Source organism: Candoia aspera, chromosome 1, assembly GCF_035149785.1.
Source record: "Candoia aspera isolate rCanAsp1 chromosome 1, rCanAsp1.hap2, whole genome shotgun sequence".
Lineage (NCBI taxonomy): Eukaryota > Metazoa > Chordata > Lepidosauria > Squamata > Boidae > Candoia > Candoia aspera.
In genome coordinates this window covers 319,430,802-319,574,980 of record NC_086153.1, presented here as the reverse complement: position 1 = coordinate 319,574,980, position 144,179 = coordinate 319,430,802, and the positions used below count along the sequence as shown (strand labels likewise).

Sequence of the window (144,179 nt, the reverse complement as noted above, 5' to 3'; positions counted from 1 at the left end):
AGCACTTATTAAAATCACTATAAATAAAACATCCTCTCTACCAGGTTTCATGTTCTGTTTAATGCTATCCCACAGTTACCCTGTCACAAATTGAATTGGTCCTTACTAAGGGCAGAGCTGTCCGTAGGGAAGGGGAAAAGTCATGATAGTGGCCACACCCATGCGATTGAAGCCCCTCCCTTTTTTAAACATGTGCTGCTTTGATCACATGATTGTGGCTGCCATTTTGACTTTTTGCACCCCACTGTGGATCCCCCTTTCAAGGTACTGCAATTTGTAGGAAGGCTATTGCTGAAAAGTGTTGTAAATATACCTGTAGAATTTTTATTTTTATGTAGTTATCTTGGAGTTATTTTTTGTTTGCGTGTTTACATTTTGTTTAAATATACTTTGAACACACGATGTAGGGATGCTGCAAACTCTCAATTCTAGCTTTCAAAGACTGATACTGCAGCAGTCAGAAATGTGACCCTTACATCGTCCTTGGGAATAATGGCTGGTTTATGCAGGACATCTAGAAACTGCCATTTTTGTGCTTTTCTCATGACCTTGTCAATCTGCCTCTGCTGCTATGCATTTAACAGAGGCCTGCAAAGATGGAACAAGTACTTGGGCAGAACTTTTTAACTGGTATAGGATCAAGCTGTGGTTAAAGACACAGCAACAGGGGTGGATATGAGCTAGAAAGCTGGCAACTTGTATCTCTACTGAGAAGGATTTCCATAAGTAAGGCTATGCCTGAAATCCTTGAAAAAGGCTGCAGGAATTAGACAAGTAATTTTGCTGACTGAATGGGTGGCAGTGAAAACAATTGGAATTTTGAAACCATGCCATGGATATTCTCATAAAAATGTCTGCCATAATGGGTATGGCCAGCCAGGGAAAACCCATTTACCAGAAGGCAGATTAGTGAGATAGTTCCTTGCTATCACCTCTAGCCATCTTCCCTCAAATATTCCTTAGTTTACTTTTATTATATTTCTGGAAATGTGGGCAACTTCCAAGCAAAGTACCATGTTGTAGTCACCTATTATTTTTATTGTTTAAAAACGCTGTAGGGCCTATTTGGGGACCAGGGACAAATGTATAAGTGAAACTTATACTAGTGAACTTATAGCAGGTCAGCTTCCCATTTTTAAACAATTCAAACAAACAACCAAACAAACAAAGTGAGGCACTATAGTACTGATCCATGGATTACAGCAATTAAATGCAAACTTGGACAGAAGTCCTATACTTTTAATAATTGTATTTAAATGGGAAGTTCAACAGAACCAGTTTTCCCACACCCACACAAGCCACACCAATACATTTTGAGCTGCAGCCAATTGCCTTACATGACCTGAGCTATTTTGAAAGCCTGCTGAAAATAACGACTGGGTTCAAATATCATGCTAAGCCATTGTTTGTTTAGCCAAGATTTTTTAAATTGCCCCTATTGGCTGGGTTCAGACACCCAAAAATTATTGAATTGATAAGGAACAGTGATCATAATGCTATTATCCTCAGTATGCATGTAAGTGGACCCTTGCCAAGAAAAGCCAACATTTTATTATTTATTGGCTTCAGAACAGCACCCTTCCAAAAGATATGGGGATTGGGGAAAAGAAGATTGAAAGGGAATACACAAGGGTCTGTTTTGTCCAAAGTGTTTAGAAATTATTTAAAATCACAAGGCATATCAACTAGAAATGCGTATCTCAGATCAGGAAAGATTGCAACTTCAAAAAGGAAACCAGAATTTTAACAAGCAACAGGGATGTGGTAAAAGCAAGAAGCCTTCTTTCAAAAAATTAAAGTCTTAACCAGATGAGGAAAACGAAAAGATAATTCTGGCAAAAGGTAAGCAAGCAGTTAAGAAAAGATGCAGAACAAGGACTTTGAGAAGCACATAGCAAAGTACTTAAGACAAATAACAAACAAAATCTTCAAATGTTTGCAATAGGAGATCAGCTAGGGAGGTCATTGTTCCATGGGATGACAAGCGTGATAAAGGTGTGCTAGAGAAGGATAGGGACATTACAGAGAAATGGAATCAATTCTTTGCTTTGATTTTTGCCTTTGAAGCTTCCCATCTTGAGCTGGCTTTTCAGGAGAAAACTCAGGTGAGCTGAGACAAATAGAGGTAACAAGAAATGATGTCATGGCAAACTGGCAAACTAAAAATAAGTAATGTCCCAGATCCAAACAGTATCCACTCAAGAGTTCTTTAAAAAGTTAAATATGAAATTGCTAATTTTTTTTCACAAAATATGCAACTTTAACATTGTCATCTGTTCTTGAGGCCTGGAAAATAGCCAGTGTGATGATAATTTTTAAAAAAATTGAGGAGCAATAAATGATACTATTGAGCCATTAGCTTAACATCCTTTGCAGTGGGAAAATGGCAGAACAAAACCATCAAACAAAAAATAATCAAACACACTGAAGAATAAGCCTTGCCATAAAGGAACCAACATGCTTCTCCAAAGGCAAGTCTTCTCTCACTAACCTCCTAGACTTTGAGAGGGTCAACAAGCACATAAGCAAGGATGACCCAATAGATATTGTAAAGATTGACTTTCAAAGAGCCTTTGACAAAGTTCCTGACCAATGACTCCTGCACAAATTCAGCTGCCATGGGATAAAAGGACAGGTGCTCTAATGGATTGAGAACTGGTTATAAAAAAGGAAACAAAAAGAAGCCATGAATGGTGAATTCTTACACTGGTGAGATGTGCACAGAAGATCTCCAGGAATCAGTGTTGGCACCAATGCCCTTTAACTTTATATGAATGAACTGGCATTCAGGCTGAACAGTTATATAGCCATATCTGCTGATTATAACAATCTGTTCAAGGTGATAACATTAAAATAGGACTGTAAAGAGCACCCAAAGGATTTCTCTAGACTGGGTGAAGGGACTTCAAAATTGCAGACACGGTTACATAAAAACATAAGCAGTGCCTTGCTGGATTGCACCCCTGACTGATCTGGTCCATCAGTCTGTTCTCACAGTGGCCAACCAACTGCACAAGGAAGCCCACTAGTCTCCCAGAAGATAGCCGTCAGAGGCATTGACATGGCCATCAAAGCTAACAGTCATTGATCCCCATGACTTCCATGAATTGGTCCACCACATCTTTGAAGCCAGCCAAGCTGGTAGCCTCATGGCAAACTTTCAATGTAAACAAGTGTAAAAAATGGATGTTGGTATAAAAAATATACACCTATATATCTATACTTAACTGGCAGTGACAGATCCAGAAATGGATCTTGGAATCACAGTGGAGAGCTCAGTAGAAATGTCTACTCAGTATACAGCTGCAATTTTTAAAAAAAAAGCAAACTCCATGCTTGGTAACATTGGGAAGGAAACTGAAAATAGAAGTGCGGATATATACTAAAGCCCATATACAAATCTATGGTGAGAGTACACATAGAGTATTGAGGACAGTCCTGATTACCCCCAATCTTAACAAAGTTATTTCAGAACTAGGAGAATGCAAAAAATGACAGGAGGATGATGCAGCTCTTTTATGGCGAAGGCTTAGAACATAGGATAGTGAGAAGAAGGGTGTTGAAGTATATAAAGGAACACAATACATATATAACATGGACCAAAGGAGTTTTCTCTCTTTCTCACAATCAACCCTTCCCGGTTGCCTCTAACTATGGAACAAACACTCACTGAATCTTACTTGCTTGTCAACCATTTTATTGGCAGTGCAGATAGGTAACACATAGACCAGAGTTTCTCAACCTTGGGAACTTTAAGATGTGTGGACTTCAACTCCCAGAATTCTGGGAGTTGAAGTCCACACATCTTAAAGTTCCCAAGGTTGAAAAACACTTACACAGAGGATGGGATTAGTCCTGGGGATATTGGCTACTTCAGGCTGCTTTGGGTATACATCCTTCTCTTGTTCCTGGGTACTTGCCACCATCTCCATTTTTTCCCTCCCTGCCAAACAAGCTGAGCACACATTCAGCAGGCTTGAAAAACTGAGAAGTTCTGGGAAAAAAATGCTAATCCTGTGTTCTGGGGAGAGTGGGTAAAGCAGGAGAGGATGTATCTAGCCATCTCTCACAACTTTGGGAAGCCAAACTTTGTGTGGATGCTTGGGTTCCACCGCTCACTTTGTGATTTAGGATCCATCCTGTTCACTTCTCTTTCTGATCGTGGTTAATCTTCACTTGCCAACAGGAAGGGCACATGACATTAAAGACTCTGTATGGAAAGTTTATGGTTCAATGTATTCTGTAAATACAGCCAGTACCTCACTAACTTTGGAACATCAGGTAAGGGTTGTTATCTTGATACAAGAGATGTGGGGCTGTTAAGCAATGCCTATACATATTCAGTGAGTTCTTTGGCAAGGCAAAATTTCAACTTAGTGCTTGTGAGTCAAACTAAAGATCCCTGGTATACTAACAGCCTTTGCAAGGTGGTCCCATCTATTTATCTATTACATTTATCCTGCACAGTCTGGACGCTATATTTCCCAACCAGAGGAAAGGGAAACTTGCTGGCTTGAACTAATCATGTTGCTATCAGGATGAAAATAATAGTGCATCAAAATAAAAAATATATAAATTGTAAGCTAAAGTGGGGTGACACCTGCAGAAGATTAATTATATAGCTCGGAATTTTATACCAGAAAATAGCAGCTGAAAGTCCTGGACAAACTTGTCTCTTTGTGTACCTGAGTTTTTCCCAGCCTGGGTTAACCATTATGCTAACTTCATTATAGATAAAGATGGAAGTCAAATTTGCACCCATAATACAATGCAAGTATTGGTAATGTGCCAACTCCTGATATGGCTTGTCCAGGAATATGTGGAACTAGGAATCTAGGGTTGACCTTTCCACATATTAGTTGTCAGCATTTTGTTGTGCAAAGTAACTCCCTGCAGTCTTTTCCATGTTTGTGAAAATGCTTAATGGGCACTGGCTGCTAGTGGCTGGGTCGAGCAAGCAAAAGATTGCTTCCCTTTGCTTGGACTGAAGGAAGAAGATGCTGGCTGGGTGGAAAAAACGGTCATTGACTTTTGAGTAGAAAAGTAGGATAAGAATCAAGTTAATAAAACAACATGGAGCCATAAATCAACCAATCATATTCTCGTTCAGCCTACTGTGTGAGCCAAGCCATGTGATTAGGTTGTAGCTTAGTATGTCACTGGAATCCAGAGAATTGGGTTAATTAAATAGCTGTCAGTAAATGTGCTGTGCAAACACAGCCACCAAGCACAGCATGCCCACCCATGAACTGACTCCTTTACAATACAGTTAGCCTTAATCTAGGCAAGATTTGTTTTGACCAGTGTTGAGTCTGCCTAGCAAATGGAAGAGAATCTGTATTTTTTGAGACTACTGGCTGCTGTTAAAGATATTTCTGCTACTTTGGAGAAATTTGTGTAACTAAAGCATGAGAAATCTGGGAAGGCAGGTACATTCTAGTAATTAGGGATGGGTGGGGTATCCTTACTTCTTTGGTGGATCAACACTCTGTTTGCGAGAGCCCATCGTGTGATGCAAAATGCATTATACTGGTAATGTTCTGCCTGACTGATCACTGAAATCACTCCTTTCAGTTTCTTTTATTAAAACAGCAACCTATGGATTTTTTTTTTAAAAAAATCCTTAACACAGGAATGGACGCTGAAGTCACCCAGGGTTCTGCCACTGAAATTCAGGGGCAAACTGTTGAATTACACTGGCATGAATTCCAGCTGGTTTTTGGCAGGTAATGAAAGGAAGTGGATTGTTAAGCCTCCAACAAATACTCTTCCACCCACTTACCCATCACAAAAAAGGCAGGAAACTCCAGCCTTGACTCTTTGGTGATATCATTGCATCACAATGAGGTTCCCTGCTTCCCTCATTCATCCCAAACAGGGCTAAAAACAAAAAGGTGCCCTGATTTGCTTCTGCCCCACCAATTTCATCACTTTTCTCTGTCTATCAGTCAGGCTATCTCTAACTCAGGATTACATGCTGTATAATTTCAAAATGAGTTTTTCAGAAGTGGGACTTAGAACAAAATATTGTTGTTTAATTCTTGGTTGTAAGCCGCTCAGAGTTGAAGATAGTCGGCTAAACAAATGTTTTAACTGAATGAATGAATGAAGGGATCCTATATAGGATTCTGGCTAGCCAACCACAAAATTTCCTGGGTACCCATTCTGTTCCCCATTTCTCCTCCCTTCAAGTTTGCTGGGCCTCCTGAGAGCATGTTTTAAGGCTCACCCTGTAGCCTTTTTGTTGTGTCTGTGAGTAGTACTAACACAAACCTTGGGGACTCTTGGATGCCTCTCTTGTTTGTAAATTATGTTGTTTTGACTAAGTCCCACAATAAGAAAATAGAGTATAGAGTATAGATCTAGGTGTTTACAAAGCTCTTAGCAGGCTTTGCATCCTCCAATATAGGCACAGCCGCAGACTCTGTCTGCTTATTTTATTGCCATCTTGAGCACCAAATGATGTCAAAGTTTATTTCTGTTGGTTGTTGTCTGCATTACAATTATATAGTTCAGTTTTCTGATCAAGGATTTGGTTTTGTTATTCTGTACTGGGCTTTGCTTGCTGACATACAACAGTGACCTTTTTTTACTGCCTATTGTTAAATAGGTAGTTTGGGCTTTCATACTGAACAAGCTATAGCTGGAGACAGAGGCAAGGAGAAGATTGATACGGATTTCACCTTATTTCTTTTAAATGTACACATGCGACAGACTCCCACTTGTGGTTTTTGACAGCTTGCTTGCAAGCACTCAGATACCATAAAAAAACTAGGCTAAGAAATTTCTTTAAAAACTCCTACAGGCCTGGGTAACTAGAAAAGTCTATGTTCCTGTTCTAAACTGTTACAAGGAGAGGGACAACCTTAATTCCAGGGGCAAGTTATTCTGGAGAAAGCTAGAATTATTTAGACTGGGCTTGCTTTTTGTCCAAGGTCTGCTTATGGAAGTCATAGGGATCAATGGCTATTAACCTTGATGGCAACATGACTGCTTTTGGAGACCATCTATGGGAGACTAGTGGGCTTCCTTGTGCAGTTGATTGGCCACTGTGAGAACAGACTGCTGGACTAGATGGCCCAGGTGGCTGATCCAGCAAGGCACTGCTTATATTCATATTTCTTATGTACTGTATCTGGGCTGGATGACCATGTGATGGCACAAAGACATTCAGAAATCCCTCTTTTCTCCCATCTAGCGATCGTCCAGGTGTTTCCAGCACAATAGAGGTAGCCCTAGGTTTCCTCAGTCCCGTTCTGGTTCCCATGTGATTGCGCTTCTGCCACGCAACTCTTGGAAGGAGCCCAGACATGGCAATTCTGTTTTGCTTGCTTTCTTCTCATGATCAAACAGGAAGGCCTTTAAGACATTATAAAACCTGTGAACCGTTGTTGAGTTAAATTTTGAAATGGAAGTGTGCTTTGTGATGTGTCTGTGTATTCTGTGTTAAATACCATAATGCCAATCAATTAAGAACAGTGTTAAGTGTAATTCTGCTTATTTCTGACTGCATAATTACATTCAGCTTGTAAAATACCATGAATTTTAACCAAAGATCTTTACACTTACCAAAGAAGGGTGTCTGCAGGGTGGAGTCAAAATATCAAGAAGACAGTTGTGACCACGCTGTTGACGCCCCACCCTATTTTTAAGTGCATTGTGAGAAAACGTAAGAAAAGGACGGAGTTTCAGTTGCATGGTCACAGATGCCATATTTATTTTTTTGACACTTGCTCTTCCCCATCGCCCCATGGATGCCTGTACTTAAAAAAAAAATATTACTATTTAAAATGAATCCACTCAAAGTGCCTCGTTCTAGATATTCAATTCCCCTTCCCAGTTTTCGGGCTTTTCCTTCCACCTGAATGTGAATGCCGTATGGCTACTGTGCATGTTGAGTTTTCAGTGAACTTGGGGGTGGGGGGGCTTTTTTGACATTCGTTGTTTTTGTTTAGTTTTATTTGTACTTCTACAAATTACATGGCTCTTCCCCATCATATTTCTTAACTGCCCTGTTTTGGTCTCGTTGTTATTCACACTCACTGCTTCAGTCCACTATAAAGCTGTCTTGACATGATAACACGCTGAACCACAAACTAGCCCCATCTGAATCTAACATGATGGGCAAACTTGGTTCCATGGTTATGGTTTGGTGTGTTGTATGAAGCCAGGCATTTGGGTTAACTTAGTAAGGGACAGTTACATTAACCGAGGGCTGCAAGCATTGGATGGGCACTCAGTGGAAGCAAAGAAAGATATACTGCCATCTTTGCCTCCATCTGATAGTTACCTGGATTTTTGCGGTCCCGATATGGTAGCCCTAATTAAAAATGAGTTAATGTGTCGGATGAGCACAACCCAAGACAGAGGAATATATTTTGAGACCTGAAGAAAAAGCTGATCTGAATGAAAGTTTCTCCTTCTAATTTGCTTAAGGCATTCTTTTATTAGGTGCACATGATTGTTTCTAATAGCTGTGTTCAGATGACACATTTACCCAGGGTTAACTTAGCTATGTTTTAGTCAACCTAGTAATCTGGTATTGCACAGCACACCAAATTATTAGCTAACTACAAACAAACTGTCATAAAATAAGATTAAACAAACATGTCAGTGATTAGTAGCCATGACAGCTGCTAAATGGGGTTTCTAGGACTTTAAAAGTAATATTTCTCCAGATGTATTAATTGCAGCAAGCAGCTGGGGACAGGATACCAAACTGGATAGACCCCTTGATATGATACAGTAGGACTCTGTTTTACTTGAGCACAGAAGTAGAAAGCAGACAAAGTGAACCATTCGATGTCTATTGTGACTTCCAAGAAATTGTAATGGGTTGTGTGAACAAGCTTGCAATTCATCGTAGGACACACTGCTGCCTTGCCAATGCACACCAGGCACTTCTCTTAAAAATTAATTGCACCAAGGCAAAGGTTAGGCAGCATGTTGTGGCTTGTATGCTGTGTGTGTGTCTGTTAACTGGCATGTGTGACTTTATCTGCATGAGGTGCTTTGTCTCCAGCATCATGTGAGCAGATTGCATCATTCAGGCTGCTTACAGCCTGTTGCTTCCTCAGTCCGGGGAATTTTGTGCAGTGGGAAAAAGTTAGCTTCTTTTGCCAAAGGCAAATGTTTTGCTGTCTTTTGTTCTTCCTCTTTTTGCATACTCCCTTTCAGCAAAAAAAGAGACAGACAGACAAAGAGAGAGAAGAATCCCCCTTTCATTATCACCTATTACTTCTTTTTTAAAAGATCATTATGGCTATTCCTGGGTGTTAGCCAGGATATATAGCAGATACTTTTCCAGGTAAGCATGCATAGGTAAAGGTAAAGGTTTCCCTTGACATTAAGTCCAGTCGTGTCCGACTCTAGGGGGCGATGCTCATCTCCATTTCAAAGCCGAAGAGCCGGCGTTTGTCCGAAGACACTTCCGTGGTCATGTGGCCGGCATGACTACACGGAACGCCGTTACCTGCGTGCCAAAGCGGTACCTATTAATCTACTCACATTTGCATGTTTTTGAACTGCTAGGTTGGCAGGAGCTGGGACTAGCAACGGGAGCTCACCCCGTCACGCGGATTCGAACCGCCGACCTTCCGATTGGAAAGCTCAGCAGCTCAGCGGTTTAACCCGCAGCGCCACCGCGTCCCCCATAAGTATGCGTAAGAATGTGTTTTAATTTTAAAAGAGAGGGAAACATATTTTGGGACTGCATATTATTTTAATAGTTATTAATAGTATCATTCCTCTGTTCTCAAACTACCTCTATTAGCTTCCATTCTGTTGGCAATCTTAGAAACAAAGTGAGGCCTTCTCACAGACATCAACATCCATTCCTAACCAGAATGATGTCAAACCAGAGTTGCTTAAATAGGTGGCATTCAAATGCTGCTGATAAATAAATGACTAACAAATGAAATGATGAAAGTCACAATGCAAGGTCTATCCTGTGGTACTTGTGTCATGACATTGCATGCAAGGACATAAGGGGCAGAGTTTGTTGTAATGTTGGAAGACGCATTTTTATCACTTGCCCCCTACAGGGTGGGACAAGGGGGAACAAGTGAAGAAATGTACATCAAGACATCACATTTTCTCATTTTCTCATCACTGTGGTTGATAACGGGCACCTACACGGCCACTACAATATCTAAGCATTATGTAAACGATGAATTCAGCTACCTGCGGTTGGTCAACAGAAGCAGTAGATGGGAAATCATTTGTACCATACAATCCAAACCAGTGTTTCTCAACCTTGGCAACTTTAAGATGGATGGACTTCAACTCCCAGAATTCCCCAGCCAACCAAGGCTGGCTGGGGAATTCTGGGAGTTGAAGTCCATCCATCTTAAAGTTGCCAAGGTTGAGAAACACTGGTCCAAACCCCACCCCTGTCTTTTCATGACTTAGGCACTCCTTCTGCTGCTAAGCCAATGACTTTTAGCTCTGCTGTGGTGCAGGGGGAGAGACTGCAAAGAGAGAGATATGCAATGTTGACTATGAGCTGTGAGATGGGCAGTTTCTCATGTGCGAGAACTCCTGCCACGTCCTGCCTTCTTAGTTCTCTCCCCTCCCCGCTGAAGTCTGACCCCCACGGCATCTTGCTACCTTTTCACCAAGTTTTTAAAATGAAGTTCTCTTTTCTTGCCCCCTTACTGTGAAATACCTATAGTGAGGTAACCACACAAATGGGCAGGGAGTGGAGCACAGGATGGAAGGCCAGTTTTGCTGACTCCTGTTGCTCAGCTGGAAGGACCGCAGATCAGTTCATGGAGAAGATGAAGCACTGTAAGGACAGTAACTGGGACACTGAGAGGATGGACAAAATTATTCTGAGGGTTTATCAGGAATACGAGTGGCTGGGTGAAAGTGCTCTCTGATTTCTAAACTTCTCAGTAGAATTTGCATTGACAGCCAGACAGGTAAAAGAGTTAGCAGTGTCAGCCTCACTTCTTCCCTGTCATGTTTCCTGGTTGAGGTCCCCTGACCATTTGCCCTCTCCAAGTGAGTCATTATCTTGCTCAAACAGTATCTAGAGTCAGGAAGTTTTGCTCATGAAGTACAAATTTAAGAGAACAAACTTTGTACATCCACAGAAGGCAGGGAAAGTAAATGACTCATGATCTGCTATTAACATGTTATGACACCTGCTGATAAAAGGGAGGGCCAAATAAGCAGTATCTGACTTGGAGTTGTTTTTTAAGCTAGGCAGTAGGACAGACTATATAGTGAACTTTCAGAAATGAGCCAGAGATGAAGTGAAGATTCACTGTGCTTTTATTTTCATTGTTCAGCTCTTATTCAAAAGTGCTCATGACGTGATCATGAAGCAATACAAGGAATGCACAAGGGTAGACTTCTAGTTTCAGACATGCTCAGAAGGAGAAGCAAATATACTGGGGGAAGTCAGACAAAAATCTTCGTTTCAGGGCTGGCCAAAGACAGTCCATGTAGAGAAACCAACTAGACTCTAGTAATTAAATCTTCCACCATGCTTCTTTTTTTAAAAAGAAAATTTATTACATTTCAAAATGCAAATAAAATACATAAAGATAGAAAAAGATTAAAGAAAGAAGAAACAAAAAAGAGATAAAAGTGTAGAAATAAAAAGAAAAAATATAGAAAAAAGAATGCCTTCTGACCTTTATTTGTACAGATACAAATAAAAAATACATTAATCTCTTACTCTATTTTTACTCTTACTCTATTTTTAATCTCTTACTCTATTTTTACTCTTACACTATTTTACATTAATCTCTTACTCTATTTTTAACTGCAGTACACATTATTTCTATATTCTTATACAGTTCTAATCTTCTACCATGTTTCATGGGTGGTAGGGTAGCATAAAATGTCTGTGGATACTCTACAGCACATCTCTTCTGAAACTCCAACAGTTCTTCCCATTCCCAGCTTATTTTGCATAGTGGTGGTGGCAATCCTACTCCCTTTGACAGAGAACAGATTTCTAATCCCATCACAACTGAAAGTTAATTGCTTGGCTCTCATTCACCATAATTTGCTCCCATCAAGCAGCTACTGTATCTGAAGGAAAACAGTTGATGTCCTAAGAGATAGAAGTAGTAACACAAAAGAATGCTCCTCTCTTTCTCAACCCCTCCCACACTTCCTTCCTTTTAGGCAGTTTCTATGTTCCATCCTAACCTTTTCATGCTAGAGTGGAATAGTCGGATTAGCTGTTTAAAGCAAAACACAGTTAAACCAAGAAATAAAACACTTGGCACTATTTCATGGAAGGAGGAGTGTATCCTTAGGTTTACTAAGTTTTTGGAAAAAAGCTTGCCTTTAAAGCAGATGAATCTGGAAAATTATCAAATGAAGGTTAGTACAGCATGGGTAGAAGTGATCTCATTGTAATCTGTTGATAGCTGCAGATCAAGCTATTAAGGGCGAAGAGCGTGAAGGGGGAAGTCCTGTATTTGACGAAGAGCGGCTCTTGCTTATGAAAGTAGATGGGCCATAAGATTGTGCAATCCTATGCCTGCTTTTTCAGAAGCAAGTCCCATTATATCCAGTGAGGCTTCTAATAAAGTATGGCTAAGACCAAAGTTTAAATACCATCACACTTAAATATCATCACTATTTGTTTCAGAACAAAGTTAGCAACCTTAATTTCTTCTCATCTCATCTTTTGGATCAATAATTCCTGCTTTCCAGTTATTTGGGTTCATACATGATTCTTAGCCATGGCTTATTTTAACCAGGGCTGCTTGGTTAACTACAATGGCTGTGTTCCCAAAGCATGCTGAAAATGAACCATGGCAAAAGTGAATTATGTGAAGTACATGACCCCAGTATAATCTTACCTATTGAGCTTCATGGCTGAATGGGAATTTGAACTTGGATCTCCCTAATCTTTGCCTGATACTGACTATGTTGGTAAAACTATATTCGTTTGTCTGCTTAATATAGCCACCCCACCTGCAGAGATGATGATGATGATGATGTCATCCTTGGGAAGGACTCAGTAGGTGGATAAAAATGCCAAATCCAGTATAAACATCCGGCTGACTGTGCGACCAACAATAATTTATTAAATTTATATGCTGCCTGACTCCCAGCAACTCTGGGTGGCTCAGAACTCCCTGAAGTCAGCCTCACCTAGCACCCTGGCCTGTGCCTTAGGGAAAAGCCAAATTTTCAGCACCTTACAAAAGGCCAGAAGGGTTAGGGCCATTCTAAATTAGAATAGTATGCTATTCCATAGGGCAGGCACTGTAACAGAAAAGGCACATCTACTACATCCCATCAGATAACATTGTTTATAGAAGGGACCCAGAGCATGCCCATCATGCACTGGGTCCCTATTATTTCTGCCTGCTGGATCTTTTAGGACAGGCAGAACTAATAGGAGACTGGCAGTTCTGCAAATAACCTGGCTCTGTGCCATGAAATGCTTTATGGATGGTACCTAGCACTTTGAATTGCATGCAAAAGCCAACTGAGAGCCAATACAGCTTGTGAAGCAGTGGTGTTACAGCATTATGCTGCAGTGTATCCATAAGTACCCACACCTTTCCTTTTGGACCAGTTGTTGCTTCCGAGTGGTCTTCAAGGGCAGCCCCATGCAGAACTTGTTGCATTAGTCCAAATGGAAGTGATAAAGGACTGAGTGACCATGAATGGGGCCTCCCAAGCCAGGAACGGGCACAATTGGCAGTGCACAAGATGGATTTTGCATCCTGGCCATGGCTGCCTCCTGCTCTTCCAGCAGGGGCCGAGAGTCCAGAAAGACCCCCAAATTGTGCATCAGTTGAGTCTGGGAAAGTGCTGCCCTATACAGAACTAATGATGGAAAATCCCCAAATCTGGCGGCCCTAAGCTGAAACTTATTGTTCCCCATCCAGACCCCCATAGCTTCCAGACCCCAGGAAAAACATAGATGGCATCATTTGGTTGCCTGGGGATAGAGATGTATTATATCATCAGTATATTTTGATGAAACATAACTCATGCTGATGGATGACCTCACCCAACAGTTTCATGTACTGTAGATGTTAAACCTGTAGGGAGAGAGTAGAGACACCCCACAAAGCAGGGGCTTAGGGCTAGATCTTTTTCCACCTACCAAGATCAACTGCAATTGACCTTGGAGAAAAGCATAAAACTCTGCAACACTGTACCCCTCCCCACTCCCACTGTACTATCTCCTAAACCCGTCCAGAGGGATACCATGATTGATGGTATTGAAGACCATTGAGAGATCAAAAAGTCCTAGAATGGATGCACCATCACCATCCTGGCTCCGCCTCAGGTCATTGATAATCATTGACAAGTGAAATTAATGCTGTATCAGTACTAAACCAACTGAAAAGGATCCAGATATTTCATTTCCTCTAGGGCCTTCGGAGGAAAGCAGAGTATTTTCCCTATAAAGCAGAGTTTTGAAAACTTTTTGCCATCACAACCTCCTTTAGTGTAATCTTAATGCATTGTTGTTTATTCGTTTAGTCGCTTCCGACTCTTCGGAAGAACCAGCCCACGCCAGAGGACCAGCCCACGCCAGAGCTTCCTGTCGGTCGTCAACACCCCCAACTCCCCCAGGGACGAGTCCGTCACCTCTAGAATATCATCCATCCATCTTGCCCTTGGTCGGCCCCTCTTCCTTTTGCCTTCCACTCTCCCTACCATCAGCATCTTCTCCAGGGTGTCCTGTCTTCTCATTATGTGGCCAAAGTATTTCAGTTTTGCCTTTAATATCATTCCCTCAAGTGAGCAGTCTGGCTTTATTTCCTGGAGGATGGACTGGTTGGATCTTCTTGCAGTCCAAGGCACTCTCAGAATTTTCCTCCAACACCACAGTTCAAAAGCATCGATCTTCCTTCGCTCAGCCTTCCTTATGGTCCAGCTCTCGCAGCCATATGTTACTACAGGGAACACCATTGCTTTAACTATGCGGGCCTTTGTTGTCAGTGTGATGTCTCTGCTCTTAACTATTTTATCGAGATTTGTCATTGCACTTCTTCCAAGGATTAAGCGTCTTCTGATTTCCTGACTGCAGTCAGCATCTGCAGTAATCTTTGCGCCTAGGAATACAAAGTCTTTCACTGCTTCTACATTTTCTCCCTCTATGTGCCAGTTATCAATCAAGCTGGTTGCCATAATCTTGGTTTTTTTGAGGTTTAGCTGCAAACCAGCTTTTGCACTTTCTTCTTTCACCTTCATCATAAGGCTCCTCAGTTCCTCTTCACTTTCAGCCATCAAAGTGGTATCATCTGCATATCTGAGATTGTTAATGTTTCTTCCAGAGATTTTAACTCCAGCCTTGGATTCCTCAAGGCCAGCTTGTCGCATGATGTGTTCTGCATACAAGTTGAATAGGTAGGGTGAGAGTATACAGCCCTGCCGTACTCCTTTCCCAATCTTAAACCAGTCTGTTGTTCCGTGGTCTATTCTTACTGTTGCTACTTGGTCGTTATACAGATTCTTCAGGAGGCAGACAAGATGACTTGGTATCCCCATACCACTAAGAACTTGCCACAATTTGTTATGGTCCACACAGTCAAAGGCTTTAGAATAGTCAATAAAACAGAAATAGATGTTTTTCTGAAACTCCCTGGCTTTTTCCATTATCCAGCGGATATTGGCAATTTGGTCTCTAGTTCCTCTGCCTTTTCTAAACCCAGCTTGTACATCTGGCAATTCTTGCTCCATGAACTGCTGAAGTCTACCTTGCAGGATCTTGAGCATTACCTTACTGGCATGTGAAATGAGTGCCACTGTTCGATAGTTTGAACATTCTTTAGTGTTTCCCTTTTTTGGTATGGGGATATAAGTTGATTTTTTCCAGTCTGATGGCCATTCTTGTGTTTTCCAAATTTGCTGGCATATAGCATGCATTACCTTGACAGCATCATCTTGCAAGATTTTGAACAGTTCAGCTGGGATGCCGTCGTCTCCTGTTGCCTTGTTATTAGCAATGCTTCTTAAGGCCCACTCAACCTCACTCTTCAGGATGTCTGGCTCTAGCTCACCGACCACACTGTCAAAGCTATCCCCGATATTGTTATCCTTCCTATACAGGTTTTCTGTATATTCTTGCCACCTTTTCTTGATCTCTTCTTCTTCTGTTAGGTCCTTGCCATCTTTGTTTTTGATCATGCCCATTTTTGCCTGGAATTTACCTCCAATGTTTCTAATTTTCTGGAAGAGGTCTCTTGTCCTTCCTATTCTATTGTCTTCTTCCACTTCCGCGCATTGCTTGTTTAAAAATAATTCCTTATCTCTTCTGGCTAACCTCTGGAATTTTGCATTTAATTGGGCATATCTCCCCCTATCACTGTTGCCTTTTGCTTTCCTTCTTTCTTGGGCTACTTCTAGTGTCTCAGCAGACAGCCATTTTGCCTTCTTGGTTTTCTCTTTCTTTGGGATGTATTTTGTTGCCGCCTCCTGAACAATGCTGCCAACTTCTGTCCAGAGTTCTTCCGGGACCCTATCTACTAAGTCCAGTCCCTTAAATCTATTCTTCACCTCCACTGCATATTCCTGAGGGATATTAGTGAGCTCATATCTAGCTGATCTGTGGGTCTTCCCTAATCTCTTTAGTCTGATCCTAAATTGTGCAAGAAGAAGTTCGTGATCTGAACTACAGTCAGCTCCAGGCCTTGTTTTTACCGACTGTACAGACGTCCGCCACCTTTGGCTGCAAAGGATGTAATTAATCTGATTTCGGTGTTGTCCATCTGGTGAAGTCCATGTATAAAGCCGTCTCTTAGGTTGTTGGAAGAGAGTGTTTGTTATGCAGAGTGAATTGTCTTGGCAAAATTCTATCAGCCTGTGTCCTGCTTCGTTTTGTTCTCCCAGGCCATACTTACCTGTAATTCGAGGTGTCATTTGACTGCCCACCTTAGCATTCCAGTCTCCCGTGATGAAAATAACATCTCTTTTAGGCGTGTCGTCCAGTAGGTGCTGCAGATCCTCATAGAACTGCTCTACTTCAGCTTCTTCAGCATCTGTGGTTGGGGCGTATATTTGGATCACTGTGAAGTTAGATGGCTTGCCCTGAATTCGAATTGAGATCATTCTGTCGTTTTTTGGATTATATCTGAGCACTGCTTTAGCCACTTTACTATTAATTATGGAGGCTACTCCATTTCTTCTGTGGTCCTTTTGTCCACAGTAGTAGATCTGGTGGTCATTTGATGTGAAGTGGCCCATTCCAGTCCATTTCAGTTCACTGACGCCCAAAATGTCTATCTTTAATCTTGACATCTCACCAATAACCACATCCAATTTGCCCTGGCTCATAGATCTTACATTCCAGGTTCCGATGGTGTGTTGATCCTTAGAACATCGGATTCGCCGTTCACCACCAGCACCGTCGGCTGCTAGCCGTCCTTTCGGCTTTGAGCTAGCTGCGTCATCACGTCTGGGGCTAGTTGAGCTCATCCTCTGTTCCTCCCCAGTAGCCTTTTGACCATCTTCCGACCTGGGGGTCTCATCTTCCGATGGTATACCGACATATCTCTGGTTGTACTGATCCATTTAGTTTTCACGGCAAGAATACTGAGGTGGGTTGCCATTACCTTCCCCAGGGATCGCATTTAGTCTGACCTCTCTGTCATGACCTTCCCGTCTTGGGTGGCCCTTCACGGTTTAGCTCATGGCATCATTGAGGTGCTCAAGCTCCAGCACCACGACAAGGTAACGATCCTTTGCTGAAGATCTTAATGCATACACCCCCCTAAATATCCAAACACCAAAATGAACACGAACAATGAAGACAATTCAATGAAACTTTAGGAAAGGTGGATTTATTGTAACAATGTACAACTAAAAGGTTTTCACGCCATCCCTGGACTCTGTCTGCACCTCCCCAAGGGAGGTCCACCTCACAGTTTAGAAAACCCTGCTATAAAGGGAAGGTTGGAGACAGGATGAAAATTCTTGTCAGTCCTTCAGGGTAGACCAGATCAGGAAACAAACTCCACAGGGAGACTAGAACTATTGTATACTTTATTGAGATAGGCTATAACAACAGAATCTTGCAGGCCTGATTGTGCTTTACTTCCCTCCTTCTTATAAGTGAATCAGAGAGGAGCTTGCCTGAGCTTCTTCTGAATACTGTACTGTTTCGCAGGACTTAAGGAATGTTTCAACCTTCTTTGCTTATGTAATGGTTCTTGCCTATTTCCCTCAAGGTAATCTCCCTGATCCTCTACAGTTGTCCAGCTATAGTTGTCCACCTTGGGGGAAACAGACAAGAATTGTTATACAAGCAACTCACCAATTCATGTGGTACCACTAGCTGACATCTTATACAATCAGGATATTCCCCCTGATGTCTAGCCTGAACAGTTCCCTTATAGTTCTAACCCACTGGTTCTGATTCTTCCCTCAGGAACAATACAGAATAAGTCTACTCTCTCTTCTATGTGGCATTCCTTCAGATCCTATCATACTTCCCCTCAATTGCCTTCTCTGTAGGCTAAGCATTCCCAGATCCTTTAACTGTTTCTCATAGGACTTGGTTTTCAGATTTCTCACCATCTTAATAGCCTTTGGACTAGCTCCAATTTGTTATTGTCCTTTTTGAATTGTGATGCCCAGAACTGGACATCACATAACACTTCAAATGGGGTCCAACAAGGGCAGAGTAGATTGGAATAACTACTTCCTATGATCTGGATTCTGTTCCCGCTAATGCACCCTAAGATAGCATTTGCCTTTATAGCAACTTTATCACACTGTTAGCTCATGTTTAACTTGTGGTTGACAAGGAGACACAGATCCCTTTCACATGTCCTACTCTCAAGCCAGGTCTTGCCATCCTAGACTTGTGTTTTTTATTTTTCCTACACAGATACAGACTTTTACATTTCTCCTTGTTAAATTGAATCCTCTTTTTGATGCACTGCTCAACCCTATCTAGATTTTGTTTAATTTCACCTTCATCTAAAATACTAGCTGTCACTCCCAGCTTTGTGCATCTGCAAAATTCATAGGTATCTCTATATCCCTTATCTAAGTCATTGATAAAATGTTGAATAGCACAGGGCCTAGGACAGAGCACTCCACTTGATAATTCCTACAGGATAACTAACCAGCAGTCTTTGGGTACAATCATTCAGCCAACTGTGAATCCATCTAAAAGTAATATCATCTAGGTTATATTTTATGTTATTACAAAATATCAGGAGGCACTCTGTTGAAGGCTTTGCTAAGGTCCAGGTACACTAAGCTAGTAACTTTGTCAAAGAAGAAGATAAAATTAGTCTAGCATGATCTCTTTGCAACAACCAGTGCTGGCTCCTCTTAATGGTAGCGTGCCTTTCCAAGTGCTCACAAACATATTGCTTGAAAATCTGTTTGAAGACTTGGTCCCATACAGATGTGAAGAAGCTGATGGGTCTGTAGTTTCCTAGGTCCTCTATCTTTCAAATTTTGAAGATGGGAACATTTTATCTCTTCTGGGTCCCTGCCAGTTCTTTAGGAATGCTCCAAACTTACTAAGAATAATTTTGTGATCAACTCTGCTTTAGTAACTTTGGATATAATCCATCTAGACCTAGAGACCTGAATTCATTTAAATAATGAATTCTCATTTAATCTTCATTTTCTCCTTTTTTTTTGCATTCAAGGCAGTCTTGACTCTTCAAGTTGACTTGGCAACATTTTCAGAAATTGTTTGCAATGGCCTTCTTCCTAGGGCTGCGAGGGAGCAACTGGCCCAAGGTCACTCAGCTGGCTTTCATGCCTAAGACATGTCTAGAACTCACAGAGTTTTAGAAATCATTAGAAGTCACAAGAGTTCTAGAACTCATTAGAACTCACTCTCCTGGTTTGTAGACCTGTGACTTTACCAAACTGGCTCTCTAATTATCTCTTACCTTCTCTTTATTTGCCCTAAGCTGCAGTTCCCTTTTCTTCCCAATGGTTTTGTGATGACTAGTTAGATCTCCATTTACCTTCTGAGAGAAGACAGATGCAAAATTGGAGAAGAAGATCTGTTTCTCATCACCACCCATTACCAAGTCACAATTTTTTGCTCTTGTCAAGAATGCTTTGTAATAAACAAGCTCTCAGAATGATATATAGTTCACCTTACATTAAGCTCTTGGAGCAGAGAAATACAAATGTTCAATTATGTCATCCCCCCATGTACAGGGCTTTACGTGACTTTTACTATATCTACAAATTCAATTCCTGGTAGAGGGTTTGAACCCACATAGAATAACATCTGCCTACCCATGCCTAATGAATCCCCAAAAGGATGAAACCAGTCACGTGGTACCTGCCTCTGGTGGTCATTGAAACTGAAAACACTACACAATATATACATCGTATAAAAATAGAGAAATCCCTCCTCCCCCATTGTGGTAGTCATGTAAAACCTGTACATGGGAACATGACTATATAATATCTGTATTGCTGCTTTGACAGTTTAAGGGAAGGTGGACTGTATATATCATTCTAACAGCTTCTGCAAGTGCTGAGCACCAAGACTTGGTTAGCTCTTAAAGCTACTGCACTGTATATACTCATCTCAAGTTTGAAGGGTCTGAACCCCATAGAATAACATCTGCCCACCCATGTTTGATGAATCTCAAAAATGATTAAAGTAATAATGTGGTGCCTGCTTCCTGGTGGCCAGTGTAACTTTTGCTTGTAATAAATGCATTTTCACCCATGATTTACCATGGTTGAGATGGTAGACCTGGCTATATCGCTGAGAACTTGACAGCTGAGAAAGCGGACATTCCTCTTTCTGAAATGAGATCATCAGAGTTCCAGGTGTTGCATCAGATGTGTCTCCATAGTGGGAGTCGTTTGGGAGACTGTAGGTTGCCAGTGACTGGATGTAAGGTTCTGTTTGTGAGGCTGAGCACAAAAGACAAACTGGGGATGTTGTTGTTGTACTGCAAAGCTTCACCCTGTTCAAGCCATTAAACCTCACTGCCATGTTGGAGATGGATTTCCCAATCTTCTTGTCCCTGCAACTTTGATTTGCCTTGCTATGGGAGGGGTTAAAAGTACCTCCAGATTTCATGGCTGCTGTAACTACCATCGACTTATGCCAGGTTATCATGGGCCAGATCCATGTAGGGTTTTAAAAAAAATCTCAGAACAATTGAACTATAATCTGAGGTAGGAGGCCATCACATTCAGTCCCTTCTCATGGTCAGATTACTCTCTGGTTTCCATGCAAGTAACCAGTGCCACTGTTCTCCATAGGAAAGGTAGGTCATTTTGGTTGGTTGCACAGTCTAATAGATCCACATGGTTTCCAGCTTGGGGATTTCTCCCAATTCTATTGGGTACCTGGTTGGCTTCTAAAATAAGAGGCTGTCAGAGCACTTGGTAAGATTGTTCCTAAGTGGCCTCTCCTTGTCCACTAGTCCAAGAGGGCTGCTTGGTACCAGGAGGAGATAAGTGGCAAAAGAGAAAACTGGACTGGTGCTATGTACGGAGAGTGAATATAACCAAAGAAAAATACAAACGCAGGTTCAAGTTTACATTGTAGAACAGTGAAACACCAATACTTTGAAGCCATTAGTGGACAGCTAGGACCACTGAATGGAGCAGAGCTTAACACAGTGAAAGACACACACAGAAAAAGAATATTATCTAAAATAGCATTAAGGAACACGTTAGAGAAATATAGGTTATTGATCTTACACACTTAGCCCACCCAACCATAAAGAATTACATACTTAGAGAAGGTTCAAAAGTTAGTAAAAAGAGTCTTACTGATTTATTTGGTCCAGTTACATCCATCTCAGAAGAAAAGTTGATTATTCTGGTTCTTCTTTCTGTTCCCCAAACTGAATTGACCCTCAGCCCTCATTGCTGTGAAGGCTGCGTGGAGAAAGGGGAAAACTGCTTCCCTAGGCTCACCGCATGGCCCAAGATTAAAGAGCAGCATGCTGCATGCTGCTTCTCCAAGGGAGGAAGGAGGAAGACTAAGGAATGTGGGAGGGTCAACAAACAGCTTCCTCTGGAAGCACATAGAGAATTTGAATCCTAGAGCAAACTCATCCCCATGTTAATGAGGCATGCTGATTTGCTGGGACCTCCAACATACTTTTCTACATTTACCACAGTAGAATCTCTGGACCCCTTTACGGAAAAGGATGGGCTGGAAGATCATTTGGTAGACCACTGTAGTAAATTTATGAAGCATCTGATTTACTGGTTCTGGTAAGTTGAATTCCTAAGGATCTTGTAGATTGTTCTGACCTGGAAGATAGTAAAATCTCAAAATTCGTGCTAGGCTTAAACCTGCCTTCAAAATGAAACCGCTATGTTTGGATGCATCCATGTTTGTCTCCCTTGCCCATGAAATACATGGACATTGATATTATCTCAAGAAAGAGAATGAGGGCACACTAAGGTTCCCTCTATAATCAATATTACAGCTAACAGTCCTGAAAGAATCTTTGAAACATCACTACTGGTGATTCAACACAGGCAATATTACTATGGGCTATCCTACAATTGCAAGATATTACCTATTGTTTTATGTGTGAAAGGTGAAATGTCCCCAGTGCAAGGACCAAGTGATGTCTGATCCTGTCATGTTCACCATTTCAATGTTCTGTTAACATCGTAACGTTTCACATGTCAAACCATTAATCCGTGTCTTACATGCTTGAACGTTTGCTGGTATTTTCCATTATTGCTGTGTTCTTTATTTTGCTACTTTGGAATGTATGTTTGGGTTTGCAACTCTGTTCAAGGTTACTTTCCCAGGCAGATGTAATGGTTGCTAGCACCTGGGAGGGGGTGGTTGCTAACGAGCGCTCGGGGCGGGACTGGGTTGGAAGCAAGGCTTTTAAGTTTGTATTTGGCGCGCTTTTGCTCATTCTCAGCTTTCTCTGTATTTGCATACTATTCCTTTAATAAATCAGTTATCTTTAAGCCCGGGCTTGTGAGACTGAGTATTTGGGATTAGGCAACCATTACATAAAGCTGAGAATCATTTATATCATCTTCCGCTAGCCCCATCCAAGCTTTGGGTAAAGGGGAGCGCTAGCGATGACAGAACCTCAACTACGCGAGAGTGATGGGAGCGAAGAAGAGCCGGACTCGACAAAGACCCTGGTAGCTCCGAGTTTGTGAGCCCAAAGGGCAGCACATCGAGAGAAGTGGGATGCCCAATTGGATGACCTATTGTTGGTGGTGCAGGGTGCTACAAGGGGTGAACTCCAACCCGAGGTGGAAACAAGAACGGGGAGGGAATCACCACAGCCATCCTGGGAACATGAAATCCCCTTATCACCGAGGGTGGTGGTGACAACTAGACCCTTAGAAGAGCCTGTCACCCCTGCCCGCATGAAGGCAATAGAGGATAAAATGGACATGATAGTGGCCCTCCTGAAGGATATTCCCAGAGGGTTGGGGTCCCTACAGGAAGATTGGGAAGAAGACCCCTCCCAGCTGGCTTACCCGAGAGAGAGGTCCCCATCCCTCAGGGGAAGAAGTAGGACTCGGGCTTCCCGACAACTGAGGGGAAGGGAGTCGAGAACAACCAGGGATTGGCCACCGCTGGGGGCTCGACGTGCGTTGATGTTTGCGGAGCCATCACAGCCGGCGGAGCCGATAAGAACCTTTCCACTGTTTGGGGTAAAGTTCGATGGCGACCCTACCACGCTCTCTTTTTTCATTACCAATGCTAGACATTATATGGATGATTGGGGGCGATGTTTTCGTTCGGAGCAGGGCAAAATTAATTTTATTGCCAATAAGTTGAAGGGGAGGGCAGCGGATTGGTATGTGCAGTTATGCCAAACAGAAGCCACGGAGTTAGATGACTTTGATGAGTTTCTGTGGGCACTAAAACAGCACTTTGAAGACCCCTTGGCCCAAGAGAGAGCGAAAAGCGCCCTGAGAAAACTTTATCAAGGAACCCTCTCCGTCGCAGACTATGCTTTGGAATTTAAAGCCCTGGCGGGAAAGGTGGAGGATTGGTCCCAGTCAACTTTAGTGGAAATGTTTAAACAAGGACTGGAGACGGAAGTCCTCCGGTGGGCTTTGTGTCGGGACGATCCCAAAACGTTGTATGGGTGGATTCAGTTGGCGGGCAGCGCGGAAAACGCTCTACAAATGTTCGCCCATAGCAAGGAACTGAGGCAAACCAGAGTTAGTAAGGGGGCTCGGACCCTTGGATTTTCAAGCCGCCCAAAAACGAAAAGTTGAGAGGAAGAAAGAGAACGATGATTCACGAAAGGTCAGTGCCTGAGATGCGGGAAGGAAGGGCATCGTGCCACTTCGTGCCCGAGACGCAGACCGGAGGAACGGCCAGGGAAAGCGTCGGGAAAATCGCCATCATTACCGCGTAAGATGAGGGCTGCCTGCGCAGAAGTCAACCCTTCAGACCTCCCATTTGGGGAAGAGGAGGAGGAATTACAGTTCGACCAGCCGGCGGGAAAAGGCTACCACCTGCTCTGAAGGGCGCCGTTGGGCAGGTGGAAGAAACCGGGCGCGACCACGATTCGGTGAGTGGGAATTTTCCTACACTGACTGTCAAAGTGAAATTGGGATCTAGAACCAAAACTGTGGAAGTCTGGGCTATGCTAGATTCGGGTTGTTCACATTCGCTAATGCATCCTGATGTTGTAGCTGCCTTAGAACTGCCCACGTTCCCTTTGCAACGGCCAATGATCTTCACGCAATTGGATGGAACTATGGCTGGGGGAAAAGCGGTCACCCACTCCACCGGACTTGTGGCTTTGCAAATGGGTACCCATTGGGAGAAATTGCCTTTTGTCATAGCTCCAGTGGGGGGTCCTTTGGTGATTTTGGGAATGCCTTGGTTTGTACAACAAAATCCTTTTATCAATTGGCTGCATAGAACTGTAACGTTTGCTGATAGGTTCTATAAAGCACCAGAAAAGGACTTGTTGGAGGACATTGAGGGTGGACGGGTGGCTACCACTACTGTACAAACACTTGAACCCCTAGAAGGACTGCCTAAGCAATACCAAGATTTGGCAGATGTGTTTGGAGAGAAGGAAGCAGATCGCTTACCGCCTCACCGAAAGACAGACTGTGCCATTGAATTTCTGCCCAATGTGAAATTACCTCACCCAAAAATCTATCCCATGTCTCCTAAAGAGCTGGCCACGCTGAGGGAATTCATTGATAAAAACCTAGCTAGGGGTTTCATTGAGCCAGCAAACTCCCCGGTGGGGGCACCTGTTCTCTTTAGACCAAAAAAGGATGGTTCTTTGAGACTATGTACCGATTTCCGCAGGCTCAATGCAGTATCAATATTAAATAAATATCCTTTACCCCTCATCAAAGATATGTTATCACATCTGGCCAGAGGTAAAATCTTCTCAAAATTAGATTTAAGGGAAGCCTATTTTTGCATTCGCATAAGGGAAGGGGATGAGTGGAAAACAGCGTTTAACTGTCCTCTTGGGGCTTTCCAATACAAAGTGTTGCCTTTTGGTCTGTCTGGGGCACCTGGGGTTTTTATGCAACTCATCAATGAGGTCTTGCATGACCACCTATTTAAAGGGGTATTAGTATATTTGGATGATGTATTGATTTATACTGAGACCATGACAGAACATGTTCACTTGGTGCGGCAAGTGCTTGCCAAACTGAGGAAAGCAGAGTTGTATGCGAAACTGTCTAAGTGTGCCTTTCATCAATCACAAATAGATTACCTCGGATATAGAATTTCGGCGAAGGGCATTGAGATGGACCCTGCCAAGGTTGAAGCCATTTTGGCATGGGAGCCTCCTCGTACCAGGCGGCAATTACAAAGTTTCCTTGGATTCGCCAATTTCTATAGGGCATTTGCCCAAAATTTTGCTGAAACTGCCCTTCCCCTTACTGAGCTATTAAAAACCAAAGCTCAGGGGGATACGCGACGTTCAAAGAACCCAGGAGCGCTCCTAAAATGGACCCCAGCTTGCCAACAAGCATTCGATGCGCTCAAACAGATTTTCACCACCGAACCGATTTTGCAGCATCCTGACCCAGCTAAACCTTTCGTAGTGCAGGTTGATGCCTCGGATTTCTCCATCGGAGCACTTCTGCTCCAGGCAGATCAATCTGACACTTTAAAACCTTGTGCCTACCTCTCTCGCAAGTTCACAGAAACAGAGAGAAGGTGGCATGTTTGGGAGAAAGAGGCTTTTGCTGTCAAATCAGCCCTGGAAACCTGGCAACACTTATTAGAAGGGGCTTCCCACCCTTTCGAAGTGTGGACTGATCATAAGAACCTGGAAGCATTAAGCACCAGTCGCAAACTCAGCCCCAAGCAACTCCGATGGGCTGAATTTTTCAGTCGCTTTGATTTCACACTCAAATTTATACCAGGCAGGAAAAACTTTTTAGCAGATGCGTTATCACGCAGACCCCAAGACGCGGGCCCGGGGCCAACGGTACAGGGTACTGTATGGACCGAAAAGCAACTGAGTTTGGCAGCTGTGACACGCAGTCAGACGCGAGCGCAACAGGCTCAACGCCAGACCGCTCTGCCTCCCTCCTGTATGGTGCGTTTGTCAATTCCATCAGACTTGAAACAACAGTTGCTTTTCCACCTGAAATCTGACACTTGGTTGCAAGCAAACTTACACACTGTAACTTTTACTGATGACTTTGCCTGGCGAAACGATCGTCTGTATATCCCTGAGGCTTTACGAAAGGCGATCCTCCAGCGCTGCCATGACGATAAGTTGGCCGGACATTTTGGGTACCTTAAAACCCTTCACCTTATCAAACGTCAATTCTGGTGGTCAACTCTGCTAAAAGACCTTAAAGCTTATGTGACTGCTTGCCCTGTGTGCGCAACCACCAAGCGCAAAACTGGCAAGCCTCAAGGCTTTCTGCAACCTGTGGCAACCCCGTCCTACCCATGGCAGGACATATCCATGGATTTTATTGTGGACCTCCCGCCCAGTCAACGTAAAACAATCATTTGGGTGGTAAAAGACTTTTTCTCAAAACAAGTGCATTTTATCCCGTGTGCTTCCATTCCCACCGCACAACAGCTGGCACGCCTCTTCCTTGTACACGTGTACTGCCTTCACGGAATCCCCGCCCATTTGGTGAGTGACAGGGGCTCACAATTTACGTCACAATTTTGGCGGGCATTTTTAAAACTGCTTGGCACCGAACAAGCCCTCTCCACCGCGTGGCATCCGGAGACGGATGGATCTACTGAGGCTGTTAATTCCACACTCGAACAATACTTGCGGGCATTCGTCAATTATCAACAGGACAACTGGGTAGACCTACTCCCATTTGCTGAAGTTGCCTATAACAACGCCATCCATCAAAGCACTGGACAAGTTCCCTTTAAGGCTGTCTTTGGCCGTGAGTTCGTCCCGATACCCGAACTCCCGCATCCGCAATCACTGCCAGCCTCTCTCACGGACTGGGCTGAAACTCTAAAAGACTCATGGCAAAACATTCAACAAGCCCTTTGCCATGCCCAAACCACCTATAAAAGACATGCCGATGCCAAACGCTCCCCCCAACCTACGTTTGCTGTGGGGGATAAAGTCTATCTATCCCCAAAATCATCAAATCACCACAACCCTCCAAAAAACTGGGTCCTAAGTTTGTTGGTCCTTTCCCTATTGTTGCACAAATTAACCCTGTTACTTTTAAACTTGATCTCTCCCATAATCTTAAACGTTTGCATCCTGTTTTCCATTGCAGCTTACTCAAACCATACCTGCAGTCGGACCGCTGGCATCCCCAGCCGACCCCACCGCCTCCCATCATGATCGATAATCAACAACACTTCGAAGTTAAGGAAATCCTTGACTCACGCTGCCAGCGCTCCACTTTGCAGTATCTCATCCGTTGGAAACATTTTCCTCATCCTGAGTGGGTTTCTGCTCACGATGTTCGCTCTCCCGACCTTGTTGCTCGTTTTCACTCTGCTTATCCGGACAAGCCGGATCCTTAGCAATTTTTTTAGGGGGGCGATATGTCATGTTCACCATTTCAATGTTCTGTTAACATCGTAACGTTTCACATGTCAAACCGTTAATCCGTGTCTTACATGCTTGAACGTTTGCTGGTATTTTCCATTATTGCTGTGTTCTTTATTTTGCTACTTTGGAATGTATGTTTGGGTTTGCAACTCTGTTCAAGGTTACTTTCCCAGGCAGATGTAACGGTTGCTAGCACCTGGGAGGGGGTGGTTGCTAACGAGCGCTCGGGGCGGGACTGGGTTGGAAGCAAGGCTTTTAAGTTTGTATTTGGCGCGCTTTTGCTCATTCTCAGCTTTCTCTGTATTTGCATACTATTCCTTTAATAAATCAGTTATCTTTAAGCCCAGGCTTGTGAGACTGAGTATTTGGGATTAGGCAACCATTACAGATCCTTTGGGGGGATGCTGCTTTCGTGACATTTTCTTGGCAGACTATAGCGGGGTGGTTTGCCATTGCCTTCCCCAGTCATCACCTTCCCCAGCAAGCCGGTTACTCATTTTACAGACCTCGGAAGGATGGAAGGCTGAGTCAACCTGAGCTGGCTACCCAAGAAATTCCGCTGGGATTGAACTTGGGTTGTGGGGAGAGTTTTGGTCGCAAAGCTGCTGCCTACCACTCTGCGCCACACAAGGCTGTCATTGTTTTATAGGAACCAATTAATTGTATATTGTAACATGTTTTGAGTATAAGAGTAAAGTTTTAAGAGGGCTTGTATTGGATAACAAGTTTTTAAAAAGATGTAAATACTGTAATTATTCTAACATACAGGAAGAACAATCTGTGTTGTAGTAAATTATAGAAGATTAAAATCTTAACTAAAACAGAATACAGTATAAGCATTTGTCTTTCATGGAAATTAAATTCATGCTGTGAAATTCAGGAGAGGTAGTTCTAGATTAGGTTAGGTTCTAGGTTCTAGGTTACTTCTGAGCTGCTGAATTCACAGTAGCAAAAATGACCTCCTAGACTCTGTTTGCAGTATGATTGAGGCATATTTTCTCTTCCGGTTTAAGAAAATACCATCATTTTGAGTTTTCCTTTCCCCAAAACTAAATTTCCTTTGACATTACCCCATATCTGGGGCTGCCTTTCTCAGAAATCCTCCACATGCTATCTGGCAGTGATGGGAGTTGTAGTCTAACACAACTGGGGAGACAAAAGGAAAGGAAAGTTGTGGTGTCAGAATATATGAGTCAGTAGCTTACTTTTTTCATTGCTGGGCAAGATTTTTCTGAACCAATAAAAAGTTTGTTGCTGTTGCAAAGGAAGCATTTGTCAAGTGTTGACATGTTTTTAAGGTGTTCTATAGAGAAATGTTTTTCTTTAGCACTTCAACCAAGTCTCTAGTAATTTGTGGTCAATAAGCTGGCCCATCTTCTTCTATAATGTGCTGGCACAGAAGGAATCTTTGATCACTAAGCTGACGATTCCTCATTCAAATAGGATAATAGCAAAGCTCAAGAAGACCAGTAGCTCATTGAAATGTAGGCTGGTTTCCCACCACACACCAAACCAACTGTACAGTTTGATTGCTTTTCGTTAATATGTATTATGTGAACCTACTCTGTTGTCCTTCTAAAAGCAGTTAAATAAACAATAACTTACAGTATATGATGTGTCATATCAGTATCTTTGCACAGGAGTACCATACCAAGTGATCAAGAATTTCTTGAATCCATATGTTGGTGTGAAAATGATATTTTGGAGAGTGGTAGTCGTTTTTTTTTATGCCATAGAAGAGATTTTGGTCATAAAGCTCCAAGCGTATCAGTATGACACTTAATGTGCAATGTAATATTTGCTTTTTAATATAAAGAGGACATTTCTAAATGGAACCTAGTAATTTATAACTACATGCTATGCTAAATCGTACTTGGCTAGAGAGTGACTCAAACCCTGCCATTATGTATTAAACAGACCAATAGGCTGGGAAAAGTCTGTAGTTTTACATGTGGAAAATGACTGTTCAATCTCTAGCATACAAAGTTAAAAGGATCAGGTAGCAAGTAATGGTAACAAATCCCACTTGTGACACATAAAGACACACATGTGGACAGATGGACAAGTATGTTGGATATACTCATTGTATGTGGTGGCCCTGAGATTCTCTTATGCCACCCCCCTCCGCAGGGAGGTAGGACCCATTCGATTGATCCACCCCCGGCGACTGATGGACCCGGTAGGGTTTCAGAGGGAGCTGGGGGTTATACCCGGTGATCTGCTGCACGGTCCAGCTGAGGCCCTAGCTGCAGCCTGGAATAGGGAGGCGTCTGGGGCCTTGGACAGGATTGCGCCTGTGCGGCCTCTCTTGTCTCATCAAACCCAGCACTCCCTGTGGTTTACAGAGGAGCTGAGGGTGCTGAAGAGGGTTAAGAGACTCCTAGAGCGCCACTGGAGGAAGACAAAGACTGAATTCGACCAAACACAGGTAAAAGCCGCCATTAAGGCCTACCTTGTGGCGATAAAAGCGGCGAAACGTCAATATTTCTCTGCTCTTATTGCGTCTGCAGAATGTCACCCGATGGCCCTGTTTAAGATCACTCGATCCCTTTTGGGGAAGGTGGGTTCAGTGACCCACCTACAGGGCCATGCAGAGGAATTTGCTGAGCATCTACAGGACAAAATCGCTCGGATCTGCTCCAAGTTGGACTCCAGGCGTGAGGTGTGGTCTGGAGAGATACCAGGGGAACAGGCTTACCCAGTTATCTGGGAGCAGTTTGATCCTGTTGGACCTGAGGAAGTGGACAGGATCCTACAGACAGTAAATGCCACCGCATGCCATCTAGACCCGTGTCCCTCCTGGCTAGTAAAAGCAGGCCAGGAGGTCACATGTGGTTGGGTCCATGCAATGGTTAATACGTCCTTGGGAGAGGGGGTGTTTCTGGCGGCCTTTAAAGAGGCATTGGTACACCCCCTCCTTAAGAAGCCATTGCTGGACCCTACTGTCCTGGACAATTTTCATCCAGTCTCCCACCTCCCCTTTCTGGGGAAGGTGGTTGAGAAAGTGGTGGCTTTGCAGCTCCAGAGGGTCCTGGAGGAAACAGATTATTTAGACCCCTTTCAGTCAGGTTTCAGGCCCGGTTATGGGATGGAAATGGCATTGGAAAATGGCATTATGGATGATCTCTGGCGGGAGCGGGATGGAGGCAGTGCATCTCTCAGTGGCCTTCGATACCATCAACCATGGTATCCTTTTGGGGTGGCTCAGGGAGTTGGGGGTGGGCGGCGTAGTCTTATGCTGGTTCACCTCCTTCCTCCAGGGCCGATCCCAGTCGGTGTTGATAGGGGAGAAGAGATCGGCCCCACGGCCCCTTCTTTGTGGGGTGCCACAGGGATCAGTACTCTCCCCTCTCCTTTTTAACATCTACATGAAACCGCTGGGTGAGATCATCCGTCACCATGGGATGAGTTATCATCAGTATGCTGATGATACTCAATTGTATATCTCCATCCTGGGTGAAGTAAGTGATGCCGTGACCACCCTCTCTGAGTGTCTGGGGGCTGTGGGGGCCTGGTTGGGGAACAACAGGCTTCAGCTGAACCCTGGTAAAATGGAGTGGCTGTGGGTTAATGGCCCCTCGGCTCCCAGGAATTTGCCATCTCTAGTTCTGGATGGGGTTGCACTGCCCCAGACAGACCCGGTGCGTAACTTGGGGGTCCTCCTGGACTCACGGCTCCTGCTCGAAGAGCAGGTGGCAGCCGTGGCCAGGAGAGCCTTTGTGCAGCTACGTGCTGTGCACCAGTTACGCCCCTTCCTGGACCAGGAGGCCCTTCGAACAGTCACTCATGCCCTTGTTATCTCTCAGATAGACTATTGCAATGCACTCTACATGGGGCTACCCTTGAAAAGTATCCGGAAGTTTCAGCTGGTCCAGAATGCAGCCGCACGAGCTGTTTTTGGTGCCCCCAGAAGGGCACATGTAACACCGCTGCTGCACAAGCTGCATTGGGTACCAGTTTGCTTCTGGGTCCAATTCAAGATGTCGGTTATCACCTTTAAAGCCCTACATGGCATGGGGCCAGGCTACCTGAGGGACCGCCTCTTCCCCATTACATCAACTCGTCCCACCTGATCGTGCAGAGAGGGCATGCTATGGACCCCGTCTGTAAAAGAATTTCATCTGGTGGGATCCAGGAAACGGGCCTTCTCCGCAGTAGCTCCCGCCCTGTGGAACATGCTGCCCCCGGAGGTGAGATTGGCCCCATCGCTCCTGGCCTTTCGGTGGAGTCTGAAGACCTGGTTCTGCTGCCTCGCTTGGGGTGGAGAGGGGAATAGAGCTACATGGGGATGGTTGTTATAGACCACTCCTCCCACACTTGGACTGTTTTAGATGCTTCACCACTTGGATTTTTTATTTTTTATTCTTTATTTTTTTATTTATATTTATATTATTTTTTACTGTATTTTACTTTTTGTATTATTGTGATGGTTTTAATCGATTGTTGTAAACTGCCCAGAGGCCTCCGATGGGAGGAGATGGGCGGGGATAAATTAGATAAATAAATAAATAAAGATGTATTGTTTTTGGAATTTAGCCAATTACTGTATACCATATTTTTCTGGAATGTATCACCATGTTTATTCATACCTGAAGTTATGATCTACTAAGTTTGGTGAGACTTGCCCCAAATAAATGCATGTGGGCTACAATCTTCAGCATATTTTTTGGAAGGAAAGTCACCACTGTTCTGCAGTGTAACCCCTTGCTCACTTTTTAATGTAGAACAAGTGGGCCTATTTTTCAGTGATTGGAAGTGTGACAAAAGCTTGTACCATTTGCTGGGGAACATTTCAACCAACCTTGGTGTAGTGCAGAACAATCAGTTACATGATGATGGTTAGTTGGGAATATGTTTGTTTGATTGCCCTTCCCCAATCTGCACCTTGTAGTTTACTGCTAGATGTCTTTTTGTTAACCTTATTTTTTTACATTGTTTTAATCATATCCTGTAATCCAGCTAGAGTCACTTCACAGCTGAGGCAGCATGCAATAAATAAGCTGCATTTTAGTCTTGTTTGTCATATGAACCCAGCCTTTGTTATTAATTTATGGTCAATTTATTGGGTTGAGTAAATCAGTAAAATTTCTAGGGCAAACACAGCCTTTTAGAAATATATTTCAATTTTATATCAATTTGTGTTTAACAGTTTTTTTAAATTTTGCCTGTAACACTGCTGTTACCTTGCTTTTTTACTATATGCAAGGTAGACTGCATTTTAAGGGTGGAATAAAAACAATTCAGATGAGCAGCAGCATTCCATGTTTCACCCAAGGTAAGAGTAGGCCTTCCTGTGGGTGGGCTAGTCGGCGAGTGTGAAGTATGCCTGCCGGGCATGCTCAAAATACAGTACGCTCTTCGGGCAGGAGTAGACGAACTGAGTGCCGACACTTCCAAATGGCACTCTTATCAGGAAAGCAGGCAAACGCGAAAACCAGCGCCAAGGGAGACCGACGCTTCCTTCGCTCCCGCGTACCGCCCCAACACGTGAAGCGAGAAGACGCGGCACACCTTCCCACGGTCGCCTCAGCCAAGAGGGGTTGTGAGGGGGGCCGGGCCGCCAGGAGGCTTCTCATTGGGGCAGACCGCGCTCGTGACGAGAAGGCGAGGCCGAGGCCGGCCGGTTTCGGCTCCTCCTGCCGGGCCTCCTCTTTTCCCCTCTGCCGCCCCCTCCAGCCAGCTCCACTTCACAGCCGGGCGGCCGCCACTCGCGAAACGACTCTGGGCCGCTTGGAGGGTATTTCCCCGCCTCCCGCCCTCGTTGGCTTCTTCCTTCCTTCCTTCGCATTTGCAGGCCGCTGAAGCCCGCCGTCCTGTGAGAGCCTGTTTCGGCCAGCCAAGCTGGCCTCCGCCGTCGCCATGGAGCCTTGCACGACGACGGGTGGCTCCTGCGAGAAGAAAAGGTAAAAAGATGATCCTTTGCTCTTCGCGGCCTGGGAGCTTTTTCGGGATTGGGCTGCCTGCTCTTGTTAGGGACCCGGAGGAGAATGGAAGCTTTCCCCCATTTTTTAAACAATGTAATTTGATGTGTGGAGTTTCAGGAAGGAGGGAGTGCCTGTAGACGAGGAGAAAATGCGGAGAGAGAACCTTTCCTTTTCTCCCATCTTTATAATCTCTGTCTTCCCGGGCAAACCCAGTCAATCTAGGAGCGGTTATTCATCCCAGCTTTTCCAACCGTGTGATCGCAGACAGGCTGGATTAGAGTCCCCATCCTCCTCACCAGCGAAACTCTGGATTATGGGTATTATAGTCTGACGTGTGTCCGGAGGTTGCCAAATTATGTAAACTCCCGCCCTCTCCCCAGTTTTAACCTGATTCTGTTCTTCGAAATTTTGGGTGTCATTTTTAAAATTTTTAACGCACTTGGTTTACCTGATGGTTCAAGATAGGCAGAGTGTACTTGGAAGATCTCGCTTTTGTACCTTTTTCCAGGGATTTGTTATTACTCCTTCAGACCTATTTTTCATGCCCATCTTTTGTTCGTAGCAACACCCCCTCCTTTGCTTCTCAACTACCATTCTTTTTCCTATTTTCTTTTCTTCCTGTAAAGATCTTTTTGTCCATCCACTTTTGTCTTCATGTTTTTTTTATGTCCTCTTGTGCCCTCCCTCCTCCCCATCCTTCTTTTCCTTTGGAGGATGTTTTCACTCTTTTATTTCTTCTCCTCCCCCAATTGTCCACGTCGCCATTTTGTGCTGGGGGGGGTGTGTGTGAATGTGAGAACCTGAAAGAGGAAGAGAGAAGAAAAATCGGTGTCCAAGATTTGATAGTAGATGTTCTTGGCTTGTAAAATATGAAACTTTTTTGCAAGATAATTGCAAATGTACCAGCATGGAGTCTCAGTATTTGCATTTTTTAAATTTTTTGCTACTATCTAGATTGAGGCATAACAAGAAAGATCTGTCATTTCAAAAAAGTCAAGAAGTGTGATGGCTTTAATATGATGATTGTCTCTGTTTTCCAGGCATTCATCACAGGAGTTATGTTAATGTGTCTTGACTGTTTGTAAATGGATATGAAAAGGATGGGTCTATCTTGGCCTGGTTCTGATTTGGAAAGAACACTTTGCCTGTGTACATTTTCAAGTTCTTTGTAGGCAAACAATAAGAGAAATCAAGTAGAAAAGCATGTAAAAGAACTGTAAATAATAGAGATGGAAATATGTTGTCTTTGGTTTTAAGTGGGAGGGTCGGTGGTACTTTTAAGGTTTGAAGATTTTTTAGTGCAAGTCTCTCTAGTAAAAGAGAATTGCAGTTTTGTATATTAAAAGTCATTTTTATAATGTGATTGTCCAAGTAACATGCAAGCACCTTTGTACATTAAAGCAATGAACTTCAGTGGAAAGTGTATGTGTGCATGTACACCCACACACGCACACTCTCTCTATATGTATGTATGTATGCATGTTAAATACAAATATACTTGAGTAATATGTGTGGAAAGTAGCTGTGCTACTTTATGTGATTTGAACTGCATTGTATGGATCTCAGTAATGAGAGGTAGTGGGAGATCCTGACACCAAAGTTTCCTTTTTTCCCTTTATCTTTGGAGATAACACTCACAAAAAGTTTTTAAAGCTCTTTAAAATGGTTCTTACTGTTTTGTAATCTTACTTACTGTACGTGTTGAAGAAAAAGGTGGAAACAACATTTCATTCAGACTAACAGTTTCTCCTGCATATTCAGATTTAATTTAGAGCCATAGTAACTCTAGGGTGTTAACACTGCTTCTGCTCGCTGTAACCGCTTGTGCTGTAGTTGCTGCCTTTTGCTTCAGGTTCTTTAGGTGCTGGGACAGATTACCCTGTATTCTTCAGCAAAATGACACTGAAAAGGGCATTGTAACTATCTTTTGCCTGGCAAGGTTAGCAGAAGTTATTCTAAGTCCCCGAATTGTGCTTCCCCTACCTGAATCTTCCTGAGATACTTTAAATTTGAGTTCCCTCCAAGCTACTTTTGCCAAAATATGGTTGCTACACTTCAGTGAATAATTAGCAGTAATTTTTTCGTTTGTGGTAAGGTTTCCATTCATATGTATTTTTGGAGGTTGAAGGTCCTTGGATTGTCTGTTTTATATTTGACTAACTCCAAACCTTTTATATAGGGTTGATTTTATTAATTGTTGTCTAAATCAGAGTGCCATTTTTACTACTATGTTCATTAAACCAGTTTAAAATATAATCTTTTTATTTAGCATTATTGGATGTGAACAAAATGCTCACTGCAGTGTTATATATATTAGTGAGCTGTGGAGATCCTGGTTTTGTGCTGAATTACGTTATTAATGTAAAGTATATCTGTATTCCTACTAATTTTCCTGGGTATGCAGTATTTATGAATATAGAGGGTGCATTGTACTTGGTAAGAATATGCATCATATATTGTCTTAAAGTGTCATTGACTGTAATTGTGCATAGAATATGAACTTTCATCACATAATGGTTGGAACAGTTTTTAAAGGATATGTAAATAATACCTTAAGCACTCTTTTTTTTAAATCCGTTCAATCGTGTCCGGTTCTCAGAAACTGCCTAGACAAGTCGCTGCAGTTTTCTTGGCAAGGTTTTTCAGAAGTGGTTTGCCATTGCCTCCTTCCTAGGGCTGAGAGAAAGTGACTGGCCCAAGGTCACCCAGCTGGCTTTGTGCCCAAGGCAGGACTAGAGCTCACAGTCTCCCAGTTTCCAGCCTGATGCCTTTGCCTCTATACCAGACTGGCTCTCTTAAGCATTCTATACTGTGCTAAAATATCATGAGGCCTCTTGATATGGTCAGATATAAGAATGGCTTTACTGGCTCACAACAAAGAATAATTTGCTGTAGCCAGGTGATATTGGGTAGGACTAATCCAAGGCTTTTTGCTGCCAGTTGTGAAATATATGAGTACTCCCATCCCCACTTAATATTCAGAAATTGACTAGGTTGGCAGTTGAATAGCTGTGACAGAACAGTGGCAGGGGGTGCGTGGGCTAGGGGAGGTATAAGACAGGTGATGTGACATATAGTTTGGATATCTCCACCTCTAGGATCTGTCTCATTCTGTGTAATGGTAGAGCAGCCCTGATCTTGAGAAACATTCAAGCTACATGAAAAAGGTAATTATCCACCAAGTTTCAGAAATATCTCCCTGTTCTAAGAGGAACGGTATAGACAATACAAGCTTCTTTTGAGATCAGTTTATATGTTAATCCTTCTCTTGGGTCTTAGTGTGAATGCTTAGCAGTTTGTAACTAAATACATAGGACTAGCAAACAGGTCCCATAAATCCTGTCCCCACTCCAAAGTTATAAAGCAATTAAGAATTCTTCAAAGAGGACTGGATTGCTTTGTACATTTATAGGCCTTGTGTAGGAAATAGGTGGATCTTATTATACCACATTAAATTAAATATGATTTTTTAACCACTCACGATTTAAAATATAGTTCAATATATTTGATATTACATTTTTCGGAGTTTGGGGGAAGCTGCTTGCAAAGATTCTGGCTTTCTCTGTTTATTTTGCACGCTAATCTTCTCTTTCAGAACTTGAATGAAATCTGGATTCTTGAATTTTTACATTGTAAATACTTTCTGTATTCATCATCTCTTTTTTCTTACCTTATATCCCAAGGAAATCTTCTAAAAGACTTGATGGGATTTTGTAGAGCTGTGCAATTTATAGGTAATATGACAGGTTTTTCCTCTTCATCCCCTATTTCACCTTACATCAGTTCTAAATTACAAAGAAACAACATGTGGTGGAATGATTCATGATTTGGTCTGAATACTTCTGTTAAAAAGAGGATTGTAAACTTAGTAGATGAAGTTGTCTCTCAGAGAAGCTGAAACATGGACCTTTTAAAAAAATCAAGAAAGGTTAGCTTTCCTCAGAGTTGTTTTATCTTGCAGTGGGGAAATCAGAAAGAACAAATCACAGAACCTCACTCTTAAGCTCCTTTCTGTTTGGCAGAGGTTGTATTTTACCATATTTGTAACTGTAGCTTGTATAGAACCTGTTCCTATCACCCCAGTTTAATTCTGACCCAAACCATGTTCCATTGCTTTCATTTGCCCTAGTCATTTTTGGTTGATGAATATACATTTAAAATCAAAGATGAAGGGAACTGTGTACAGGAATGTTTGATAATATTAATAAGCGTGGGCTAGTGGTTTAGTCCAAAATGCTTGTGTGCTTTCTGCCCAAGACTAGTCCTTGTTTGCAGCATCCTCTTGTGCTATATAATGTTTCTCCCTCAGAGTTTAGGAATTATCCACTGAATGAAAAGGAAAACATAATCACTTCCTTGCAGCCCCAGAGAATATACTGGATTCTGGCTTGCCAGCTGACTTTAAGCCGTTCTGATACTCTAATTCCTGGGAATGTAAAAATTTCCATAATTCTCCTTAACAAGTATGTCTTAAGTTTCATGTTTTCCTCAATGAATGGAAATGGCCAGACATATGCTTCTGGGAACTTTATGCAAGTATTAGAATGATGTTCTTTCCTTTTTTCTAAAAATATAGTTCAGACCCGTATTCTTTTGTCTGAGCTTATGGTAACAGACAAACAGGGATAATGAATTTTGAATTCAAAACAAGCTGTCTGTAGAAGACTTGCCACCCAGTGCAGTCTTATATTTGTTTGAAGATGGTCTACTGAATTCTGAGAGGTTTTTGAAATTGCTTTTGTTTACAAAAAAGGATACAAAACTAAAGCAGTGTTTTTAAAGACACCATTAAACTTCATCACATAGAATAATCTTAATGAGCCTTTCTATTATGTGAGTAAAGAGCAAGTTCATTTGCAGAGAATAAATTCAGAGAAGTTTAATTCCTTATAAATATAAATATGGAATTAGTAACCTTACAATGTTAGTATAGAAACCGAATAATATATTGGAATATGTGAGATGTAATTGGCTTAATTTATAGGATCTTTTAAGACAGTTAAGAAGTGAAAGTTTAGTGACATTCTAACTAGAGCGTAATGTTAAGATCAATCATTTAAACACAAGTTTATATTTTTATTGGACTTGATATAATGCTGACACTTTGCTAACCATGGGCAACTAACTTAGATCCAGATTTAAGAATGGATGCTTTATCCACCACCAATTTGCGCTTAACTCATAGTGTGATTCATTTGTTTTTGATTTAGTAAGTTATGTGGACCCAGAAAATTGTGGTTTATTCAATAAGCCATTATTAAACAAAACCACTTAGCTATATATTGGTGTTGTAAACCTCTTGGAGACTTAGGAGAGGGGTGGTATATAAATAATTGTTTTGTTACATGTCTCATGTGTTTAAAATATTTTATTGTTAAATCCACTGTGGATATTTTAATGCAGTCTAAGCATTTGTTGGAGTCCTGTACTGTTGCTGATTCATACCATAGTTGTTTTATATTTTTGCTGTTTTTTAAATTGACATTGACAGTATAAATCTAATCAAATAGTAATAAATATGTATATGAACCCAACCTGTCTGTTCATCAATACTTTTAACTTAATAACGAATAATTGAGGCTTTGAAATGGATTAAGGGACTATCTTAACCATTTAAGAAACAATGAATTGGATTGGGTCCATGGGGAAAACAGCAAGATGAAGTATGCTATTTCCTAGGAGTGACTTCTGATTCTTTGATGATAACAACAAAGAGTCTTATGACAATTTATTAATAATATGTTGGACTTTAAGGAGTCACATGAATGTTTTTGCTGAAAAGACTAATACGTATATCCCTTTGGAAATTATGCACTTCAACATTATCTCTGAACAGAAAAGTAGACTTAAATAATTTATATTTAAAAAGTTAAAATTGCTCTTTTCATTTCTGCTGCTTGGAGTGGTCCAGAGCTTTTGTTGCATACCATTTTTTCTTAGAGAACTTTAATGATAAGCTTGTTCCCTCTTGTTCTAAAACACATATTGGATATGAAGTTTTGTTTTGAATTTTTCTTTCTGAGATTTGGATGGTACACTAATTGAAAGATACCTTTAGGGCACTATGGACATTTGTTCTTATGTTCAGTTTTCAAATCTATTAAACATTCAGGTTTTAGTTACCAGTATGATTTGTGGAAATAATTCTACAAAGATTTCACTGCTCTTAGTTCCTGAGAGGGACCAGCTCTTTATGTACAGTATAGAAAAGAGTTGTGGCCACTCTGAACTAGATTGCTCTCTTGTATTCTGTAGTTATGCATTTTAGAGTGTGAGAGCTGGAGTTTACAACTTTGTGGAGGATTGTTATTAATTAATAGGAATATTTGCTTTAATAAATCAGAATGCTTTTTGGATATGCTTTTATGCTATCAACTGAACTGATGTGTACTAGTTGTGAGATTGGGCCATTACTGTGAATCCAAAAACCTATACTAAGAATGCATCAAAAATGTGAATTTGTGTAATACGGCTTTTGACCTTCACTGTGGTGAAGATATCCTTTCCAAGAATAGGCACAGTTTGCATAAATTCTAAATGATAGTGGGCAGTAGTAACCTTATAACGACAGTGATAAATCTAGGGGTGTCCCTGTACTGCAAGCTCATTCTTCCAATGGGAATGCAACCTTATTCAGAGCAAGCAATTTCCATACTACTTGAATACAAGAACAATTCAGCTTATTTACCTAATGCAGGCCTTCACATTATTTAAGTGTTAACTATCAGTTTAGACTGGCCAGTCCTGATTAGAATGTTATAAAAAAATAGAGCTGGGTGTCTTCAGCATACTGGAGCTTCAGACAGATATTAAATAGCTGACCTGGAAACAAGAGGGTACTTTGAGGCAACACAGAGCATTTAATTTAATCGTCAGCTGCCCTGATTTGTTTAAATTTAATAAAATAAATAAAAATAAATTAAGGCTACTTGGGTGCCAAGCCATAAACCTCCCAAATACTGTTCCTTGAGACCTGTCTCACAGATAGGAAAGGAATCATTATGTAACTATGCCCCACCCCCTAATGAACAGCTGGACATGAAAACTTGTATCAAAAACTGCTGTGTCTCTTCCAATAAAGGTAATCCAGTAGGATGACAAAGTAATTCTGTCCATAGCAAGACAGAAGTCCACACTGAAATAGATGTAGATAAACAGTATCCTCTAAGAATGCTTGCAATTGGATTACCTTCACTCTCTTCATCGCCTTGCCCAAGAAGAGAAAAAATATTCTCCATTGGATATAGTTAAGATAATATGCTAGGCCTAAGGACCATTTGCAGGAATGTTCATATCACTGACTCCTTAACAACAGTTGGTTCCAACTGTTCATTCAACAATATGCTTTTGCAACAAAATGTTCATAACTCACTGGATCCATCTATTAATTTAACCATGACTAGCTGAATGAGCCATGATGGTAGAGCAAACCAGCCCAAACGTCTTGATCATGCTGTTAGACTGCAAAAGCTGAAACTGATCTCATATAATTGCAACACTAGAGATGTCATTTGGAATTGTAATAATGTGAGCATTTAGATATGTTTATCACATCAAGCCTCTAAGGGTTGTAAAACAGCATTTCCAGGAGTAGATGCCATATATAGTTCAGTAAAGCTTTACTGGGTGGAATGCGATCAGCTGAACAAGGAAGCATCCTATATTTCAGTGTTAGAGAGGACACAGGGGGATTACTAAATTGCTAAATTGTTCCTGTCTTGCTGTCCATACTGAAGCCAAGGACTAGATAGGATAACTAGCTCTAGCTATTGCAAAATCTCTAAAAGTATTCAGAAATCAATTAGATTTTATGTTTCTCCAGAAGGAATCTACTACATACAATCAACCAGACCAGACGCTTCTCTGTGCTAGTGGAAGCTGCACTGAACAGGGGGTTGAACTAGATGACCTGTGTGGTACCTTCCACTTCCATGATTGAACCTAGCGGTGTTTCGTATATAACTTACTACAGAGAAAACAAATTAGGATACCAATTTGGATGTGAGGAAATGAACTAGAAATATGTGATAAATAACGCTTTCCTTTTTACAGGACAGGGTTTTGGGAGAATCACATAATTCTGTAGTGTTAGATCTATAGTGTAAGATAAGTCTCTTTAGGCTACAGAAAAAAATAATTGATAGCAAAAGGTATGAAAGTAGGAAAGCTTTTTTGTATTAGCCAGGTGACTGATCATCTGAACTATTTGTTTTGAAATGTTCTCCAGCAGTACTATGAAGCAACTATGAAGAGTGCATTTGCTTATGATAATTGGAACTTGTATACAACTTTCATTATCAGATCACTTTGTCCCTGTGGCTGACTTCTTTGGATTGTTTTGAGGATGCAAACCTAAATGTAGGGTTCATATAGCCACACTGTAGTTGGTTTGATTCTTAGTATGTTGTGTGTCCCAGCTAACAGTGGTTTGTTCTATAAACCATGATTTATTTGGTTCTGGTGTAGTGTTGTATATAAATCAGGTCAGTATTGCTTGTCCAATAAAACATGATTAAAACATAGCCTAATGTGATTTATAAATCTACTCAACCAGCATAATAACAGCAATAATGGGAAAGAAATTTAAAATTTTCAGAAAAATCAAGAAAGACACTGCAGATTAATTATACCCAATATTTTACATTCTGCACATCTGCCTGCCTGCCTTTGGACATTGATTTTGTGGAGGGGAAAATAGTGTTGGGTGATATTTTATGCATAAATGTGGAACATCTCCAGTGAGTTTGGAACAGCCTGTTTCACATCTGAAGCACCAGTCCCAAATATGAAGAATTTTGAATTCAAAACATTTTATAAACCTCTAGGAGGCTTCTAGGGTGTAATATGCACCCTGGTCTGCTTGCATTAATAATTAAAAAAGTAAACTCTGACAATCAAGTAATAGTAATTGATTTACTTCAGCTCCAGTCCCTGAACAATCACCATGAACAGAAAAAACATATTTCTCTGCCTGTAAAGTTCAGTAAGCAATAGTATGGGCATTTGCAACCTGAGAGCTCAGGAGCATAATAGGACCTGTAATGCAATATCCCCATTACGTTGGCCTACCCCACCTGATCATCCAGAGAGGGCATGGTACAGACCCCGTCCCTAAGAGAATTTCATCTGGTGGGGTCCAGGAAACGGGCCTTCTCTGCAGTGGCCCCCGCCCTTTGGAACATCTTGCCCCTGGAGGTGAGGCAGGCCCCTTCACTCCTGACCTTCCGGAAGGCCCTGAAGACTTGGTTCTGCCGTCTCGCCTGGAGCGGGAAAGTGGGTAACCATTCTTGGGGGTGGCTCGCACCCTAGAGGCCCTCCCACCAGCTTGGAATTTTATACCCTCTTGGATTTTATATTTATTTATTGCATTTTATAATAATTGTAATGGGTCTGGTTTTATGAGATTTTAACATTTATGATTGGAGATTAATTTTATTGTAAACCGCCCAGAGTCCCTCTTTTGGGGGAGATGGGCGGTAATTAAATTTGAATAATAAATAAATAAATTTTACAGTGAACATCTTGCAATTAGCAGCTTGCCTCAAAAGGAAAGCACAATAAAACAGAACATCACATTGTAACCACAGACTTCCATACAGTATAGCAAAGACATCAGTGAACTCATCTACCAGGCAAGTAGTAGTTTTCTTTTAAGTCATAAGCAGTTCTTAATATCTGAACATGTGCTTAACGAAATTTTCTTCACCTCCACTCTCTCCTCCCTTCAATTAGCTTTAGCCATTGGCAGCAAGAATGTTTTATTGACTCAAAGGCTTGGAGGAATTTTAAAAAAGAACAAACACCAAGCTGGTTATGGAGATTATAACACTCAAGACAATATGGAATAGACTGTTTCCCACCTTGTCTCATACTTGGGATAAGTATAGACTCTTTTGTACTGAGTTCAGAACATTTAGAACAGTTTGGATAATTATAATTATTATTGTGGAATTTACTACAAGATGAAGTAATGGACATTGAGTTGAATTGTTTGAATTGTTAAAATATTTGGTCAAATTCACGGAGATTATTAAAGCTGACAGTTATAAGCTATGTTTTACTTCTATTATTATAGACAATATTTATCTGATACTATTTACTAAGGAACACAGGAGGGGTGTCATTGATTCATGCTGTATTTAGTGGCTTTCTATTGGACATTATGTGACTGAATATTAAAGGATATAGATCTTTAGCTGAATTGTCAAAACTCTTCTGAAGCTCTCAGAAGAGGTTGAAAGGACAGCCAACATCCTCCCTTTATTATTTGTTTATGTCAGAAAACACATCAGCAATAAGATTCAGCATTTATAGTGCACTTTTTGAATATTCTGGATATTTGCATACGTCATTGTTTTTATCACTTTTCTCATATTTTCAATTATTTACTTGCGGGCAAGTCTTGCTTATTTTAACCACCATTTGTAGAATAAGTCACAGCAGTTGGATTTATGCTTTATACTAGTCTGTAAACTATCATTTACAATCTCTGTGATCAAACTTGTACAACATGCTAAGACAAAATGAAATCAACCACATTGGGGTTTAACACAAGAGTTTCCAAGCTCTTTATACTAATATGTTGCTGATACTTTGCAAAATGGGTGCTGGTTTAGCTTGCCCACTCACCAAATGGCTGCCCTAGGAAATCCAACAGTTATTAAGCACCAGTTCTCCCTATCACTTCCTCTACATCCCCTTCTGCAAAATACTCCCTGAAACCTCTGTTTATCTTTGCCTTGAGAAGATTGTGATAGTTTTAAGAGTCAGTACATTAGTCCATAAGTAAAAATTTCAAGGGGAATACATTATAAATGTATGTGAGATTAAGTGTGTAGTTGATTTGGAAAATTGTATGCCAGCTCTGTAGGTTTATAGTTTCTCTTAATGTAACTTGTGATAATATTTGGTTTCTAACATATGTAGTTGCATTTATATTAGCTGTTGATCTTGCAGATGGGCTTCTAGAATATTTGAATCACACACCCTTTTTTTTAAAGTTGAGATATCCGCAAAGGTCTTCAAGGAAAGGAGTTAACATGTTCTTTGAATTCTCTTTGCTCTTTTGATTTTTATTTATTTTGATACATAGCAATAGCAGGAAATTATTGATTGCTTCTTACTGCTGCCTTTCCTTAGGAGTATATATTTATTGTCAGTTTATCATTACCCAAACTATTTTCTGTAGAAATAAACACATTTATCGACCTATTAAATATTTAAATGCCATTGGGCAATTTGTGGTTCAGTATACTGTATGAAACAATTTATTATAGTTCATCTGTTAATTCTTAACATATTATGTGAACATAGCATTCATATTTATCCAGTTTTAGTGTTCTGTGGGAACCCAGCTGCTATAACTGCAAATTACCATCCACGTGTTCCTTGATTTTGATCTGATTGCTCTTTGCACACTTTTTTTTAAAAAGTTCAAATATTTTTATATATCTACTATTACAGCCCATTAAAAGGCATGTTTCTGCATGCATAACAGAAACCACTTGCTTCTTCCCATGCCACAATAGCGTGTCTGAATGAATAAAATGTGCAAGTATATGAAGTTGACAGCACTGATAACACATGTACGCTTGAAATTAACACTGTGACAGAACAGTTCAGAAAATTCCTCCTATGTATTTACAGGCCAATGCCAGTTGCGTACATTTGAGCCCTTATTCACCCTGAAGGCCCCTTTTACCCTCATTCCATGCTCTCTGTATTTTCCTGATATGAGTCTGGATGGACCTTGGTTCCAGGCATAATAAGAAGTAGATACCTAGAAAAAAGTGGAAAGAAAAAGGAAGAGGATGACCAGCAGCAAGGTGGATAGATTGATTCAGTTACAGCGACAATAGGTTGGAAGACATGAAGGACCAGGTTGGGAACTGATCTCCCTAGAGGAAATCTATTTATGTGATTGCTAAGAGTTGACACCAACTTGATGGCACATAATCACCTAGAGAGAGTGCTTACTCACCTCTCCTTGCTTTTCTTTCCCACAAATGGCCAGATTGCCCTTAACCATACCCCGAAGAGGCCATCTGTTGTTTTATTGGCTAGATTTATATACAGTCTCTGTTACAGCAGTATTATGCGCTAGGAAAATGCTGTCAGAAAGCTTTGTAAATTACATCCAGGACCTTGTGATATTAAGGGCTATATATTAGAATTGGTAATTATTTTATGGCTGTTATCTATGATTAAGCTAGAATGAAGACAGAGACTTTTTATAGGAAATGCCAAGGACAAATCTTTGTGTTCATATTTTAATACTTGAAATCAAAATATTCATTTCATGCTGTTGGGTGCCTTGAGGCCTCAAAGAGTTTATTTAGTAGAATATCTAACCTTTAAAAGTGTAGAAACTTTAATGACATTTTACATATTTTTATATAAATTTATTTTTCTCTTTAGCTAGAGTGTTAGTTAAGGAAATAGGGAAATACATCTAAGGCCTCATGTAATTAAAATATTGATGGAGTCAGTGCCTTTCAAAAGAGTTTACATGATCACCGGTCTACTGATGTTTTATGCTGTGATGCTAGAAATTTGCAGCAAATGTTTCTTGATCCAAAAGCATTTGCAGTTTAAGACACATTTGTATAAAGAGGGCTTGAGTACAATTGTTGCTTTTCATTTAATGATATTAAGATCACAGGAATTGGAAAACCACTATTGTTGAAGAGTTACAAACTAGCAGCAGCAGAAAATTCCCCACTAGCATCACATTCTTTGATTATTTTTTTTCCAGATCTTATCTGTCTATGAATGTTACAGTTTTGCAGAAGTATAGAATGTGCAATTACCTACAGAGCTTTACTTCTTGAGATTTTTTTTCTTTTGATGACATTAGTTGTAAGACAGAAGTATGAAAATAGACTGAAAGTGAGTGCCTGCAATGCTTTTTGCATTTTGAAAACCAGAAGGTTGGGTGAATTAACTCACATGATCTCTTGAAAATTGATCAGTTGTGCGAAGAGGTATTCCTTAATTTAAGTTACATTATACAAATAAAATAAATTATTTGATTTGATTTGTACAATGTAACTTAAATTAAGGATAAAATAGTAATATAAAATATACTGTAATAATATAATGTAATTATAATTGTAATTATTAATTTATAATTATACATATTTATAATAATTTAGTATGGCAGTGTATTGGCTGCAAATTAATACAAGAGTCTCCTAATTGTTTTGTTTTACTTCTGGTTCCCCAGGATATTTCATATCATATTCTGGTATACTTTGCCATTTTTATTTTCTGTGAAGGCTTCTGTCAGGTTCAGAGGCATTCTTGGAAATAAAAATAACGCTGGAGGCTATCCTACCAGCTTTTCATTTTCAGTTTTTGAAAAATCAGTTAAGCGGGGAACTGGATGGATGCCAAGGATACATATGCATGGGGACCTATGATTCACGATATAATTTCCATCTGAAAGGACAGCTAAGACAACTTACGGACTACTATTTTACATCATAAATGGTTCACACTAGGAATACAACCTTGTTTTCAATTCCAGTTTCTCTGTTCAACAGTTCTGAAATCATTAGTTCTCTTGACAGAGTTCCAAGTCTGTAGGAAGTTGTCCAAGTCCTATTGACCTAGTTCTTTGTGTAACCTATATTGGTTTTGTGGCACAATCTTTCTCCTAACTGTTATGTCTAAAAACATAATGCAGGAAGCGTTAAACTGAGCTTTTTCCATGAAAGACATTCCTAAGTTCAAACACAACATGTCCCTCTCAACATGTGTATTCGTAGTGTCTGCTGAACCCAGTGGGTTATGCCCATTCTTTTTTTTTCTCTTCTTCCTATTTTCTCCTGATTTTTCCAGTATTGCTATTGTTTCAAAATCTCCTACTTCCTGATTCCCCTGCCTATCTTGTCTACTGTGCACCAGCCTCCTCAGCACATCTCAGATCCCTAGAGGACTTAATTCAGTGGCAGCTGCACTTTCTTGCTTGGCTTTATGACATTAAGCTCAGTCCTTTGCTGAGGTTTCATTGGAATCTCATGCATGAATCAGTTCCCAGACTCCTACCAAAAGATGGAGGGACCTCTCAAGCTAGTGTCAATATATACATGAAACTTCATATATACAATTAGATTAAATGTAGCCATTTTGGCGGTTTGAATAGTATATTCAAATAAATTTAAAGCTTTGATGTATAGAAAAAGATATTTGCATTGGAATGTTGCGAGGAATGTTGGACAGTAGGCAATAAGACAATATATATTTGGTACATCAAGGAAAGCTACTTGAAAATAGGCCATAACAATCCACTGGTTTACTCTCTTCTATTGAAATGTCATTATCAGGATCTGTAGAATTTATATGGGATCATAGACTTTTATATAATCTCTCTGTTTCAAGTCTGAGTCTCTAAATTATGGACAGAAAATGCTGTTGTCAGTCAGGACACTCAGCTCTGGTTTGTGATCTGAGAGGTAATTTGATTATCTAGCCAATTTTTCATCTGCTTTCAGTATTTTTTGTAAGTCACTTAGGGTGCCTCTGGCCATTGCTTGGTGAAGGCAGAAAGATTTTTAAAAAAAAACAAATCTAGTCGAAAATAGTATGCTTATATGGGTTTCCAGAGGTAGGCTTCTCTCAGACTATTGGGCTTCAATCACTTTGTTTTCCTCCTTTTGATTTTCTGGAAATGGTTTGTAATCTTTCAGGACATGTTCTGCAATACATTTAATGCTGCTTCATTCTCACAGCATTGTTAGCATATTCTTGCTTGCAATACTTACACTTCACGGGTTGTTGTTTTTTTTGCTGCCATCAGTAGCTTCTTTATAATGATATGATATGCTTTCCCTCCTCTCCCCCCCCCCCCCCATTAGGAATTGTGACTCAGGTCTGAGAAGGGAATTAGCAGATCAAGTCCTTTTCACAATCAGATCATCAGAGATGACCATTGAAAAGTCAGAATCAAGCAGTGTGGAACTGCTTCTGGCTACTTCCTGGCTGTTCCGTTTCACAGTGGGAAGTCTTCCATGTGGCACTGGCCACATGGGGGCTAAAAGGAAAAACAAGGATGCTTTCCTCCTTGTTTTGCAAATTAAGCCTCTCCCTTCTCTTCTTTCCCAGCCATTAGAACCAGTAGGGAAAGCCATGAAATACCTGTTTCTCTCACATTTTTAAGAACAATCATCTGTAAAACAAACATATAACTTTGAAATTCCCAAACTTAGTGGAATTTTTTTCTGCAGAAACTTTGGACATCCCTCCCCTTGCCTGCTTTTTCCAGCTTTTGTCTGTTTCCAGAAATGAATTACAAAATGCACATGTTTATCTCTGGTATGACAGAAGTATGAGTGCATCATCACATTCTGTTCTGCTTTCTTGTTTTATAATAATTTGTGCAGATCTATGTAAGTCAAGTAATTTTATGGGGATTTTTAGGCAGTTCTGACCTTTTTAATTGTTGCAAAGGGGTATGCAACATTGAATTCAAACTGCTCCCATTTCTAGTGTGAAACTGCTGTTTCAAGTGCAAAAAAGGCTGTTTTGAACATTTGGGAAGTTTTCTTCAAAACACATCTAAATGCTAATTTCTAGTTTAAAAGAGGAAGTTTCAGATTTGAAACAATCCCTAACTTACCTTCTTACATTTTGTAAATGAATATATTTCTTTCATTTGGCCAAATAAATTTTGTTTCTTTTTATTCAACCCTGAATAAAATCAGGCTTAAGCATATTTGAATTAATTTGGACATAGTTCATATGGCAGTGCTATGGCTTTCTCCATTTGCTCACTGAAACAGGCTGGGTGGTTACAGAGGTCCATACTGCATTTGTCCTTTATTTATACACTGGGCCACAACAGGAGCTTCTCTTGCATTAGTCACCTACAATCTGAAGTGTCATGCCCAAACTATTCTAGAAAGTCTACAAGCTTGTTGGATCAGATTTATGGTTTGTGAGTCTGGGATGGGGATGGGAGTTGCAAGACAAGGAGGAATCCAATGATACCTGCCAGCCACATTGGATTAATATCCACCAAATACCCTGAAAGGATTGACTAGAAACTTTTAAATTGTGGACACTAATACCTATTACCATAGATGTAAATAGTATTGTTTCAGTGTTCAAAAAGTATTTGATAATCATTAAAACTATATAGGGCAGTGATCATTGCTTTCCAGAAATTGCCGTACTGTAACTTCCAAGAGTCCCAGGCAGCACAATCAATTTTAAATTATTTGGGGGTTTACAATTCAGGAACAGTTCTTTGCCCATGCCTTTGGTAAGGATGACTGAAGTCTCCTTTTAACCTAGGTTGTTTTCTTTTTCTTTTCTCCCACCTGGTTTTATTATCCTGCCATCTTTACCCCCCTTTTTTTGTTTTGTTTCTTGTCATTTTTAATGTCTTGTTTTTCATGTTCTAAATAATTTGTAAACTGCCCAGAGTCGCTGGGAGTACATTTAATAAATAACTAGACAACCCTATGATCAGTTGGGTCATCCTTTGAGAGAAAGGTAGTGCAGTCTGATGTGACCAGAATGAACATTAAATTTTAGGCTGACCATTTTTCCCCCCCAATGCTGGATGGTTCTGTGACCATCTAAGAAGAGTATATATCAGAAAAATAATTGCAGTGGCAAATGAACTTCAATAATAAGTCAGTATTTACTTACCTAAACAAATAAACAGAATGACCACTGGCAAGCAAAAAAGCAGTAGGAGTGGGAGCGACTTCTGACTTTCTACCGGCTTCTCCACTGACTTTACTTGCAGGAGGCTAGCAGGGAGTGTTGGAAAACAAGATCACGTGACCTCGGGGATGCTGCAACAGCCACAACTTTGTGAACAAAACTGGTCTGAACTTCGTAGAAATGCTTTTGTCATCAGTGATAACATGTAGCCACATTATCTTCTGTCAACCCTATTTTTTATTGCCCTAAATTTTTCCAATCCTGAAAATAGTTTCAAATGACTCTTGCCTTTGCATTATATCCAAAATATTTAAGCTTTAGCTTTTTTATTAGTGCTTCCAGTGGGCAGTCTGGCTTTATTTCACCTAGTTGAATTATTTGTTCTTCCTGTGGTCCAAAGTACTCTCAGTAATTTTCTCCAGCACCACAATTGAAAAGTGTCATTTTTTCTGCATTCAGTCTTTCTGGTGATCCAGATGCTACAAATGGGGAAAACCAGGGTCTTCATTATGTATAATTTTGTTTTTAATGCAATGTCTCTGTGTTTTACTATTTTGTCTAGATCTGTCACCATCTTTCTCTCAAGCAGCAATTGTCTATTTATTTAATTCAATTCGTAAGGCTGCCTAATTGCAAACGACTCAAAGTGGCACAAAACAAGTTTGAAAACACATCGTAAAAACAAAACAGGAACCATTAATAATCACAATGCTGTGTTGGGTGATACAGGAAAAATAAAACAGCAGATATGAATTTTTGTTCACAAATTGCCCTGCCTACTGGAACAGCCGAGTTTTAAAAATTATCCTAAAGGCCAGTGTGGCCAAGGCCATATGGACTTCAGAGCAGAATGCTGTTCCAAAGGGCAGGGGCAACGATGGACAAGGTATGCCTCTTAGGTCCCATAAGGTGGTACTCTTGTTGGTGGGACAGGAGCATTTTAACTAGTCATGGCTACAGTCCCCGACCCTGTAAATTTTGGAGCCTAGGAAGATAAAGTTCACTTTAACTTCTATGCCTATCTGCATTGGATTTATTTATTTAACAATATTTATAGCCAGCTACAATCCTGATGGATTCTGGATGGGGAACAGCATAGCAACAAAAAATATAAAGAAAAATACAGTACAAAAAACATTAAAATACTGTATAGTTATAAATGGCTCAATCAATTAAGTACTGGAAGCATATTGGAATTTTATTGTTTTTACTCAGTATCATGCCCTCAATTTCCAGGATGTGGAGAGTATTCTATGCTCTCCCCTGTTTGCTTGGTCTATACCCATATACCTAGCAAGAGGAAAGATCAAGCCTTCTTTAGATGACTGGATTGGACAAGGCCTTAGATGACTAGTTCTGTCAAGGCTATTGCCATAATCTTAGGATTTATTTATTTTTTTAAATATTGAACTGCAAGGTATTTATTGTAAGGTAAAGTCCATAACAACTAGTCTCATGTTCCAGGCATAATCTCAGCTCTTTTGGATCAGACCAAAAGACTATATAATCCAGTATCTAGTGTCCCACAGTGTCTAACTAGATGTCTACAAAGAACATCAAAGAAAGAAGCCTTCTTTCTGTTCCACAGTGGCTGATGTTCTATGGTATATTGTCTTACAACTTGAGGGTTTCATAGAAACATTGGAGTTAATAAGAATAGTTAATACCCCTTCTGTCTTTCATGAATTTCTCCAGATCCATTTTAAACCATCATCACTACTTCCTGCTTCAGTAAGACTACCAGATCTGGGCTGTATAAATCCACATGTCCACTAGATGGCAGCACAGAGTTAAGAATACTGTATATCTCTTTCCTGACATGTTGTGGTCATCTGTTTTTTTGCAGCCCAGATCTGGTAGCCCTAGTTTCAATGAACTGTATAAATAAGTGTTAAAATGAAGAGTTAGTCTGAGAATAGACTGTACTTCACATGTGGTTACCAACGTAAATTCATGAGATTTCAACTGTGAATTTCCTAATTTGCTGTGCACACCTTTAGCTCATTCTGCTCTTCTGATTTTTGTATAGGAAAAGTCTGTTTATACTCAACATGTTGAACTTGATCTAAAGATGTGAACCTGTAGATATCAATGATCTGCATTGTGATTGTGGCAAGACTTTTGCACGGGGGGTGGGGAAGTTCTGAAAAAGTGTGCAAGAAGTTTCTTTCAGAACAGCTGTAGAACCAGAGGGAAGAGGTCTTGTAAAATTGTGGCCATTTTCCAAGGTTGGGTTTTGCTGTGGTGTATGTGTCATACTATGAATAGCTCACTTGATTATAAATTGTATATATAATATAATTTTCATATATCATTTTTTTTGTTCAATACCCCTTTTGTCCAAAAATTGCAGAATGGATGGGAGGAATACTAATCTGAGGCTTTGTGAAAAGTCCCTTCTCATTTTGGTTCAACATTTAATATGTGCTATAGTTAGGAAGAACATTCAGAGTAAAGTCAAAGGAACATACTTCATCTTCAGCAGAACGAAAGTAAACATTTCCACAAATTTTATAACAGTTATTTGGCAAAGCAGGGCATTTTTCTCAACTCAAGATTCAAAAGAAGTTCTGTGAAATAAGATTCCACTTCAGATCTTTCCATCTAGAATGAAAAAGAGAATTGTCCATCATGATGGCAATGTTGGGAATCATTAACAATTATTCCTGGAGAAAAGAATGGGAGGCATAATAAGAAGTAAAGCCTTTTAAAAACAGCTGTGTCAATATATCCTGTTTTGTTTCTTAAAAGGTGAATTTGCAGAGGAAAAAGAGGACACTGCAGATTTAAGTGCATTTTTCTTCCCTCATGCCTAGCAGCACCAAGTTAAGCTTGGCTGATTTCAAAAAGCTAAGTAGGTTTGGACCGTGCTAGTACTTGGATGGGAGACTACCAGGAAATCTCAGGATTGTAGTCTAGACTGGAAGTTGAAAAAACAGACTGACATACTACAATATGGTATCTTTAAAGAGATCTCTTCCAAGGAAAACGTGGGTAATTTTTGTTGTACATTCCTTCTGCCTCATTCACATACTTTTACAGGAATTCCTGTATTTTGTTACCTCTTCTTCTGTATATCTTTTGTTCCTACAGAAAATCCATTGAAGTAGGAAACAGAGAGAGCTGCCCACTTACTACTGATTGGTAACTGTAGGAACCATTGGTATCAGCTATTTGGAGGACTTCAGTGAGACATTTAAAATTTATTTTAGAAGGCAAACATGAACATCTTTATATTAGCAAGGAGTATTGTATGTAGAATGTTTAGAAATCTGTTTATTTTATTTAGCTTGAATATAATACTTCTTGTTATACTCTTAAATTACAGTGAGTGTGAGTGTCTAGTCAAAAGAAGCTGGATTAATATACTATAATACAAATAGCATGCCTGCTTTCAGAAGCCTTTATTTTGTGCCTTCTTGACTTTTGTCAACTGAAAATTAGTAGTACTTTCTGTGTTCAGAAAGAAAAATAATTGCTATAGTAGTTATTCTTTTAAATCCCTATCTCCAGGTGGATGTAGATGGTTCCCTGGAAGCAATTATAAGAGGAGAATAAGCAAGTGCTGAATTACAGTATTGATGATGTTGTTGTTTTTTTTGAAGCCACAGGAAAGAACCTAATAAAATTAAGCTAGAAATAATCTTCATAAGAAAAATCTGTTTCCTCATTTTGCATGACAGCTGTTACTATATTTTTCTGTGGTTAGTTACATATTAAATACATAATTGTGCTTAGATTGTTTCCATGAAACCCCCAACTTAAATACTGGACTTGATTGCTATCATGTTGATGGGATTGTCAATTTTTAAAAAAATTAGTGACCCTGGTGCCTCCACAATTATATAAGATTGTCTGTTGTTACGTGATGCCTCAAACGGTTGCCAAGTCCAACTCCTGTCTGAGAGTATCATGGTAGTTTGCAATCTGCATGAAAAACAAGGCTTGTTATAATATAAAAAGTAAGTTGCTCAGTTGAGTTTGACTCTTGATGATTACACGTCTGTATAATTTTGTGAGCAACATTATGGAAGTGATTTATCATTGCTTTTTTCAGGGGTGGTGTTTGTTTTAACTTTCCAGTCTAACTTACAACATTGGAATTGCCTAGTCGTCTTCCATCCAAGTGGTAACTGGGCTTGATGCTGCTTAATGTTCAAGTTCAGTCAAGGTGTGATTTTAAACTGATGCTGAATGATAGTAGTGCCAGTGATGGTAGAAGTTCAGTAAGAAAGATATTCTGTAGAAAAGTTGTTACCATATAGAAAGTTATCCACCTTTTTTCCACAGAAGCTTTCCTTGTAAAGGGGTGAAGGCAGGTTGGTTCAAGGAGATCTTGAACATTTAAAATTTGATAGACCAAAATGTAGTGCTTAACAAAATCTGTATAATGCCTTTTTGTGAAGATTTAATTTTGACTCTTGTTCAGTCTTTGTCCAGACATCCAAGCAACTCCTGCACAGCATTGCCTGACTCAGATGATAGAGTGAGAGAATTAATGTTGTTAATAGATTGGTGTCACTTCACTCCAGTCTTCCTGATTACTTCAACTGGCAGCTTTCTGTTAAAAATTATGAAGATCAAGATAGAGTACCAGTGCCTTGAGTTGTACAGAAACTCCCCAATGCTTATTTCTGAAGTGAACTCTGAAAGGAAAAAGAAATCAGTGTGTCTTTGCCTACTTCCATTCCAATGAAATACCAAGAATTATACTGTAGTATCAAAAGCCATTGAGAGGTCAAGAAGAATTGGCATATTTGCAATTGCTTACCAGGAACATAGAGAACATTTAATAATCTATTCAATAAAAACTTGGATAGCTTGCAACCTCCCTTTCTACCTTTTCTCTCTAGGTACTTATTTCCCCTGGACTTGATCACCTTCTTAAGGGAAAGGGGACTCACTTGCCTGTAAAAAGAATTCACCTTTTGGGCAATATCTAAAAGCTCTTTTTCATGTAAATCATCTGAGAGTTAGCAGTGGTTGCAATACAATAAACAGGAAGCTAGCAAGTAAATAGAAGAAGTGTTCTTGGAACAAAGCAAGATAAGGCTTTTTTATTAGACTTTTTAGGCGGTTGATAGAACTTTGTGAGGCAGTGGCTGGCCACGTGAGGCCATCCATGAGGCCATCTTCCCCAGGTCTCTGTGGGCAACCTTGGGAAGAAAGCACGGCCAGCCACTGCCTCTCAAAGGGCCAGGGTGGGCCTGCCACATCAGCAGCAGGGGAGCAAGAAGACCGTGAAGGTCAGCTAGGGTGGCAGGAGCCACACAGTACAGGGGGGCCAAAAGGAGGGGAAATAGGTAGGTGTGGGGAGTTCAAGCGCCCCTGCAGTAAGTGCGGCAGGCTGCCAAGCACCCAAATTTCGATTGCGTGACTGTGGGGGCACTGCAGTGGCTGTAACTTTGGGGTAAGTCCCTTTGTTCAGTGCCGCTGTAACTTCGAACAGTCGCTGAATTAATGGTTGTAAGTCGAGGATTACCTGTATGTATTGTTCAGTAGTGTTATTCAACAATAGTTACGTTGTAGAAGACAGGAAGTTTTTAAAATACATCTTAAAAATGAATCAAAACTCTTTTTTAAATATGGAGAATATATATTTTTAGTTAACATTTAACATTTCATTTCAACTGTATTTTACTTTGTTTGCTTTGTAAATTCACTTAATACTTATTGAGGCCACAAATGGAGGTTAATATTTGATTCAAAAACATAAATGCCATGCCGTGTAAGTTGATTTCAACATGGTTTATAATCACATACGTCAACACATAAAACAATAAAATGTTTAAGAGTGTTTTAAATATCTAGCTAATACATTAGCCCTATATATGGAAAGAAATGTTGAAAATAGTTTTTTTTAATTTCCTCCTCATTGTATCTAAAACGTTTATGTCAATATCTAGTTTTTAAAATTGTCAGCAGGCTAAGTTTCCTGAAAAAAAAGTAATGCCTGGTTTTGAGTGATTATTTTAAAAATAAATATAGCAGAACAAATTGGATTATTTGATGACAAATTCTATTAAACAACTGACAGTGGCTTTAACCAGACTCTTAATTCACTCTTCTTCTCTAAATCCTTGCTATAGATAAGTTAAAGTCTATAGAATGGCTAGCAGTAAGTATCTCAAGGTCTGCTGTGTTCTTTTTTTCTTAGACTTGGGATAAGCAGTACACAAAATAGCAGCAAAAGGTATTTATTTCAGTCTCTTGGAGATTTAACAGTGTTGATTTCAAGACTTTTAAAAAAATCTCTCTTTACATAATGAAGTAAACTTACCTGTCAGTGACTGTAATTTAACTGTTGCAAAATATTGGAAAAGATACATAATCTTCAAAAGAATATAATGGATGCAGTTGATCAATACCTATTTCTTAAATATGTTGCATTCTTAAACCTCCAAACCCTGAACATTTTTTTATTCTTCCTAGTGAATTTAAAGTATTAGCAACTAAAATAAAGGTTTATACTGTACTCCATCAATTTGACCAGTGTGATGGGTTGGGTCTTAACTCCTTTCCTGGCCTCTCTAGATGATTTTTTCATACTAGTACACCTTTGATTTTTTTTCTGGGCCACATAATAGGAAGGATTACGGAGCAAACTATCCCGTGTGGAAGAGACTCCTTGAAAAAGACCTGGAGGTCAGAGTTAATCTGATGGTAAAATACTCAGCTTGTTAAGTGTTATTGAAATAAAAAAGAGACAAAGCAGTAGAAGGAAAAGAACCATTGATGGAATCAACAGAAATACCAATTGAATTGAAAAGCAAAAAAGAATTTATAAAGAAGGAGAAAAGAAAAAAGGATCTCAAGACAAGAAAGGTAGTTAAATGAAATCTGAGGCAAGCATAGAAGAGTCTAAGAAAAGACAAACATGCTTTCCTTCAGTGCTGCAGCTGACAGGGTCAAAGGAGCAATGTGGCAGCCGTAATTTCTAGTCAAGCAGCAGACGGAAAAACATTGGCTTGGGATAAGGTAGCACAAGGACCTTTGAAGAGAAGCTATGCTGGCATTTAGAAGATCTAGGAGGGTAAAGAAGGATCGCAGAGATCATTGCTTATGCTAAGTGTAAAGACAGCAAGCAAGAACAGTAGGATAGCAGGGAATGAAATGGTGGTAGCACCACTGGTCTCTTGAGCTCTCCGATGGAACAGAGCCAGGCTTGGAAAACAGAAGGAAGAACAGGACTTGATCATCTGGGTCTTTTCTGGGATGGCAGAACAAAGCAGGGAAGGAAAACAGGAGATGGTTGTAATAATTGTCTGTGATGGAAGGGCAGTGACCCAAAGTTCTGCTGAATGGTACCTGGATGTGAAGGCCTTTATGTAAACCTGGGCTGGTTTGGGGAGATGAATTAGAAGTCTCATAATATTTTTACTTGGAACCAATTCAGTTCTGATGAAGCAGTTTTTTAAAAACCTTTATACAATTAAAAAAAGTAGTTTGATTTACCTCAGAGTACTTCTTGACTGTTATTCAAGTTTATTCAAATTTATTCAAGTTAATTTGGTTATTTGAACAATTTTGTCATTAATGCTATTGCTGCTTCTGAAGTATCACATCTGTTAGAGGTTTTGGAAGTATCAGTTGAGGTGCCTAAGCAAGTAATCCATTTCTATAGGAACTTAAAGTAATTTAATGAAGTTGATATTATTTTTTAAGTTCACTTGTTTTCTTGTCAATTAGTAGAAAACGGCAGAACCATCACAGCACCTCCAATCCCAGCTTCCTCAAACCCACCAACAAGATACCATACTCAGTGATATCAAAAGCTGCTGAGAAAGCGAGAGGTATTAATGGGATTGCATTCCCCATTTCTCCCAGTATAGATGATCCATTAGGGTGACTACAGCTATTTCTGTGCCAAATCTAGGTCTACACCTGGTCTGAAAAGAATTAAGATATGGTTGGCTAAATATGGGAAATAGAACCTTGGCCAGTAGTCATTAAGATTGCCCAGGCTCAATTCCTTAAGCAAGGGCCTCACCACAACTTTTTAAGTGAGCAGGGAATATCACCTACATAAAGTATTAATGATCTCAGTCTCCTCATATTAACCTCTGGACCTGCACCATAGTTATTCCAGTCTAAGGATGAATGTTTCAGTTAATCAAAATATTTACAAACAGCATCTCTATCTTGCTGAGGTTTAGCCTGAGCTTGTTTTTCCTGACCCAGTTGCTTACAGGCTCCAGCCTAAGGAGGCTATTTATAGTTGTTTGACAGTTTCCTCAGAAATCAAAGAGAATTTACTGAAATGATCCTTTCATAGACATTGAACTTGGATATGGAGGACAACAACTATTTTTGAATTGTTGTATGTAAGATCAAGAGAGAGATGTTACAATATACTATTGATGGAAAATAATTCTTCAAGAATTGTGTAAGCTTCGGTTTTGTACTCAATTACTTGTTAAGAGACTGCATACGAATATTCAATGTATATACTTTCTTGTCTGAAGATGATAGTGAGTTGAGTGAAGGATAATTTAAGACTGAATCCAGACAAGACATAGGTGCTTATTGTAGTGAATTACAATTTCAGAGAATGTGGTAGGTGTCCCAGTTACGAGTGAGATTTCACTCTTCCAGAAGGAGTAGGTGCATGATTTATGGATGCTTTGAGTCATGATCACACTCTAATTTTCAAGACTGAAACTACAGCCAAGAGCCTTTATATCACTTTCGGTTCTTATAGGCCAACTCTTACACTTTTTGGAAGAAAATGATGTTATCAGTGCTACTGGTAACCTCAAGGTTTGACTACAAAAAATAGTCTCAACAAAGAACTGCCTTTGCATTTAGAAACTTTAGTTATTACCTTTAAAGTTCTGTATGGTTTGGATCACCCTGCTCACTGAAGTGATCTAATAAGATTCACCTCCTGATACAGTGAGCTTATTGGGTCTTCTCTGTAACGAACTCATGTCTTTGGAATGAACTGGGTGGACTGATCTTTTTCTTGGCTTTTAAAAGGCTCTAAAAATGCACATTTCAAAACAAGGTTTTTGTTGCTGGTTTTAATATTTCAGGGTTTAACTTGTTTTTTTTTAAATCACAAACCATTGATAGATTTTGATAGCTGACAGTATAATTAATTTGTGTGGAACGTAAAGGCATGAAGATGAATACAGAAATCTGCATTTGCTGCGAGTGTTGATTTGTGAATCTTGATTAAGTACTCTTAAGAGCTCATTTTCAGTCAGTTGATACATTATATTTTTCAGTCATGTATATGGATTTAGATATTGTGTTTATTTTTGTAGGATTAGCTCAGAACGTAGAAAAGAGAAGTCTAGAGATGCTGCCAGGTGTCGGAGGAGTAAGGAATCAGAAGTGTTCTATGAACTTGCTCACCAGTTGCCTCTTCCCCATCACGTGAGCGCGCATCTTGATAAAGCCTCTGTTATGAGGCTTACAATCAGCTACCTGCGCATGAGAAAGCTGCTTGATGCAGGTAAGTATTGTTCTTGCAGATGGATGAAAACTCAAGTTTTCAATAGCCAGTGAATAAATACTTTGCTATCTGTGGTGCTATGATCTGAAACTACGTCACTTCCCAGCAGCTTCTTTTTATCTCCCCAATCTCAAGAAATCATTTCTTAGCATTAGAAGGGGAAAACCAAGGGACTTATTTTTCATTTCAGAAGCTCTTTACCCATTATTTCCAATACTGTTACTGCTTCAAGAGAAAGGACTTGCTGGTATTGAAGTTTGCATTCACAAAACTCTAGAATGTATAATAAAAGTTATATCTCTTGGAACAAAGATCAAATTTCATATACATTGCTTATTAGCATTTAATACTTGATTGAAGGCTTCACTAAAACCGCTCAGCATGACAAGCATAGTCCTAGCATTGATGAGCAGTCACGCTTCCTCCAGACTTCGAAGCTCAATAGTTAGATGAAGATTGAAGCTGAAGAACTTCGGTAGAGGGGCAAACTATTGTGTACCCAGCAATACATTGGGGCAGAAAGGGCATTATATCCCTCTTTCCAACCGTTTATCAGGAAAAACCTGGGTGATGGACATAGAAGTAAATAAAATGATTCATTGTAATACTATAAATGCAGATAACAAAATACTAAGGAATCTAAATATTACTAAAATTAATTAAATGGATTATAAAACTACAATGTGAATAAGGTTCTTGTTAGAGGAATCCTGCCTGATGAATCTTCAGGATAGAATATTATAAAACAGCATCGAAAGATTCCCAGGGCAACATCTGTGTGGCCTCAGTTAACTTGCATGTTTGATTTTTCCTCTGGTTTTGGTTTATGGCTGTTGATACACTGTTTTGCAAAGTGATGGGTGGCAGGCATTCAATACCTACTGATTCTTCTAGATGACCTGGAGGCAGAAGCTGAAATGGAGACACAGTTGAATTGTTTTTACTTAAAAGCTCTTGATGGATTTGTTATGGTTCTCTCTGAAGATGGTGACATGATCTATACATCTGAAAATGTGAACAAGTGTATGGGGCTCACTCAGGTATGATATCAACCATTATCTTCACCGTGTTGAATGTGATTTATTTTTATTCATTTATTGGTTAGATTTGTAACCATTCCTCTAGGAGCTCAAAACTGTGCATAGCCCTCCTGCCTTCAGTTTTTTTCTCACTGCAACAACCATGGGAGAAAACGATTAGCCACAAGTTGCCTTGTCAGCTTCAGTGGCTGATGGTGGATTTGAACCTGGGTCACCCATAGTCCAATACCTAGGCCACTAAACTGCAATAACACTCACAGATGGTAAAAACTGTTACTATTAACTTGGTTATAGACAACTATCATTTTGTGTGGCTATTACAAGAGGTTACAATTTTCAAATTAAAAAGCATAGACAAAGAAGTAAATAAAATCATTTACCGTAATACTATAAATGCAGATAACAAAATACTAAGGAATCTAAATACTAATCATTAAAACTAATTAAATGAATTATAAAACTACAATGTGAATAAGAAACTAAAATGCTTACTTTATAAGTACCAAGTTGCTAAGCAAGTATGTATCTCTACACTGTGTGTGTGTGTGTATATACCTACCTTCCTACCTACCTACCTAATGTTAGGGTCAGTGACTGGTGAAATTCAACAGAGGACATAAAACATGAAATATATTTTAATAATAGAATTGTATGCTAGTGGGGTCCTGAAGATTAAAAGTTTCCTTTGTAGAGTAATGGCAGCTGAAAGAAATTATGCAGTGCTCCTAGGGATGTAAGGATGCCTGTCCAGCAGTAAGAAGCAAATGAAATCATTTTCAGAACTGGTGACACTACTATTAATAAGTGGAGTTATAACAATAGGGTCACATTTCTGTAGAAAGCACATGTAAGATATAAATGTGTTAGTTTGGTCTAGTGGTTCAGGCACCAAGCTAGAAACCAGGAGACTGAGAGTTCTAGTCCTGCCTTAGGCATGAAAGCTGGCTGGGTGACTTCGGGCCAGTCATTCTCTCTCAGCCCAACTCACCTCACAGGGTGGTTGTTGTGGGGAAAATAGGAGGAGAGAGGAGTATTAGGTATGTTCACAGCCTTGAGTTATTTATAAAGAAATTATAAAGGTGGGATAAAAAATCTAAAAAAGTTTCAGTTTCCTCTAGGTCGCTGGGGCAGATTTGCTCTGCAAAATGGGTATTATTATACCTTCCCTCCAAAATGGTAGAGTGCAAGATATTAAAGCAGGCTAAGGAAAAAGTTCTCCAGTGCTTTGGGTAGGTAATATTGAATAGATAATTTGCTGGCATGAAAGGTTTCCTATTTATATGTTGCCAGTGTTAATGACTTAATTTGCCCTGCTCTACTTGGCAAGCTGTGCCAAACACTCACTGCCAGATTGCTCTAGCTCTTAGTAACTCCAAAGAAGTTTATCGAGAAGGATTTTTGCAACCAGGGAATCACTAGACAGGTGAAGTTTGAGTCACAAATAAAACCGGCATGTGTGAGCCCTGTATTCTAGTGGAATCATTCCAGTTCCTAAATGGGGTGCTGCATCCAAGATGCAGCAAGGTACTCAGAACAGTGCTCTTAGGAATCTGGACTGGATGATATTTTAGGGCTTTAAGTTGTATGCACACACCTGGGAGCCATATAACATCTGAGAAATTTAGCATTAAAGAGTTTTATGGCTGCACGTATGTTCTTGCCTCTTTTGGTATAAAAGAAGCCCAATATGTTATTAGCCTTATCAGAAATAGATTCGTTTGTGCCAGATTCCTGAAGGTTGGAACACTATGCCATAATATTTGAAGGATGAAACCTGGTCTATGGGATTATTGTTTGTCTTCCATTGGTGTTTGTGGTATCTCAATCCCTTCAAGAATTCTATCACTTTGGATTTAGAATAGTTTATTGTGAGCCTTTTTCCCTGTGGTAATCTGCTAGGGCCTGTTGATTTCTTCTGGGGCCAACTTGAGTTAGAGAGAATGTGGCTGCATCATTGGCATAGAGAATTCCTACTGACTTTGAACAAGGCGGTGAACTAGGATTATAACCAGTGATTTTTCTGCTGTAAATGTACTGTGCTAGATGGAGCTTTTTTTTTCCTTCCACAGTTTGAGTTGACAGGACACAGTGTGTTTGATTTCACTCATCCGTGTGATCATGAAGAGTTGAGAGAAATGCTCATCCATCGAAATGGTAAGAGAAAAAATAGTGGAGAATATATGTAGCTTAAGGTTGAATTGTTGGGTTATTGGTGTTCTCTGAGGTTGTTTTTCTTCTTGCAGACATTTCATTATCAGGCTGGGTAACATCAGTGCATGGGGAGTGAAATTTGCTGGCTTTTTATATATGGTTGCTTGTCCTACTAGCCTTGATCGGGGTATTGTTTCTTCCTTGATCGTTCCTGTTTATCTGGTGCCAGACACTTTTTGATTAAGACACTTTTTGATTAAGTTGCATGGGTATCCATGTTTAGAATTTGTTTTATAGATAGTCTATAGTGTCTACGCATACAATCACAACATAGCCCGCACAACCCATGAATAGGATAATCTTGCTGTAGGTGAAAAACATCTCAGAAACTACCAGCAGGTTGCTACAACTGCTTGACATCATTGTAGTCCATAAACCAAACAAATGTATTCAAAACATCCCAAGCAAACCCAACAACCAAAGAAGCCAAACAAAGGAGTTGTTTATAGCATACAGTGCAAGGACTTTGAAAAACACTATTTAAGTAGGAGATTAGCATTAACATCAGTTGGCAGTCGGAAGACATGATAAAACTCTTTAATTTCACAATGCATGGACAAGTTCAAACATAAGTTCAGTTGGGAAACTGCATGGATTTTAGATTAAGCCTGGTCCAAAAATGCAAGAGGATTCCTAGAAGCTTGGCACTCCGACAAATCAGCTATGAACAGACACATTGAGATAAGATTATAAACCATTCAAAAAAGGAAGCGACCAAAGATTAAGGAAAGGGACAGATAGCCCAGGCACATCCTTCATGATCACATACCTATTAAACAGCACCTAGATAAGCAGCAATCAGCACCAAATAAGTAGCCAGCACCAAATAAGGAACAATCAAGGAAGAAATATTATCCCATTCAAAGAGCAATCAAGAAAAAAATAATACTGTATCCAATTAATGCTGGTAGGAGAAGTTACTGTATATAAATGGCCAATAAGCGTCACTCCCTCAGGTGTGCTGATGGTGATATCTAGCCTGGTAATGAAACATCTGAAAGAAAAAAGCAAGCGCAGAGAACACCAAGAACTCGACAAGAGACAGACATTCAGGGTTTTGCTTTGAGGCCAGATGGCGTCTCCTTTAGTATGTGCTTGATTAATGTTGTTAAGCAATCCCATAAATCATGTTAATTAATTTGTAACAAATCTCCCCAAATATAGTCTATGAAATTTTAAATTTGTGAAAATTATAACTTCTATTTTGGGGTGGTTATTGTAAGCTGAATTCTGAGTTGGGATTTAAAAATTAAAATATAAAACACATTGGGTTTTGCTGGTTGATGTCCTAAATAGACTTGACTTGAATACTTTGGATTAAGTAGAAATTTTGACCCAAATCATATGTATGCCCTTCTCTAATGATTCCCTTGGTGTGATGATAGTGTAGGCTTTGACCCCCAACTCCTGTTTCCCACCCTGATTTTTAATGAATGCAACATGTACAATAATGTACATGATCTATAGTTGTCCCATAGCAAATAATTTAAAAACAAAACAATAAGTTACTAGGTAAATACTATACAGATGTGCAGTTGCATGTATTCTTGGACTCGCCCTGTGCTAAACTGCTGCTTTCCTCCCAACACTCTAATCTCACATCACCCCATCCCTCTAAACCAATAGCAGTAGGGACATGATTAATGGGAAAAGCTAGAAAGTAATAAGTTGTTGTTTATTCATTTAGTCGCTTCCGACTCTTCGTGACTTCATGGACCAGCCCACGCCAGAGCTTCCTGTTGGTCGTCGACACCCCCAGGGACAAGTCCGTCACCTCTAGAATATCATCCATCCATCTTGCCTTTGGTCGGCCCCTCTTCCTTTTGCCTTCCACTCTCCCTAGCATCAGCATCTTCTCCAGGGTGTCCTGTCTTCTCATTATGTGGCCAAAGTATTTCAGTTTTGCCTTTAATATCATTCCTTCAAGTGAGCAGTCTGGCTTGATTTCCTGGAGGATGGACTGGTTTGATCTTCTGGCAGTCCAAGGCACTCTCAGAATTTTCCTCCAACACCACAGTTCAAAAGCATCGATCTTCCTTCTCTCAGCCTTCCTTATGGTCCAGCTCTACGGGGAACACCATTGCTTTAACTATGCGGACCTTTGTTGTCAGTGTGATGTCTCTGCTCTTAACTATTTTATCGAAATTTGTCATTGCTCTTCTCCCAAGGATTAAGCATCTTCTGATTTCCTGACTGCAGTCAGCATCTGCAGTAATCTTTGCACCTAGGAATACAAAGTCTTTCACTGCTTCTACATTTTCTCCCTCTATTTGCCAGTTATCAATCAAGCTGGTTGCCATAATCTTGGTTTTTTTGAGGTTTAGCTGCAAGCCAGCTTTTGCACTTTCTTCTTTCACCTTCATCATAAGGCTCCTCAGTTCCTCTTCACTTTCAGCCATCAGAAAGTAATAAGTAGTTCTGTGCAAATACAGTCACTGTTTCTTGTGTCAAAGAGGTCATAGATGAAATTGAACACAAATTAAACCTTGCAGTATTTTCTAGTGTATTATCTTTTTTTGCGTTTCAGTCGTTATCGTTCAGCATTGTATAAAGTGGTAACTTTCATTTGCATTGTGCTTGTTTATATTAGGTCCTGTGAAAAAGGGAAAGGAACAGAATACAGAACGGAGTTTCTTCCTCAGAATGAAGTGTACATTGACTAGTAGAGGAAGAACTGTGAATATAAAATCAGCCACATGGAAGGTAATTGTCCTTATGCTCTGAAAGAAATGTATAAGTAAATGCTTCAAGAGCATCAGAAGAACACTTGTGTTATAAGATGCCCCCTAGAATCTCTCATTGTTTGGATGCTCCATACTTTTAGCCTGTTTTAGTTCCACTCGAGGCTGCATTTACCTGTTCTGAGATTAAAATGGCATTTTAAAGTGCTCTAAGTTAAGAACAAAACATCTTATATTCTAGAATTTTGTTTAATGTTGGCACTAAATGGGGCAATTTGTTCCATGTTGCTTCAAATGTTCAGCCATATAGAACAATGGTACTTGAAACAAACCCTTTCTCCCTCAATTTTCATGTTGGGCCAAAGAGAGATGGGGGATGGTAACCCACAGAGCTACCAGTAACCCAGTCTACAGAAAAAAATGGCCAACAGCTTGATTAAAATAACCATAATAGACATGGCTGCAATGATTGACCGATATAATTATACTTTCTGCAGCTGTTAAGCATATTGTATCATTCTTTGTAGTCTGAAGTTGGTAAGAGTTCCAATCTAATGCTCACCCTGCCTGAGTTAAAATAGAATAGTTAAAGTTATCTATAAAGATTAAATGGAGTAGAATTTTCATCAAAATCTTTAAGCAGTTAAGCAACCATGATGGCCATGAGTGATGAGAAGTTTCACTGAAAAATAGCATCATTGTGTGAAATCATTTTTTAAAAGCCCAATAGTACATAAAAGTTTTGGGACTGGTTTTTTTTTTTTTTTGCTTTGTTGTTCAAGAACTTAAATCAAATATTTTAGCATATTAAAATAATTTGAGGGATGGAGAGATAGTGTCAAATCAGTGAGAAAAATCTATGTGTTTTACATTAAAGGTTTCCTGATGACGCTTGGGGAGTTTCCCAGCGATCTGGAGGGCGACTCTGTTGAGCGCCTTGTTGACCTCTGGAATACGTTGGCGGCCAGGGCACTCGACAGCCTTACCCCTGAGCAGCCTCTTCCCCCCCTCCCCCCCAATCAACCCCTCACAGCTCCTTGATTCACTGAGGAGCTCCAGGAAATGAAGGAGGTGAAGAGACGTCTAGAATGATGCTGGTGAAAAACAAGAAGCGAATGTGACCGGACACGAGTAAGAGCCCAGATTCGAGCCTACTCTGTGGCGATAAGGGCAGCGAAGCATAATTACTTTTCCTCCCTTATTGCGTCTGCGGAATGTTGGCCAACTGCACTGTTCAGAGTGTCCTGGACCCCTTGGGAAAGGATGGAAAGGAAGATCCAGTCCGTGTAAGTTGTGATCATCTGGCCAAGCATTTCGTGGATAAAATCTCTCACATTCACTCTGAGTTGGAAGCTGGATGGACAGAATCCACTGAGATGACAGAGGTGACATCTTGTGTAGTTACCTGGGAGATTTTGATCCTGTGGAAGTAAAGTCCTCTGCAACCTTAGCTCTGCAGCCTGGGGTTTGGATCCCAGCTGTGGTCAGCAGTTTATTAAGGGAGGGAGAAGGAGCTCTGATCTTTGAAGAGGCATGGTCTGTCTTTTCCTGAAGAGGCCAGGCTTGGATCCAGCAAAATTAGACAGCTACAGTCTTATTACTAACCCTATCCTTTCTCAGGGGTTGAAATGATGGGATTATAGTTGCAGGGGACTCTGGAGAATATGGTTTATCTAGACACATGGTGGTCTACATCTGGGTGGAGAAAAACAGGCTCAGACTCAACCCAACCCAAGCATTATGGAATATACTGTTTTTGGCTCTTGATGTAGTCCTGCTCCCCTTAAAAGAGCAGGCTCACAATCTAGGGCTGTTCCTGGACTCACGGCTCCTGCTTAAAAAGCGATGGAGACTGTGGCCAGGGGGCTTTTGCACAGCTTCATCTGGTGTGCCAGTTGCATTCTTGCCTGGAACAGGATGCACCAAACATAAAAGTTCATGCGTTTTTCATTTCTATATTAGATTACTGTAATGCGCTCTACATGGGGCTCCCCTGGAAGACCACTTGGAAACTTCAGCTGGTCCCAAACTTAGTGATCAGTGGCAATACTGCCATGTTACACCTCTGCTGCATGTGTAGTGGTCCGTGATTATATTACCATGTTACACTTCAGCTTTGTAAGCTGCACTGGTTACTAGTAGGTTTTCAAGTGCAATTCAAGCTCTTGTCACTGCATATAAAGTACCATATGGCTCAGGTCCTGGATGTCTTAGACACCACCTTTCCCCAATGGTTTCTGCATGTTCTACCTGCACAGATAAGAAGCATCTGCTACAGGTTCCTAGCTACTAGGAGGTATGGTGGGAGGGGGGCCAACAGCAGGTGTTCTCTGTAAAACTCCCCTCTAGCTTGCCCCCTAAAGCAAGAATAGCCCCCACCCTCATGGCCTCCCAAAAGCAGATGAAAACCTGGCTCTTCCCAAAGACCTTTGAGAATTAATAACTATCGGCATCATACCAGACAAATTTTAGCTCATTAATTTTAATACTAAGTTGGGGAAATAGATTTTGGATTTTGCTGTTTTATTTAATTATAATATTGATTAGCCACCTAGAATCTGTTAGGTTTCAGATGGTAGACAAATCTCATTAATAAATTAATTAACTTGGGATAAAATAGTTCATAGATACTGGTATGCTTTATGCATATTACAAAACACAACACCCCTACCCCACCCCAGTTGTCTGCCTCACAATGATAATTGATCCATCATATCTACTCAGGGACCATTTCATGGGAAAACTGGGGCAATGTGAATCTTTTTCTATTGATTTGAGTTCTCTGAGCACTAATTAGGCAACCAAACCAAAACTGTATAGCTGTGAACTTTATTTTGGCATTTGTTTTAAATAATTCAAATAGTTTTCAGTGAAACCTACTTGCTACTGCTGGTGGACATAATGGTTAATTTCACTAAGGCTGTAAGCTAAGTATTGCTTATTTGATACTTGAAGATGAAACAATCGTCCCTTCTGGCCTGCAGACAAATGATGCAGATCTGGGTCCAGAAATGGTGGGAAGCAGAGCTGCTCCATTGGCTGTTCTGAGAAGCAAGCTCCTTTTGGATACTTTTTCTGGAAAAAAGGAATGGCTTTGTAATGAATCAATGGTGCTTGGGCTTGCTTCTGTGGTTACGTACAAGGTCAGGGCTTTCTCAGGATTTTGTTAGACTGTCCCATAAGCCCATCTGGGAGGATATTTGTTTACCTTATTTTTCAGCCAAAATATTTTAAATAAACAAAATATGTTTCTTTTCAATCCCCAGGTACTTCATTGTACAGGTCACATTCGTGTTTATGAGAATTGCAACAATCAGACTCTGTGCGGCTATAAAAAGCCTCCCATGACATGTCTGGTATTAATTTGTGAGCCTATACCTCATCCATCAAATATTGAAGTCCCATTGGATAGTAAAACATTCCTCAGCCGCCATAGCCTTGACATGAAATTCTCCTATTGCGATGAAAGGTAAAGCCTCTGGAAAACAATGCCAATGCATACCTTGCTCTGCCCCCTTTCCAAAATAGGTTCCCTGTGAACTATGATACTTACTGATGGCTAGCGGCATACTCTGCAAATTTACTGTACCATAAGTTTATTTGTTAAAATTGGGAGAGAAGATTAGTTAAATGATGATGTAACTTTATGTGCATTCTTCAGTTTCATAACTTCAGTTTCACAACTTTTGATTCTGAACATTGATGATGCAAAATGCTTTCTGTTTTGCTTTCCATTTTCCAAAATGCTTTTTAAACGATAAAAATATTTTTTACAAAATCATATTTTAAACTTTTCCAATTTTACATATTTATAAACAAAATCATGGAAACAATGTATTTAATTAGATAGTATATATAAAAGCTAAAGCAGCGCTTAACATTAGGGTTATGGTTATGCTAATAGATTTTTTTCATTTTAGAAAAGACCACTTCTGCCTTCTCTAAGTAGTTTTTTCCCCCCCTTGTAACAGTGTTTTGTGTAACACTGCCATCAAGCGGCTGAAATAATTTTAAATTTGCCATTCCCTGGTCTGCTGTCCTTCAGATGTGCTGGGTCACTTCTCCAGCCTCAAACAACAGTATTAGCCATTCTGGCTTGGGACCACAGGACTTACAGTTCAGCATATCTGGGGGCACTTGATTGGGGAACTGAACTAATAATGAAAAGGTAGTATTTTTATATAGGAAAAGTTTGATTGGTGTAATGTTGAAATACATTTCATTTCTTTCAGACAGGCAAAAATCCCCAAACCTTTATCTCTTTAGTTCATTTTGTCTTCAAGCACAGATCATATGGTAGTTACTAGTGAAGCTTGCATTGTGGTCTGTGTTTAATTGATGTAATGCTGAACTCCATTTCATTTTGTGTCATTTCCATTGGAATTTTATTTATAACATCTCTCCATGCACTGGGGAGAAGCTTCTATTTAAAAAACATAAATGGCATGATTCACAATATCCTATTGATTCTAAAAAATACAAAATAAAACTGATATGTAAATATTTTATGATTTTGATTTTTTTTCTAAGTTGCTTTGAGGCAAGCAAAAATCCCTAAACCTTTATCTCTCTAGCTCATTTTGTCTCCAAGCCCAGGTCATGTTATAGTTACTAGTGGAGCTTGAATTGTGGTTTTTGTTTGTTTTAATGGCTAATAAACTACAATGCTTTTCTTTTTGTCTTTACTTTTTAACAAATAAGGTATACTTACAATGTTTAGAGAGATAATAACTTTGCTTTTTTCTCTCCTTTTGCAGGATTACAGAACTGATAGGGTATGATCCTGAAGAACTCCTGGGGCGTTCTGTATATGAATATTATCATGCACTGGACTCTGATCATCTGACCAAAACACACCATGACAGTAAGTTGATGAAGGCAGGACAGTTGCATGCTGTTATATTTTGTGCTATTTATCATGAATCTTGTGCGCATCGTGCCAGTATTTTGTCAGATGCTGTGTATGCTATTGTGAAATTCTAAACACTTCAAGAGTTCTGAACCTTTTGAGGCTGATGAGCATATTTGAAATGTTGAGAGCTTGTCTTGGGCACATATTTGCTGCCATGAGGAAAATACAAATTTACAAATGACTAATCATAGAACAGCCATGCAGTGAAAGTCATTCTGTTGCTAGATGGATGTAACCTGCCCAGTAACTGAAGAGGTAGAGGTAGAGTCTGAGTCCCAAATATCAAATTACATATTTGTGCCCACAGATATCTACTTATTTAAAGGCAAATTGGTTATGCTCACAGAAATGGTCCCTCTGCACATTATTCCTACTCATATCTACACATACTTAGGAAAAATCCACACTAAAAACAAGCCATCAAACTATTATTCTCAAAAATAGTCAAGAACACAGCATACATGCACACGTATCCGTTGGTGAAGCAAAACACTCCTTTATTCTCTGCCATCTCCATTAGCCTTCCAAGATATCCTGTACTGCCCTAGCTGCAGCCACCGTTTAAATTTTTAAAAACGAATATTAAGGTTAAAAGCATTCTTGGAAATAAAGATGTTGTAAGAGGCTGGAGCTTTATTTTGCAGTATTCTGGCCACCCATTATTTTTATTGAAAATAATTGCTTAAGGCCAATCAGGGTTGAGAGAGCATCAGGCATCCTACTGGGCAACCCAGTCTTAAGTGTATAAATAATTTGAGTCTGTTTCTGCTTCCAGTGTTTGCCAAAGGGCAAGTCACCACCGGACAGTATCGAATGCTTGCCAAGCAAGGGGGCTATGTCTGGGTAGAGACTCAAGCAACTGTTATATACAATACTAAGAATTCCCAACCACAGTGTATTGTGTGCGTGAACTATGTCTTGAGGTGAGTTTTGTCTGTAACTGCTGGGGAGAGTGCAAATAATCAGCCAGCTATTAAGCTGGCTTTTTGAAGAGAAGTTGCTGGTATTTCTGTCTGCTTGATGTAATGCTAATGCCTTTGGTAACAAAGTTGTCTTCTTCAGTATGTATTTCTTCTTTGTAAGTATACTTCTTCATTTCCGTATTATGTTAAGGTAATTTCATATAAAACCTTAAGTTTGTTTTCCTATTGATTGTCCAAGGGTTTTCATATCTGTTGGAGTGGTGCTATTCAAACTTTAGGGAACCTGCATCAGGGTTCAATAATGGATGTAGTTTTTCCAACAAATAAGAGGCTGCATGTGTGCCACCCACAGATTTTCCTTCTCTGCAATTCATGTGTAGAATTCTGTTGGAATATTCTGCCTTTAGACTGAAAGTCCTATTATACATCACATTATATTAATTTTCAGTGCAAGTACAATTGATTATGTGCCATCAAGTTAGTGTCAGCTCTTCGTGACCACATAGATATTCTCCAGGATGATCTGTCCCAACCTGGTCCATCGTTTCTTCCAGTGGTGCACCCATCGTCATTATAATTGAGTTCATCCACCTTGCTACTGGTTGTCCTCTTCTTCTCTTTCCTTCTACCTTTCCCAGCATTATACTTCTCCAGACAGCGAGTTCTTCGCATAATGTGTCCACAGTATGATAATTTGAGCCTGTGTCCTAACAGCCAGGAACCACGCTGAGACAAGGAACTGGTCTCTAATGTTTTATTGCTTGTACATAACAGGAATCCTAACAAACTGAAGAAGCGTGGGAAAAACCCAGCCATATAAACCCCAAAGGTTAAGGCGGTCCCGATCTGTGTCTCTTTGAATGGCTGCCCAATTCCTCAGTGCTAAGCATGCGCTTAACAGCCTGGATGGGAGCCCCCTGCTCATGACAGCCTGGGCATTTTTGCCTTGAGTAAGAATACTGGGTGGATTTGTTCAATGATCCATTTGTTTGTTTTCTTGGCTATCCATGGTATTCTCAGGAGTCTTCTCCAACCCCAACATTCAAAGGCATCGATTTTTCAGCTACGTCCTTACATTCATATTTAGTTACAGAGTTTGACTCTTTTCAGGCTGTTAAAGGTGCATATTTCCCAGTTTTTTATAAGTTTGTGTGCATGCACACATGCAACTGAGTTCAGGCCTATTCCCAGAGGAATGTTATGTTGTTTTAAGCCTGCATCTAGAGAGTTCTCATGTTAGTTCCTCAAGAAAAGGAAAAAAGCAATAGCAGATTTGTTTTCTAATGGACAGTTTGTCTACCACTAATATTTTTCTGCAGATATAATTATGAAATATCATTAGAATTTATTCTAGGGTGTGAAGTGGTGCTAAAGTCCTATTGTTTTGGTCATTCCACCACAGAATCTACATTTTCACCTACAGTATACCCAGAATTTTCAATAATAAAAACTTTGATAAATGCTCAGGGGCTCCTTGCCATGGCAGAGCGCTCTAAGGCCAGAATATATTACATATATGCACTTGCATAATAAATGTATATTGTAAGTGTACAATGCCAGCTATTAACATCTCTCCATCATTTCTTTCTCTATTCTTTTACAGTGGAATTGTTCAGGGAGACTTGATTTTCTCACTTCAACAAACAGAGTGTATGTTGAAACCAGTGGATTCTCCCGAGATAGGAATGATGAAAGTACTCAAAAAGAGTGATCTGGAAGATAGAAACAGCCTCTTTGAGAAACTTAAGAAGGAACCTGATGCATTAACCTATCTTGCTCCTGCTGCTGGAGACACCATAATAGCATTAGATTTCGGCAATGATGGTATGTGTATATTTAACTTTAAAAAAAAACTAATTATCCATAAGTGCTGACCGTTTGAATTTTTTTAAGAGATGTTTTTGGCATATGCTGAATTTTAATGAGGCCCTTAAATTGTGACACAGTATTTCTTTCTTTGATGATGTCTTTTTCAATTTTTGTAGAGTCAGCTGAGCAACATTCTGATGATGTTCCTTTGTATAACGATGTAATGCTCCCCTCATCCAGTGAGAAACTGCAGAGTATAAACTTGGCAATGTCCCCACTACCTGCTTCTGAAACAACAAAGCCACTCCGTAGCAGTGCTGACCCAGCACTCAACAGAGAGGTGGTGGCCAAACTGGAGCCCAACACAGAGCCCTTAGACCTTACTTTCTCCAGCCGGCGGACCCAGGACCAACCCACTACTCCTTCTGATGGAAGTACCAGCCAAAGCTCACCTGAGGTTTGTTGTTTAATAATCTTTTGCAACTTTCTATTGCATCTGTATTAACTTTTATGCCTTATCAGCTTTGTATTATGTCATTTTCCCGAGAAACACCAGAGGAGGGTGGTTGGGAGAAAAGAAAAACTGATTGAATCTTTTCTAGTGAGTTTTATGCTGAGTGAGGATTCAGATCTAGAGTGGCAACTATTTCACATTTTTCTTTTCCAAACAACAGTGTAATGACAGTTTTTACAGTTTGGCTCAGTGTGGGAACTAAAGATTGACACAGTTCACTTTCCCTTCATCTGACTCATTTGAGTTGGCAGTTAAGAATCATTTTGAGATATGGAGTCTGCCATTTGACAATTTGCTTTACTATTAATCAAATAAAAGTATTACTAGAAATTCTTTGTGTCGTACTTTTTCTTGTTAAGCATAAAGTGGTATAGTCTTGCTTACTATCCCTTAAGAAGATTTGAGAAATTGTATTTTTAAATATGATTTTAAAATGTGAGGAGCAATGTGTCAAAATTATTGTATGAATTTTGTCACTCCAGTAATGAACTCATGTATCTGTTGTGCCTCATCCTAACTGTAGAAGCTTAGTGATTTAAAATTTAAGTGAAATCTATAAACATAGACCACCAATGTTTGTTCCATGACATGAAATTCATTGTGGTGGTGTGATTGAAATTTGGTCTCATTTTACTGAACAAAGTTGCTGATTATCTTTACAGCCCGATAGTCCTCCTAATGATTATTGCTTCAGTGTGGATAATGAGATAGCCAGTGAGTTCAAGCTGGAATTGGTGGAAAAGCTCTTTGCAATAGACCCAGAATCAAAAAACCCATTTTCAATGCAGGTGAGCACATTAACTAAAACTTTACGTTCATTCTATTTTAATATTTACACATTCATACTGTGTTACAGTGCTTGGGCGTAATTCTTCTAACACTAAGCTAGAATACTTAGTTTATTACCGTGTAACTGGATATAGATGAGTGGGTGGGGGAATTGTGTCTGTGATCCAGACGTGTATGGAACATAGTATTCATTTCTGAGGAACTGAAACTCTTTGGCCAAAGTGACTGCAGTTGGAAAAACCTCAAATGAGCTGTGTAGCACTTCAGATTCATTCTCCAAAAAGGTGCTTCTGAGTGTGAACATAGTACCTGACTGTCATGCCTTAAAGGAGCTGCATCATATTTCCAGGATTGTCTGGCAATGCAGGAAAAGGTACAGCTGCATGGCTGCTATAAACTGTCATAGACAGGTGGTATATTTGTGCAACTGTGTGCTCTGGAGCACCTGTTAGGGAAAGAATCTGAAGTGCTGCAGAATCCTAGTGTCCAGATCAGGGTTTCTCAACCAGGGTTCTGTGAGAGGTCACTAGGAGTTCCCTGGGAGATCACAATTCATTTAAAAAGTTACTTCTAATTCAGGCAACTTCACATTAAAGAGGTAGGTTTCTTTATTTTTAGTTTAAGAATACTTTTAATGCATATACACAGCCTACACATGAAATGAATATAATAACTTTGTAACTTCTGGCCTATAATTGAGCCTGAATGTGCAGGGGTTCCCCGAGGCCTGAAAAATATTTCAAGGGTTCCTCCAGGGTGAAAAGGTTGAGGAAGGCTGGCCTAGATGGTAAGATGTTTATTTACTTTAAACTGTAAACTATTCCTAGAATCCTCAGCTAGATAATATCTATGTAAAGTAAGGATAAGGCCATTTTATCAGATATTAGCTGAACCCTATAAACCCATGAAAACTATGTTGCTTGCCATCTCCATTTCAGTACCATTCCCAGCTAAGCCTTTTGGAAGCCGGAGGAAAATGCGGTTGATAGATTCTTGGAAGATGACAGGCCTGATAGCAGTTTAACCACCCGTGCAGTATTAATTTTCCTTTGTCAGATTGTGCAACTATGCATTCTTCCTCTTCCTCTTCTTTACAATTCAGGAAACAGATTTAGATTTGGAAATGTTGGCACCTTACATCCCCATGGACGACGATTTCCAGTTGCGCACCTTTGACCAACTTTCTCCACTGGAGTGTAGTTCTGCAAATTCTTCTTCTAACGTGACTCCTGTGACTGGGTTTCAGCCAACTCCGATGCAGTCATCTGCCACAGACACGGAAAAATCCATGACAATCAAACATGAGACTGATCCGAAGATGCTTATAACTCCTGCTCCTATCGACCCCAAAGCACTCACAGATCCCGCTCCCATAATCAGTGCCCTGGCATCACCTTATACTAAGAATCAAAGTCGGACTGCATCTCCAGTCAGAACAGGAAAAGGCACAATAGACCAGACAGAACAAATGAGTCCAGGAACACCGGACTTGTTGACAGTCACTTTTGGTAAAAGGTAAATGCTGTTATCGGTCAGATCTTAAAGCCAATCATGTGATCTATACCCTTACATAGAAAGGTGAATGAACTTGGGGATAAGGAAAGTAGCGCTTACATGTACTAGTGAGTCCATTGAGCTTACTATCCTACTTGTCTTTCTTTTAAAATTCATCTAATTAAAAAATTGGGAGCTGACATGCTGCAAAGCAAAACACTAGCATTTAGACTGCAGTCTATTTGCAAAAACATCTTTATGAGAGACAAAGATCACTGGGTAGGAGGGTAATTCAATTTCTGTTAAATAGGTATTTTGCTGTTGGCTATGACAACCATTTTGTAAACAGGGAAATCTCTGGTACAGGTAGCCCTCGCTAAATGACCCTAATTGGGATGGGAATTTCCATTGCTAAGCAAAGCAGTCATTAGGCAAAACTTCACGTGACAACACCACTTAAGCGACAGCAGTTCCAGTAGTCCTGGTTACAGTCATTCGGCCAGGGCCTCGCACTTCTCCTCCTAGCCTCCACTTCACCCGCAGACTCTCCAGGGGCACTTCCGATGTGCACTCTGCAGCTCACGTCGGAAGCTGCTGGCCGTCCGTGAGTCTTTCTCCTTTCTCCTGCAAAGCCTTCCTCTTGCAAAGCCCCAGAGCCGCAGCACAGCACGAAGCCCAGCCACAGCTGGGCCCAGCAGCTTGGTGCAAAGGGGCTTCTTGGTGCGTTGTGGCTCTGGGGCTGCAAGAAGCCCTTGAGTTGCAGCACAAAGCCCAGCACCAGTCCGGTCCAGCAGTACAGCGCAAAGGGCCAGGCTGGACATGCCTCGTCAGCAGCAGGAGCAAGAAGATGCTGAAGGTCAGCTGGGGTGGTGGAGTGCAGGGCAGCAGGGGTCTTGGAGTGCAGGGTGGCCAGGCGACTGCGACTGGGACAGGGCTGGGGCGGCTAAGGCTGCCAGGGGTGGCTTTGCACTGCGCTGCAGCTCAGGAGCTTCTTGCAGCCCCAGAGCCATGGCATGCCAAGAAGCCCCTGAGCCGCAGCATGGCATGGGTTCTGGGGCTGCTTGCCACCCCACAAGGCAGGGTTCAGGGTATCTAAAAGGGCAGAGATAGGCAGGTGGGGGGAGTTGAAGCACTCCTGTGGTTGTAAGTGCAGGTGGGCTGCCAAGCACCAGAATTTTGATCACGTGGCTGGGGGTGGTACTGCGATGGCTGTAACTTCGGGGATCAGTCGTAAGTCCATTTTTCCAGCTCCATCATAACTTGGGATGGTCACTGAACAAATGGTCATAAGTCGAGGACTACCTGTAGTTCCATATAGTATTGGGATCTAGTTGTCCAAATTTCTAAATACATTCACATTGGAAAGAATCTAGGGTTCATGCCAGACATTGTCCTTTATGTAATTAAGTTTAGGTTAATGGTCTATGTCAGAATAGTTTCTTCTTTGGGTGATTTTGTCTTTGACAACATTTATTGCTGCAATTAATGCTTCTTTGCACAGCTGTAATAACTCTTAAGTCCTGAAAATGGATATACATTATAGTTAAAATATAAGAAAAAATATCTTTTGATGTCTTGCTTGCTGAGCTGTATTGAACTTTCCTTTTCAGTGTGCTCATATTTCATATGTATTGGGAATATTCAGTCTGGGGGAATTCCATGCTTTTGATTGTATCACTTGCACCTTGAAAAAAATACATCACAGAAACAGGTGCATCACATACATAGCTTATCTGTTTTGCTCTTAGTGAACTGAAGATGAGCTGGTTTGTTGTCCTCTGATAGTAGATGAAATGCATCAGGATACACACATATAATACACGTTCACTCACTCCATCTCAGTCAGCTTTAGTCAGCACATTCTAAAACCTGTTGAAATATTCTAAAACAAGCTATTTAAATATCTTTAAAATCTGCAACTTCTGCTGTAGAATCTTCTGCATGGTTATTCAGTAATGTGGAATTACATTCTTTCTCTTTTTTAAAATACATAAGAGGCTTTGACAGGTCTAAAGCAAATCCCCGAGTTTAATTTGCTGCCCCCAGTATATCCTTGGAGAGAATAGGCCCTGTGTTCAGCCAAGGTGCTGTATTGGAGGGAGAGGTTGGAGAATTCAAGTTGCAGCATGTGCATTTTGAGCCTTACAGAAGCTTATTATACTTAGTTCACCCTCAAAACTTTGGGCCAGTTTTCCTAATTTTGTGGGTTGTGGATTTTAGGTAACAACACCTAGACCTTGGCTGATTTTGAAAAGCTAAGTATTACTGGCCCTGGGTAGAACTTGGATGGGGGACTACCAGGAAATCCCAGCACTATAGGGCAGACTAGGAAGTTGAAAAAGATATCTGGGAAGAAGTCAGTGGGAAACCACTTAGTTTTGTATTATCAAAAAAAAACTACATGTAGATCCCTGTGAAGTCCACAGAAATCAAGCTGGTCTCAAAAAAGAGTTCACATTCTAAGTCTGAAAGCACCCATTTTGCCTCCCAAATCCACCCCAACCAGCCCACCACACACAGACACAATGGGCTGAAAATTGCAGCCCCTCTCATTTTAAGGATGTTGCCAGCAGTGTGTTCAAGGCATGGCACAAAGACAAAGCACAACTCTGGGCTGAAAAGAATTTCTCACAGCTGGCCTGAATCCATATGAGCTCACATTCCTATAAAAGAAGACATTGTAGATTTTGTTCTATCTAATTACTCATAAATTTAGTTTTAATTAATCTGGAGTAGTTGTTAACAGCTTGGCTTTATTTTTCACAGTAGATCAGCTGAAGTGAATGAAGATATCAATCCAAGGATAATAGCCCTCCATAACATTCAGAGGAAACGAAAAATGGAGCAGGATGGCTTGCTTTTCCAGGCAGTAGGAATTGTAAGTTTTTCTAGGATTCTCCCCTCCCTTCCTTTAATGCTGGGTATGGCATCTGTAAGAATTTATTTTCCTCCAGTCATCAGGTGGTTATTTCACAAGAACATTACCACGTTCAGCATAAGAGTTCTCAGCTGAATGAGAAAGGGCTGCTTAGGTATAGTTGTCCCACTTCTGTCCTTTAATAGCACCTTCCCTTGCTCAGGGCCTTCTAAATTGGTTGCTGCCACTATGGCCATGGTGCTTCAGTTGGTCTTGTTTAGTTTTGAGGTAGGAGACCTCAACACCTGAGGGCATCACGCTGGAAGAAGGCAGGGCCAGTCACTTCCATAGTATTGCCAAGTAAGCAAGGATAGAGCCATGTAATCAGCAGGATTCAAGCTTGACTCAGGGAACTTTTTACTTTTATTGTTACTGAACATAACTGCTCCAAGTGATTAGAACATACATTTAATTAAGTACATAATTAAAAATTGGTGATGCCTCCATTTATCTCATGACTCAATTGTTCAGGAGGTTTCACTGGGCAGCTTCATTGAAAGCATTTTGAAAATTTTAATATGCAGTTACAATACAGATCACCTCCATCCGTTTATTTGTTGGTAATTTAGCCGACTGATCTTACGTTGAGAGGCTTTACATGTTAAAATATTAAATCTTAAAATTGCTTTTAATGGGGGCAAATATTGTGCATGATTATCAACTTCAGTGACTTTTGGATCTGTTCCTAAGCTGTAAATTTAATATTGGTACCTGGTGTTTATTGGAAGACCTTTTTGAGTAAAACTGAATCCCTTTGGTGGAAATGTATCTAGAGGATCAGAGTGATTAGTTAGTCTCTCCACATGGGAGGTGATTGTTGCTGTAATTTCTTTCTTAAATCATTTTATGTTATTTCGCTGTTCTGGGTTTTTAACGAACTGTCAGCGTCCCAAAGTCAGAGTAGCAAGATTGGCCACCATAGAGATGGTTAAAGTAAAATAAAATAATAAATAAAATGAAGAGCTATCGCTCTGTGATCCACTCGGAATGAAGCAGTCTATATGATGAAGGTCCTTAATTTGTCATTCATACCAGTCTGTGGTACAAACAATTCCAGTCTGTGGAAGAACAATTTCTGTTCTTCTTTAACATGAGCATTTTAAGGACAGTTATCCCTGGCCCCAATCCGCTGTAATTTGTTCATTATGGGGAATATGTAGTTCACTAGATGTTTCAGAACGATCACTTCCAATGTTATTGGCCATTGGCCATGCTAGTCACTAAATTTAAATTCCTGCACAGAGCTGGGGGTTGGACTAATGGCCTACGTGATCCCTTTCAACTCCAAAATTCTATGAATGCCAGTTGACAACAGCCACAAAAGAGCAAAAACTGGATTCCATTTCCTGTTCAGTCATTCACAGAAACAAATCATGCATTTATTACTATAGCTTGGTGATTGAAATATCAACCCCTTAACATTCATTAGTACAGTAAAGCTACAAAAAGGAGATGATCCTGCTCTAAAGGTGAAGAAGCTGAAGCTGAGAGAGAAAGTAATTAGGCTAATGTAAGCTTTTAAACACAGGCAGTTTTTATTATTTTTATCAAAATGGGTAAATGTTTTGTGGGGAAAATGGCGAAACACCACCTGAATACAGTAAATTTTCACAGGATTGCAGCCTAAAGCTTAAAGATAAAACAGCACCTAAAAGTCAGGCTGAAACTTTATATTGCAATAACAAGCATTTGTACCAGGTTTCATCTGACATCAGTGTTTTTCCTTTTCCTTCCCCTCCCCCTCCCCCTGCCACAGACACACACACACTTCATCAAAATAATTTGCTTTTGCGTAGGTCATTTCATTGCGATACAGTCTGAATAGATTCTTTCCTGCTATCAAAGATCACATTCTCTTCAGGACATCAGCTTTCAAATGATTGTATCAAATTTATTCCCTGCCCACCTCACTCAGAGAGCGAAATAACAGCAAAATAACCTAAAATAATTTAAAGAAGAAATTGCAGCAACAATCACCTCCCATGTGGAGAGACTAACTAATCAATCTGATACATTTTTTCATCTCTCAGTGGTATTTTTGAGTAGAAGCTCTGTGGTTACATTAAAAAGGTGTGTATGTTTTTTAAAGGGCACATTATTGACACAATCAGGGCCTCCTGGAACAAATGTATCACTGGCTTGGAAACGTGTAAAAGGATGCAGATCAAACGGACAGAATGAGGTGGCGGAAAAGACAGTCATTTTGTTACCATCAGGTCAGAGTCTGTGTCGTCGTCTTAGCATTTTTCCCATGCTATGGCAGGGCCCGCTTGTCGGCATATCCATCTCTGTATGCTAATATAATCAAATCTGGGAATCCAATAATGTCTCCCTTCTCCTTTTCTCATGTAATCACCCGTAGCTGCACATATGCTCCCAGATTAATAACTGGGAAGCTAGTTTATTAGGAACCATGATGTTCCCGCTAATCTGAGGAACAGGGTTTGGCGAGGTTCTGGTATGCAGAATACTAAATGATAGTAGCTTCATTATTCTCCATAAAATATCAAATAAATTTGAAGAATTTGGAAAAAGAAATGAGGTGAAGGACCAAACCGTTAGTATTGGGGTATCTATAGAGGAATTCCATCTCCCCTTGGATTTTATATTTATTATCTTATTTATGTTTTTAAAACTCTGACTGAGGCTTAGATGTTTTTATTATCTTTTTTATTGTAAACCGCCCAGAGTCCCCCATTTGGGGAGAGGGGCAGTAATATAAATCTAATAAATAAACAAATAAATAAATAAATTCAATTTTAATATGTGCATGGGGAAGAGAATGAAATGGACTGGATCATAGATGCTTGAGGGTAAGGGACCTTTGACAGTGTGAAACTAACACTAGGCAGTAATGTCCTTCTGTAGGATTTGAGAACACAATGACCATGCTTCTTAAAAAATAATGGGGACCCCCATGCTGTAAAGCATACCCTTGTACAGGTCTCAGAGGCATCCTTAAATAATAAAAGTAGTGGATAGGTTCTCCCATTACTTTGTTTGGAAATACTGTATGTCTAACTGCCCAGGGAAAAAAAAAGTAAAGGTGATATAAATAAGAAACTTCCTAAGGGCTGTAAGGGGTAGCAGGAAGCCGTCTCGCCAGTTCACCTTCTCTCAGTCTGCTCTCAAATTTCTAAATATGTGTTTATTATCCAGAAAGGTTGTTTATCTTCGCCCTTTCTGTTCGCTTGGCATCAGTGGATTAGTGTGTGCCTTATGTTAGAAAAAGCTGAGCATTCAGATTTGTGGCAAGAAAAGGTAATTCTGTAGCCTGTATAAAATATGCATAGGTGCATAACAATATGGTTTCCTTTCACTGTTTCTCTTATAAGCAGGGGCAACTCTTAGTTCAGCTACTGCTTTAATTTAATATTCTGTTAAGTGTTATTTTTATCAGAATATATTTCCATAGGCCAAATAATTCTGTTTTATGCTTTTAAGAAGGCTTCACCTTAAGTTTGTTTGTTTCTTTGTTTATTCGGTTTATATAGCCTCCCATCTTACTTTTACGTGGCTCTAGGCAGCTTACAATAGAATAAATAAAATACATAAAATACAATATAAAAAATAAAAATAAAACACATAGCAGCCGGGCATTAACTGACCAATCATGCACACAGCCAGGAGACGGGCTCTATCTGTTCTCTGCTGCCCCAGAAAATTGAAGCATTATACCTAGCCTTATTATCCGATGCTCATACTGTAGATAAATCTCTAGCAGATCACAGGTGACTTGCTGCTCCAGAATGCTGTACAAGTAACACTCATTTTCTTTTTCCTTGCAGATATAGCAAGTAAACTTCTAGGGCAGTCAATGGATGAGAAGGGACTCCCACAGCTCACCAGCTATGACTGTGAAGTCAATGCTCCTATACAAGGCAACCGAAACCTGTTACAAGGTGAAGAGTTGTTCAGAGCCCTGGATCAGATCAACTGAGCTTCTCCTCCCCTACCTCCCTCTTCATAATTGTTCTGTTTTCTTGGACATTGGTGATTCACACCTAAAAGCAGTCTATTTATATTTTCTATATCTGATTTTAGAAGCCTGGGTACAAATACTGCACTAATTCAGTTAGTTTGCATCTGATCCCCTTTCTACTTTGGACAGTCTCTTACATAACAAGTTTTCTTTCTCTCTCTCTTTTTTTTTTTCTCCTTTTCCTTTTCCTTTTTTTTCTGTTACTCAGCTAATGAAGCATTTTTGGTACATAAACAGTCCAAGTCAGTTACAGTTAGAACATGCTCATAATGACAGCTTTGAAGTAGGCACCTTTTCAAAAAGTATTTATTTTTTATTTTGACTGGGAGTTTGTCACTGAAGAATTTCTATCTGATGATACGTGGCCACAATAAAATTGTCTAAGCCTTCTATCATGTGGTTGTAGGCATACTTGAAGGCACATTGTGCTGTTGATCTCTGATGTTTGAATAAATTTTTACTTTACTTTTTTAAAAAAAAGAAATATTACTTTGCAGCAGTGCATTTGTAGCCACATCGCACAATCTATTTTCTTATGAAAATAAACAAAATACCAGCAGTTCCTCATGCAATATTGTGCATTTATAAAGCTAGTTTTTAAGGTGAACATTTTTTTTCTTTTATGTTTCTCTCTTATGTTAATTACCTGTGAAATCATGTAGAAATTTTGGAGTAGTACTATATTTTTGTTATGTTGTATTTCAGGATGCTCCTAAATACTGTGTTTTGATATTAAAGTATGATTAGGGGAAAAGTAAGTTGCGTGTGGGAGGCTAGCAACATCTGGAGACGTTTAGGTTAGGAAAAAAGATTATTGGGGTAGGGAATGGGAATCTCATACAAACGTTTGTGGAGCAAGTGGATGGATTTTTTTTCCCCTTCTGCATTTTAAAAAATTGGGCCCACTGAATAAAGTTGATCTTCAGGCCAGTTGAAAATCATTTTTTACCTTTTTTTATTTTTCTGCAAATGAATTAACTCACTGCCAGAATATGGAGACGGCCATTTTAGAAATAGCTTCCTAAAAGATGACTCTTTAAAAGAAAATAGACAGGGTTCTTAAGGTCATCTTTGCTTGAAGGCAGTGCGCCTCCTAACAGTTTGCTGGGGGACAAACAGCAGAGGGAAGGGCTTTGTTTTCATGCCTTGCTTATGGACTTCCTAAAAGCATCTGGCTGGACTAGATGGACCTTTGGCCTGATCCAGCAGGGCAGCTGTTTTGCTATTTATAAGAAGAAATTTTCTTTCATGTGAAAGAATAAATTTTTGATGTCTAAGTTGTTTGGCCAGCATAAAATTCTCCCTAGCTCTTAGCTGTGAAACTACATGCTAATACTGTATACCAATAACAACTTAAATGTTCCCATTACCCTGTTTGGTAGAGGTGATATTTTAAAATAAACCATAAAACACGTTGCTTTTTCCGCAAAGTTATCTAGTTTCATCACTAAGTTGCTTGCTAATAATTCAGTGTTTTGGATTTTAAGTACCTTGTTGCTATTAACATCAGAGCCCCACCCCCACCCCCATTAAGCATAGCTTTCAGTAATGCTGAATATACTTTAGAACTTTTTTATTTAGCAGATAAGTCACAAAACATCTTATTTTCTTTCTAGATGCTGTATAATAAATTCTGCCCACCGATTCTTTTTTCCTTTTTGTGGTTGGATATGACACTAACTGTATTGTTTTATTACATCAATAAACTATGTGGACCAGGCCTGTAACAAAAGGTTGTATCTGCAGATGATAGTGAATTTCCAGTGTCTACTGTAATTTGTTTTGCTCAGAAATCAAATCTCCCATGCCATGAAATCATTGATAGTATGCTGGGCAGTACTATAAGGATGGGTGCTATAGCTCTGATATTTCATCCCAGGATAATAGAAAAATTCACAAGGCTTGGTTTTAAAAAGAGTATAATTCTTATAGTGCAATCCTGTACATGTCTGCTTTAACATAGTGCTTCCACTATGAAGCACCTTTTCAGTTTCTGATCTGAAGTGCTGCACATCCCTAGGCTGTAGCATTTAATATGAATATAGTGTTTTGTTAATCTGTGTTTAGCCGGAGAGTTACCAGAACTTGAAAAGCTATTCTTAAGTTGGTAAAGCATGGTATACCTGTTGCTGTTCCATAATATGAAACTCTTGTAACCTCCTGATGGCCTTTCAGTCTCATTCCACCCTGATTGTTGATGGAAACTTTGTCCACTGGAATTAGTATATGTCAGCCCTTCACCAGGAATTCTAGTGCAGTCAGAGCCAGTGCACTGCTTTTAACTCTAACTAGTTGATGACAGTGTTAAGTCCTTAGACAAGCAAATTTGAAGGTGGTCCCTCCATACTCTAACTCTGGAACCTGTGATCACCTGATCAATTCTCTGAGTGGAATTTCCCTAGCCAGGTTAGCCAAGACTAACCACAAGTATGAACCTTGCTTGGGACAGATGGACATGAATGGGATCTTGTGACGATCTGGTATTTGAATGTTAGAAGAGACCATGGAGTTGACCCAGGATGAAAAATGGTCCAATGGTACTCTGTCCAGGGCTATAACCATAGTCCCTTATAGTCTTGCTATAAAGGTCTGTCTTCCAGGTACAAGGATCTTCCTTGCAGTTTTTGAAGGTTGAGGGTGCTTTCCTAAGATGGGAACAGTTTCCTTTCCTCTCTATTGATGACCTAGGTGCAGAATCTGATTTGAAGGCAGCTAAATGTGTGTGTGTGTAAAATTTAGAGAGAGGGAGAGTTGCTTGCTTGCTTAAAGATCAAGAGAATGCCTGGGGCACAGTGTGTGTTGACCTCAACAAAGTCTCTTTACATCCTTATTAATGAAATGGTAGAATATTGGTAGTATGATAAGGTTGGTAGATGGATTCATAATTGGTTGAATGACTGCCCCCAAACAATACTCATAAATTACTTTTTATCACTTGGAGGTAGTTTTGAGTGGAGTGCCACAAGTCTCTGCCCCAGTCACTATGCTGTTCAACATTTTTATTAATGGTCTTAATGAAGATCCAGACTGGGGGCGGGGGGAATATTAACAAGATGAAATTTGGCAGGGAAAGATGTAAAGACTGTACCTGAGCAGAAAAAGAGGGGCTCAAGTCTAGGATGGGAGAGTTTTGGCTCTAAATAGTATAAATGAAAAAGAACTGGATGTTCTAGTGGATCACAAGCTGAACATCAACTAACAGGGTTAGGCAGCTGCCAAAATGCCAAAAGCTATTTTGGGATGTATTAACAGGAATTTAGTATCCAGATCATGGGAAGTACTTGTCCTACACTACTTTGCCTTGGTCAGGCCCTAGTTGGAGTACTACATCCAGTTCTGCATACTACAGTCTGAAAAGGGCATCAATGTGGTACCAAGAGGGTGGGGAAACTAGAAACCAAGTTCTGAAAGGAACTGGATATGTTTAGCTTGTAGCAGGGACGATGGAGGGGAGATGTGATAGGAATCTAAAGGGCTGTCTAACAGGGAAGTGGACTTGTTTTGTCACCCTGGAGGATATGACCAGAACCATTGGGTTGAAACTACAGGGAGGTAGGTTCAGGATAAGTATTTAGAAGAATGTCCTGATGGTAAGAGTGTCAATCAGTAGAATAGGCTGACTTATGAAGTAGTCTGGATAACATTGGAGAGCTTCAAACAGGTTGGTTAGCCATCTGTCTGAAATGTTCTAGCAGAGCAAGGAGGAGTTGGACTAGATGATTGATGCAGTTACTTCTAACTATGAATGTATGATATCCTCTGCTTTTGGCATTCCAGGCCTGGTGGTAGACACTATCTTGAAGTAAAGCCACCTGGATTGGGGAAGATACTTTGAACTCAGGAGGGACACTCAGTGGAGATCTATGGTTATTTCACCAAGAGATGTGGTGTTAAAGCTAGACCCCTTCATGCTGAATGTCAGTTCTAACTCCCACTGCACACAAGAGATTGGGTTCCTCAATTTCTGCCCAGATCTTACCCAGCCTAGAGAATGGACCTGGCACAAGCCAAATATATCTAAGGGTCTCTGAATCTACCTCCAATGTACCCTACAGGACCAAAACCTACAAGGTAAGAGGTAAAGCTGATAGGTTTATAAAGGAACATAGAATAGTTAGGAGGTGCTCCTGGCTGGTAGCTACTCATAGAAGGGGTAAGCATCAGGATGGCTGGTGGCATTGGATCTTGATGAAGAAAAAGAATAGAAGAAGAACCCCAAAGAAATTAAGCTACTGGAATCTCAGGAGAAGTCTGAGAAAAGTGAGATGAGCCGGTATCTGGGGTAGGAGAGAGAGAGAACAGAACCCTCATTAGAACTGGAAGAGAAGAAGAAAACTGTCCATGTATAACAGTGAGCTGCTGATGGCAGAGAAGTTCCAGGCAAAGGAGAATCCAGAGGGACAAGGCAGCAACTTCCTATTCTCTCCCTTGTTATGTAGAGCCAATTCAGAATGGTGACAAGATCAAAAAAAGATGTTGAAAGAAATAAGTATGTCTGGGGAGGATGGGGGGGAGAGAGAAATCAAGTGTAGGAGTTAAGCAATGAGGTAGAAAAAGAAAATAACAGTAATGAGAACAGGAAGGTGAATTCAGTGTTCAGGCAGTGAAATATATTAATAAATAGAGATTCAAGGTTAAAACTGGATTTGAATATATACATTTCCATAATATGTGGTCAGTAACAGACAAATGCAAGAACATTGAAGATTACTAGAGCCGTTTTTTAAAAATGGAAATTTCTACAATATCCAGCATCTTTGCTAGATTTAGGACATATCTTTATATAAGTATTTGTAGCTTCTCTTCCATAATATGAAAACACAGACCGTAATACAAGATTACAAAAAAAATACCATCTGTGTAGGTTACTTAAGATTCAGCCACTACCACTATTGCCCTTCCATTGTGGTTTTTGACCAGCAGCCCCAGGATGCAGGCATGAGCGCTCTCTGTACTTGTCTGCTCCCAAGTGTTTTCAGTAAGTAAAGTGTATGACACAAATTTATGCAACATAAATAAGATTTATGAAGACTGTTCATTTATCAATAGTTAAAACATAGGCTATGCTCTTGTATCTTAAGCAAAATTGTATTAATTTATCCTTGACACAGATAACCAACAGAAGACAAACACATATAAATAACAATATTGGGAATCATAACTCCAGACAGATTCCCAGAATAGATGAGATAAACCCTTTGCAAGATGACTGAGTTTTGTATGTTCTTGAATAATGTTATAACTGGGGGATTGCGGATCTCTTTCCCTCAATATTAAGAAATTAAAACATATCAGGAAAGAGGCTACAGAAAATGTACATGTCAGAGAAGATGGTCATTTACATACTATTGGGATGGGTCACTAGTCAAATGGAACAAAGCAGAAGATGTTCTCTCTCTCTCCTACCCCAGATACCAGAACTGACACTCAGGTGCACCTATCATAGTCTCATAAACTGACTCAGTGAAAATAAAAACAGTCCACTAGATTAAAAGGGATAGCTACTGTACGTATAACATTTGAAAAGACACTTTTCACACAAATCTGTTTATAATGGGACTTGGTAATTGATAACTAAAAAAAAACTGTTTTGGTGCCTTCCAGTCAGTGTTGACTCCTGGTGACTGCCTGGTCCAGGCTCTGTGGTTTTCTTGACAAGATTTTGGAAGTGGTTTGCCATTTCCTCCTCCTTCCTTGGGCTGAGAGAGAGTGACTGACCCAAGGTCACCCAGCTGGCTTTGCTCCTAAAGTGGGACTAGAACTCCCGGTCTCCCGGTTTCTAGCTTGGTGCCTTCACCGCTACTCAAAACTATGTTAGCAAATAAATGCATACTTGTTTGCATTAGCTGTTCCAGGTTCAGCAAAAATTTTTGTTAATATTTACAATCTGCTACAATAACAACCTATTTCATACAGTGTAATTAAAAGAAAGCAACTAGAGGTGGCAGCATCTGGCTGACCTTGGCTGATCTAGGAAAAAAAAAATGATTTGGATGGAAGCCCTCTGGGAAATTCCAGGGCTATAGGCTAACTGGGAAGTAAAAAACCCAGACAAACCATTGTGGATGAAGGGAATGGAAAATCACTTTCATATTATGGTCAAGAAAACAATACAGATGCATTCAGTATTCACCAGGAGTTTGTTCTGAGTCAAAGGAGACTTTATCTTTTACCTTCTGAAAAGAAAGCAGTATATAGTTTGATGTAATAGGATTGTCTTATCCTGTATAATTTGTAAACAATATGGAACATATATATATTTTTAAATGATTTCATCTAGAAATGCGATTCTTATTCTTTAGTGAAGCGCCCAGAGTCATTTTGAGATGGGCGGTATAAAAATACAATAAATAAATACATCTCACAAACCACCAATTAATATAGTGTTTTTTGATTCCCTTCATCTCCAAATATAGAAGTTCAATTAAACTTTGAGAAATAATACATGAAAATTGCAGTTTTAATTTGGGCTAGAAGAGGAACTGGTCTAATTCTACCACCAAAACTAATACTAGCTGAAATCTAAAATTGTTGAAATGGAAACGATTATTTTCTCACCCAGAGAAGATGACCAGATGTAAGAGAGAACAGAACAATTAGTAGCTCTTTAGGATGTTTATTATCACTGCATGACAACCAGAAATGTTCTGCAGCCACTGATCCCTACAAACACCTGTCCATTCATGCACAGAGCTTTGGAGAACAATCTGGCCAGATCCAAGCAGTATGCACAGAAGCTGAATTAGGGTGGGGATGGAGGATGGGTTGACTTGTGCCACCTTTTCTGGGCAGCAAATTATAACATATTAAGAATCTTGCTTGGTTAGACAGAAGGAAATTTAATATAGCAACTTGTTTCTATTCATTGTCAATCAAACCAGGGGAAATAGGCAGAAGTACTAGGTATGTTTGCCACCTTGAGTTGAAAATATCATCATCATCATCATCATCATCCTTGGGAAGGACTCGGTAGGTGGACAAAAATGCCAAATCCAGTGCAACCAGTCATAATAATTGTAATCAGTCTGCTAGCAAATTGGATTATTTATGAAGGTTTCCTTCAACTTTCATAGTAAATAACGATCAGTAGATTTATGCCCCACATGGTTCTCTCTCCCTCTTTAATGCATCAATTCTAGCCTGCCTAAATTCACTTTTATGTGCAGTTATTAAAAATAGACAACCCCCCCTTGCAATTTTGGGCACTTCATTACACCATTGTCAAAGCATTTCCAGTCCCCAATAATCCACTAAACTTACCTGTTATGCTCGAAAAGTTCTCTTGCAAACATTCCAGAATTCTACCTTTCCACTATCCTTTAAAGACCACGGTGTGGAAAGAGAGGAAAACTTCCCTTCTAAAATAATTCACCACCATGGAATATGCCTGTTTTGTGCTGCTCGAGTTGCAGCTGAGGATGCTTCTCCCAGATGCGGAAGGGAGATGCAAATGAGAGAATGTTCCGGACGCTCCTAGCCAATCCGCTCAATGGGGCCACGCCCACTGTACGTGCAGCTCAGCACTCTACAGAGCCAGGAGGCATTTCGCGCCCCCCCCACCCTTCCTCTATCAGAAAAGGGAGTACTTGGCTTGGCTAACTATGTGCTTTTTGGCACGCTGCAACTGTGCCAACAGTGGAATCAGGTGGCAGAACAGAGTAACCTCTTACTAAGTCTCTCTCTGGAGCTTGTTCAGGATGTATAGGTGTTCCAGCCTGAACCCAACTAGTATGCTTATCTAGAATTTTCCCATTGGGCAGAATGTTTCATACTAATATTTGAAGGACTGTCATAGAAATAATATGTCATGTTACTAATTAAAGTGTTTATTGGATAATTTGTTTTAAGGAAGGAGGACAAAAAACTAAGAGGTGAAAGGAGAAGAGAGGAAGGAGACAGGTCAGACAGAAAAAAGAGGGAAAGGAAAAGGGATAATTAGGATATACAAAACAAGAAAAAGACAAGCTTCTGAAAAGTAATGTCATTCTGTAACTAAGTATAGAAGTATGTAACTCCAAATGGAAACAATTTATATCCTGTATTATCTGCTGTTTGAGGCTACTGTTAAATCAGTTTGTAATGGTTTGTAACTACTAGTCCTCTGAACAAATGAGAGCAGAATATAAATACCACCTCCTCCCCACACTACTAGGCTAGTAAGAGAGCAGATAATTATCAATATAAACATGCTAAATTAAAACAAAAATCTGCAGACTGGATTTTGAAGATATTATGCCACTTTTGACCAAATAAACCCAGCTTCATGCAATATGTCCTGGGGAAACCAAGCTAGTGATTTATTTATTTATGAATTATGTATTAGGTATGTTGCGCCTTGAGTTATTTATAAAGATAGTAAAGGTGGGATAAAAATAAAATAATATTTATTTTATTTGGGCTAGCAACCAGGAGACCAAGAGTTCTAGTCCTGCCTTAGGCATGAAAGCCGGCTGGGTGACCTTGGGCCAGTCACTCTCTCTCAGCCCAACTCACCTCACAGGGTTGTTGTTGTGGGGAAAATAGGAGGAGGAAGGAGTATTAGGTATGTTCGCCGCCTTGAGTTATTTATAAAAAATAAAGGGAGAGGAATGAATGAATGAATGAATGAAATGCTCCATTTCAGGTATAGCAGTTGGTATTAAATCATATAAAATTATTTGTTTGGGTATAGCTTGCTATGTGAATGAAATAATTGTGAAGATGTGGAATCTTTATTACAGAGGTTTTTAAGTGATAGCTGGTTGGGCACCTATAAAGGAAATCATATATTTCACTGCTCCCCATCAAAGGATAGACTAAATGATATTTGAGGACTTCTGTTATTATTCAATAAACTTCATGAGAAACTGCATGTCTTTGAGGTGTATAATTTAAAAAAAGACTATAAAATTTCTTTTAATGAATCTATAATTAAACACAATTAGATTCCAAAACAGAGCAGAGTGGAAAGGGAGGTTATTATCCCTTTTGCATTTAGACGCTGAAAAAAAAAATCAGTATCACTCTACTTAGGTTGCTCTTCCGTCCGTCCAGATGACACTTATCACTGGTGTTGTGTGCATGCACAGGCGCACACACAAATATACACACTTCTCTTGGCAGTTACACTTTTCTTACATTAACAAGTTAGGCAAAACACAGACCAGTCACAGGACTGGAAAAACAAAAGTAATGTTCAGGTAGTGCATGTCTGTTTTTTCTTCTGTTACTATGGGAAAAAAAAACCCTTATCATTAGACATTGGCTGTCAAGTAACGTAACTTTGTTACGTTTACAGCTTGGACAAGAAAAATAATTACCGATGCGCGAGGAAGGAGATCCTGGTGCTTTCGCGCAATAGCCCACCACTACAGCGATACTAGAGAAATAAATATATCTTAAATAAATAACATTGCAGCAGGAAAAACCAGTAATTGATATCTCCCCAGGACCCTTCTTGCATTCCGAGTCCAACACAAAAAATGAAATACTGCAGAACACTCACTCCGCCTTTCAGGAAGGCGGACGACCTTTTTAAAAGCCATTTTCAAAGTCGACCCGGAGGAAGAAAGAGCCGTGAGCGGAGCGAACAGCCCAAAAGTAGCCCTGATTGGCTTGATTCTCCACCCGCTCCGCCCCCAAATTGGATTAACTCTTCAAAGGCTGCCAGGTGGGAGTCCGTGTTAACCGGATTTGGGAGTTTCTTTCCCTGGGCGGAAAATGAGTCAAGGAGATCCCGCCCCATTCGGCGAGGCGTATGGTGTTCGCTGTTTCCGCATGCGCAGCCAACGCCCTCCGCGGGGACTTGCACTGGTTCTTCGGCGCGAGAGATGGTCGTGTATCATGAGCGGGTGGCCCGGGCTGAGGACCGATTGTGAGGCGTTGCTTACTCGGTTCCAGCAAGCCGAGAGTGTCCGCTTTGAAGACTTCTCCACGATCTGGAGGCAGAACCGTTTCCACACCATTTTTTAGTGAGTAACTTTTCCTGTTGGCTGTCTCCCCTTGGCGGTTTCAGCCTCGGGCCCCAGAACAGAGAGTGGCGGTGAGGCGGCCCGTTTGTGCGTCGTGTGCCTGCACGCGCAAGACTTCCGATCAGTTCATTCTGAACGCGGCTGCATTCCCTCGCCCCCCCCCCGCCGCTCTTTCACTCCCCTTCTTTGTGGTCTCCTTGTTCGCTGTACAGAAATAGTTGCGAACTCTTCCTGCACTCTAATATGGTGCTCTCCTGACGTTTTAGTTGCATCTTTCGTAGTCACTGACGTTTTAGTTGCATCTTCCAGCAACCTGAACGTTGTAAAGATGGGGAAGGCTTCATGTTTGTACCACCACCACCACCTTTCCCCCCCCCAGCTTTTCCCAATGTAATGCAATTTAGATGCATTGGAACTGCAACTTTGAGAACTTCCAGATATGATGGATGTTGGCTTGGCATTTTAATCCCCTGCACATTTATTTTTTCCCCATTTTTATTTTTATTGTGTTAGTATAAATCTTGATAAAATTTGTTATTTCAATAGAATTATGTTTATATAATAAAATCCTTAACATTCTATTATTTAGGTACCTTAGGGTGTTGAATATAAAGAAGAGGAGAGAAAAAGTGGATATGCTATTAATATCGGTTACAGTTTAGGATATAATGTTACAAGCATTATGATTATTTGGCTTTTTCATTCATAATTAACCACACCACACACACACCCTACATATTTAGAGGGCGGTAGGATGCAGATTTCTTTATGTTATCTTGCAGCTCTCCCTAGTAGAGAACATAATGTGATGCAGAACAAATTTGGCTGTCATAGCTGCGAATACTGTGGAAAACTCTTGAGGGTCTTCCAAAGAACCTCAGAGCATCCTGGGAACAAAGTCTGAAAAGCACAGGCTGTGTACTATTCTGACTTCCATGTTTGAAAAAGAATATTAATGTGTGGAATGTTTTATCTCAAGACATGACCTACTAATCTGAGTGGGTTTAAAAAGGATTGGATAAATTCATGGAGGTGGAAGACGGGCCTCTTGATGACTATTGGCCTTGAAGACTCAATGAGGTTGGGGATGGCTGGCTTCCCAGTACCAATTGCATGGAACCACAGTAGGTGAAGGGTATGCCTCTCTCTCCCACTAGTCTCCTGCACCTAAAAACAACTGATTGGCAACTGCAAGAAACAAAGATCTGGATTAACATGGTCCTTGGTTTGATCCAGCAGGCTGTTCTTATTTTATTCTGTTACCTAATTTCTTTAAATCAGAGGTACATAACCTGAGCCCACTGGCATGCAGGTACTGTAGTCTCTATAAATATTGCGGGTGGCCTCTTCAGGCCTCCAGAAGTTTTTACCAATGTGGCAAAAGAGAAAAATGATAAAATATGTAATGAAATTGAGTTTAGTTTTTAATCTGGACTATACCCACTATTTCTAGGAATCCAGGCTCCAGTGTATCAGGCAGAGGCCAAATTTAGTCTTGCTCAGTAAAAAGAGTGCACTCCTGCTTTGAATAATGCCCGATTAAGCAACTCAGATAAAATAATTACTTGTTCCAAGCATCTTGTATTCAGAGATGTAACCTGTTCTACTTCCTATTCTATAAATGTTCCAGGGGATAATGCAATAAATAAATGAATAACATTCATAGCAGAACTTAATAGAAAACTGGATGGTGTATTTGAGTCTTTTCCATTTGATGTTGGTAGTGGATAATTAAGAAGTATTTTTCTTTCTTCCTGGGCTAAGACCTTACATTTTGGCTGAAGTTGATATATATTGTATTGTCTTTTGTTTTTGTGCTGATCTTCTTTTGTCTAGTGGTAAAATAAGGACTCCAGAGCAGATCAAGTTCACCAAAGAAGCTTTAGCTCTGGTATGGCCCTACTTTTTGCCTCCGTACACTTTCCAGATCCGAGTTGGTGCCCTTTATCTTCTGTATGGCTTGTACAACACACAGCTGTGTCAACCAAAACAAAAGGTAAACTTAAACTGCTTTTAATTCATTGTCCCCTATGGTGTCCAATGATCTTATGCTGTAACTGATGTTCATCAATCTTGGGAGTTGAAATTTTAAATTTTTAATATAAAAAATATGAGCATGAATGGTGACCCAGAAAATAATATGCTCATTAAGTATGATTAGACAAACTGATTTTTCATCTTTAAAGCTCTCTTTATCATACAGGGCTAAAACTGGGCTACCTTACAGGGCTGTGTTAAAGAGTATGGTAATATGTATGAAACATATTGGGTAAACTTAAAAAACAGTATATAGAAATGTGTACATATCAACTATCATTAGTTTAAAAAGTATTGAGATTCTGTAGATCTGTTTAATACTGGGATGGGAGACCACCAGCAAATCCCTTGGCCATAGGCTAGTCTAGGAAGTTGAAAAAAATCCCACAAGAAGGCACTGGCAAATTACTTCTGCATTTTTGCCAAGAAAATAACATGGATGGGTCTATGCAATCATTAGGAGTCCAGCTCAAGGGAGACTTTTTTTTTCCTTTAACCCCCTGAAAACTCATGTAATGATAAATCTAGAAATAACTTTTCTATCTCCTAGTGTTAAATATACTGGGAACTAATTGTAAGGAGACCATGTAAGCCCCTACTCCATGCACTCTGAGGTGGTGCATGCCAGTCTGTTGCTTCAGTTAGAACTAGGTGATATTGGTACCTGATTGTGCTGACATTCTTTGTACCTTCCATTTAGTTAGCCACATAGGCTGTTTAGTTGCATCACATGTAGGCTATGTTTCTGACTTGTTTGAAGACATTTTTGTTCGTTTTCTATTTCAGATTAGGGTTGCACTTAAAGATTGGGCGGAAGTCAGTAAATTCCAGCAGGAGCTTTTGGATGCACAGCACTATGATGCAGCATATATCTTCAGGAAACTCCGGATGGACAAAGCATTCTATTTCACAGCAATGCCCAAATTTGTGAGTTATTAAAACCATATTAAGAGAAATACCCATTGCTTTAATATTTTTGTAGAGTTCAGATCTGAAAAATGAGCAGTGCTGATCTGGAATTCTTTCTGCTTCAGCTGAATCAAATTCTGCTACCTCTTTTCTGGCTGAATGTGTGGTCTTCTTGTCATTCTGCTAACAAAGTTGTGTTTCAGTATAGTAACCTACTTCCTATTCTCTATCCTGCAATATCCAAACATCACGAGAGAATGAGAGAAATGCAGATTTCCTAGTATATATCATGTTTTCTTTTGGATACAAATGCTTCTTCAGTTGATAAGTAAGGGTGAGCTGAGAACTTGGATTAGGATGCTTATTCTTTCCCCAACCATTGACTTTCCCCATAATCCTCAGGTGTTTGCTGCAAAATTGGAACTAAATACTTGGTGCTTTGTTGATAGGATCTAATTCTGATAGTAGAGAAGACAGTTTGGTAACTGGTTCTTTGGACTATGCGTAAATGCAACAAGAATATGGATGTTGCTTTGAATGTGGCCATTTTTCTTGGCTCCACTTGGTCCTCGGTCCTCCCCTCATTAAGAAGCTCACTGGTTGATACTGGTATTGGGAGTTACTGCTGTTGTGGCGCAAACAGGGCCTGAAACATGCTGGGTGATTCAGACACCTCACGTTTTGTATTGTTTTGATCCTGATATGACTGTCCCTTTCTTAGCTTTCATTTAGGACTAAAAAGAACATGCATGATAAAACTGAGATGAAGAGGGAATTCAGAGATCCTACTGATCGTGTTGCCATGCTTTGCCAAGAAAATTTCTTGGAGGTATACTTAACCACCTTGTTCTAATATGACCATTTTTGGCTTATGTCCTATTCAGGGATCACTGTAACAATGTTATCTGTATACAAAACTACAGAGAAATAGATGTAACATTTTTTTAAAACCCAATATACAATTCAAATATCTTCCTGTGAACATAATCCATAATTCAGTATGTGAAAGGTGAAAGGTCCCCTGTGCAAGCACCGAGTCATGTCTGACCCTTTGAAGGGACACCGCTTTCGTGACGTTTTCTTGGCAGACTATAGCGGGGTGGTTTGCCATTGCCTTCCCTAGTTGTCACCTTCCCGAGCAAGCTGGGTACTCATTTTACCGACCTCAGAAGGATGGAAGTCTGAGTCAGCCTGAGCCGGCTACCTGAGAATCCAGCTTCTGCTGGGATTGAACCCAGGTCGTGGGGAGAGTTTCAGTTGCAATACTACTGCCTACCACTCTGCGCCACAGGAGGCTACTATAATTCAGTATACAGAACCTTATATCTGGTGGTTGACCCTCATGTTGTTTGCTAAGATCCAGGCCAGGCCATTTTTACAGACTACATGAAAAAGAAGCACTGCTGAGTTTTGATAGACCCAAACTCCATCTGACCTCCCCCAGCAATTGCACTGAAAAGTTAGAGCACATGGGCAAAACAAAACCCTGAGGAGCTCTATATAAAAAAATACCACTGCTTTCAATTCTTTCTTAAAGGAACATTTACAACCTGCACCTTTTAGTTAACTACAGGTAGTCCTCGACTTAAAACCACAGTTGGGACCGGAACTTCATTTGCTAAGTGATGTGGCCATTAAGTGAGTCACACCTGATTTTATTATCTTTTTGCCATGGTTGTTAAGCAAATCACCATAGTTGTTAAGTGAATCACCGTGGCTGTTAAGCGAATCCAGCTTCCCCCATTGATTTAGCTTGTTGGAAGGCCCCTGGGAATGTTGCAAATGGCAGTCGTGTGACCCCGGAACACTGCAACCATAGTAAATACATGCTGATTGCCAAGTGCCCAAATTTTGATCACGTGACCTTAGGGACACTGCAGTGGCCGTAAGTGTGAGGACTGGTCGTAAGTCACTTTTTCCAGTGCCATCATAACTTTGAACAGTTGTTAAACAAATGGCCGTAAGTCAAGGACTACCTGTAATCTTCCTTTTGCCTATGGTTTGTATTTTTTGGTTTTTATGATATTTATTAATATGGTTTTTATATTTTTATCTATGGTTTTTATATTGGCCATTTTATCTGATTGTTGTATGCTGCCCCGAATTTTGGTGAGATGGGTGGCTATATAAATTTGCTGAATGAATGAACGAACGAACGAACTGGTCCTTTTCTAACAATTCTGTGATCTGCCACAGGTCCAGATGGTTAACTTAGTCTTACCAGCATACATTTCCAATACGGATGCAGAACTGTTCATATTTTCTGTTTCGATGGAACATTAAGAGCAGGAAGTATAGCAAAATATGACAACCGTCTCAAGTTTTACTGATGCGGTTATTAAGAAATTTTGGTTTTTATCTGCTTCAATTATAAGGAAACCAAAAACATTCATGAGCACTACCAAAGAATGAAATGTCTGATCTCTATGGACCAAAATCAGCCAGATAGAGCTATCAGTTTGATTAAAGATGACTTCATAGCCAATTTCCAAGATATCATTCTGGAATATCAGCAGTGGCAGAAAAAGAAAATGGTATGTAATTTCATTTTCCTTTACAAATTGATATATACTAAATGCTATAAACCAATGTTTTTCACCATAGAACATCAGAAAAAAACAATAAAACTATGATCAATATAATAACTATAAAATCCTGGTACCAGCCCAATCGCTCATAAAGCCATTAAGCTTCAACAGCCCTGTGGAAAAATTCTGTCTTTGAGGTCTTTCTGAAGGATGTTGAGGTAGATGCAACTCCAACTTCTGATATTTAAAGACATGTTGAAAGAGGCAAACTTTTAACAAATTTTGCTTCATGAGGCAAGACATTCCTTAGAACTAGTTAGAACTGGTTTTCCATTTAAATGGAGTAGCAGTTCACTGGCTTTGTGTCCTGTTCTCCTGATATTGGTGGGAGATGAAGGGCATCCTTCATCTGTATCGTGTTCTGAGTGCACAAATCTGACATGCCTCTAATGCATCCTGTGGTCTGAATAGCGCCTTTGTCTTTTTTCAGGAACCACCCTTATCTACTGTGGGTGACGAAATGAGGAATAGAAAAGAAGGTTGTTCCCAAGAGTCTGAAGTAAGGAAATCATCGTCATATCATCACAGAGATGGCAGAGTACTTAATTTCTTTATAGGAACGTCTTGTAGGATATACTTTACTGTTAAAGTCCCTTGCAGCCATTTCTAATTCAGCTCCATAATACACAACCAGGATAATACAGTAAGGGACTTGGTGGGGAGGGATGGTCATTAGATAGCTGTCCTTAGGTCTGCAGCTGGCCATGTTATCCTCAGAGCTCTTCAGCACCAGCGCTGTAAATGGCATACTCTGTCCCAGAAAATGAAATTTGGCTGAGCAGGTATTTGAAACAGTAATTTAAACTGTGCTGGCCATCTTCTCTTTTCAGGGATCTGGCAGAGCTAAAGCATTAGCTGACATCAAATCCAGATCATACTCTGCAGTTGCTCAGGTAAGTGTGTAAAGCCTTTTTTTTTTTTCTTGGTGCCTTTGAGTCACTCTTTAACTCCTGGTGACTCCCTGGACAAGTCCATGTAGTTTTCTTGGCAAGGCTTTTCAGATGTGGTTTCCCTTTGCCTCCTTCCTAGGGCTGAGAGTGACTGGCCTGTGGTTACACAGCTGGCTTTTTCCCAAAGTCAGGACTAGAACTCACAGACTCCCGGTTTCCAGCCTGATGCCTTAACCAGTACACCAGATTGGCTCTCTTAAAGGCCATAATTAACTGAACATAAGTTTAGAACTTAGTTTCAGTGTGCTTGTAAGAAAAGGTAATTTGAAACAGTTAAACAAATTACCTTAGTACCAAACTAGAAGTCCTGTTGATAAGTAGAAATCTGCTTATGTAACATTGGATGTAACCCTTAAAATGCTTTCTTGGTGAGCAAAGATAAAGTTGTCAACATATGATTTCTTTTAAGAGCTTAGAAATAGCTATGGAGAGAAGAGGCAGCAAACCACTCCTTTCCCTGATATAAGTTTCCTGTTTGAAGTTGCATCTCCTTCCTTTTCCGTCTGTCCTGGAAGCAGTACCACGACAAAATTCAAGACTGCATCCCCAGCTGCAAACAGTAAAGCCTAATAGAATGTGGATTTTTTTTTTCATGGATGCACTTTTAAGCCTACCTATGCCATATGATTTAGTTTTGGATTTAATTTGGCTGTGTTGGTAAATATGCTCTTAATGAACATGGTGTATGATCAATTTACAAGTGGCAGAATTAAATAATGGGTTCATTGTGTTGCCGTCTTTCTCTTTCAGGACAATATGAATGTGTGTTCATTACTTGGATCTTTTTTTCTTTGTTGCATTGTTTCTTCTCTGGCTGAAAATCTGTTTAGGCTTCGAAGTCCCGGCGACATCGCCAAGTTAAGCTAGAGTCTTCTGAATTGGGATCAAATCATGGGAAAACCAGAGTGCTTAGAGATAAAAGAGGCAGAAAACGTTTACAGCCAGCGAAGAAGACAGAACGCCTGCAAAACATAGGTAACTAGCATAACGGAGTTAAGCTGGGGAAATCCCTTGCTGCTTCTAGCAGTATCTACTGAACGTCCTGCCCCTGGTGTGTAAGCATCCCTAAGCAATGATTTGAGGACATGCAAAATCTGCTCGAAAACCCACAGTACCCTGAAACCAATGTTCAGATCATGAGATGGACCAGCCTGTATTATGGATGCTGTGCCATAACACAAGAGAGGTGAATGTTTGATATGTGTCCTTCCTGGTGCCTTGCCTTGTACTTGCCACTTGTAAATGTATTATTCGTAAACGTTCTCCCCTGCCTTATAGAACAATCTGCCAGTAATTTGTGGGTGTTTGCATATTGTTTCATAACAGTCCTGTAATTGATGGAAAGGTCTGATGAAAGAGAATGGTGTTCATCTGTCCTGGAGAGCTAATCATTGTTTGCAGCAGTCTACTGTCCAGTGGGAAGGGTTCTGCAGTCATGGTATGGGAAGAATTCAACCCAAGGGTTCTCAGGTCCCAAACAGGACAATATAGGGGGAGATACTCCTTCAAGTAACCAGGTTCTAACTCATTTAGATATATATATATATTGGGCATCCTGTGTAGATTTTTAAAGTTCATTATGACCTGGCAACCTCACAATTGCATTTTGTTCTAACTGCAATCCCCAAATTGTCTTTTAGGGAGTCCCATGTAAAATGGATTATATAATTTCAGGGCATGCCATAAAGTGCTATAGGAGCACTCCTGTTTTGGGGCATTTTTCCTTGTTTTATTTTTTGGGGGGAGTAATAGCTCCTTAAGCCATTAATCTAGGTTTAGAAGATATATTGAGTCTACATAAGCTACACTACAAGAACTCATAGCTATGAATTGTGGTCCTTTGTAGCTACAGTTGAATCTATGATCTGGGTTCAGGTGACACAGTAAGCCAAGCCACAGTGTGACTTAGTGTGTTGTGCAAACTCAGTATTTCATATGGCCTTGTGATGGGGCTTTTGGTGCACGTTCTGTGCTTACTTTAAGCTAGGAAGCAAATTGTAGACATTTTTGCATGCTAGTAAGTCTACCATTTATGACACTAGTGTATTTTCGAACACAAAGGTGGGAGGGGAACAGTGTGCATTATGAGATAAGCCAAAACAACCTTTCTGATTTAACCGCTGACCTCCAAAAGTTAACTAAAGACATAGACTGCATATTGCTTTCGTAAAAGACTATGGCTACAGTGATCTGTTCTTCAGCAAAGGATCGTTACCTTGTCGTGGTGCTGGAGCTTGAGCACCTCAATGATGCCATGAGCTAAACCGTGAAGGGCCACCCAAGACGGGAAGATCATGACAGAGAGGTCAGACTAAATGCGATCCCTGGGGAAGGTAATGGCAACCCACCCCAGTATTCTTGCCGTGAAAACTAAATGGATCAGTACAACCAGAGATTTGTCGGTATACCATCGGAAGATGAGACCCCCAGGTCGGAAGATGGTCAAAATGCTACTGGGGAGGAACAGAGGATGAGCTCAACTAGCCCCAGACGTGATGACGCAGCTAGCTCAAAGCCGAAAGGACGGCTAGCGGCCGACGGTGCTGGTGGTGAACGGCGAATCCGATGTTCTAAGGATCAACACACCATTGGAACCTGGAATGTAAGATCTATGAGCCAGGGCAAATTGGATGTGGTTATTGGTGAGATGTCAAGATTAAAGATAGACATTCTGGGCATCAGTGAACTGAAATGGACTGGAATGGGCCACTTCACATCAAATGACCACCAGATCTACTACTGTGGACAAGAGGACCACAGAAGAAATGGAGTAGCCTTCATAATTAATAGTAAAGTGGCTAAAGCAGTGCTTGGATACAACCCAAAAAACGACAGAATGATCTCAATTCGAATTCAGGGCAAGCCATCTAACATCACAGTGATCCAAATATACGCCCCAACCACAAATGCTGAAGAAGCTGAAGTAGAGCAGTTCTATGAGGATCTGCAGCACCTACTGGACAACACGCCTAAAAGAGATGTTATTTTCATCACGGGAGACTGGAATGCTAAGGTGGGCAGTCAAATGACACCTCGAATTACAGGTAAGTATGGCCTGGGAGAACAAAACAAAGCAGGACATAGGCTGATAGAATTTTGCCAAGACAATTCACTCTGCATAACAAACACTCTCTTCCAACAACCTAAGAGACGGCTTTATACATGGACTTCACCAGATGGACAACACCGAAATCAGATTGATTACATCCTTTGCAGCCAAAGGTGGCGGACATCTGTACAGTCAGTAAAAACAAGGCCTGGAGCTGACTGTAGTTCAGATCACGAACTTCTTCTTGCACAATTTAGGATCAGACTGAAGAGATTAGGGAAGACCCACAGATCAGCTAGATATGAGCTCACTAATATTCCTAAGGAATATGCAGTGGAGGTGAAGAATAGATTTAAGGGACTGGACTTAGTAGATAGGGTCCCGGAAGAACTCTGGACAGAAGTTGGCAGCATTGTTCAGGAGGCAGCAACAAAATACATCCCAAAGAAAGAGAAAACCAAGAAGGCAAAATGGCTGTCTGCTGAGACACTAGAAGTAGCCCAAGAAAGAAGGAAAGCAAAAGGCAACAGTGATAGGGGGAGATATGCCCAATTAAATGCAAAATTCCAGAGGTTAGCCAGAAGAGATAAGGAATTATTTTTAAACAAGCAATGCGTGGAAGTGGAAGAAGACAATAGAATAGGAAGGACAAGAGACCTCTTCCAGAAAATTAGAAACATTGGAGGTAAATTCCAGGCAAAAATGGGTATGATCAAAAACAAAGATGGCAAGGACCTAACAGAAGAAGAAGAGATCAAGAAAAGGTGGCAAGAATATACAGAAGACCTGTATAGGAAGGATAACAATATCGGGGATAGCTTTGACGGTGTGGTCAGTGAGCTAGAGCCAGACATCCTGAAGAGTGAGGTTGAATGGGCCTTAAGAAGCATTGCTAATAACAAGGCAGCAGGAGACGACGGCATCCCAGCTGAACTGTTCAAAATCTTACAAGATGATGCTGTCAAGGTAATGCACGCTATATGCCAGCAAATTTGGAAAACACAAGAATGGCCATCAGATTGGAAAAAATCAACTTATATCCCCATACCAAAAAAGGGAAACACTAAAGAATGTTCAAACTATCGAACAGTGGCACTCATTTCACATGCCAGTAAGGTAATGCTCAAGATCCTGCAAGGTAGACTTCAGCAGTTCATGGAGCGAGAATTGCCAGACGTACAAGCTGGGTTTAGAAAAGGCAGAGGAACTAGAGACCAAATTGCCAATATCCGCTGGATAATGGAAAAAGCCAGGGAGTTTCAGAAAAACATCTATTTCTGTTTTATTGACTATTCTAAAGCCTTTGATTGTGTGGACCATAACAAATTGTGGCAAGTTCTTAGTGGTATGGGGATACCAAGTCATCTTGTATGCCTCCTGAAGAATCTGTATAACGACCAAGTAGCAACAGTAAGAACAGACCACGGAACAACGGACTGGTTTAAGATTGGGAAAGGAGTACGGCAGGGCTGTATACTCTCACCCTACCTATTCAACTTGTATGCAGAACACATCATGCGACAAGCTGGGCTTGAGGAATCCAAGGCTGGAGTTAAAATCTCTGGAAGAAACATTAACAATCTCAGATATGCAGATGATACCACTTTGATGGCTGAAAGTGAAGAGGAACTGAGGAGCCTTATGATGAAGGTGAAAGAAGAAAGTGCAAAAGCTGGCTTGCAGCTAAACCTCAAAAAAACCAAGATTATGGCAACCAGCTTGATTGATAACTGGCAAATAGAGGGAGAAAATGTAGAAGCAGTGAAAGACTTTGTATTCCTAGGTGCAAAGATTACTGCAGATGCTGACTGCAGTCAGGAAATCAGAAGACGCTTAATCCTTGGGAGAAGAGCAATGACAAATCTCGATAAAATAGTTAAGAGCAGAGACATCACACTGACAACAAAGGTCCGCATAGTTAAAGCAATGGTGTTCCCTGTAGTAACATATGGCTGCGAGAGCTGGACCATAAGGAAGGCTGAGCGAAGGAAGATCGATGCTTTGGAACTGTGGTGTTGGAGGAAAATTCTGAGAGTGCCTTGGACTGCAAGAAGATCCAACCAGTCCATCCTCCAGGAAATAAAGCCAGACTGCTCACTTGAAGGAATGATATTAAAGGCAAAACTGAAATACTTTGGCCACATAATGAGAAGACGGGACACCTTGGAGAAGAAGATGATGCTAGGGAGAGTGGAGGGCAAAAGGAAGAGGGGCCGACCAAGGGCAAGGTGGATGGATGATATTCTAGAGGTGACGGACTCGTCCCTGGGGGAGCTGGGGGTGTTGACGACCAACAGGAAGCTCTGGCGTGGGCTGGTCCATGAAGTCACGAAGAGTCGGAAGCGACTAAACGAATAAACAACAACAAACAGTGATCTGTTAGAAAAGCAAGTTCTGTAACTGGGTAGCCAGCAAGAATGCACCATGCTTGTAAAAGGGTTTCTCTTCTAGAAGGCCTTTCCAACTTGAGTGTTGTAGAGCTCCTGGGCTAGGACTGTTATAATAGAGTTGCTTGCGAGATGGACGGTACAGAAATGTGAGAAATAAATGTTTTTGATGAGTGATTGTGATATTTAACTGTACTGTAATATTTAATTGTATTTTGTTATTGTTACAATGGTTGTTGCTTTTGTAACATAGCCCAGAGCTGGTTAACTGAAGTGGTTCATACAGCCATAAATAAATATGTTTCTTCCAAAAGGAGCAAATATTTCAGTCACCAGGGCCCAATTGCACCCTAACCGTTGGACAGCTGGATAAATTCCTGCAGCTTCTGGAAATTTGGAAAGCTGAATTATGGTTCCCAGTCCCTCAAACACTGCTTGTTCCGGTGTAAGAATATCCTGTAAGATTCACTTTAGAAGATCTGTAGAGCTGAAATGGGAATTCCTCTTTAATTTTGTTCTTTTTGCAGGCACGTTGCTGCTGACAGTACAGGAAAATACTGGGAGACTGAACATGCCTGTGATTGGAGATGATGATGATGATGATGATGATGGAGAACAAGAAAATGATCACTCGAGTGATGAAGGTATGTTGTAGTATGCTTCTGCACAACAGCTAGGGCAAAAAAGGAAAGTCTGCAAAATAATTCCCCTTCACCATTCTTTGCTGTCTCCTTCCCAAGCAGATGCATGAATAGTCATACTTAGGTATCACTTCTCTCTTCCGTTTGAGAAGTTCTCCTTTCAAACATTACACTGGAGAAGAACAATCAACTGTTGAACTATAGGCTTTCTTTGTATAATGTAATTCCTCAATTATTCAATAACTCTTCCTTCTTCCAAGCTGCAATCCTCAGTTGGCTACTAGAAGTGCTTGCTACGTGCTGCTTTTAAGATCTTCACAGCAAGTGTAGCACATAGCTGACCTAGACTGATCACAGAAAGCTAAGCAGGGTTAGATCAGGTTAGTTTCTAGAGGGAGACCACTAAGAAATTCCGTTAGTAAAAAAAGAAAAAAATCCAGTATTGTTTCCAGGAAAAATGGAGTTGAGACTTGGAGTCTTCTGTTGTTGTTTTTCATTTCACAGATTGCAAACCCTGTACCTCTGAATATAGTTGTTACAGAATAGCTAGGGGGTACAGGTAATTTTTTATTGTGTTGATGCAGAATATGGCCATATACAGCTACACAAATAGTCATTTGGTCATTTTTCCCCTAAGCATGTGAAATGTCTGCTATTAAATTTACTAATGCATATGAATGCATTGAGAAGGATCACTATTTTATGTTGACTGAAAATAGTGATCATTGGTCAAATTCTTCTTAAAAATTGTTAAGAAAATAGAGTTAGAATATGGAGTTCTTTTTTCTTCAAAGCTATAAGCAGATTCCTTGGATGATAACTACGTTTATTCTGTTTTCAGATTTCATACCCACTAAGAGGAAAAAGAGAGTATCTTAAGGAAAAAGGTCATGTATGAAACATCTGTGTGAATTAATTGTGTTTCCAGCCAGGGGATGAGGCAGTCTGAGTGACCCAATGCTATACTGTGAACTGGACACTGTTGTTAAGAAGGCACAAAGGCAGAAAAGACATCTGATAAATGCTGATAAGCATTCCATATAATTTACTTCATAGAAGATTATAATGGATTCTTTATTCATATTTAAAATAGATTTTGGTAAAAGAGTTTGTTTCATTTTTAAAAAGTCTTTAGTCATGTTAATTACATGGAAGAAGAAGCTCTTTCTTGTACTGGACAATAACTGATTTGTAAATGCAGTGCATATGTATATTTCAGTGTTTTATGTGGCTATATAATTCCTGCTTCCATTACTACATTTATAATTTTGATAGCTAAGTTATTGTTAGAAGAACCTAGAAAGAAATTAAGTTCTGAATAAGCTAGAGATTTAACATTTTTGCACTGTCGAAGGTTATGGAATTGCATCTCTGCTGCTGCTTGTGCAAAACTGGGGAATGAACTATTATGAGAATGAAAGATCCTCATGGAAATGTAATGTGAATCTAGATTTGTGTCACAAAGGAGAAGATAGAAAAGCAGATGCTTCCCAGTTTAAAGAGTTGAAATTACAGATAGGCTGAAATGTGATGTACTGTAACAAGTTGAAGTAAATCATGGTTTTTGTCCTGGCTTGTTTCAATATTGTTTTAATAACAATAATAAAAGACAATGCAAACTAAACTCAGAAAAAGAATACAGAAAGAATAGGAAGTGCAAAGAAAAAGAAAGAAAGAAAGCAAGAGAGAGAGAGAAGAAAAACATTTAAAGAAGTGACTTCCGATCTTCATCACAACAAATACAAACAAACTTAGTAATTCTTCACCCACTATCAGGTTACATGCAAGTGTCTTCTTCCTATAACCCATCCCTTCTTCATGCGCAAATCTATAAATCATTAACATTTCAGTCCTGGTGTCAGCAAAAAGTCCATAAAGGGTTCCCAGAGCTTTATAGAAACATGTCTTGTTTTAACCTTAGTCAAACAAACCAACTTCTTACTTTCATTGCCTTCTAACAGTCTTGGTCTTTAATTCATTCAGATGTTGGCATAGAATTTGATCTCTCTTCAGATTTTCCCATCTCAAAGGCTGCTTCAAGGGTTTAGCAAACCTCTTTTGTAAATCTAGTATGGAGTCATTATCTTGACTTATCATTTGTATTTCCACTTAAACTCATCTCTGGCTTACAATCCACATTTTTTTTTGTTTCCCAGTATTTCAACAATTTCTTTATATTCTAATATTTCTACATCAGATGGGGTTTGTTTCAGCTCTTTATCCTGTAGATCTTCCAAGGCATTCTCTTTCACATCTGTTGTTTCTCCTTTAACATCTTTTAGAAATAATCTATCTGTGAGGTTTCAGCTGGCTTCTGACTCAGAAAACGAAACTCTTTCTGAGTCAGAAGGGGAAACAGAAACTTACCAGGCAGAAACCGGGAACGCAAAACCTAGAAGTGACTCAGCAGCGTGGGAAAGGTTACAGATGCTGATTGGCCAGTCTTCGGTGGAGGATTTGAATCCTCCAATCAGTATGCGGGAAAGGCTTGCAGAAGAGCACACGAAGGAGAAGGCAGCCGGATTGGCTGCAGAGGGGAATAGGTGTGCAAGGGATCAGCATAAAAGGCAGACATGCAAAGAGCAAGCTTCTGTAGACAACCGATCCTTTGAGCTCGCAGCCCCAGTGGAAGAGTCCTTACCTGCGTCGGAATCCTTGTCTGTAGCCAGAGGGGAATCAGCTCCTGTGTTTCCTATCGTAGAGGACCTGTATCCTGCACACGCTGCCACAGAGGATCTTCTCCCTGCCGAATCCAGCAGCTTCAGCCTCGTGTCCAGCTCTGGACATCGCCGCTGCCATTCTGTGTGTTTCAGGCCTGTTCCCAGCCTTGTTCCTAGCTCTCAGTCGAGCCCAGGATCTCCAGTCCAGTTTCATCATGCTCCAAACTCCCAGCCTTGTCCAGGATTTCCAGTCCAGTTTCATTGTGCTTCCAGCTTCCAGCCTTGCCCAGGATCTCCAGTCCAGTCTAGTCATGCTTCAATTGCCCAGCCTTGTTCAGGAACTTCAGACCCGTCTTGTTGTGCTCTGGGTTCTCAACGTCCAGGATCTGCAGTCCAGTCCAGTCATGTTCCAAGCTCCCAGCCTAGTCAAGAGTCTCCAGCCCAGCCTAGTTGTGTGCCAAGCTCCCAGCCTAGCCCGGAACCTCCAGCCAAGTCCAGCCTTGTTTCAAGTTATCAGCCTTGTCCTGAGTCTTCAGCCCAGTGTACCCAGTCCAGCCTGGATTGTCCAGTTCAGTCCAGTCCTGCCTCCAGAGCCAAGCTTTGCCCAGTGGTTCCAGTTGGGTCTCGTCTAGCTTCCAGGTGCCAGCCTAGTTCGGGTGGTGTTTCAGATCGTGGACACTCACCTCCATTCCAGTTTTGCCATGTGTCCTAGCTTCTTCCAGTTTCCCAGCTTCGGTCAGTGAATCCTGCCTAGCTGTTTTCCCCCAGTCTCCTTCTGCAACCTTGCTGGTTCTTCCGTTGTTGCCTGGGTGGTCTTGATCGGAACCAGCCTACCTCATTGATCACAAGGACTTATTGTAAATAGTTGTATTAATAAAGAGTGGTTTTGATGATAACACTGTCTGGCTGCCTCATAGTCTGAATAGGACACTATCCATAGAAGCAGACATAATTGCTGACGTTGTAGCTATTTTCTGACCCCATTCTTCAAAGATCTCCTGAAGTATTTCACATGTCTCACCATTTTTCTGTCGTTTTGTCCCAATGCTGACCAAAAACAAAAGGCAAGCCTTTCTCTCTTTTTTCCACTTTTCCTTTTCTGCCTGGAATCTTTAGTCCCCTCTAGTGTCCAATTTCTGATATCATGAAGTCTTGAATTTCTGTTTTGACTTAAGATAGAGACTAGTTTCCATGAAGGTGTTATTTATTTAATTATTTCCAAAATCTTATAGCAGAAGTCCTAATATTCCAAATTTGTCTGGTCCATTTATAACTTTCTTGAGCTAAAGTCTTTATTTAGCCTTTTGCCATTTATTTCAAATTACTTAAATTCTTAAGCTTATAGTTAATTTTTCTTTTACTCTGGAATGAAGGTAAACTCACCGGGTGGCTTTGCAAACTTGTCATTTTGAAGATCTCTAACAGCCTTAAGGTAGTTAAATAGTTAATTTCAGAAAGTGATTAGAAAGTGAGGTTCACAAACTCAGTGTCCTTAAAAAGGCTCTGCCACAGTTGAGAGCTTGAGGACTTCTCTCTGTCTCCTGATGGGAGGAGATGGGCGGGGACAAATTGAATGAATGAATGAATAAATAAATCTCAAGGTGATGGTGTGGGAAAAGAAGTCTGTTGCAGAACTGCTGAATAGCAGCTCATCAGAGTTCAGTTCTATTAATTGGCATTTGAGTGGAAAGGCTACATTTACAGAAAACGCTAAATCAGAATTCTTAATTCTGCCTTAGCAGTGAGCATGCAGTTACTAAACATGCCTAACAAACCTGGACACCTCCATCCATGGTTTATGAACCGTGTCATTGTTAACAAACCACGAACTGGCTACATGATTCACTCCCTTATCACCACAGTGTGTTCTATGTGGGGCTTTCTTTGAAGATCTCTTGGAAACTGCAGTAGGCGCAAAATGCAGCAGCCTGCTTATTGACTGGTGCTAATTGTTATTACCTTATGACATCTATTTTGTGGTTATCAATACAGGTAGTCCTCTCTTAATGACCACAATTGAGACCAGAATTTTGGTTGCTAAGTGAAGTCATGACGTGAATCAAGCCAATTTTACGACCTTTTTTGTGACATTCATTGAATGAATTGCTGTGGTCGCTAGTGGACCATGTGGTCGTTAGGCGAACCACGTGGTTCCCCATTGATTTTGCTTGCCAGAAGCCGGCTGGGAAAGTCGACAATGGTGATCACATGACCACAGGATGCTGCGACAGTCATAAATGCGAACTGGTTTCCAAGCGCCCAAATCGTGATCATGTGTCATGAGTACTGATGGTGAGCAGGAGGGGGCCTCTATCCAGGGGGGAAAACGCACGCGTAGTACTGAGGAGTTAAGCAGCCATTCAAAGAGACACAGATCAGACCCGCCTTAACCTTTGGGGTTTATCTGTCTGGGTTTTTCCCACGCTTCTTCAGTTTGTTAGGATTTTCTGTCTAATGTAGCAGTAATAAAGCACTAGAGACCTATTCCTTGTCTCAGTATGGTTCCTGGCTGTTAGGACATCATGTGACTGCAGGGACACTGCGATGGTTGTGTGAGCACCAGTTGTAAGTTGGTTTTCTCAGCACTGTTGTAAATCTGATCTGTCACTAAATGAATGGTCATTAAATGAAGACTACCTATAGGCTTCCAGCTGCAATTCAGAGTGCTGTTTTGACTTTTAAAGCCCTTTCTGGATTGGCATCAAGGTACCTGCAAGACTACCTATTCTAACCATGGTTGAGCTGCCTTGAGGATGGCCTGCAGGAGAAACCACTGCCAGCGTTGCCCCAGTTGGGTGAAGTGAAGCCAGAAAGAGTTACTTTTGGATCACCTGTGCTTTGGAACATCCTCCCTCTGGAATCTAGAGTTACAACCATTCAGAAGCTGGTGACAGTTGAACTCTTCTAGAGTGCCTTTGAGATACGATGATTTGCCATCATTGTGTGTCTATTTTGAACAGTAGTTCTGACCTTTGGTTTTGAATTGTTAGAGTTGTTTTGTACTTGTGATGCTATTGGGGCTGCGAAATAATTTTTTTCCTTAACTGTGGACATTTTACTGCATTTGTTTTTCTTTTTACTATGGATGTTTTATTGCACTTATATCTTTGTTATAAGCTGCTGGGAGTCTGATTCAGTGGCATATTCAGTGGCATACACATTTCAGTAATAAAAACAACAGAGCTGTCTGCTTTTGACAGTCCCAGCTATTGGGAGCCAATGCTTGTTAAAAAAAAAAAAGCAATTTTGGTAAGCCAGAAATTAATGTGAATGTGGCCATTGCTGCAGGAGCAGGTCAGATACCATAGGGAGGCCATAACCCTGGTATTGCCTGCTTCCTCTTGCAGGAAGAGACAGGAACCAATGCCGCTTTACTTTCTGTATGGAGAACAGAGCTTTGCCGCACACAGCAGCTGTTTTCTCCCGTTTGTCAGCCTTCCCAACCTGACATTCTCCAGACCTCTCCAAATCCCAGAATTTCCAGGATGTATGATCTTAGTCACACTTGCTGGGAATTACTGGAGTTGGTCCCAACTAACGTTCAAGGGGCAGTATTGAGGTGATTACTATTCACATCCCTATTAAAGTGGGTTTAAAAGAAAGCTATCGCTACCAAGAAATGTATTTTAAAGATACCTCTTTATAAGATATTTGTGTAGTTGAAGGAAGGTATCAACACCACTAACAGGTTTGGAGTTGTTCCTGGAGACGAAACAGGAAAAAAAAAACCCCTGCAGTCAATGCAATGTTATCGATTGTTGCAAATCCTCTCCGTAAGAATGAAGCTAACCATTTTGTTGAATGGAATCAGTTTTGCACCATTTTAAATCAAACGCAAGAATGGGAAACGTTATTTTTTGCGGCTGATAGCATAAATCGATCCAAGCTGCTGTGAGTTTCTGCTGTAGTTTGCTCTGGGTTTGATTTTCTATAGTATTTTCATTCCTATTCAGCGCATTTTTTACAAGCGTTCTATGGAACCTTCCTAGCGACCACGAGGGGTGGACCAGCATAGCCACTAAGAAGGGGCGCCCACCGTCAGTACCTCCCAGGCTTCCAATTCCACCTGGGTCTTTGAGCCGGAGGGGGGAGGAGGGGCTCTGGAGCACGTGCTGAGCCTCCTGCAGAAGCTCAGCGCCACCGCAGGCCGCCGTTCTGGCGAGCGCGTGCGTAAAATCAGCTCACCCCCCTCTTTTCCTGGAGGGTGCTGAGCGAAGCAGTGGAGGAAAGGATACACCTCCTTCCTGATTAATGGCGAACCGGCTGCTGCGAGGTGGGAAAGAAGGTGGCTGAGAAGCGGTTGTCGCCGCCGCCAGTCCTTGGTTGGAAGAGTGAGTCTCTTCAGCCGCTGCAGCAGCGATGGCGACCGACAGTAAGTTCCCTTCTTGCGGGCTTTCGCAGGACGAGGGATGCTCTGCAGGATTTTCCACTCTGTGCTTGCCTTTGCATTTGTAGGAGCTTTGTGCCCCATCATGCCTTACCCCCGACGGTCCCTTTTTTTGCCCGTTCTGTATTTTGCCATTCTTCATTAAGCTGGAGACCTTTAGATATTTGGGACTTCAAATCCCACCAGGCCTATTGGAAGGGTGCGTGATATAGGCTGACATTTCTGGAGGCACCTTTTGGAGAAGGGTGTCTGTAGGTCCTCCCTTGCTCTTTGTCCTCATCTGCCCCCTCCCGATTTCTCTCTCTCTGCATTTCGCTGCTGCATCCAGAGCTTCCCTTGCCAGATCTCATAATCTGTCTCCAAATTGTAGTTAGGTCTTCAGGTTGCATGCAATTCCCATCCCTCCACAACATCCTGTCTTGTCCCGTGGCGTTGTGGATTGGTCTCTGGCACAAGATACAATGGAAGATTTATTTGGGCCAATGAGTTTTGACCTGACTGCTAAGGATCTGGGGGCCTGGGCTGGGCAGCTCTGTTTTATCTATGGCTGTGTAGAATTGGTTATGTTAAATCAATGTTTCTCAACCTCGACAACTTTAAGATGTGTGGACAAAGCTGGCTAGGGAATTCTGGGAGTTGAAGTCCATACATCTTAAAGTTGTCAAGGTTGAGAAATGCTGTGTTAAATCATCATTGTCTGTTAGCACAGGGCTGTGCAGCATTCTAACCTGGTTGGGCATGAACTCAGAACTGAGTGTAATTGCTGCTCTTGGATTGGATAGACAGAAGAATGTGTGGCTTTCCAAATGTTGCTACACTGTAATCTCCAGCAGTCCTAGCCATCATGGCCTGTCTTAGATGCTGATTTAAAAACCTGCAATGAAGAGCCAGATGCATCATTCCTGGAACACTTGTACTTCTGGTCTTGATCTCTGCAGTGGGAAACATTTGCTCTTGAGCATACTAGGGGACACAAAGGAGGCCTTTAGCAGTGAAGCATCATTCTCAGCTGTGATGAAATGGAGGAAGGAGATGCCCAGGAAACCAGCAGCATCCTCTGTTTATTTCAAGAGCAACTTAGTCCCCCTAGAATTGGTACAATATCAGCTTCTAGTGAAGGTGACATATACTGTATGAACAACTTGAGTCCTGGTTTGAGTTCTTCAAGAAAGGGCACAGTGTGAAAAGCAGCTTTCACCAAACTTGATAACCTCCCAAAATCCCCTGACTGGGGATTGTGGGAATTAAAGAGAACAGATTGAAATCATATGGTGCTGTTATTTAGTTGGTTGCTATTTGCTTTGAGGGCATCATTTAAGATATTGATATAAACTTTAAGAGTCCGAATGATTAGGGCAGAACTATCTTATTCTGAATCTGTCTGGACATGTAGATCTGCAGGAGAGAGCTCTTTAAAGATGTCTGTGTGGTGGGTGGTGGATGCAGTTGCTTCTGTTCTTTCTGCCTTTAGAAAAGTAGTTAAGACACATATCTTTAGCCAGACTTTTAGTTGCTGATAAATTTTCTATTTGGATATCAGAGGTTTTATTTTTCTTTTGAATGTTGGTTTATTATGGGTATATTTCATGCTATCAGCTTCCTTTGGTGTCCAGTTTGAACAGGAAGGTGCAATATAAATTAATTAAATAATCTGGGTGCTCAACTTTTTAGGGTGGCAGATTATTTTCATCACAGATATAGGCTAACATAATAATAGATTGAATAATACTATTTAATTTTTAAAACTTTGTTGTCTATATTTTAAGAGAACAGTGTATGAAAGATGGAAGTATATGCTGTTTACATTAAAATTGTTTCTATAATTTACATCTGTTTATGTACATTTATATTTAATATTTGTGAGTACATGGCATGAATTTGTCAAATTGGAACATTAACAGAAAAAATGAGGCAATAATTAAAAACATGACCGGCTAGGGAGTTTCTCGGAATGCATGGGAATTATTTTTATTTAATTAATGAGAGGATTATAATGTAAGTGCCACCCATGTCTTTTAGGAGGACATTCTATTAACAAGGACCAACATTATAAACTTCTCCAAAGAGCTAGGTCTTTCCATAATGTGTCTGAAGTATGATCATTTGAGTCTGGTCATTTGTGCCTGGAGTGAGAACTCTGGATTGATTTGTTCTATGATCCATTTGTTTGTTTTCTTGGCTATCCGTGGTCTTCTCAGGAATCTTCTCCAACACCAAAGTTCAAAAGCATAAATACTCTATTTCTATCCTACTTCAAAATCCAACTTCCATTTGAATAGACCATCACAAGAAAAACAATTTCCTGCAAAGTTCTGATCTTTGTAGGTACAGGTAGTCCTCGACTTACGACCATTCATTTCGCAATCATTCGAAGTTATGATGGCACTGAAAAAGGTGACTTATGACCAGTTCTTGCACTTACAACCATTGCAGATCATTGCAAAATTCTGGTGCTTGGCAACCAGCATGTATTTACAATGGTTGCAGCATCCTGAGGTCATGTGATCGCCACTAGTGACCTTCCCAGCTGGATTCTGACAAGGAAAATCAATGGGCAGCTGCGTGATTCACTTAACAACCACTGCAAAAATGTAAAACGGTGCAGTCATGTGGTGCCTTGCTTAATGACTGAACCGCTTAATGGCCAATCTTCTGGTCCCTATTGTGATCGTAAGTCGAGGACTACCTTATAAACACATCACAGCATCTGAATATCTTTTCCAAGGCCTTCATTGTTACTCCACCAAGTCCTAATCTGTGGCATATTTCTTAACTGCTGGTTCCTTTACTATTCATGGTTAATCCTAAACGGCAGAATCTATCCAGCGCTTCAGTATTTTCACTGTCAGTTTTTAGGCTCGTTGCTGTACCTATTGTCATTATGGCCTCATCAAGTAGATTATTATTATTCTATTTTAGGGATTGGGATACTAAAAAGGAAATGTTATTTTTTTCTGAAAATCAGAATGTGCAAAATCCAATACTTTGCTCATTGACTCCTCTTGGCTTTTGTATTCTAGAAGAGATTTGCCCGGTGGAGGGGTTGAGCCTTGTTGAATGGAAGTGAAAGTTTACAAGAAAGTAGCTCGAGGGTAAAGGTGTTCTGTTGACCAGAAAGGCAGATAAAAATAAATACAGAAATAAATAGCACTGAGCCAAAGCTGATTCAATTAGCTATTTTCAAGTTGACAAGGGTTTTACAGCCCCTGAAATTAAGGTGTCATGGCTGTTTTGTTTTCTGTTTTGATTTGTACAGTGGTTGCTTAGTTACCAGAATTGTTCTGTTGGGGGGCTTCATATGAGTTAACATTTAATTCACAAGAGATATTTTCTGTTTCTTATTTTGATCACAGTAGACTTTAAATAGTGTATGAATGACACATCTGCTGCTTATAAGGATTCCCAGCTGTGCAGTGTGTGGTGTTTTCATTTTTTCCTGACCCTAGGTGCCATAACGTATTTTACTTGCAGTACCTTTTTGAATATAGTATTTTGAGTAACGTTAGTCTGGGAGATTGGTCTTTTTGTTTCTTAGCTTTTTCTTAGCCCAGAACATCAGCAGGAAAAGGGAAAAAAACCATGTTCAGTGTGTAAATGAAATTGGAAGGGAGTCTAACTTACAGCTCTTGTGTGTCTTCCAGATTTGTCCTACAAGATCACCTGGTCACATTCAAATGATACTTTGGATGCTCTTTTCAGAGGTGTGTGTATGTGTGTGGGGGGGGATTGCTTATGCTGGTGAGAGAAGGCAAAATGAAATTGAATAAGTAGATTTTAAAATATTTATTGGCATTTTAAAAGCTAAGAAATATGCTATGATATGCTTAACATAACATAACATAACATAACATAACATAACATAACATAACATAGCTGATTAGGTAGGTTGTAGCTGATGACTGAACAACAACAAGCTGGCCTAATCAGGTATATGAAGTATTATTCTGAATTAGGAGTATACAACTGCCCATGGTCATCGAGAACTGAATCTCTTGTGAACTGTAGCTTAACTGGTTTGTGATAAAATCTGTCTTTAAATATTTTAGTTTTCCTAAAGAAATATCAACTTTACATGTTTTGAGAATTTATACAAGCAGAAGAAACTTGGGTAACCATGTCTGGGCTGCAAGAATCCAAATAACCACCAGGGGAGTAGCAAAAAAAATCCAGAACACTCTTTGCTGTGAAGTACAAACCATTTGGATTTTTGCAGCCCAGATGCAAAATTACTGATTGGCCTTTAGTTTTATTATTAAGACTGAACAGGTTATAGGTTTGTATGTGCTGCTGCTGTTTTATGTAGGCACCTGTTATGGTTGAAGGAAGATGAGTAGAAGAGATGGAATAAAAGTGGTGGTGGTGGTGGTGGAGTTGCCAACACCTCAGAAGAAAGGCTTAAGGTTCAAAAGGATCTTGACAGACCTGCAGATTGGGCCCTATCCAACAAAATGTTATTCAGTGGCAAGAAATACAAGGTTCTGCACTTAGGTAGGAAAAACCAGATGTACAGGTACAAGACAGGTAGTATCTGGATTGGCAGTAATACTTGTGGAAAGGATCTGTGCATCTTGGCAGGTCACAGGTTAAGCATGAGCCAGCAGTGTGCTAGAGCTGCCATATGCAGTCTTAGGCTGCCTTAACAGAGGTATGATGTTGAGATGTTTAACAACATGGAAAGTGGTAATCCTGCATTTTGCTGCACTGGTCAGATCACACTTGGCATGCTGTAGCCGTTTGGTTGCCAAATGCAAGAAGGATGCTGAGGAAGTGGAAAGAGCGCAGAGAAGAGCAACGAAGTGTGGGGCTTGGAGATTAAACCCTATGAAGAATGGTTAAAGCAGTGCTTCTCAACCTTGGCAACTTTAAGATAGGTGGACTTCAACTCCCAGAATTTCCCAGCCAGCACAGCACTGGCTGGGGAATTCTGGGAGTTGAAGTCCACCTATCTTAAAGTTGTCAAGGTTGAGAAATGCTGGGTTAAAGGAACTGGCTAGGTTTAGCCTAAAGAAAAAAAGACTAAGAAGAGTCATGAGAGCAGTCTCCCAATACTTGAAGGGCTGTCATAGGGCACTCTTCTCCATAGTGCCCATGGATTGGATTAGAACCAATGAGTGAAAACTTTACAAAGAGAGATCCAAACTTGAAATGAGGAATTTCCTGACCACGAGACCTATTAAGCAGTGGAACAGCCTGCATCCTGAAGTCATGGGTGTTCCATCACTTGAGGTTTTCAAACAGAGGTTGGACAGCCTTTTTGGGGGGGATATCTGAGGGCAGTGAGTTAGACTAGAACACCTCCAAGGTACCTTCCAACTGTATGTTTCTTTTATTCTAAAAGAAGAAGGATGACTAGAAGAGGGCTGAAGTGGGAGAGCAGCAGCAGCAGCAGCAGCATTTGGTGGTGAGTGAAGCAGGTAAGCTGTGATGCCTTGGAGATGGGAAGCTTTGAGCAAAGGAACACAGACTGCAGTTGACCTCTCAGAGGACCAGGTGTCTGCGTGTGACTTTGCAGACAGCCAAAGTGCTGGCAAGCTTGACCCACAGGTGCTGGCAAAGGGGTACCCAGGAGCTGGCAAATTCACACTGGCAAGATGCTTCCAAGAGACCTGGGCATGACAGCAAAAGGCCTGGGTGCTGGTAAAATGGAATGGCCGTAATCATGGGCCATAGCGGAATAGTGTGGCACTGGAAGCAGCCAAGACCAGCTCTCCATATAGACTCAGAGCATGCCAGCCCTCCCTACTGAAGGAAGCTGCAGGGATTGGGTGAGAAATGGGAATCCATCTGAGAGCAGCTTCCAGAAGCACCCAGTAGACCACCTTATGGCAAACTGTGCAAGGGACTGTGGGACAGCATGGGCTGGAGGTCCCAGGCATAGGTTTGAATCCCTTTACTTTAGGCCAGAGTTTAACTGTCCTACAGTAAAGGAATAAATAGAATTATGGAACACAGAGTTACAAAATACAGAATTGTAGATTCAGTAGAATAAAAGATAAGCTGGTAAAACAGAAACTAGAAAACCAAACAAAACAGCTTCTGAAAAGAAAAATAAGATTTTTTTCTTTGATTACAAAGAAATCCTTATTTTTATAATACTTATAAAACTCCCACTTAAGGGTATTGTCTGATTAGTACCAACTGACAGGTTGAATCTACAACAGTGGCAATTGTCCAGGACCAACTGGATAGTCCCACGTTCATTTCTGAAACATCCTCCACTGGACTTGAACCAGCCCAGCATACAAATTCCTGTGAATGAAGCAGGTGTTGGATCAAACGGCATAAATTGTGGTGAGCCCAGATGGTAGTCAAGTGGCTGACAGGTGGAGTATTTCTGCTTTATTTTATTTTAAAAGATTTGTATATTCTTGACGTCTTCAGAAGAACGTACACATGGTTTTATGTTCATCCTTCCCATTTACCGCCCAGAAGGGGAGATGGGCGGTGAATGAATGAATGAATGAATAAATAAATAAATAAATAAATTTGCAATCTGTATCTGCTTGTATATGTTAGAGAACTCCTTGCCCTTCCTCCCAATGCTAAGTTTGCAAATTAAATTAATGGGCTGCTGGGATGCCATAAAGCAGCAGGCTCCTTTACTTCCAAGAATGTCTTAGACCCATAGGCATTCTTGGAAAATGGACATTGGGTGATGGCAACAAAGTGCTTTCTTTGGAAGGGTGCCCAGGAAAGAAAAAAACTTAAAGAGAAAGGGCACTTTCATGGTTGAGAGGCTGTCACTGAGCAACTTTATCCGTTTGTCTTCTGGTAAATAGGAGTTTGTGACTGGCTATAGCCATTTTGCAAATAGGTAAACATCCACCCCCATAATGACTTTGGGGTGGATGGGCGACCATATAAATCTGACAAATAAATAAATATGCTGTCAAATTGTACCACCTCAGAATTAATTAACTTTATAGGGATGTACAAAGCCTGATTTCGTGTTTTCTCATTCATGTTGTACTGTGAAAAAAGAAGCAAGAACTTGTCTAGGAATCTCTCTGGCTACATAAAATATTGTTGTGTGTGATTAAGAAATTGAAAAAAACCCCATCACACTCAAAGTCAGGTCATGTAATTAAAATGATTTTGATTTCAAAGTTATCACTTTCTCATCTTTTTACTTGCTTCAATACTTCGAACCCTAGCCTTGTCCTCTTTCAGTTAGAGTGTCTTGAGCCAGAAAATATGAAGTCACGTATGGCAAATCCCCCAAATCTTAAAAAAAAAACTAGACAGAGCTTTTATCAGAGCAGTGAGCAGATTAAGCCTGAATTATTGAACATTCTTGCTCTTTATTTCCCTCTTAAAAGTTGGGAGCCAAAGGAAGCTGACAAACTGAATAAATAATACTTAAGAGTTTTACTGTCTCACCCAATCTAAATCACTGATGCCAACAAACAAATAAACTAGAGCAGGGTTTCTCAGCCTTAGCAACTTTAAGATGTGTGAAGTTCAACTCCCAGAATTGTGGAAATTAAACTCCACACGTCTTAAAGTTGCTAAGTTTGAGAAACACTGAACTAGAGACGCATGGCCAGGCTGTGTAATAGTTAGGAGGACTAACAGCCTGATGGAGTTGTAAGTCATTTCTGTGGTCCCTTCATCCTTTATGACCACATTCATACAGTTCATTGGTCTTTCTCTCATTCGGCTGTTATCCCAGCCATCTTACCAGGATACCAGTTGTCATTCTGTCTTCTGTTATTAGCAGAAGAAAGCAAAAGAGTGTCATAGTTATGGGGAGGTGGAAACAAAAAACAGAGTAGCACAGATGCTGCTGTAGGTCTAGCTTCACTTTTCTTGCATAGCTAACTCTGTTTCTTGAGCTCGAAAGGGGGAGTTAACCATTGGTTTATTCCCCATCCAAGTTCAGATGAAATGCCCTATGGTACAGGGAATTAATCAAAACAAAACATGGTTACAGATTGTGGCTAAGTTGAAACTCCTCAATCACTATCTAGGCTCAGTCCAGATTTGGAAAATGCATTATGGTAAGCCACAAAATCACTTGTACTTTTTGTGACTGTAGTCCATGATTCTTAAGATGGGTGGTTTCAGGGCCACAACTGAGGGGGGGGCACCAAAATGAGCGCAGGGGGTGCCAAAATGGACGCAAAATCCATGTTTGCCCCAGGTGACGCAGACCCTAGTTGCGGGCCTGGCTGGTTTAATAAGAAATCATTAAAGAAACCAAATGTCTCACTGAGATTACATTAATAATCTTGGGTCCAACTTATTTTCATAATACTTAAACTACAGGTGACATGCTTTGACGGAAACTAAATAGCTCTGCTGTCTAGCAGGGCTAGAATCCATCTTTCTGGGTTCTTTCTGGGAAGATCAGGCAGGCAGGAGAAGATTGAATTACACTGGAAGGGACTTAATAGAATGCCGTGCCTGGGTGAGAGCTGGGAATTGCTGATGAAGGCTTCTCTTTGCTGCAGGGAGAGGGTGAGGTGGGGTACCTGGCTGGTTGGTGCATGAAAGGATGGAAGTGAGCCACCCCTTTCCTCTCCAGGTTGCCCTATGACAACGGTGAATAGCCAGCTGTCCATCGCTAAAGTGGGATTGTCTGCGGGAGAAAGTGCACCTGATGGTTTCCACATGAGCTGGAATCCACGAGAGAAAAGCAGGGCTGCTTGCCCATCTTTGTGGGCTGAGACCTACAGAAAATGATCATCTGAACATTTCTCATGCACGTCCTTACAAGATTCTGCATGTATCTTGTTTCTTCAGTTCTTTAAGAGTTTCCTTTGTCTTGTCTTCCAATATTTTCAGACTGTTCTGGAACTGAGCCATTTCTGAACAAATTAGAACTGATCTGTTTCCTAAAAGGCCTTAAAGATGCTCTCCGTTAGAGTTGGACAGCTATAACAAATTTAAATAATAAAATAAATAAAATTTTATTTAAGATGACACATTCTTTTCCTCATAATAAACATTCTAGTCAGTAAACTATCTCTAGATTGAATTTATAATCCAGAGTAATTGTCCCTCCTTTCAACTCTTTTATTATACAAAATAAAATTAAGAACAGCTACAATGGAAAAGTCTGAAGAAGACGACTATAACAAATCAAAGAATAGCTTCCATAAAAGATTTCACTCATATAGTCCCACTTATACATTTGGTTCTCCATAACAGAATGTGTTGAGGATTTCTGCAGTGCGATTCATACATACAGTAGTGCTAAGCCATGCTGTGGTTTATTTGCTTTGACTTGGTGTATAGTATAAACCTAGTCTTTGTGGTTTATAAAGTATGGTTTATGGCTTTTTCAGATGTTAGGTTGAACCCTGAGTAGCCTATGTGTAATTTATTGAATAATCCACAATTGGGTGGGTTATAAACCCCATGGTTTGTAAACTACAGTGACTGAGTTCATGCAACATGATAAACATGCTTCAGAAGGTCTTCTTAGCTGCAAAGAACATTTTTATAAACATTCACCTGTGGTTTCCCTAGAAAGGCTTGATTATGACTTTTACTTTTAATGAATGATGTTTGACAGAAAATGCTGATTCACATTTTGTAGAAGAGGGTCACTTAAGTGGTCTATTGACTGATTATTACACAGGTTATATGTAGCTCTTTTTTGCTATATAAATATGTAGAGTCAAGAAAATACATCGAGTATTGCAGGGAAGTAAAAATGGGAAGTAGAGATGTTCAGATGATAAGTGGTTGCCCTATACAGAGCCCAGCCAGCCAGCCAGCCAGCCAGCCAGCCCAGCAGCCTTCTAGCAAAGACTTCCAGCTGTGCTTCTTAACTCTTTTAATTGGAGATGCCAAATATTTAAACTTGGGGGCTCAGAACTATGTATGACTAAGGTATTTTGTTCCTTGCCAGTAAGTGAAAGCTCCTGTCCAATAATGTGAGCAGCTGTTGCGTTTTTGCCCCACCAGTGTTATTAGTACAAGATGGAACTGTCTTGATATGTCTTTGGATGCTTATGAGAAGTCAGTTAAGTGGTGCATTTGGTCAACTGTTTAAAATTAAAGTGGAATTAAATTCCCTACCTTTTAATTGGATTTTTTTTCCATTATTGCTTGTATTTCTTGTGAATGTTACCCCTGATGTAACAATAGGAAGAGTAGTATAGATTGCATTCCAACTTCACAGAAAGAGATGAATAATTAATCAGGCTTTAATTCACTACTTTCTGAATTTGCATCTCAACATCTTTGTGAATAGTGAGAAATAAAAATCTGAGATCTACTTTAATTTTGCATAGAATTGTATGCATTTGTGGCTTCAAGGAACCCAAAGTTTAGCCAGTTTTTATTTTTCCAGTTGGAGGTCTTTCATCTTCTATTGCAGCTTTGTATGATACAATAATCAGAGTTCTAATTAAAGGAAATACATTTAGTTGCTCCTTTTTTTCCTGTCAAATGTGTAGCAATTGCTACATGTTCTCAAAAGGCAGAGTGCAAGAAATTGATTGAAGAAACCATTGATGATTAGAATTTACAGCACTGGTATTTCTGCTGCTGTTATTGTAGCCCTTAAACCATGGTTAAAATGTCACTGACGATACTTCCATGTCACTATCATTTCTAGTCCCTAGTTCCACAAAAACATTTTGAAGCTGTGTAATGGTATGTGAGAAAGACCTTGAGAGATGGGGTGAAGAGATGCTGCCCAGGGAACCATCAGATAAGAGAGGGCATAGCCCATAGCTGTGTAATGGAAGGAGGAGGAGAAAGAGGCTCAGAAGGGACCCTCCCTAATTTCTCAGACTGTAAAGGAGATGGCGAGAAATTTGTACTTTCAGGCTTGCAAGATTCTGTTAATGTAGCCTTACAATAAAATAGAATTAGTTCATCTGGTTGCTGTCTGATCCACCTGGGAAGGCTGGCAACCTAACTTGAAGTCTTCATGCCCACAGACCCTGAATATGCTGAGATTGCCATAAGCCAATCTATGTTTTTTCTAGCTGACCAACTGAAGAATGCATAAACTGGCATTCAGTCAGTGCTCTGCCTCTTTTATGTCATGTTTTAATTTAATTTGTCTGCATTTGTTCAGTGATGTTCTTAAAGAATGAGGGGAGAATAGGGAATTGGAATAGCATCTTGATAGGACATACTAGTAGTTGTTTCTCCACCTGGAGCAGGAAGATGCTGCATTGGATCCAGGAGCTGGAAAGCAGGATGATGCAAGAGTTCTTGCTAATAGGAAACCAGCCCTCTTGAGGCTCATTGTAACAAAAACAAAGGTTAGTTTCAGATATACCACAGCATAACTGGAAATAAATAATGTTAGTCTTCAACCACTACTGATGCTCTGGGATCACAGAGGCCTAAATCTGGCAGAGTGTGGAGGTAGTCCGATTGGTGAGTACAACTTTTTCTCCCTCCTCTTGTCCAGTTTTTCAATTTGCTAGTAATTGGTCAGCTGGAATAAGCATTGAACTGGCTCATGGTGACCTCAGCATTTTGAGGTTCTGTGGCCTTGGCTTCAAACTGTTTTTGTGGAAATAGGGAATAGAAATGATAGTGATGTGGAAAGCATTCACAAATAGGGTGTGTGTGTGTGTCAATTAAGGTCCAAGTGATGCCGAATTTGCAAATGGCTTGTGATGGAATCCTTGCATTGTTTCATAAAGTCAAGTTTGTATCTAGGACCCTTGTAGAGCCTCAGTTGCCCTTACAAATAAGTTTTTATAAATCTCAGTATTTTTTGAGATTTGATGGTAAGAATTTCTTACCTTTCTCTAGTCTATTTTAAAAACCACTATGCTCTTCCCCTTCATTTTCTTTCTCCCCTCTCTGTCCTTCTGTTATTTTTAAAAAAATATATTCTTGTTTCAGTATTTATTTAAATTTCTTGCTTCAGATCCTGAACTGCAGTTGGTGGCAGATCTCCAGATGACAACCAGCTTGATGGTGGGTAGAAAGTGTGGCCGCATACTCTTCCACCTCCACCCCCCCCCCAAGGCTTGAAGTCTTCTCTAAGGGTTTTTGAACATCTTGCAGCACAGACTGAAAAGGATATCTAGCTTTGGCAATTTTTATCTATGCTGGAAATGACATGCCAATTTCTTGCAGGGTTTCTAGGACTACTACTCCTGGCAGGAAAAGCTATGCTTCAGTTTGGAAAGCACCTACTTCCTCCAGTGTTCCCCAAGTAAATTCCTGGGCTTTAGAAGGGAACTTGTAGTGTTCACAGGATTGTAGCAAGCAAGATCTTTTTTATCTCTCTAAGGGTGTGGGAATGACTTTGGGAGACGGGAGGAAGAGCTGCAGACTGGACAACGAGCATGTAAAAGATATCTCAGTCCACAGAGGGGGGGGGTGCATGGGAAGCATTTCAGAAGGGACCTTCCCTAGTTTCCTGGAGAACAAAAGGAGAGCAGGGGAGAAATACTTCCAGTCTTGCAAGATTGTTAATGTAACCTTTCAATAAAGATAGAGTTAGTACTCACAGTTGTGCTTCTTGTCAGGACTACCTCAGAGGGCTAACAACTTCAGATCATCAGTAAACATCCAGGCTGAAATCCATGATTCTCTGGCCTTGAAGAGCAAATAGATCTTGGGGTAATTAACTCCATGAAAGCAATGATCTTGGGTTAATGGACACCATATGTGTTCCTAATATTCTAAGTCACCATTGGCCAAAGACCATCTTGGCAAAGAATTGCAGTCCTGTCTCTGCAGGACAGCAGGTTGGGAAATGATGATTGAATGTGGCTGTTCTGAAAAGCAAACTACTTACTTACTTATCAATCAAATTTTATCACTGCCTATATCCCCCCAAAGGAGGGACTCTGGGCAGTTTACAATACAACCAAAGTTTAAAAATTCAATGCAATTATAAATACAATAAATATGAATATAAAGATAAATAAAATATAAAATACGATAAAATCCAGATGGCTAAAAGTTCTCTATCAGGCCGTGAGTTAAAGGGCCATTCTAGGGCACTAGCCATCCCCAGGAATGATTGTTCCCCTTCCCACTCCAGGCATGCTGGCAAAACCAGGTTTTTAATTTTCTGCGGAAGTCTAGGAGCAAGGGGGGCCTGTCTCACCTCTGGGGAAGAATGGTTGTTTCCAAAGAGACTTGAAAACCTGGCTTTTCAAAGGGCCTTTGGGGATGAGATGGAAAGCTGTACTATTCCTGAGTTATAGGCACATTGTGTTATGAGAGCAATTATGAGCTTAAGTGTTTTTGTTCTTGGTTTTACTGTTTCTAAACGGATTTGGTATGTGGTATTTTAAGCTACTCAGAGTATGGCATGCAGCAACATACTGTATAAACCAGGGTGGGTAAATAAATAAACTGACCTCCAAAATTAAGATAATAATTATTTTAAAAAATTAAAAATGTCTGACATCTCATGTTTTTTGTTCTCATATGAGTTCTCTTGATTTTTTTTTTTGCAATTTTTAATTTCTGTAATTTCATGTATCAAAAAAGTTTTTAAAATTGTTTTGGCATCCAAGGCATCATGCAAAACTGCATGATGGTGTCTGTTGTCTAAAAAGGTTGCTGATTCCTATTCTAAGGTAACATCTAAAGATTTGTTGCTGGAGAGGGAAGAGGATCTGTGAACTTGGAAGAGTTTCTTCTGTATGGTTCAATGAAGGAAGCACCTCAAGTAGTAGCTATTGGAGAACATGAGTGACGGAGTCCCAGGCTGTTTCTCTAGAGTTCCTCAGATCTTCCCCTCTTGGACAGCAGAGCAATATATGGCTCATTATCTGTCCCAGGCTGCCTGAAACAGTCTGCTGCCTCAGGTATTTTGAAGGATGGCATCTCATCTGCCAGTCCAGCCTATTTGTGAACATGGAATGACTGGATTGCCACCTTGTCTGACCCTACTCTACCCTGGGAGAAAAAAAAATCAATATTTGATGACAGTCTGCTGTTTGGTTCTCTTTTTTAAGTTATTATTTCAGGATACAGTGTGCTAAAACTAACTGATTCAGTACTGAAATAAAAATAATTCTATGTAACAGGGACAGACTGGCATGTGGATGCAAAATCTGTTCTTTTAATTGCACAGAAGGACTGCATTGGAATCATACTGCCTGTGTAGAGAATAACAAAAATATTTCTGTATAATGCATTTCATGGAATATCATGTACATTATCTTTGATAAGCACATAGAAATCATAAGTACATTTGACGGTTGTTGCTTAGTACTTATTTTGATTGATTATGAGCCATCAAGTCAATGTCATCTCTTAGTGGCCACATAGCTAGACAGTAATATACAGTATATACAGTATATACCACTTCTTATTTTAATAATCCTAAAACCATTTACAGGAGCAGTAAAAAACACAGTCAAAAGAATGGAAAACAGTGAAAAAACAGAAAAAAATAAGCATAACTCTTTTAAAACAAATGTATAGGGAAATTTGCATAAGAAACAGAAGAAAGAAGATGATAAGAAAAGGGAGGATAAGGAGAGAAAAGGAGTGATCCATCCTCAGCTTTGGTTCCATCTTCGGGGGCTGGGATGTGCCCTCCAGTCTTTTTCCTATTGGATAGAACAACTTCCAAGCTTCTGTTGCATCAGAGTAGCTCAGCAAATGGCTGAGGAGTCTCATACTGTAGTATGGTTTGTGACAGCCAATCAGGGAAAGCAAAAGAGGGGTTCTGGTGTTTTATTTATTTATTAAATTTTTATCACCGCCCATCTCCCCCCAAAGGATGGACTCTGGGCAGTTTACAATAAAAACAGTTAAAATTCGATGCAACTATAAAAACAATAAACAATAAAAATATAAAATGTGATAAAATCCAGACAGACTGAGAAATTCTGTATCAAGCCGTGAGTCTAAAGGGCCATTCTAGGGGGCTAGCCATCGCCAGGAATAACTATTCCCCTTCCCGCTCCAGGCATGCTGGCAGAATCAGGTTTTTAGTTTTTTTTAAAAGTCCAGAAGCAAGGGGGTTTGTCTCACCTCTGGGGGAAGAGTGTTCGAGAGGGAAACTGGGAAAAAACTATAATTTTCCTTCAGGAAATGTACATATTAGGTGTTTTAATTTGAAACTTTATTTTTATGTTAATTGCCCTCAGATGATAACCGTAGGAAACTGAAAACAAGAGTGAAGTCTCAAAATACTGTAGATGATTTCACAGTTGGCCGCTAGAGGTCAGTACAAGATCCTTTCAGTTTAAACTAGCTCCCTGCCCTTACTAATACTGTATAAAGAAGAATTAATATCAGACAAGAAACCCCTAACTGGGACTTGTATTAGGCCATTAGTTTACAGTAGGAAGTTTTGGATCTGTCGTGGTGGATGAGTAATTAGCAGCGTGTGTGCATTTGTATGCCTGTGTATTTCCAGTCCTTTGCTTTTTGTCCAAAATGAATGTTATTTCTGGACCTTGCAATGGATAACTTGGACAACTCCCCTGTGAAAAATTACTGTCTCCAAAATTGATATTTGATTCTTAAGAATAATGAAATTTAACCAGGCTTTGCTGTAGAGATTTGAATATATGACTGGCAGCACAGGAGAAAGGGTATTTCTTTCTGCAAATTAATTGTATAAATAAACATTGCATGATTTTCTAATTTTCTAATTTTGCATAATTTTGTTCCTTTGGCAATATGATTCTGCTTTCATATAATTAGGGGAAAGGATAAAAAACTTGACCATTGGCTCTTTTAAAAACAAATATTGTCAGTTTTGTTCTAATCCAACAGGGTTCAGTATCTTTCCCTTTCTGTGCTGTGTGAACTGGCAAAATAACCTCAATCAACTTTTGAATTGCAAAGCTGTTTCAAAGCAGAGATGTCAATCTAGCATTTCAGCCACCAGCCAGTCGGTTTAGCAGAGATGGTTCTACTTTTGCCTTGCAGGATTAGTTTACTTAGCTTGACCTTGGAGCAAAAAACTTCTGGAAACTCTGCTGGGTGTGCTTCTACGGCCACTCACTTTCACAAGTGATGGCCAAGTCAAATTTGTCCAAAAAAATTTCAAGTATAACTGCTTCCACACTGGCCAGGAATGTGCTCTTAATGCAAAGCAAAAAAAAATGGATTTTTTCAATATTTGCTTTCTCCAGTGTCATGTTGCTTTTGTTGCTGCTGCTGCTGCACAAGTATGTAACGTCCACACATACAAGATAAAGAACAAATGAAAGATTCCACCAGAAGACATGCAAGGGAGTAGCTAAATGATTGCAGTGTGGTAGTATTAGGAGGGTGGGGGAGTAACATGATCAATGACGCAGTAGCTTCCAGTAGTAGCATTCCTGTCATCTACCCAGGGATGGGCTCATTTCTGTGGAGATGGGAGGCAGGACAGACTCTACCCATGGACCAGCTTACATCCATTTGGTGGGGAATCATGATCTGGCAATAGTTATCTGCACTGTGAAACATGACTGTTGCATGCTTGCACGTTTCTGTGTTACAGGTATATTTGAAAAAGGCTGACCTTGAAGTAAGTCAAATGTTCCAGAACCTTTTAAATTTCCTTTCTTTGTTCATGATTGATTCTGTTTTAATACTGACTCCAACTTTACAGCAGATTTGTAGACAGTTCCAAAATATTGTGTATGAAGCAGTAAAACACGGAGATGCCTTCAAGCATGTACAGGATGAAATGTGCCTGGCAACGTCATGATCCAAATGTGGCGACTGATGTAGTTGCATCAGACATTGGGATGCAGATATGTAAAGGCAATGTTCATGTGATGTTATTAACATTCTTTTGGTGTCACTGAAGTTTGTTGTGGATGCCACTGGTTGGGCCCAATTCCTCCAATCCTGCAGTTTTAGTGGCTACAGTATAAAACTGGTTTGCCATTGCCTTCTTTTGGGGTGTCCTTCAACTCCCCAGTCTGACCTACAGCCCACTCTGGTCTCCAATCCAAGTACTAACCAGGCTCTACCCAGCTTAGCTTCAAAGCCCAGAAAAGGTAGCTAGGTGACACTACCTCAAAAAATAGAGTAGGGTGGGGTTTATACAAGTCCTTAGATTTTCATTGTGCCAGGCTGCTGTTCAGCTCCACCTTATATCAGTGGCCAGGAGATGTGATGCTATCTCTACAGGTAAATAATTCTTCAGTTTTCAGCCCTTATCTAAGAAGTGGTGCCACCATATCCCATAAATTAAAGAATTCAGCAATTTTCAAATTTCAGCAACTTACACCATGTTTCCACTAGAGGGGGATGCTCTTGTTTCTTATTTCCCTAAGCCTCTTGAAGCTGGAAATGGTGCTTACTCGGTGTTGCGGTTAGATCAGCTATGCTCTATGCAAAGATATATGAAGCAATCAGCAGGAAGCCAGACACTTTAATCTGGATCCTATAGGGATTTCAGACCTCCTCCTAGGTATATTTGGTGGTTACACTCTAGTAGGCTGTTTGGTCAAGATTGGCTGGTCTTTCCCGTAAATTGCAGAGTTATAGAATAAGAAATACATAATCCCACAATGTTGGCAATTATTGGCAAGTTCCTTGCTGAGAGCAATTGTCTCTCTCTCTGAGAGAGAAAGCTTTTATGTGCCCAGCATAAACATCTTTGCATTGATTGGAAGCGGTAGAATGACCGTCTTGTATTGTTTAAAATAAAAATCAATGGTGTATGGAGGGCTCTAAATGCAACATTAAATTGACTCAACAAGATGTTACTCGCTGTAGGGGGGGGGGAGAGGGGGGAGTGCTATTCACCCAAGAGCTAAAGGAAATAGAGATGCTGTTCTCAAGTTCTGAAATCAGGCCATCAATATTTTGCATTTTCCACAGCTCAGAGAAGTGGGGAGTCTAAGGGACATCTTTATTGGGTTAGTTTCTTGAAAGAAAATGCTCTGGGTTTAAATTGTTTTGTTAACAGGGGAAAGTGCACAGGTTGAGGAAATAAGCAATAATAATAATCCTTGAGTGTCAACCATGCAGTGAGCAAGCAGATATTTCAAATGTTTAATCTAGCATATTATGGGAAGTAGCCATTATGTTCCTTGGAATGTGTTCCATTTCTTTTTGTTGCAGTCATACCTGAGTCCAACCTGATCTGAATAAACCAATCAGTTCACCTATTTTGTCATTGTCTTCTCATAAATAAACTCCAGAAACAAGAGATCTTATTCCCAAATCTTTTCCATATTTAAGTTATAGTTGTGACTCTCTTAGTATGTATCTTCCTAGGCAAGCAACGAGTCCTGGGTCTCACCTGGCCACATTGATGTCTTGGGTTTGCTGATACTTGAACGAGTCTTGAGCGACTATTGATCATTGCATGTGCTTTACTTGTCATGCATGTGCTTTACTGCATACCTGAATATTTCTTTGTGCTTCAGCATAATCACTGTTCATTAGTTTTATTTATTCTGCCCAGTTACAGGAAGGCACATTCAGATGAAATGCTAGAGAAAACTTAGGAACAGGAAGAGCAGATTGACATTGGAACTAATTACTCAGAGAGAGAGGTAATGGGGTCCCCTTCATTGGAGTGTTCAGAGTCATTTAATTTGGATTCTTGCCCTCAGGGGTCTAAATGGCGCTTTCCAACATGATGCTTGTACAGTTTTATTTAAATAGTTCTCATCAGAGGATCTGAGAGCATTTTGTAAATATAAAAATGAAAAATTATGTCAAATTATAAAATTATGAACTATTAAAACAGTACTAAGCTTCTAAATATTTAATCTGGAAAGCAGAAAGTACATCAAATGGAACCACAAGCTTGGGTGAAGGGGTACATCTTAAAGTAACGTAACATGACATTGATGTTAGTGTCTGATGCACTCAAAAGCAGGTGAAAGAGTGCCATCATTGAGAGGATATTTTCACGTAGGTAACCACTTCTCGAACATTGCCTATCATGATCAAGGCACCCACAAAGATCTTAAAGGCTAGGCTTATTGGAAAAGGTACTGGACAGTCCTTGGGCCTCTAGCAGTTTAGGGCCTCATAAGACACAGCAATATTTTGAAGAAAACTTTGAAGTGAATAGACAGCCAATGCTGATTATATAGAATAGGTGTGATATAATTCCAACTTTGCATGCAACTTAGTCATTGAGAAGTAGCATTTCATTGCAGTGCTGAGTCCATTGGAGTTGGATGGCTAATAAATTCAAATAAGTACATACTGCAATGCACTGTAGAACAGGGGTCCCCAACCCCCGGGCTGCGGACTGGTACCAGTCCATGGCCTGTTAGGAACCGGGCTGCACAGCAGGAGGTGAGCGGTGGGCGAGCGAGCAAATTTTCAGCCTGAGCGTTTACAGCCGCTCCCCATCGCTGGCTTTACTGCCTGAGCTCCGCCTCCTGTCAGAGAAAGTAAGCCCATTGGCTGCTATCTCCAAACGGCGTGAAGAAAAACGAATAAAAGGTTGGGAAGAAGAAGAAGCGCTTGAATCATCCTGAAAACATCCACCCTCCCCCGGTCCGTGGAAAAATTGTCTTCCATGAAACTGGTCCCTGATGCCAAAAAGGTTGGGCACCATTGCTGTAGAATACATTACGCTAATAATGGTTGTCCAGGGAGCCCTGTTATTGACAACTTATCAGGAGCTGAAAATGAGCAGGTCCTCACTGTTGCAGCCACTAGCTCTCTAATAATAACACTGGATCCACAACTGCCTCCATTCCAAATATTTGCTCTATTAACAGAGTTCAGCCCTATCCAGAATCAGCTCTCTTTTCCCTTTCTTTATCTCATCAAAATCCAGTTTGTTTATTAGTCCTCATCCCCAATTGCTGCCCCAGACAGTGGTCCAGCCCCTGAACCACTTCACTTGAGTTAAATGAATACAACTGAGTGTACCTCCAATAGTTTGGTGATTTTTCCTAGCAGTTTCATATTGGGGACAAAATAGGGCTGTGTGACATGTGGGGAGCAAAAGGCTATATAGCAAATTACTTTTGTGTTGCTGTCGAGAACATGAAGTTGCTAAGAATTTAATTTGACTGTCCTGCAGCAGTGCATTCCTATCACAATGTGGTGAATACTATCTCCCTATGCTACCCATTTACCCTCCTTGCTGACATTTTCTCCATTGTCTGTTGTTCCTTATGTGAGAATCTGACAGGATTTAATTTTATCGATCTTATTTCTTCTATCCTCTTTTACTAATCTTTACCTTGAATTCCTTTGAAACTGGCTGAGGAAAATCTTGGCAATTTCAGGAATTCTGTATTAGACTGGCTGTATTCTTCAGTGCCAAAAATCACCGTAAGTTATTGAATGCAGTCAAAACAATCACACCATTCACTGTTGTAACATTATAAAAATATTTCATAACTATCACTGGGGGTCCTCCCTAAGGCACATGTTTTGGGTAAAACACATAATTCCATGTAGCAGATTCTCCTGTGTGTTATGTCTGAGGAATGTGAAGATCTGGATATTTTGCCTCATGTTCCCAGTGGTCAGGCTCTGTCAGCCCCACTAGGTAGAGCAGACCAGAAAAATAAACCCTCCAGGAAAACTCGAACTATGCTTTATTGAGAAGGGCTATAATAACAGAATCTTGAAAATCTAATTGTGCTTCTCGTTTACTCCCTCTTATATCCCAGTGAATCAGGGATGTGTTTGCCTCATGCACTTCCAAATATTATCTTGCTTCCCAAGTCTTAAAGTATTGTTTCAGCCCTCTTTGCCTAGGTAAAGGTTCATATTATTTCTGTCAAGGTCATTCTCCTCAGGCCCATTCGCATTAATTTCTACATTCAGCTGACATTATCTGTTAGCCATGTTATAGTCATTGATGCTTGATTGTCTCCCCCCGCCCCCGGATAAGCACCTATTGTTTCTGCAGCCTCCACTCCCTTTATTTATATACACTCAAATAATTTGTGCTTGTTGTAATTTAGTGCTGTGCAAAACATTTGAAAGGGATGCTTCACAAAACATGCCAGCATTGGCACAGCATCTTTAATCATTAAAGCAGTCATATCCTCTGGAAAGCTTGCATGGCTTCTTGGAAGCTCTCCCCAGTTGTCTGTACTTCTGTGTGCGTGCCTGGACAAGACTTCTACTACAATCAAATGAAGGGGCTGTGCATTCTGCCATATACATATGCAGCTGGGGACAGCCTTTGAAGCAGCTTTTGAACCTTCTAAAGAGTGTATTTGCTCTCTCTAACACTTAGAAAGAACCTTTGTTCATGCTGACACCTATATACACACACACACGCACACACACACACATACACTTTTCTATTTTTTGGTGAACATTTTTGCTGTGTTTGGAAGAGCAGTTCTGAAAAGTTCTGTTTCTCTTTTTTCTGATATACTTTTTTGTCTCTTGCTAGACTTTGCAACCTGTGTTACCTGCAGGTCTGCAATATATTTCCTCTTCTTCTTGGGGACATATCATTGTCTCTGAAGATTGGAACGATCTGGTAGAAACTTCCATAAGCAGATACTGCAATCCCAAATATATATTATTGGGAAATAAGTCCCATTGAAAGCTAATTGAGATAGCAGTTGTGCTGGTACATTCTATTCACCACATGGAACAGAATCACACGCAAGCTAGCTAGTGATTCTTGAGAATGCCGAAGACCATACCGAGAAAGAGAATGCTGAAGGGGTTATAGAACCATTGGCTTCCTTTTACATATAATTCTCTTGCTATATCGTAGCAGCAGATAGTCCCTGCTTCTCATCCTTAAAACCTCAAGGAAAAATGAACTGATAAAGGAGGATTAAATAGAACAACAGCAACAAAATTCCTGTATACCTATCTTGAGCAGCTTTTGATATTTTCACAGACAAGTGTAATATGTAGTTAGGCTCTGCCTCCTCCTTAAATAAGCTGAAAATTTCTGCAAGCCTTTGTCTATTAAGGAAAGAATAATGAAACTCTCACCAAGGTTTATTTTTATACTTTTCATTTTCAGTTGTGTTCTGGGGCTAGTTGAAACCAAATACATTTGTGTCAAAGGGCTTCTTGGCTCTACTGTATTTGTCAACCATTAACTAAATAGTAAAAATCTGCCTCTTTTCTTTGTTACTGCTTTCAAATGTCAAGCTGTTATTTTTTAAAAAATCTTTATGGCAATTGTCTCATAAATCCTTGCCCTTTTTACTATTAGTCTTATTATTTAAAAAAATCAAACATCCTTTCATGAAAGGGATGGTTACCCAGGTAACATCATTCTGCTTCCCGTTCAACAGAACAGTTAGAATTTCATGGGTTCAGTGCACGTGTCAACCAATCTGAGCCCAGAAAAAGCAACGAATTTGCCTTCAGAGCACTATAAAAAGGTCTGTTGCCAAGGTGCATCTGTAAGATTAAATGAATGTCTTGTGGATTGATTTCCTATTCGTTCTTCTGAAGGTATTGAAGGCTCAGTCTGGCCTCCCTCCAAAAGAGACAGATGTGTTGTATAAACGGCTGCATTTATCTTTCCTTGCTTTCTGAAATTTGAAAGGAAGCCAGATCTCTTGGTGAACATGCCAGGCTTTTTTTCCCCCTAAATAATTTCAGTAGCTAAAAGCTGGCCAAGGAAGTATAACTTCCAAAGTCTGTGTGATTTTGTTTATATGCTGGTTACTCTTATGCTCAACTTGTTCCTTTAAAGAAAGTTCCCGTGTAGTCTTCTGTTCATGTAGCTTACTTGGGAGCTGATGTGCTGTGGTTTCAGCAACTAGATTCTTTATGTACCTTGAGGAAGACATCATGGTGAGCTTATGAAGCCTGTGACTGCTAATCATTAAGTATGTCCTTGCTTACTATATGTGCATGGTGATTGCTTTCTTAGCCATTCAGGGTTAATATTTAGTCTCAGCATCCTTTTGTAATAGGGTACTGTGAGAACTGGTTTGATGTTGTAATGGAGCATATGCTTGCACACATGCGTAGGGATGTGGTAGGTTGGCTCCTCTGACACCCTCAAGCAGTGGTCTCTCAGCCCACCCCCCATAATACCTACTATTGCACTTTCCCAGAGTCTTGTGAGGGAGGGTCTGTTTGGTCAGTGACACCACCTACTCTTTACAGAGAAAATGCCTCTCTGTACTATTATTCCAGGGGAAGGGAATGGGAAAATTTCCCATGCTCTAGACTAAAGGCTGGGGAATTCTGGTATCCACACATCTTAAAGTTACTAAGGTTGAGAAACACTGCTCTAGACTGTCTTTCTGTAGGCAGCAGAGTGGCTGCAAAGTGTGGTAGGCTTCCTTTCCTAATGAGACTGATGATTTCAGAGGATATATAGCAAATTAAGGAGTTAATTGAAAATGGAAGACTATGGGAGAAAATGAGATGGAAAATCTCATGACGACTTTAATCTTCCAGGAATGAAAACATATCTAAATATACACACAATAAAGGTAGAACAAACTAAGAATAAGGATGCCAAGAAACGGCCCAAATCAACCCATAATATACATTTTTAAAAGGATCCTAATTCTCGTGTAGCTCCACCTTTCCTTAGAGGGCTGTTTTCTTCTGGTCCTTCAACTCTTCTCTATGTTGGGCTTTATTTCTGACCTGATAGAAGCCAATCTGAGAGGCCAGCTGTCTGCTTATGGTGGAAGGGAAAAGAACAAAGACTGAAATTTAGCAGCCTCCCTCCCCATTTAAAAGCTCACCTGAAAGAGAGGGACGCCTTCCGACTTCTGATTAGTCACTCAGTTTCCTGAGCTTTGCTGGCTTCTGCTCATTTTCCAGAATAGCAGGTTTAGTTTTGATTGATTAACTCTTGGGGTGCTTTCTTTCCCTTTAATATATTCCCCTCACCACTTAAATAAAACACAGAATGAAAAAGTCCCAGTTGTTACAGCATTCATTAATACACTTGCTAATCATAGTCCCCAAAGTTCCATTAAACTTTTCAGCTAGGCCATTTGTCTGATGATTGTACGGGAAGGATACCAAATGCCCAACCCCATGTCCAGTCCATAGCTTTGTTATCACTCCTGACATTAAATTTGTGCTAGCATCTGTAAGAACCTCAGTTGGCTAGCCTATTTTAGAACTTTGAAGGATTGACTTACAGATTTGGCAACAGTCTAGTTCAAGGCCACTTCCTCTGGCCAATAAGTGGCATAATCTACCAAGATCAAAGTTCCCTGTGTGTTTCTGATGGAATAGCCTGACAGTATTCCCTGCTACTCTCTTATTGGTAGAGGTCATGTAGGGGCTAGCTATCATAAGATTTCACATACAGTTACATTCTGCTCAGTAAAACTTTGGATGAGTCTTTGGATTTTGTCTACTCTTCCATGGCCATTTGAATAGTCATGAGCCAGAGCCAACAGACTCAAGCTTAACTGGGTGGGCATCATAAGTTGTCTATGAGGCTCATACCTCTCCTTCTGCCCTTAGGGAGTTTGCCTCAGCAGAGATCAAGTTTTGGTGATGTATTGTAGCTCTAGGACTTCTTGGGGGAGGAGTGATGAGTCCCTCCTTGTCAATTCCTGGATTACAGTTAGGTTTTCATCACCCTCCTATGCCTCCCAGAAGGCCTACACCCCAGCAATACCATCTTGGCTCTCCTGCTGGTTGGCCTCAGTGTCAAGATGAGGTTCTAGGAGAGGGGAGGAGTTCTTGAAGCCATTAGTGGACAGCTAGGACCACTGAATGGAGCAGAGCTTAACACAGCGAAAGATGTGCACAGAAAAAGAATACTAGCTAAAATAGCTTTATTGAGCACGTTAGAGAAATATTGGTTATTGATCTTACACACTTAACCCACCCAAGCATAAAGAATTACACATTTAGACGAAGTAGGTTCAAAAGTAAGTAAAAGGAAGTCCTACTGATTTATTTGGTCCAGTTACATCCATCTCAGAAGAAAAGTTGATTCTTCTTGTTCTTCTGTCCCTAAACTTAATTTACGCTCAGCCCTCATTGCTGCTGAAGGCTGCATGGAGAAAGGGGGAACCTCCTGACTCTAGGACCAAGCATGTGGCCCAAGATGGAAGGAACAACAAAGCTGCATGGTGCTTCATTCCCAGATAGTAAAAGAGGAGGAAGAGGAAGTGAGGATTGTGGGAGGGGCAACAAACAGCTTCCTCCAGAAGCACATGGAGAATCCGCATCCTAAAACGAACTCATCCACATGCTAATGAGGCATGCTGATTTGCTGATACCTCCAAGAGTTCTGATGTGAATCCTGTGGAGTTGCTCTCCCCTGGGTCCTTTTCTCCAAGGTGAGGCCAGGGGGAGTTGTCATTGGAAAGGTGGAAGGGCTGTGGACTGCCATTCCCTGCCAAATCAACTGTAGTTGGATCCACTCTCCCACTTTTCCTATTGCTGGAGTAACTTTGAGTTACAGAGATTGAGCCATGTCTTTCCCCCAACTTCTCAGTCCTTTGCAGGCTAGATCTCTTCTGTGTTCACATCATCATGTTCTTGGTTAGGTCATTACCAAGCAGCATAGTGATCAGGCAGTGATCCCTGATGGCACATTCCTACTCTTCCTTCCAACTTCTGGATTGGATGAGTACTTTGGCAAGGAGCAATTTTTTTTTCTTGTTAGGGTCTCTGCTGCACAAATCATTTATGCACCTACCAGTGGGTATTGCAGCACTGAAATATCTACACCTTTATCTCTCCTGACCATCCACCAACAGGCTATTCACAGCCCTGGAGATTTTCCTTTCAGCCATAGCTCACTCATTAAAGCCCTTTTTAAAAGCTCATCTGAGAGAGAGGGACACTTCCTGTCCCTAGTTGGTTCCTCAGAGATTCCCACATTTTGCTGATGCCTGCACACTATCTAATTTGGCAGATTTAGATTTATTTGATTTACTTTTTCCATCCCTGAACTTCTTGGGATGTTTTCTTCCCCTACTAACCTAACCTTCCTCAAGCCACTGTCCTCTAAATGTAGGACTTCAAGACCAGAATTCTTAGCTACCTGGCCAGTGGATGGTTCACCATTGGCCATGTAGCTATTATTTCTGGAGTTGGCCCAAGTCATCTGCAGGGTACCAGGTTGGAGAAAGCCACTATAGCCACCAAATCTGTTCAAAAGTCCCATCACAGTGTGGGTTGACTAGAGAGTTTAGATTAGTATGTTGAAAAAAGGCTGTGAAGGGGATGCACATTCTTCATATATTGATGCAGCTGGGTAGTCTTTTTTTATAGTTTCTTTTTTATTTAATAGTTTTTATTAAAAGAAGATTTTACAAAGATTTAAGAAGCTACAGAAACATAGAAGAAGAAATAGGAAAAGAAAAAGATTATAAAAAGGTAAAAGAAAAAGTGAAGAATAACAAAAAAGAAAGAAAAGAAAGGTATCTGAAGAAGCAACTTTCAATCTTATTTGCAGCAGTTACAAACATAGTAATTACCATCTCTACCCTCCCATATTGTATATCATAGATCCCTTCTTCCCATAAACAAACCTTTTAATCAATAATCCCCGAAATCAGCAGTTCATTTTTATCCATTTTCAGCAAAAAGTCTATAAAGGATTTCCAGTCTTTTATACAAGTAATTGTAGTTCCCTCCTTAATCAAACAAGTCAATTTAGCCTTTCTGCAAACTCAGCCGTCTTCACAATCCATTCTTCCATTACTGGTCTTTCTGTAGTCTTCCATCTTTGTGCATATAATAGCCTCGCTGGAGTTACTGTACATAAAACCAATCATCCATGAGCCTTTTCTAGTTGAGTGTCCATAAGTCCTAATAAGAAAAGTTCTGGTTTCATCTAAATGTTAATTTTTAAAACTCTGCATCATCATATGTATTTGTATTCAGTATCTTTTTGCTTTTTCAGAAGTCCACCATGCATGATAAAATGTCCCTTCATGTTTTTCACATTTCCAACAGTGATTAGAAGTACCTTTATACATCTTAGACAATTCTCTGGTGTCATATACCAATGGTACATCATTTTTAAAAGTTTTTTTTTAAATTATAAGACAGTGTGAATTTCAGACCTTTTAGCCACATTCACTTCCATTGATCCATTTGAATATTATAACCAGAATACTTGGCCCATTTTACCATTCTTTAACTTGCTCTTTCTCCATTTCAAATCTCAACAAAAAATTATACATTTTAGCAATCACATGGTCATCATTTGCACGTAATTTGTTTTCAAATTCCATTTTATCACATTCTATTCCTGGTACTTTTTTTATCTATATTAAATCTTTCTCAAGTGTGCATATGAAAACTGCTGAAAACTAAATCCCTGTGCCGTCAATTGTTCTCTTGATTTCATCTTAAGCTCGCCATTTTCCTACGCTAGCGAGTCTTTATAAGACTCGCTAGCACAGGACCATTTGTCTTTGCCTGCTATTTATTTTCTATAACACGCTTCTTGGGTTGAGGCCAACAAAGGGTTTTTTTTGGGCATAGCCTGGGTTTGTATCTATTCCATATTCATAGTATGGCATTCCTAACATAATGATTTTTAAAATCTACATTTACTTTGACTTTATCGTACCATAAGTAACCATGCCATCCAAACCTCAGACCTTCTAAATCTAAAATTCTCTTATTTCTTAACAATAGCCACTCCTTTATCCAAACCAAACAGCAGGCAGCAAAATACAATTTAAAATCTGGCAATCCCAGCCCTCCTCTTTCCTTTGCATCTTGGAGGATCTTATAATTAACCCTTGGTTTTTCCCCCACTGTATAAATCTGGATATGTCTTTTTGCCACTGTTTAAATGGTGCATCAGTTCTCAAAATGGGTATCGTCTGAAATAAGAATAACGTTCTAGGTAACATACTCATTCTTACCACAGAAATTCTTCCCAACAATGACAATTGTAATTTTCACCAACTTAATAAATCCTTCTTAATTTCACTCCATACTTTAACGTAATTATTTTGAAATAATATACAATTTATGTTAGTTAAAATGATACCCAAATATATCACTTTTTTTCTCAACCTGAAAACCAGTTTTCACAGGCAATTCTTTTTGGTCTTCCATCTTCATATTCTTTGTCAGTATGTTTGTTTTCTCCTTATTAATTTTAAATCCAGCCAATGCACCAAGTTCTCTTAGTTTTTCCATTAATATATCTATCGCTCCTAAAGGGTTCTCCAAAATTAGAACCAAATCATTGGCGAATGTGCTTAGTTTATAAACTTCTTTTTTAACTTCCACTCCAGCAATTCCCTCATCTTATGTCTCTATTCAAAACTTCAAGAGCCAGAATGAATAACAATGGAAAAAGTGAGCATCCCTGCCTCGTTCCTTTCTGTATTTCACAGGGCTTGGTCAATTATTTGTGCTTTTTGTGTAGTATATATCAATTTCACCCATGCAATATAGATCTCTCCAAAATCTGTTTCTTCCAAAATTTTAAACAAAAAAGTCTGGTATAAATTGTCAAAACTCTCTCTGCATCAAGAAATATTAAGGCAGCTTGTTTTTCATTGTGTTGCTCCAAGTACTCTAATACATTAAGAACATTTCTAATATTATCTCTTAATTGTCTCTTAGGTAAAAACCCACATTGGTCTTCATGGATCAAATCTTGTAAAACATTTTCAGCCTTTCAGCTGAAATCATCATGAATATCTTATAATCATTATTCAGTAATGATATTGGCCTATAGTTTTATGGCAAAGTCAAATCATGTCCTTCCACCCTTTTTGGGGGGAGATGGGCGGTAATAGAAATTTGAATAATAAATAAATAAACAGTGCTGTAAGTGCCCCTGTCCAACTATCCGATATCTTTTCATTATCTAAAATAGAATTCATCATTTTTTGCAAAAATAATAAAAGCTCATCTTCAAAATATTTATAATAAGTCTGTAATCCATCTGGGCCAGGAGCTCTAACTTTATTCATTTTCTATATAGCATCACGAATTTCCCTTACTGTTATTGGTCCATTCATTGTACATCTTTGGGCATCTATTAACTTTGGTAAATTTTGTTTCTTTAAATATTCATCTGCCCTTGCTGATGAGATTTCTTTTGCATTTTTACATCTGCCCCTTAAAGCTTCTATGTTTCTATGCTCTTGCAGTCTCTGCACTTTTACGACAACCCCTTAGCCCTTTTGTTTAAGAAACCTGACCAGTCATTCTGCTCAGTGAGCAATAACAAAATGTTCTCCCACAAAGGTATGTGCTATTTATTTAATTTATTCCCAGGAACTTAAAGTAAACTAAGTCCAAAAAGCTCCCTGGACCCTTTATCTGTTTAAAACTTTTGTAATCCAGATTCTTACTGTGCTTTTTGCTGCAAGTTAGATTTTTTTTCCCTAGTCTTGTTCTTTTCTATTAAGCATGTTATGGGCCGTAGGAACACTCACTGGATGGTCCGGTTAAACTGCCGCTCTGAAGATCTCTTTAGCATTTAATTAGTTGTATTCCAAAGTGAGTTGAGAAATGGGGTTTGGTCAGACCCAGTGTCCTTTAAAAGGCTTTGCTAAGGCTGCAAGCCTGATCCTTTCCTTGACTCCTGGCTGCTGTTACACACAAGGTACCCACAGAATCCTGTCAGACCCTGCAGGCTTCCTTGTGAGAAGTGGCCATCTGGAGCACATGTGGGTGATCTCTTTGTCTTGTCCTTTCTCTGGAGGAGCCTGCAAGACTGGGCACTTCACCTGATCATGATTCCAGCCTTGGTGTAATCTCCATACTTTCAGAGAGATTCAGTCTGCCATTTTCCATACTGGAAGTCTTTTTTTCATAGTTTCACTCAGATGCAATGATAGTCATAATTGATTTATTGCTTATATGCCATCAAGTTGATGTTGACTCTTAGGGACTACATAGATTTTTTCCATAATGATCTTTCCCTAACCTGGTCCTTCAACTAACTTTTCCAGTGGCATCCCCATCGACACTGTGGCTGAGTCCATCCACCTTGCTGCTGGTCATCCTCTTCTTCTTTTTCCTTCCATATTTCCCAGCATTACAGCCTTCTCTAGAAAGCTAGGTCTTCACATAATGTGTCCAAAGTAGGATAATTTGAGCCTGAGATTAGAATTCAAATAATACTATACTTCCTTTGGAGCTGGCCCTGATACCTGGATTTTTATTTTTTTGTGCTGGACCTTTAGCTGATGCAACCTGTGGAAGTAGAAGTTGGGTGTCATAGATGAAAGGCACCCCTCCCCACAAACAATTCCAAAATGAAGTTGGTTTTACTGGCAGCCCATTCACAAGTTATATATTAAAAGCATTTTATCATGTGTGAACAGGGATGAACATAATTAAAACATTGTAAAATTAGACGTAGCAAGGCTTGTTATCAGGAGCATAAAGTGGGCTCACGTCTGAGATCTGGGACAGATTTTGGACTTCAGGAATCTACTTGTTACTTGGATGTTCTGTGTTTGTAAATGCACATTTTCTGTTTCAATTTTGGGGCAAGGATAAGCTTAACATAAGTTAAAAAATAACACTCTGCTTTACCTCCCACAAGATTTGTAGATTGTTTAGACAGGTCTATAATCTACTTTGGTATAACATGACTATGTATGATTACTCTCATACTGAAGAGTAGAAAACTGATACGAAGGCTAATGGTTTTTCCCCTTGAAATTGTATACAGTATTTCAAGGAAACAAGCGAGCAGATGCAACAATGGAGGAGGAGGTCGTGGGACCATCCTGAGGTTTCCATTCATGCTGAAACGTGGGATAGGATGCACTTCTTGGTTTTAACTGTCTTGTCTATCTTTGGCATTCTGAGTAGGGCTGGTGCTTCTGGGATTCAGCCATCTTGATCCTGGAGAGTGAGCCTTGCTTCTAAATTGCCCCATCTGGAATAATTTGGTGACTAAGAAAGGTCTGGAAGAGAGGTAAAGGCTGTTGTAACTCCCCCAGCCCTCAGGTTCTCTCTTAAAAATAGATACACCAGATGTCTTTTGTATTGGGTACCTGTGGGAGGAAAAGAAATTCAATTGTTGCAAAAGCATTTAGCCTTCTGTGCTTTTTCTTCTGCATGGCAAGTTGATGATCAGATGATGAATACCATGATCTGAGAATGACATTGTTCTGTCTACAGAGAGCAAGGTGCAGCTGTCATTTCTTTTAGAACATGTTGTCCCAAGTGTGCAATAATGTACTGAAAATGTGTGTAACCCCTTGGCCTTAGAACCGTAGAGTCAGAAGTAATATAGCTTTTGGGTGAGGTAATGAATAGTGAAGGTCTGGACCATTACGCTTGCACATGAAAGCCTTTTGTTTTACCTTCTCTCTTGTAAATGTTTGACTTTAGCTACAGGAAGGTGTCTCTCTAGTGGCTGAAAACTATTTCTGGTGACTGCAAGTATCTTGAATCTAAATGAGGAAGAAAATTACATAGTTGCAGTGGAAGACTTGAGCAGACAGTAATTTATAGTTCTTTCCACTGGGCAGATTTTGTCAGCAAAAATAATCCATTTAGTACAGAAACAGTTAATTTGACCAACAGCAGGATATGTCCCTGTTCTTCCAAAATACTTTGCTACTTGAATTAGAGCTATCTTGTTAAGGGGAAACACGTTAGGCCAGTTTTTCT

The 144,179-nt window shown here is 40.2% G+C and overlaps 2 protein-coding genes across 2 annotated transcripts; both read left to right on the top strand.

Annotated features, from left to right (window-relative positions):
• The first annotated feature begins 33,598 nt into the window (after positions 1–33,598).
• Positions 33,599–85,010, top strand: HIF1A (hypoxia inducible factor 1 subunit alpha). Its single transcript, XM_063290443.1, has 15 exons — positions 33,599–33,826; positions 59,791–59,981; positions 60,876–61,021; positions 63,091–63,175; positions 65,823–65,935; positions 69,180–69,382; positions 70,671–70,777; positions 71,601–71,748; positions 73,352–73,572; positions 73,734–74,014; positions 74,734–74,859; positions 75,963–76,375; positions 79,121–79,232; positions 81,361–81,487; positions 83,060–85,010. Exons 1-15 carry the CDS (start codon positions 33,783–33,785, stop codon positions 83,209–83,211), a joined length of 2,469 nt encoding a protein of 822 aa, XP_063146513.1. The 5' UTR covers positions 33,599–33,782; the 3' UTR covers positions 83,212–85,010.
• Positions 85,011–93,026: 8,016 nt separating this feature from the next.
• SNAPC1 (small nuclear RNA activating complex polypeptide 1) lies at positions 93,027–107,421 on the top strand. Its single transcript, XM_063290442.1, has 10 exons — positions 93,027–93,203; positions 95,040–95,199; positions 96,027–96,167; positions 96,871–96,978; positions 98,525–98,683; positions 99,168–99,236; positions 99,568–99,630; positions 100,518–100,662; positions 105,651–105,767; positions 106,606–107,421. The coding sequence occupies exons 1-10, from the start codon at positions 93,076–93,078 to the stop codon at positions 106,641–106,643; spliced, it is 1,128 nt and encodes a 375-aa protein (XP_063146512.1). The 5' UTR covers positions 93,027–93,075; the 3' UTR covers positions 106,644–107,421.
• The last annotated feature ends 36,758 nt before the right edge of the window (positions 107,422–144,179 follow it).

What these genes read in the sequence shown, in the direction of transcription:
- SNAPC1 (XM_063290442.1), top strand. Translation starts at nt 93,076, where the DNA reads ATGAGCGGGTGGCCCGGGCTGAGGACCGATTGTGAGGCGTTGCTTACT. An exon ending in TGTGTCAACCAAAACAAAAG is followed by an intron (nt 95,200 to 96,026) that starts GTAAACTTAAAC and finishes TTTCTATTTCAG; the next exon opens with ATTAGGGTTGCACTTAAAGA. An exon ending in CATACTCTGCAGTTGCTCAG is followed by an intron (nt 99,631 to 100,517) that starts GTAAGTGTGTAA and finishes AAATCTGTTTAG; the next exon opens with GCTTCGAAGTCCCGGCGACA.
- HIF1A (XM_063290443.1), top strand. Translation starts at nt 33,783, where the DNA reads ATGGAGCCTTGCACGACGACGGGTGGCTCCTGCGAGAAGAAAAG. An exon ending in GGCTCCTGCGAGAAGAAAAG is followed by an intron (nt 33,827 to 59,790) that starts GTAAAAAGATGA and finishes TTATTTTTGTAG; the next exon opens with GATTAGCTCAGAACGTAGAA. An exon ending in CCAGCCAAAGCTCACCTGAG is followed by an intron (nt 74,015 to 74,733) that starts GTTTGTTGTTTA and finishes TTATCTTTACAG; the next exon opens with CCCGATAGTCCTCCTAATGA.